General features: G+C 44.4%; 1 protein-coding gene across 2 annotated transcripts; it reads right to left on the bottom strand.

Annotated features, from left to right (window-relative positions):
• Positions 1–61,873: 61,873 nt before the first annotated feature.
• Positions 61,874–129,683, bottom strand: LOC309415239 (5'-AMP-activated protein kinase catalytic subunit alpha-1-like; the record flags this gene model as incomplete). 2 transcript variants are annotated; one of them, XM_082012698.1, is made up of 9 exons in its annotated part: positions 61,874–62,118; positions 65,786–65,912; positions 67,238–67,724; positions 76,325–76,549; positions 77,481–77,568; positions 81,369–81,513; positions 82,444–82,579; positions 107,419–107,560; positions 129,557–129,683. In XM_082012698.1, the coding sequence occupies 9 exons, from the start codon at positions 129,681–129,683 to the stop codon at positions 61,874–61,876; spliced, it is 1,722 nt and encodes a 573-aa protein (XP_081868824.1). The 2 variants fall into 2 exon arrangements, with proteins under 2 accessions (XP_081868824.1, XP_081868825.1); XM_082012699.1 differs by having other exon boundaries at positions 82,486–82,579.
• Between the last annotated feature and the right edge of the window lie 14,496 nt (positions 129,684–144,179).

The following is a 144,179-nucleotide window of genomic DNA, read 5'->3' as shown; positions in this document are numbered from 1 at the left end:
TTTTTCCACTTGATTGTGGTCTCCAGGGGGTATGTAGGTCCTATTTTAAGCCCAAAATTTTACTGATTTGTTGAACTACTTCAGCCACAAAATGTGGTCCTCTATCAGAGGACATTCCCAATGGCACTCGAAATCTTGGTATTATTTCCTTCAATAATATCTTAACTGCTTCCCTAGCTTTATTGGTGCAGCAAGGAAAGGCTTCTGGCCATCCAGAAAATGTATCGATTAATACTAACAAGTACCCATTTTGTCTGGGTAACTCAGAGAAATCAATTTGCCAATAATCTCCGGGAGAATTTCCTTGTTTTGTCACTCCTAAAGGTGGTTTCCTTTTGGTTCATAGGATTATTTTTAAGACAGATTGGACACTTAGCTATTACTGATTTGACTATTCCTGTCATTCCTACACATACTACAGGTGTTTTTAAACTCGAAACCATAGCATCTACTCCCCAATGTGTTTGCTCATGTTTCTCCTTTGTGTTATAAATGATTTAGTCCCAAACAAGATTCCAATTCAAATTTACAATTTATTAAGCGAATAGAGGCAAGCAAACAGCGCTGGGTGCGCCGGGAGTCTCTGCTCCACCAAGACTATATGCGCTGTACAATTAGAAAAGGTCCTCACTTTTTCCATTTTTCTGGGGTAAACCCCAGCTGGACTTGTTCCAATATTGACTACAGTTATTTGCCATAGTCAGAGTCCAAGGAACTCACCCCCAAGTAGAACTAGAAGAGGTCCGGTCAGGGCCATAGTGATCGGCGATCACAGCCCGAAGGGGTTGCAGCCCTTGGCAGACCCTTTTTTTAAGCCGCAACACCAGTTCCCCTCCGGTCTTGCCCTCTTCTTTCCTTTAAGGGGGTGCTTTCTTAGTACCCAAATTAACTGAGCACTGCTTGTGAAGGCCAGAGCTTTGCTAGATCAGTGGTTTGTCCAGACCTGAGCAGTTGCCCGAGCCTGGTGATCCTCTTTATTTGCAAGGCTTTATGGCTACAGAAAACTGCCAGTTAGCCTGCAACACTAATCTTACAAATACACACCACCTTCTACACAAAGGACAAATTCTAGTTCCAGCTCCTTTTTCCTGTTCTTCTTTTGCCAACAACTCCTTCCGATTATACTCGTTTGGAGTACCCATTGTTGTTTCCTATTACCCTTTCCCATTGTTTTCCAAACTTGGGGATTACTTGCATTTCTCTCCATAGCTTCCCATGGCCATCGTTCACCTTGATTTGTTCCACCACAAACGTAACAATTAGTTATATTCAATGACTTAGCAATGTTTTCAGCAAGATTTACAAATACATTTTTAGCAACTGTGGGGATTTCATGTTTCACTCCTGTTTCATTACAGGAGTATCCACAATAAAATTCCCACAGCAGTTTAGTCAGATGTGACCTTCCACTCCTTCACTGGACCTTTCACTCGTGACACATGTGTCCATCCTTTTTCAGCAGTTCTCACAGCTGTTTCTGTAGTTAATAAAACAAGGAAAGGTCCTTCCCAGAGGGGAGATAGGTTTCCTTCTTTCCATGTTTTTATCAGAATTTTATCTCCTGGTTCTAACTGATGAACTGCAAATCCTAAAGGTGGTGTTTGGGCCACCATCCCAATCTCTCTTAATTCTTTTAATCTTTTTCCAATGGTAATTATATATTGTTGGATACTATGATCCTCAATTACATTGTTCCCCAGAGGCATTCCTTGAAAATAAGGCATGCCATATAACATTTCATATGGCGATAATCCAGTCTCACTGTATGGTTTCGTTCTTATGTTTAGAAGTGCCAATGGTAAACATTTCGTCCAGGGCATTTGTGTCTCAATCATTAATTTAGCCAATTGTTTTTTTATTGTTTGATTCATTCTTTCTACCTTCCCCGAGCTTTGTGGGTGCCACGGAGTGTGGTATTCCTACTGAATACCCAATGATTGACAAAATAGTTTTATTATTTTAGAAGTAAAATGTGTGCCCTGGTCAGAATCAATGTACTGGATTATCCCATATCTAGGTATCAAATGTTCCAATAAAATTTTTACCACCATCTGTGCCGTAGCTCGTGCTACAGGGTAAGCTTCTACCCACTGTGTTAAATGATCTACTATTGCCAATAAATATTTTATCCTCCCTACCTTAGGCAATTCAGTGAAATCGACTTGTACTTTCTCAAAAGTTCTGTAAGCTGTTTTTCTCCCTCCCGTGGCTGCTTGTCGAAACACTGTCTTATTTACCTTTTGACAGGTTAAGCAACCTTGTGTAATTTGCTTTGCTATTTAAAAAATTCCAATACCACCAAATTGTTTAAGAAAATGATCACTTAATGCTTTTGTACCCCAATGTGTTTGCGCATGCAAACGTTCTAATATTCGCCTGGTGTAGGCTTTTGGCAACATTTCTCGCCCATCGGGCAGTGTCCATTTTCCTTGTTCTAATTTAGCTCCTATTTTCTCCAATTTTGTTTGTTCTTCTGGCATAGACTTCTTCTCTCTTTCCTCTCGTTCTTCTTTGCTGGTGTCCTCCTTTGTTTGTATTACATTAATTTTGGCAACTTTAGTGCTCAAGGCTGCTTCCTGGGCCTCTTTATCTGCTAAGTTATTTCCTCTAGTTCGGTAATCTAATCCCTTTTGGTGTCCCCTCACATGTACCACTGCTATCTCCTTTGGTTCTCTTAATGCCTTTAAAATTTTTACTATTAATTCTTGATGTATTAAATTCCTCCCTTAAGTATTAATCAAACTTCTTTCTTCCCAAATTTTTCCAAAAGTGTGGACCACCCCATATGCGTATTTAGAATCTGTAAATATAGTCCCACTTCTTCCTTTTAATAATTCCAGGGCCCTACATAGGGCATACAGCTCACAAGCCTGAGCTGACCATGATGGACTCAGAGGTCCTGATTCCACAAGTTCCAAGTCCTTATTAATTATTGCATAACCCAATTTTCTCTTCCCTTCTACCACTCTGGAGGAGCCATCTATAAACAGCGCTTCTCCATTTTCCAACTCAGCATCTCTTAAATCTGGTCTCACCTTTGTCTGGGTCTCAATTACCTCTAAACAGTTATGTTGTAATTCCTCTGATGGTTCTCCAAACAAAAATTGTGCTGGACTCTGAGCAGAAGTCACCCTCAGTTCTAAGTCAGGGGAGTCTATTAGTATTGCTTCATACTTTAGGATTCGGCTGTCCGTTAACCATTTTTCCGCTTTTTGTTGTAAAACAGTTCTGACATTGTGTGGGGTATACACTTTTAAAGGAGAACTAAAGGTAATCTTCCTAACTTCTTCTATTAATAATGCTGTAGCAACCAAAGCTTGGAGACAAGCAGGCCATCCTCTGCTTACTGGATCAAGTAACTTAGAACAATACCCCACGGGTTTTTTGATTCCTGCCCAGTCTTGAGTAAGAACTCCATATGCTGTCTGGCTTGATGTATTCACAAAGAGATAGAAAGGTTTTTCTAGATCTGGGAGACTCAATACAGGTGCTTGTATTAATGCCTTTTTTACTTCCTCAAATCTCTGATCATCTTCAATAAACCATTTAAGTTGGTTATTAGTTAATTTTTCATATAAGAATTTTACTGTATCACTATAATTTTCAAGCCATGGTCTACAATATCCTAATAATCCCAGTATTTGCCTAATTTCCATTTTAGTTTGTGGGGGTCTTAAGGATAGAATCCCAGATACCCTATCAGGATCTAACTTCTTCCTTCCCTCACTCAGCCAATGTCCTAAGTATTTTACTTCTTGTTCTACAAACTGTAGCTTTGATCGGGACACCTTTAATCCCTTTTCCCCTAGAAAATTTAACAATTTAATGGTGGCTTTTCGGATCCCCTCTTCAGTTTCTCCTGCTACTAATAAATCGTCCACATATTGCAATAATTTTACCTCCTTAGGTATTGTGAAATCTTGTAGAATTTTCTCTTAAAGTTTGTCCAAATAGATTTGGTGACTCTGTAAACCCTTGTGGTAACACAGTCCATCTTAATTGTTGTTTTCATCCTGTTTTGGGGTCCTCCCACTCAAAGGCAAAATAATCTCTGGATCCCTCATCCAGAGGACAGGCCCAAAAAGCATCTTTCAAATCTATTACACTATACCAAGTATGCTTGGGAGATATATGACTCAATAAAGTATAAGGATTTGCCACCACAGGGAATTTAGTGATTGTTCGCTGATTTACAGCTCTTAAGTCCTGCACCATCCTGTATGACCCGTCCGGTTTCTTTACAGGAAGAATGGGCGTGTTATGAGGTGACATACATGGTTCTAGGGTTCCTTTTTCCAAAAGTCTGTCAACTACAGGTTTTAATCCTTTTCGACCCTCCATAGGTATAGGGTATTGCTTGATTCTAATTGGGCGGTGCGGATCTATTATTTGAACGCTTATGGGGTCCATTTTTATCTTTCCAGTTTCCCCTTCCTTATACCACACTGAGGGGTTAATAGCTTCTTCATCCTCTTGTGTTAAAGTGTATAATTTAATCTGCAATTTGTCCCCTTGACTCTGAATGCTCAAGTTTAACTTCAAAATCAAATCCCTTCCTAATAAATTGTATTCCGCTTCAGGGAGCAAAAGTAAATCATTAAGACAAATTTTCTTTTCTGTTTCTACTTCTACATCTTTCAATATATTTACTTTCAAAGGCTCTCCTTTTGCTCCTACTACTGACACGTAACTCTTCCCTTTTTCTATTCCTTTTGGAAGTTTTTGAGTGGTTGACTTTTTGGCCCCTGTAACCACTAAAAATAAAACTTCCTCTTTATGGGGACCAATTAATAATTTTATCAAGGGCTCTGTTGATCTTGCAGTCCCCAGAAGATAGAGCCCCTGACACCCCTAGTCTTCTTTGAACATCTTCTCATCTTGTTCCCGCTTACGGCAGTTCTTCTGAACATGTCCCCTCTCGTTACAGTAGTAACAGACGGGAATTGTAAATCTTTCTCGATAAGGCTGTCCCCGGGGTGTCTGCTCTATTCTTTTTTCCCTTTTCTCTCCAGAAGGAGTCTGATTTTTCTGACTTTCCCTTACTGCTGCTACAAAAATTTTTGCTTTTGCTTTTTGTTTTTCTTCGTCCCTCCTAACATAGACTTTCTGGGCTTCTCTAAGTAACTCCTCTAATCCTCTTTCTTGCCAATCTTCCGATTTTTCTAATTTCCTTCGTATATCCCCCCAGGATTTAGCTACAAATTGTGTTCTAAGGAGTGCGGTCCCAGCCACTGTATTCGGATCAAGTCCAGAATACATTTGTAGGTTTTTCCTCAACCTCTCCAACCATTCTGTTGGAGATTCGTCTTTCCCTTGTTGTTCATTAAATGCTTTAGTAATGTTTTGCCCTCGGGGAACCGCTTCCCTTATTCCCTGTATGATTAACGTTCTCAAATCCCTCATATTTTGTCTTCCTTGGGGTTGTTGATGATCCCAGTGGGGATCCACATTTGGCCATTTCTGATCTCCCGGGGGTCCTGCCTGATTCTGTCTTTCCCAAATTCTCATTCCAGCTTGTCTAATCATTCCCCTTTCCTCAACAGTGAATAGGATCCCTAAAATGGACTGTATTTCTTCCCAGGTATAAGTATTGGGGCCTAGGAATTGGTCCAATTTTTCAGCTACACCGAGGGGATCATCTAATAGGGTCTCCATTTCTTTCTTGAAATTTCTTACATCTGTAGTATTTAATGGGACTGCCACAAACCCGATGCCTCCCTGATTGCCTCCGAGGGGTACTTCTCATAAGGGATATAGAGAAGCTCCCTCAGATACAGCAGTCCTACTTCTCGTACATGCAGCCGGAGGTCGATCTAATTCCGGTGCTGTTGGTGGTGGAGATAGGGGCAACAATGGTACAGGTAGAGGTACTACGGCCACCGGAGGGGGAGCCGCTGCCGGAGATGGATTATTAGAATATGGAGGCGGTAGGTTATCCAGTGGCTCCCATTTATCATCTTTTTCCTTTTCACTTTTCCCCTCTTCTTCTTCCTCAAACTTTTTATCTGTTTTTAATGTAAGTATTGAGGCTGGAAAAGGACGTAAATTTCTGTCCCATAATCCTGCATAGTCACTTTCCTCCTGACTAAAAGGTTCCTTGGAATTAACATATATGTTTAAGGCCTGGCAGACCCAGTCTTCAAAAGATCCAAAAACAGGCCAAAAGACATGTGGTCTCAAAGGTTCTTTTGGCCATTCTACCATACAATATTGAACTAATTTTAATTTACTTTTTCCTTTTCTGGGGCCCCTATCATTCCAATTTTTAATTATTACTCCTAATGGACTCTCCGTAGTATTTCTAGTAATTCGCTCCCTTTCTTCTGGTCCTGGGTTCTCGATTTCGTCTGACCCATCTAGGAATTTTTACTGTGGCAATTCCTACAGCCCTTGGCTACCAGTAAGAGTGTCTTGCAGGGGATTTAGGACCTATCACCCACCCACGAATCCTCTAAGAATCGCTTCGGTCCTTCACCGGCCAAGTCCCTCGCGGGAGATTGGAACCGCGGTTAGAAGACCTCCACAATCGCTTCGGAACTAGGTTCCGTCTCAGTCACACTCTTACACACACAGGCAACCGAATCCTACCCAACCGAACGGTATACACCTTAAATACTTACGACTCCGTCGTCTTCGTTCGGATCTTCGCGCGCAGAATTACGCGCAAAATAAACTGCTGCAGCCGGCAAGGGAGCTCATAAAAAAATCAGATTCTTTGCTTGCCCCTATTCAGGTTCAGGATGGCGTTAGTCCCGACCCGACCCGATCAGGAGCCACCAAAAGGTGGGGCGCCCCTCCTAGATCAAGTCAGAATTCAGGAACCAAGACCATCCCGGACGAGCCCCCAATTGTGATAAATGATTTAGTCCCAAACAGGATTCCAATTCAAATTTACAATTTATTAAGCGAATAGAGGCAAGCGAACAGCGCTGGGTGCGCCGGGAGTCTCTGCTCCACCAAGACGCACGCGGTACAGTTCCTGTTCCTGGTTTATATCCTGTCCGTTAATACATATTCATGAATAGGCGTGTCTTCTTCGGCGCATGCCCTCTTCTCCTTCTAGAATCTTCTTGACTCTTCCTCAGCGTGATCCTGTTTGCTAATACATATTCATGAATAGGCGTGTCTTCTAATACATATTAATGAACAGGCGTGTCTTCTTCAGCGCATGCTCTCTTCTCCTGCTAGAGTCTTCTCGAATCTTCCTCGGCGTGCCCCCAGGATGACCCCAAACCTTATGCATGCACTTTCTTTACACAATACTATGCGGTCAGTGGTCAAACTGGTTTGAGCTGATATACCAGCAAAGTAGTTTAACTTTCTCCTGTAAAATACCCTTTTTATGGTGCAGGAGAAATCCATGAAAGTACAGAAGATTACACTTCATCACACGAATCAGATAAACATATTTCACATTTGCAAGTTGTATCATAACTTGTGGGGTTACTATCACCTGTTTCTCTGGCGTTACCCACCATCCTTCTACATTTTGTGATGCTTTTAATTGTTCTGCTAACTGCTCATCCAATTTATTGTATTTTGGTTTTGAATTTGGAAATTTTGTTTGTTTTACTAGTACTAGTGCAAGGATACCCCGTTCTGCGGCCTCTTTTGCAGCTTTGTCTGCCAATCAATTACCTACATTTACAGCCGTCTGACCAAATTGATGAGCTTTACAATGCATTACCGCCACCTCCTCTGGTCTCTGCACATCTTCCAGGAGTTGGAGAATTTCTTCTTTATACTTTATTGATGTTCCTTGGGCTGACAGTAGTCCCCTTTCTTTCCAGATGGCTCCATGAGCATGGATCACACCAAATGCATATTTAGAATCAGTCCAAATATTTACCCTTTTTCCTTCTGCTATTTGCAGAGCCTGCCTCAATGCCACCAATTCTACTTTTTGTGCTGAGGTGTTTGTAGGTAGTGTCCCTGATTCCAGTACCTTGTTGGTGGTGACGACAGCATATCCGGCCTTTCATTTTCCTTCTTGCACAAAACTGCTCCCGTCTGTAAATAATTCCAGATCAGGATTTTCCAAAGGTTTGTCTTTCAGGTCTGGTCTACTGGAATAGACTTGCTCAATAGTTAACAGGCAATCATGTTCTAAATTTCCTGTTGGATTCTCTGTTGACAAGAATATTGCTGGATTAACAATCGGTGTGGTTTTCAATTCCACATCATCTTGTTCTAGTAGGACAACCTGATACTTCAGCATTCTGCTGGGAGAATACCAATAACCCCCCCTTTGCTCTAGAACAGCTACTACCATATGCGGTACGTACACCACAATCTTTTGACCCAAGGTCAATTTTTGAGCTTCTTGGATCAGCAATACTGTTGCTACTACAGCACGTAAACATCCTGGCCATCCTTTACTCACGTTGTCAAGTTGTTTAGAGAAGTACCCCACTGGTGCTTCCAGCATCCCAGCTGTTGTGTCAATACTCCAAGAGCCAGATGTTGCCTTTCATGTGCAAACAATTCAAAAGGTTTGGTCACATCAGGTAATCCCAGAGCAGGAGCCATCATTAATGCCCTTTTCAGTTCTTTGAGTGATTTCTGACATTCAGGTGTCCAAGTCAGATACTGATCCTTAGATTCCTTTAAAGCTTCATATAGTGGTTTTACATACAGTCCATAGTTCAAAATCCAAAGTCGGCACCACCCAATCATTCCCAGAAAAGCTCGCAATTCCTTCGGGCTACTAGGTTCAGGAATTTGACAAATAGCTTCTTTTCTTTCATTTCCTAATCGTCTTTGTCCTTGAGATATTTCAAATCCCAAATAAATCACTGTTTCTTTTCCTCTCTGGGCCTTGTCTCTGGAAACTCTATATCCTCCTTGGCCCAGAAAATTTAGTAGACTGATAGTAATTTCAAAACATTTTTCTTTACTTTCTGCCGCTATCAGAATATCATCCACATACTGCAACAATGTGCCTCCCCCTTGGTTCTGTTTCTTCCATATCTCTAATTCCTTTGCCAATTGGTTCCCAAATATCGTAGGGCTATGTTTGAATCCTTGTGGAAGTACAGTCCATGTTAATTGTGTCTTTTGTCCTGTGGCGGGACTCTCCCATTCAAAAGCAAATATGCTTTGGCTTCCTATATCCAGAGGTATGCAAAAGAAGGCATCCTTTAAATCTAGTACAGTAAACCACTTACACTCTACTGACTTCCTCAAGAGAAGAGCATATGGGTTAGTCCAAGACATACACCCAGTAGTGGCTATCTGATTTATAGCCCTTAAATCCTGAACTAGTTGGTATTCCTTGTCTCCGGATTTCCTTACTGGTAATATGGGAGTATTATATTCTGATTCACACTCTACCAATAGTCCATATTCTAAAAATTTTGTAATCAACCCCTCTAATCCTTTTCGAGCTTCCCACTTAATAGGATATTGTTTTTGTCTTACCGGCTTGGCTCCAGGTTTTAGAATCACTTTTACCAGCTCTGCCAGTTTAGATCATCCCAGGATTCCACTTGCCCAGACCAAAGGAATTACTGCATTTTCCACTTCTTCTGGTATTTGTTCTTTCTCGTAGGAATCCTGTAACATTAACGCTCTTGCCTCTATGGCTTTTGATTCTGGTATTAGCAATTTAATTTCTCCATCTTTGGAAGTTATTTGTGTGTCTAATTTACTCAACAGATCTCGTTCTAACAAAGGCAGCGGACATTCAGGCATATACAGAAATTGGTGAGTTACCCATTGTTTTCCCAATTTAAACTTTAATGGCTCTAAAAATGGCCAATTTTCCTTCTGCCCTGTCGCACCAACAACATCTACTGATTTGTGACTAAATCTCCCTTTACGTGTATTCAATACTGAGTAAGTAGCTCCAGAAATTCTATTCCTTCATTCCCTAGCTTCATTGTAACCAGAGGTTCAGCTAGGGTTGATTCCCCCGGTCCCTTTCATAGTTCTTCATCCAGAGTCATTAATTTAATTGCCCGGAGAGCCGGATCTAATTCTCCTGCCTTAGGACATTCTCTTTTCCAGTGCCCATGCTCCTTGCAAGCAGCACATTGATTTTTCTGCTAATCGGGGTTTTACTTTCCTCCTTTCTCCAATGTTTATTCCCCGTCCTCTCCCTCTGCCTATCCTGTTATTCCCTGCCAAAACTGCAAGTAGCTTTCCATCCCTTTGGGCTTGCCTCGCTTCTTTTTCTTTTTCTCTATTGTTGTATACAGCCCAAGCAATTTCAAGAATTTTACCTTAGCCACCCTGTCGTGGTTTAGTCCCAGCCAGCAACTAAGCACCACGCAGCCGCTCGCTCACTCTCCCTCCCACAGTGGGACGGGGGAGAGAATTAGGAAAAACCTCGTGGGTTGAGATAAACACGGTTTAATAGGACAGAAAGAAAGAAGGGAACAATAATGATAATACCAACAAAGGAATGTACAAGAACAAGTGAGGCCCAATACAGAAATTGCTCACCACCCCGTGATCGACAGCCCGTCCCCGAGCAGCGATTTCCGCCCCCCGGCCAACTCCAGTTTATGTACTGGGCATGACGTCGGATGGTAGGGAATATCTCTTTGGCCAGTCTGGGTCAGCTGTCCCGGCTGTGTCTCCTCCCAGCTCCCCGTGCACCCCCAGCCTGCTTGCTGGCAGGCCAGCACAAGAAGCTGGACTGTCCTTGACGGCTCAGCAACAACCCAAAACATCAGCACATTATCAACAGTTCCTCATCCCAAATCCAAAACACAGTCTCACACTAGCTTCTGTGAAGAAAACCAGCTCTATCCTGGCTGAAACCAGGACAGTATCCACCCCTTATTCCATACCATTTACATCATGCCCAGGTCCTATACTTTTCAATACATTCCAATTATTCATTATTACTCTTCCTGTCTTTTAATATATACACACAGATATCACTTTCTTAGTCCATGGGCCATCACTTAAAATGTCTATGGAGTTCAGTCAGTCCATGACTCTGGGCTTCATCCATCATAGCAGTCTCTCAGGGCAGGGGAGATGGTATGTGGTGTTGGACTGTCATCTGGCACGGTCCATGTCCATGATCTGCAGGTCGAAGATGTCGATCTCGAGGGATTTGTTGGGCGCAAGCTGCTGAAGCCAGTTCTGGTTTCATCACTGCTGCACGTTGCTTGGTTTCAGTGAAGCTCATTCTTCATCAGTCTGGGTGATTCTTACTATAATACCATTGATATAGTAGATAGCAGCCATAGTAGTAATGTCATACTGAACAATTAACATAATACAATTCAAATCATTGACTGTTTTCACCCAAAATCAAGTCTCCTTGAGGTACACATCGGACTTCCCCATCCTTCCGCATTACCCACCAAGTGCACCCAGGTCCCTGGGCAAAGGCAATCCCACGAACGGGTTTGCCTTTTCCTAATGCAGGAGTAACCCAGACTGTCTTCCCCAGCATGTTTCTCACATGCACCACAGGGACTTTATCCCCTTCTACAGTACGTAGAAGTTTTGATTGGGCAGGGCCGGCTCTATTAGTAGATCCCCTAGTGTTGACTAACCAGGTGGCTTTGGCTAAATGTTTATCCCAATGTTTGAATGTCCCGTCACCCATTGCTCTCAGTGTAGTCTTTAACAGTCCGTTGTATCGTTCAATTTTTCCAGAAGCTGGTGCATGATAGGGGATATGATACACCCACTCAATGCCGTGCTCTTTGGCCCAGGTGTCTATGAGGTTGTTTCGGAAATGAGTCCCATTGTCTGACTCAATTCTTTCGGGGGTGCCATGCCGCCATAAGACTTGCTTTTCAAGGCCCAGGATAGTGTTTCGGGCGGTGGCATGGGGCACAGGGTATGTTTCCAGCCATCCAGTGGTTGCTTTCACCATGGTAAGCACATAGCGCTTGCCTTGGGGGGTTTGTGGAAGTGTGATATAGTCAATCTGCCAGGCCTCCCCATATTTATATTTCAACCATCGTCCTTCATACCAGAGGGGCTTTAACCGCTTGGCTTGTTTGATAGCAGCACACGTTTCACATTCATGGATAACCTGTGCAATAGCATCCATGGTCAGGTCCACCCCTCGATCCCGAGCCCATCTATATGTTGCATCTCTTCCCTGATGGCCTGAGGTGTCATGGGCCCACCGAGCTATAAATAATTCACCCTTATGTTGCCAGTCCAGATCCACCTGAGCCACTTCAATCTTAGCAGCCTGATCCACCTGATGGTTGTTTTGATGTTCTTCGGTGGCCCGACTCTTGGGTACGTGAGCATCTACGTGACGTACTTTTATGACGAGATTCTCTAGTCGGGCAGCAATATCTTGCCACAATTCAGCAGCCCAGATGGGCTTGCCTCTGCGTTGCCAGTTGCTCTGCTTCCATTGCTGCAGCCACCCCCGTAGAGCATTTGCCACCATCCATGAGTCAGTATAAAGATAGAGTACTGGCCATTTTTCTCGTTCAGCAATATCTAAAGCCAGCTGGATGGCTTTCACCTCCGCAAACTGACTTGATTCACCTTGTCCTTCAGCCACTTCTGCAACTCGTCATATAGGGCTCCATACAGCAGCTTTCCACCTTCGATGTTTGCCTACAATACGACAGGACCCATCAGTAAACAGGGCATATTGCCTTTCGTTCTCTGGCAGTTCATTATATGGTGGAGCCTCTTCAGCACGCGCCACCTCCTCTTCTGGTGATATTCCAAAATCTTTGCCTTCTGGCCAGTCCATGATCACTTCCAAGATTCCCGGGCGATTAAGATTTCCTATTCGAGCCCGCTGTGTAATAAGCGCGACCCACTTACTCCACGTAGCATCAGTCGCATGATGTGTAGAGGGGACCCTCCCTTTGAACATCCAGCCCAGCACCGGCAGTCGGGGTGCCAGGAGGAGCTGTGCTTCAGTACCAACCACTTCTGAGGCAGCTCGAACTCCTTCATATGCCGCCAATATCTCCTTTTCAGTTGGAGTATAGCGGGACTCAGATCCCCTATATCCTCGACTCCAAAACCCTAGAGGTCGACCTCGAGTCTCTCCTGGTGCCTTCTGCCAGAGACTCCAGGTAGGGCCATTCTCCCCGGCTGCCGTGTAGAGCACATTTTTAACATCTTGTCCTGCCCAGACTGGCCCGAGGGCTACGGCATGAACTATCTCCTGTTTGATTTGTTCGAAGGCTTGTCGTTGCTCAGGGCCCCATTTAAAATCGTTCTTCTTCCGGGTCACTTGATAAAGAGGGCTTACAATCAGACTGTAATTTGGAATATGCATTCTCCAGAAACCCACAACACCCAGAAATGCTTGTGTTTCTTTTTTGCTAGTTGGTGGAGACATAGCTGTTATTTTGTTGATCACATCCGTTGGGATCTGTCGACGTCCATCTTGCCATTTTATTCCTAAAAACTGGATCTCTTGTGCAGGTCCCTTGACTTTACTTTGTTTTATAGCAAAACCAGCTTTCAGGAGGACTTGAATTATTTTCTTCCCTTTCTCGAAAACTTCTGCTGTGTTGCCCCATACGATGATGTCATCAATGTATTGCAGATGCTCTGGAGCTTCACCCTGTTCCAGTGCAGTTTGTATCAGCCCATGGCAAATGGTAGGGCTGTGTTTCCACCCCTGGGGAAGTCGATTCCAGGTGTATTGGACACCCCTCCAAGTGAAAGCAAACTGTGGCCTGCACTCTGCCGCCAAAGGGATCGAGAAAAACGCGTTAGCAATATCAATGGTGGCGTACCACTTGGCTGCCTTTGACTCCAGTTCATATTGAAGTTCTAGCATGTCCGGCACGGCAGCGCTCAGTGGCGGCGTGACTTCATTCAGGCCACGATAGTCTACTGTCAGTCTCCACTCTCCATTAGACTTTCGCACTGGCCATATGGGGCTGTTAAAGTGTGAGTGAGTCTTGCTGATCACTCCTTGGCTCTCCAGCCGACGAATCAGCTCATGGATGGGGATCAGGGAGTCTCTGTTGGTGCGATATTGCCGCCGGTGCACTGTTGTGGTAGCGATCGGCACCTGTTGTTCTTTGACCCCGAGCAACCCCACCACAGAAGGGTCCTCTGAGAGACCAGGCAAGGTGGACAGCTGTTTAATTTCTTCCGTCTCCAAGGCAGCTATACCAAAAGCCCACCGGTACCCTTTTGGGTCCTTGAAATACCCTCTGCTGAGGTAGTCTATGCCCAGGATGCACGGAGCCTCGGGGCCAGTCACAATGGGGTGCTTCTGCCACTCATTCCCAGTTAGGCTCACTTCGGCCTCCAGCACAGTCAGCTGTTGGGATCCCCCTGTCACTCCGGAAATACAGATGGGTTCTGCCCCTATATGGCTTGATGGCATCAGGGTACATTGTGCACCGGTGTCCACTAAAGCCTTATATTCCTGTGGGTCTGATGTGCCAGGCCATCTAATCCACACAGTCCAATAAACTCGGTTGTCCCTCTCCTCCGCCTGGCTGGAGGCAGGGCCCCTCTAATCCTGGTCATAGTACTCGTTACCCACTTCTTGTACATAGGAATCAGAAGTCCCTTCAAGAGGATCAGAGGTGAGATCAGCTCTTCTATTCGTTCTGGGAAGCTGCCCACTGGAAAGTGGAGCGACGATTTTTCTGGAGGAACCTGAACCCCCTTTTGTAATTGTTTTTCCTTGCAGCTCGTGTACTCATGCCTCTAGGGTCGAGGTAGGTTTTCCATCCCACCTCCTCATGTCCTCTCCGTAGTCACGCAATTGAAACCACAGGGTGGCTCGTGGTGTGTATCCTCTGTATCTTCTCTCTTGAACAGAAGAGCGCTTACTCCTAATGGCTGAGACACTGGTCCGTATGGGTGGAGGGTAGGGCATATCCTCTTTGAATTGCCGGAACTCCCGGGACAGTTTCTCTATAGCAGAGACGCAGGCCCATAGGGAGGAAGAGAGACTTTCTTCGTATTGCCGGAGTTGGCCAGCCAATTCATCCACCGTTGGTCTCTCTCCGTCCTTCCAGGCCATTACTGCTAATGAGTTGGCATATGATGATGGTGCACTCCGTACAAACTTCCGCCACATAGGTTGCGTGCAATTGACTTCATCTGGATCTTTGGATGATTGTCCATTGTCCAAGTCACCATAAATCACTTCCAGCACCGCTAGCTCCCTCAGGTACTGGATACCTTTCTCCATGGTGGTCCACTTGCCTGGGTGACATAGAACATCTTCCTTGAAGGGATACCTTTCCTTCACACCCGACAGGAGTCGTCTCCAGAGGCTGAGGACTTGTGCACCTTTTCCAATTGCTTTGTCAATGCCCCCTTCCCTAGAAAGGGATCCCAGCTGCTTGGCTTCCCTACCCTCTAATTCCAGGCTACTGGCCCCATTATCCCAGCATCGGAGCAGCCAGGTGACAATGTGCTCACCTGGACGACGGCTGAAATCCTTTCGCATATCTCGCAATTCACTCAGGGATAGAGATCGGGTAGTTACCGTCTCTTTTATGAGTTCTTCCTCTTCCTCCTCTTCAAGTGATGACTCGCTCTCTTCCCTCTTCCGTGCTTGTGATGGCCCTGCTTCAGAGCACTCTGCCTCCTCACTCTCTTCCTCTGGCTCCTTCTTAGCAGAATCTTCCTCCTCCCTTACTAAACGAGCTGACTTCCGCTTCCAAGATTTCTTCTTTTGTACAGGGGCAACTGATACTGGGATGGGCTGGTTCTCTGGTTCAGCTGCAACAGTCTGAGTAGCTACAGTGCCCGCCGTGGGGGTTGGAGTAGTCACAGTGCCTGCCACATTGCCATCAGACCCAGAGAGCCTCTCTCCCCTTTGCATAGTGTTAAATAGGGTTCGGTAGGCATGGGCCAGGCCCCAGCACATGGCAATGATTTGTGTCTCCTTGGAACTGCCAGGCTGACAGCATACTTCTTCCAAATACTCTGCTAGTTTATCAGGATTCTGCACTTGTTCAGGAGTGAAGCTCCAAAACACCGGAGGTGCCCACCGCCCCAGGCATTTGCCCATGCTGTTCCACACGCCCTGCCATTCATAACTATCCAGCCTTGGGGCAGATCTCCGGGTGATATTCTTAAATTGTTTGCCAACCTTAGACAAAACCGAAACAATATTCCCCAGAAGTAGCAATAGAGGTATTTTAACTACCCAAGGGTGTTCAAAATACTGAAAAATTATTGTGATGAAGGAGGAAATGTTATGATAGAGGGTAGCAAAGGTACCACTCTGCATTTCCTCCATAAAAAACCTTTCAGAGGCAGAAGTATAATTGCTAACCATCTCCACAAGACTGTAGCCAAAATACAGTAACGGCTTTAGTACAGAGCTCAGATGATACCACATTAAGCTCAAGGTCAGTGCTCTAAAAACAAAATTCACAGGCGAGACATTACTAATCATTGCAGAGTACAGCAGCCCGCAGAAACCAACACCGATCCTTAACATGTACAACAAAGACGAGAGCATGATGCAAATCAAATAAACTGATATTGTGACCTGCAACCGTTATTATCTCAAGCCTCGAGCCCCACGTTGGGCGCCAAAAAGGACTGTCGTGGTTTAATCCCAGCCAGCAACTAAGCACCACGCAGCCGCTCGCTCACTCTCCCTCCCACAGTGGGACGGGGGAGAGAATTAGGAAAAACCTCGTGGGTTGAGATAAACACGGTTTAATAGGACAGAAAGAAAGAAGGGAACAATAATGATAATACCAACAAAGGAATGTACAAGAACAAGTGAGGCCCAATACAGAAATTGCTCATCACCCCGTGATCGACAGCCCGTCCCCGAGCAGCGATTTCCGCCCCCCGGCCAACTCCAGTTTATGTACTGGGCATGACGTCGGATGGTAGGGAATATCTCTTTGGCCAGTCTGGGTCAGCTGTCCCGGCTGTGTCTCCTCCCAGCTCCCCGTGCACCCCCAGCCTGCTTGCTGGCAGGCCAGCACAAGAAGCTGGACTGTCCTTGACGGCTCAGCAACAACCCAAAACATCAGCACATTATCAACAGTTCCTCATCCCAAATCCAAAACACAGTCTCACACTAGCTTCTGTGAAGAAAACCAGCTCTATCCTGGCTGAAACCAGGACACACCCTTTCGGGATCCTCCCAATAGGTACCTGCAGTCTCTTTCCATGATCTTAAATCAGTAACTGAAAAAGGAACTTTCACCACCACTGGACCATCATTCCCCACCGCTTCTCGGAGAGGTGCTTGGAGGGAAGTTAGTCCTACTTCCCCCTTCCTTCCCCGTGTTCTTCCTGAAATTGGGCTAAATCCCCCTGCTTCCCCTTCCATGGGAGAAGTAGGAGGACTATCATCCTCCAAATTTTGGACCTCTCTTCCCCTTTCCCACCTTCGGTGAGGAGCAACCATTAATTCAATATCTTCCTCCTCACTTCCCTTCCTCCAACCATTCTTTTTGGTCTTACAAGAAGAGCAACATTTCCCCGAGTTCCCATCACATTTTCCTTTTTGCACAACCATTACCATGGGATCATATGAATGTATTCCACACTGTCTCTGCCATTCTGGATGATTTCGTAGTGTAAAGAACAAATCAACATATGCCATTTCTTCCCATTTACCTTCCTTTTTACAAAACAACATTAACTGCAAGATGGTATTATATTGCAATGTCCCATTTTCTGGCCATTTCTCTTCACGCTCCAACCTATACATTGGCCACCAATGATTGCAATATTCAGTTAATTGTTTCCGAGTCAGAGGATCACCTCCCAGATCTTTCCAGTGTCTTAAAATACATCCCAAAGGTGTTTTCTGTGGGATGGGTTTCTTACTCAGAAGTATACCCATCTTCCCAAGACTACTGGTTGTGACTGTGCACTATCACAGGCACTAGTCAGAGGGACCCCAACCCCTGTTGAAGCTCTCTCTAGGATTCCGGCCCCCTGCCAGAAATCCCATCACAGAATCACTAGGTTGGAAAGGACCTTTAAGATCATCAAGTCCAACCATTAATCCAGAACCACCATGTCCCCTAAACCATGTCCTGAAGCGCCACATCCACACGTTTTTTGAACACTTCCAGAGATGGCGACTCCACCACCTCCCTGGGCAGCCTGTTCCAATGCCTGACCACCCTCTCAGTAAAGAAATTTTTCCTAATATCCAATCTAAACCTCCCCTGGCGCAACTTGAGGCCATTTCCTCTCGTCCTATCACTAATTACTTGGGAGAAGAGACCAACACCCTCATCGCCACAACCCCCTTTCAGGTAGTTGTAGAGAGCGATAAGGTCTCCTCTCAGCCTCCTCTTCTCCAGACTGAACAACCCCAGTTCCCTCAGCCGCTCCTCATAAGACTTGTGCTCCAGACCCCTCACCAGCTTCGTTGCCCTTCTCTGGACACGCTCCAGCACCTCAACATCCTTCTTGTAGTGAGGGGCCCAAAACTGAACACAGTATTCAAGGTGCGGCCTCACCAGTGCCGAGTACAGGGGCACAATCACTTCCCTACTCCTGCTGGCCACACTATTCCTGATACAGGCCAGGACGCTGTTGGCCTTCTTGGCCACCTGGGCACACTGCCAGCTCATGTTCAGCCGGCTGTCAACCAGCACCCCCAGGTCCCTTTCCACCGGGCTGCTCTCCAGCCACTCCTCCCCAAGCCTGTAGCGTTGCATGGGGTTGTTGTGGCCAAAGTGCAGGACCCTGCACTTGGCCTTATTAAACCTCATACAGTTGGCCTCTGCCCATCGATCCAGCCTGTCCAGATCCCTCTGCAGAGCCCTCCTACCCTCCAGCAGATCAACACTCCCACCCAACTTGGTGTCATCTGCAAACTTACTGAGGGAGCACTCAATTCCCTCATCCAGATCGTCAATAAAGATATTGAATAAGACCGGCCCCAGAACCGAGCCCTGGGGAACACCGCTTGTGACCGGCCGCCAGCCGGATTTAACGCCATTCACCACAACTCTCTGGGCTCAGCCATCCAGCCAGTTCCTCACCCAGCGAAGAGTAAACCCGTCTAAGCCACGAGCCGCCAGTTTCTCCAGGCGAGCCAGGTTTTAGCCCCTCCCCCCTCCAAATCTAGTTTAAAGCCGTCTCAATGAGGCCTGCCAGCTCATGAGCAAGAATCCTTTTGCCCCTCGGCGTCAGTTGCACTCCATCAGCTGTGAGGAGGCCCGGTGCCGTGTAAACCGCCCCGTGGTCAAAAAATCCAAAATTCTGACGACGGCACCAGCCCCTGAGCCACGTGTTGATCAGGTGTGCTTTCCTTACCTGGGCCCCTAGCCCAACCTTGCGAGGCTTTCACCGCGACTTATAGGCAGGCGTTACTCGTGAGGGTCTCGTACCCTCACCCTTTCCAGAGGTACCTTTCAGCCCTACTCTGCGTAGCTTTCGCCGTGCCTTACGAGCGAGCTAGTGGGACTCGAACCCACGTTACTTCAATCCCTTAAAGAATGCCTTATTACCTTTCCAGGGGACTTGCTCAGAATTCTTCGGTCCGGGGATCAGAGGTTCTCCCCGAGAATCCCTCAGTGCCGGCTGGAGGTCCTGTGATCCCACGGATCTGTCGAGATTCACAAGTGGAGTCCCACCTGGGTCGCCAAAACTGTCACCGAAATCGGGAATAAACCTCGTAACACCAATGTAGTGTTAAAAGGCAGGCATTCTTTATTCATGGCACCGGGAACACGGGGAATAGTTTTCCCAAATCGTGTGCGTTCAATCAGTCTAAGAAACATTCTTTTATAGATACACAAATACATATTCATTATCCTCTATACAATGATTGGTTGAAAATTCTTCGCCTAACATGTAAACGACTACGCATGCTCACTATAGCTTTCTAAGAATTGACTTCCTTGATCTTTTGGGTCGGAGGGTTTCTTGAGTGGGTGGTCTCTGAGTCGGTGGTCACGATCTTCCCCTGCCGGAATTACCTTTCCCTCTAAGTGCATTTAAACTTGGCAACACTAAATAGACCTTTACAGGCCGTTGGCACAATAAGTAATTGTTCATTCCAAAGTCTTTGTTTTAAGACGAGAAAATTACAAATTACACTTCTACATCATTGTTTAAACCCTTGATACTTAAATCAAGTTGGAAAGGATTGAGTGGACTTCTGAGCAGCATTGTTGGTGCATGGCATTTTTCTATAGTTACAACTTGCTACAAATTCACAAACCTATTTTTTAACCCTATTTTATTTTAATTCCCTACCTCCTTGGTTACAGTAACACTGTCCAAGTTAATTGGGTTCTTCTCCCGGTATCGGGATTCTCCCATTCAAATGCAAAAATTTTCTGGCTCTCTTTGGCAAGCGGTAAACAGAAAAAGGCATCCTTTAGATCCAAAAAGGTAAACCGGTTTTGAGTTTCTTTTAACCTAGTCAGTAGCGTATACGGATTTGCCACCACAGGATGCAAGTCCTCAACTACATTGTTTATGGCTCTTAAATCTTGCACTAAATGGTAACTTTTCTTGTCTGGCTTTTTTCACTGGCAAGATAGGAGTGTTATATTCAGATTCACATTCTATCAATAACCTGAACTGTAAGAAGTCATTTATTATCCCTTTTATTCCTTCCCTATCTTGACCTTTTAGGGAAACGCAATATCCCCTAAAAGGGGGTGCTCCCTCTTTTTAGTTTAACAACAACCAATTCTGCATTTCTAACCTTCCCAGGTATTCCTGAAGCCCATACTCCTGAGTATACCTGGCCTTTTATTTCTTGAATAATTTCTTCTTCCCCAATTTGGGGTTCAGTAAGAGCCAAACTTAAAATTTCAATGTGGTTCTCATCTGGTATTTTAAATTCAATTTCTCCATCTCTAAATCCTATTTCAGCATTCAATTGTTCTAATAAGTCCCTTCCCAAAAGTGGTTTAGGAGCCTCAGGCAGGTAGAGGAATTTATGAATCCCTACACTTTTCCCAATTTTGAATTTTAGTGGTTTCAAAAAGAACACCTTCTCAGCCTGTCCAGTTGCTCCCACAATATTAACAGTTTGCCTACTCACAGGTAATAAGGTCTGATTTAATACTGAAAATGTGGCACCTGTAACTATTAAAAATTCTACAAGTTTCTCTTCTTTCCCTAACTGAACTTTTACCAAGGGTTCCACTAGGGAAGATTGCCCTGGTTCCCGTCAATTATCTTCCAGGTCAGTAATCATCTCCGACTTGCCCAATCCCAGGCAATCCTTTTTCTACTGTCCCCTTTGCTTACAATAAGCACACTGATCTTTTGGGAGGGGTTGATTTCCCCTAGATGGGGCACTTATGCTACTTCTCAGGGCTCCTCTCCTCCCATTAGTGTTGTTTCCTGGTGGGTTCCCAGAGGTTACCTGGCCCCCTGTGGTGCGCAAAGCAGCCACTGTAGCATTGGCAAGTGTTTTGCCCATTACTCTCTCTCTTTCTGACTATCTCTATTCCGACACACTTGCCAAGCAGTCTCCAGCAATTTCTCTAAATCTGTCACTTCTGTTCCTTGCACTTTCTGTAACTTTCTCCTGATATCATCTGCTGACCGTCCCAAAAACAGGAATACTAATTTACTGATTTTGGGACAGCATTTCTTATTCCGTGAGCAATCCACTCCCTGTACCGCAGTAATAAATCCTGGGGCCCCGTTTGGTTAGGGTCCCAACCGGGACTGGTAATCGGAACATGGTTATCCAATGTTCCTGGCAGAGTTCCAGCCAAAACCAGAGCCTGTACCTGGGCTCTGGCCGCTCTCACAAAAAGGTACCGCTTTATTTTTTATCTGCTTTTCTGACTCACTAAACACCACATCCAACACTGCATCCACATCCTCCCAATCAGGGTCAAACAATCCTCTAATCTCTCATTCTGTGAACCAACCTTTAAACATCTTTGTCCAATGCTACAAGCCGAGCAACATCTTTTTTGCTTCCGATTTCGCTTACTTTTGTCTTTTTTATTGCCAGGACCATAGGGTCCTGGGGTGCTAAATTGATTCCACATTCTTTCTGCCATTCAGGGTGATTTCGCAGAGTGAAAAACATATCTGCATAAACCGCTTCACCCCATTTTCCCTCTCTCCAAAGGAACAACATTAACTGTAATAATGTATTATATTTTAATGTCCCGTTAAAGGGCCATTTTTCTCCATCATCTAATTTATAGAGAGGCCACCACTGATTACAATACTTAATTAAGGTTTTTCTATCGACACTTCCTCCCGGCACTTCCCCCAGATCTTTCCAATGCTGTAAAACACATCCCAACGGACTTTTCTTTAGAATTCCGCCACTCTGTGACCCCCCCATATCTGATGCAAATTTTACCGTTAATAACCAAAATCCGATAAATGACAAACCAATAATCAATACCCGAAATGCATTAGCCAAAAGTCAGATAACAGTTAACCAGACCTCCAAACGGGGATGCAGCCCCTCCAAATGGGGAATTTATTCCCCTACCAAATGGGACAGAAGTCCCCCAAGTGTATACCTGTAAGGTTGCTAGCCACCCGGTATACGCTGACCTGCGCGATTCGCTTCACGTCTTATGGATGGTCCCCAATGCGATCGATCATCTTACCAAGTTCAAGATTTAAAGATGTCTTCTTACCAGAGGGTCTTTGTCTGTTCCCATAGTGATCCGACTGAGAACGGGACTCTCTCCAGAAAAGATCTCCGAGTGTCACCGAAATCGGGAATAAACCTTGTAACACCAATGTAGTGTTAAAAGGCAGGCATTCTTTATTCACGGCACCGGGAACACGGGGGATAGCTCCTCCTAAATCGTGTTCCCTTGATCAGTTCAAAAATCAAACATTTATAGGCAAGATTAATACATATTCATCAAGTGTCCATACAATGATTGGTTAAGTATTCCTCGCCTACCATGTAAATGACCACGCATGCTCACTATAATTTCTTGGGATTTTACTTCCTTAATCTTTTGAGTCGGAGAGTTTCTTGAGTGGGTGGTCTCTGAGTCGGTGGTCGCGATCTCCCCCTGCCGGAATTACCTTTCCTTCTAAGTTCATTTAAACTTGGCAACACTAAATAGATCTTCACGGGCTGTCGGTCCAATATGCAATCATTCACCCCACAGTCCTTTGTTTTAAGACAGGACTATAGAATGAATAATTACCCACCCACCGGACCGTAGAACTGACCAAGGTGTTCCTTCTTTCTGACTACTTGTTATTAGAACAAAACATATTACCATGATCACAATGTTACACTTAACTCCTTGATCATTAAATCAAGATGGGAAGGGTTAGGTGGGTTCTCGAGCAGCATTGCTGGTGCATAATGTTCTTATAGTTAAAACTTGCTACAAATTCACAAACCTATTTTCTAACCCTATTTTATTTTAATTCCCTACCACCTTGGTTACATTTCCCCCCTTTGGAAGTTTTGAAATAATTTCTTTTCAATACTTCCATTACAAATTAATTTCCTTATTAACATTCAATCACTTTATTGTATGATGGTAGGAGCATTATTAGTTAGTTCATTTAAATTTTGGTGTTTTGTAGTCAATGCAAGTGTAATTCTGCTATCAATGGTAGCTCTTTTTGTAAATTTCTTTTTCAAACAAAGATAAATGAATAATATTCCCAAAGATATTATTAATAATAATAACACAGTACCAATTAAGGACTTAACCCAAGAACTCAAGTTTCATCCCAATCCACTGAAAATTTTATCAAACCAATTTTCTTGCATGTCTTGTTGTATTTCCTGAGTATCCTTTTCTATTTTTCTTAATAAGTCCAAATCATATCCAACATCCTGGGTAACATTTGGGATATGTATGCAACAATGATCTATCCTATCCCTCAGGTATCCACAAACTCCATGTTCTTTTAGTAAGAGCATATCTAGAGCCATCCTATTTTGTAGGGTCATCTTCGAAGTGGTTTGTAACTGTAAATTTAGTTGTTTAAATCCTTTCCTCGTTATTTTGGCTAATCTTTTCACTTGACCTGTCAACTTATATAACCAATCTCTATTCCTGTAAGTTGCCAAGGGAGTCAATAAGGATTTTAAGGCTCATCCAAGTTTCACTCCTGTCGAGGGTTCATTCCAATCATCATCATCAATTTGTGATCTTTTTGTCCATATTAACTTTAAATTTTCAGAATCTCCCCTAAAGGGAGCTTTCTTTCAGATTGGACATAATGTTGGCATTCCTAAAGTAATTTTTTTACTTTCCCGTCCATTGGTAAATGGGTGGTCCAAGTTCCATCACTCATTGCCCAAACTAAATGTCCTGGGCTCTGAACTGTAGACCTTCTACAACTAAATATTGATCCCCTTCTAATTTTATATACACTAGTCAAATTTAAATCATTCTTGAGTCCTCTGCACCAACACCCATATTTCAATGCAGCTGCTAAGGGAGGAACTTCTTGGACTGCTCTATCAACTGTACTGCAATTATATATCTTTTTACAATTCCACCAGGGTACTATATCCTCCTTTTCCCTGGATGTGGTTCCCCTGTCATTAACTGATGGGAAAACTGTAAAGACTGTTCCATCCCAGGCAAAACACCATGAAGTATTAGCCATATATTGAAATTGAGATATTATAGCCATAGACCACACTGAATCCCATGCAGCCTCTGCCTCTCACTTAGTTTGATTTTCACAATTATGGACTACACGTCCAGCTTCCTCGGGATCATGTACAGGGAGGCCTCTACTTATTTCTTTGCATAATTGTTTATCTCTTGTGCTTACTGCACTCAAATTTGTTGTTAAGATTCCCCATGGAATTGATTCACCTACTGCTCTTGGAATTGGAAGACATATGCTTATTTAGGTTACATTTTGTAAATTTGCAAATTCTTTTATCAATCCTACCATTAAATTTTCTTCTGGAGTTCTCCTTGGAATGTATATTAGCTGCTCTGCTTCACTCTCCCTTCCAATTGATCTATTATCATCTCAAATAATGCTCCCAACATCATCAGTTTCCAAATCAAACCCCATTTTTCCATATTTCCCAATGATAATTTCTTAAACATGTTTTAAAGTCAACTTTGCAGTCTCTGAATCCCTATTGATGACCTTCCATGCCGGGGCTTTCTTCACTCGGGTGTCGTGTATCCCCAGTTCCACTCCTCCAACCTTGATTGCAGTATAAGTTGTTAACAGTACCTAGAATGGTCCCCTCCACTTTTCCTGCAGTGGTTCAGAGTTCCAAGTTTAAAGATCACTTGGCTGATACTGATGTACAGGCATATCCAAGGCAAGTGACCTAGTCAGCACAATATATCTCCAAAGTGCTCCAAGAACTTTTCCTAAAGAAATTAGATACACTTTCAAATCAGTTTCCCCAGCTACCTTCATATCCCCTGGGATTAAAGGAGTCTGGTACAGTTTACCATACAGGACTTCATATGGACTTATACCGTCTCTTGATCTTGGTTGGATCCTGATTCTCAAGAGAGCTAGTGGTAAAGCCTGTGGCCACTTCAAAGATGTTTCCTGACAAATTTTACTTATTTGTCTTTGCAACATTTGATTCAATCTCTCAATTTTTCCACTCGATTGTGGCCTCCAAGGGGTATATAAGTCCCATTTTATATCCAAAATTTTACTGATCTGTTGAACTACATCTGCCACAAAGTGTGGTCCCCTATCAGAAGACATTCCCAATGGCATTCCAAATCTTGGTATTATTTCCTTCACCAACACTTTAACTACCTCTCTAGCTTTGTTGGTGCGGTAAGGGAAGGCCTCCGGCCATCCAGAAAATGTATCAATTAGTACTAATAAATACCTGTATCTATTTTGACTGGGTAACTCAGAGAAATCAATTTGCCAGTAATCTCCTGAAGAATTTCCGTGTTTTATCATTCCTAGAGGTGGCCTCTTTTGGTTCATGGGGTTATTTTTAAGGCAGATCGGACATCTAGCTATTATTGATTTAACTATTCCTGTCATTCCTACACATACTACAGATGTTTTTAAACTTGAAACCATTGCATCTACTGCCCAGTGTGTTTGTTCATGTTTTTCCTTTGCAAGTTATGTCATAATTTGCAGGGTTACTATCACCTGGTTTTTCTGATGTCACCCACCATCCCTCTGCATTTTGTGATGCTTCTAATTGTTTTGCTAATTGCTTATCCAATTTTTTGTACTTCGGTTTCAAATCTAATAATTTTGTTTGTTTTACTGGTACTAGTGCAAGGATACCTCGTTCTGCGGCCTCTTTTGCAGCTTTGTCTGCCAATCAGTTACCTACATTTACAGCCGTCTGACCAAACTGATGAGCTTTACAATGCATTACCGCCACTTCTTTCAGTCTCTGCACAACTTTCAGGAGTTGGAGAATTTCTTCTTTATACTTTATTGATGTTCCTTGGGCCGACAGCAATCCTCTTTCTTGCCAGAGGGCTCCATGAGCATGGATCACACCAAATGCATATTTAGAATCAGTCCAAATATTCACCCTTTTTCCTTCTGCTATTTGCAGAGCCCGCCTCAATGCCACCAATTCTGCTTTCTGTGCTGAGGTACTTACAGGTAGTGTCCTTGATTCCAATACCTCAGAGGTGGTGACGACAGCATATCCAGCCATTCGTTTTCCTTCTCGTACAAAACTACTTCCATCTCTGTATAACTCCAGATCAGGCTTTTCCAGAGGTTCATCTCTCAGGTCTGGTCTACTGGAATAAACTTGTTCAATAGTTAACAAACAGTCATGTTCTAAATTTCCTGTTGAATTCTCTGTTGACAAAAATATTGCTGGATTAACAATCGGTGTGGTTTTCAATGCCACATCATCTTGTTCCAATAGGACAACCTGATATTTCAGCATTCTGCTGGGGAATATAGTGACCCCCCTTTTGCTCTAGAACAGTTATTACCATATGCGGTACATACACCACCATCTTTTGACCCATGGTCAATTTTCGAGCTTCTTGGATCAGCAATACTGTTGCTGCCACAGCGCGTAAACATCCTGGCCATCCTTTACTCACGTTGTCAAGTTGTTTAGAGAAGTACCTCACTGGTCGTCTCCAGGATCCCAGCCATTGCGTCAGCACTCCAAGAGCCAGATGTTGCCTTTCATGTGCAAACAACTCAAAAGGTTTGGTCACATCAGGTAATCCCAGAGCAGGTGCCATCATTAATGCCTTTTTCAGTTCTTTGAATGATTTCTGACATTGAGGTGTCCAAGTCAGATACTGATCCTTGGATTCCTTTAAAGCCTCATACGGTGGCTTTACATACAATCCATAATCCAAAATTCAAAGTCGGCACCACCCAATCATTCCCAGAAAAGTTCTCAATTCTTTCAGGCTACTTGGTTCAGGAATTTGACGGATAACTTCTTTTCTTTCATTTCCCAATTGTCTCTGTCCTTGGGATATTTCAAATCCCAAAGTAATTACTGTTTCTTTTCCTATTTGGGCCTTATTTCTGGAGACTCTATATCCTCCTTGGCCTAGGAAATTTAGTAAACTGATAGCAGAACACTTCCCTTTTGGTCCTGTCTCTTCCATATCTCTAATTCCTTGGCCAATTGATTCCCAAATATCGTAGGGCTACTTTGAATCCTTGTGGAAGTACAGTCCATGTCAATTGGGTCTTTCGTCCTGTGGCCGGACTTTCCTACTCAAAAGCAAATATGTTTTGGCTGCCTATATCTAGAGGTATGCAGAAGAAGGCATCCTTTAAATCTAGTACAGTAAACCATTTATGTTCCTCTTTCAAAGAAGGCAGTAAAATATATGGAGTAGCCACTACTGGGTGTATATCTTGGACTATCTGATTTGTAACTCTTAAATCCTGAACCAATCAGTATTCCTTGCCTCCGGATTTCCTTACTGGTAATATGGGACTGTTATATTCTGATTCACACTCTACCAATAGTCCACATTCTAAAAATTTTGTAATCAACCCCTTTAATCCTTTTCGAGCCTCCCACTTAATAGGATATTGTTTTTGTCTTACCGGTTTGGCTCCAGGTTTTAAAATCACCTTTACCAGCTCTGCCAGTTTAGATCATCCCAGAATTCCACTCACCCAGACCAAAGGAATAACTGCATTTTCCACTTCTTCTGGAATCTGTTCTTCCCTGTAGGAATCCTGTAACATAAACACTCTTGCCTCTATGGCTTTTGATTCTGGTATTAACAATTTGATTTCTCCATCTTTGAAAGTTATTTGTGCATCTAATTTACTCAATAGATCTCGTCCCAACAAAGACAGTGGACATTCAGGCATATACAGAAACTGGTGAGTTACCCATTGTTTTCCCAATTTAAACTTTAATGGCTCTAAAAATGGCCAATTTTCCTTCTGCCCTGTCGCACCAACAACATCTACTGATTTGTGACTAAGTCTCCCTTTACATGTATTCAATACTGAGTAAGTAGCTCCAGAAACTCTATTTCTTCATCCCCTAGCTTCAATGTAACCAGAGGTTCAGCTAGGGTTGATTCCCCCGGTCCCTTTCATAGTTCTTCATCCAGAGTCATTAATTTAATTGCCTGGAGAGCCGGATCTAACTCTCCTGCCTTAGGACATTCTTCTCCAGTGCCCACACTCCTTGCAAACAGCACATTGATCTTCTGCTAATCGGGGCTTATTTTCCTTCTCTCTCCGATATTCATTCCTCGTCCTCTCCCCCTGCCTATCCTGTTATTCCCTGCCAAAACTGCTAGTAGCTTTCCACCCCTTCGGGTTTGCCTCACCTATTTTTCTTTTTCTCTATTGTTATATATAGCCTAAGCAATTTCAAACATTTTACCTTAGCCACCCTTTCGGGATCCTCCCGATAGGTACCTGCAGTCTCTTTCCATGATCTTAAATCAGTAATTGAAAAAGGAACTTTCACCACCACTGTTTCGAGTTCTCATCACATTTTCCCCTTTTTCACAATCTTTACCATGGGATCATACGGATGTATTCCACACTGTCTCTGCCATTCTGGATGATTTTGTAGTGTAAAGAACAAATCAACATAAGCCATTTCTTCCCATTTACCCTCCTTTTTACAAAACAACATTAACTGCAAGATGGTGTTATATTGCAATGTCCCATTTTCTGACCATTTCGCCCCACTGTCCAACCTTGGACATACATTGGCCACCAATGATTGCAATATTCAATTAATTGCTTCCGAGTCAGAGGATCACCTCCCAGATCTTTCCAATGCCTCAAAATACATCCCAAAGGTGTTTTTTGTGGGATAGATCTTTTACTCGGAAATGTTCCCATCTTCCCAAGACTAGTGGGTGTGATTGTGCACTATCACAGGCACTAGTCGGAGGGACCCCTACTCTCCTCGAGGGTCCCTCTGGATCTTCTAGCCCCCCGCTAGAAATCCCCCAACCTCCTTACCTGGGCCCCTAGCCCAACCTTGCGAGGCTTTCGCCGCGTCTTATAGGCAGGCATTCCTTGTGAGGGTCTCGTACCCTCACCCTTTCCAGAGGTACCTTTCAGCCCTACTCTGCGTAGCTTTCGCCGCGCCTTACGAGCGAGCTAGTGGGACTCGAACCCACGTTACTTCAATCCTTTAAAGAATGCCTTATTACCTTTCCAGGGGACTTGCTCAGAATTCTTCGGTCCGGGGATCAGAGGTTCTCCCCGAGAATCCCTCAGTGCCGGCTGGAGGTCCTGTGATCCCACGGATCCGTCGAGATTCACAAGCAGTGTCCCACCTGGGTCGCCAAAACTGTCACCGAAATCGGGAATAAACCTCGTAACACCAATGTAGTGTTAAAAGGCAGGCATTCTTTATTCACGGCGCCGGGAACACGGGGGATAGCTCCTCCTAAATCGTGTTCCCTTGATCAGTTCAAAAATCAAACATTTATAGGCAAGATTAATACATATTCATCAAGTGTCCATACAATGATTGGTTAAGTATTCCTCGCCTACCATGTAAATGACCACGCATGCTCACTATAATTTCTTGGGATTTTACTTCCTTAATCTTTTGAGTCGGAGAGTTTCTTGAGTGGGTGGTCTCTGAGTCGGTGGTCGCGATCTCCCCCTGCCGGAATTACCTTTCCTTCTAAGTTCATTTAAACTTGGCAACACTAAATAGATCTTCACGGGCTGTCGGTCCAATATGCAATCATTCACCCCACAGTCCTTTGTTTTAAGACAGGACTATAGAATGAATAATTACCCACCCACCGGACCGTAGAACTGACCAAGGTGTTCCTTCTTTCTGACTACTTGTTATTAGAACAAAACATAATACCATGATCACAATGTTACACTTAACTCCTTGATCATTAAATCAAGATGGGAAGGGTTAGATGGGTTCTCGAGCAGCATTGCTGGTGCATAATGTTCTTATAGTTAAAACTTGCTACAAATTCACAAACCTATTTTCTAACCCTATTTTATTTTAATTCCCTACCACCTTGGTTACACGAGGGTACCCAAGAGAGTCCCAGATTCATTGGGTCCTGCAGCCAAAGAGAGGATGTCCCACCTGGGTTGCCAAATGATTAAAAGAAATTCAAATTTAAGAAATTCAAAATTAATAACATCAAAGTGTTATTAAGCAGACATCTTTATTACAGCGCCGGACGCATGGGGGATATCTCCTCCTAACACGCGTGCCTCGTGTTACCAGCATCTGAATTATATAGAGTACATACATCCATATTCATTGCAATTGTTAGCATATTCATGACATTTCCGAGAAATGTTTAACATACTCAAGTGTCCCTGACGCATGTGCTGTTAAATGAGTCGGTGGTCCTCTGGTGGTCTCTGGTGGTTTTTTGCAGTACTTGGTCCCCTTAACTTGTCTGTCCTCCAGAGGAACTCTTTTCTTATCTACTTGCTTAGCTATATTTTAACATTGTACTGGTTCTTATCGGTTCCTGCCAGTTGCTTGGTTAAGATAGAAGAAGTTCTCCACAGTAGTTTATCTTACACAGTCCCCACATAAAAAAGGAAATTTACAAAACTCACGTCTGATTGATTAGGCATGTTAAAACCTTCTTCCTTGTCTCAGATCTTTGTTTCAACAGTTTCAAACAAGATGGTTTAGTATTTTATGTTTTCTTTGTTTTAAAATTGGAGACTTTAAAAAGTTATAGTTATAAACAAACATTTGAGCTAATTAGGCTGTGTAAAACAAAACCCAACCAAAAACCAAACTACAATACAGGAACTAGGCACATCTTTGTTAAAGAAAAGGACTTTATATCTTACACTACTGTCCTGGTTTCAGCTGGGATAGAGTTAATTTTTTTCATAGAAGCTAGTGTGAGGCTGTGTTTTGGATTTGGGATGAAAATAATGTTCATAATGTACTGATGTTTTTAGTTGTTGTTAAGCAGTCAAGGATTGTCCAGCTTCTCATGCTGGCCTGCCAGCAAGAAGGCAGGGGGTGCACAGGAAGCTGGGAGGGGACACAGCCAGGACAGCTGACCCCAAGTGACCAAAGGGATATTCCAGCCCATATGACATCATGCTCAGCAATAAAACTGGGGGAAGAAGAAGGAAGGCTGGACGTTGGGAGCTATGGCATTTTTTCTTCCCAAGTAACCATTACATGTGATGGAGCCCTGGTTTTCTGGAGATGGCTGAATGCCTATCTGCCGATGGGAAGTAGTGAATGAATTCATTATATTGCTTTGCTTGTGTGTGCAGCTTTTGCTTTACCTATTAAACTGTTTTTATCTTAACCCACAAGTTTTCTCACTTTGACCCTTCTGATTCTCTCCCCCATCCCGCTGGGGAGGAGAGAGTGAGCGGCTATGTGGTGCTTGGTTGTTGGCTGTGGTTAAACTGTTGTCCTACAAATGGAGTCTGGTACCCAGTGTGCAATAGGCCAATCTTACACACAGAGATGAGAGATTTATTTAATTCATGTTTGCACAAAGATGGGTGCTAGGTGGTAATTCCACAAAGCTAGCACACCACATGAAGGAATTACAACGTATTTATCCTGTTACATGATTAACAAAAACAGTGGAAAACCCACCCAAATTTACATTGATTGGTTAGTGATTACCATATCGCTTGCTATTGGTTTGTTATATTTAAATTAGCTTCGCTTGCCATGTAAATCAGCACACATGCTCTTGGCAGGTGGGGGGGCAATTTGCATAGACCTTCAATTGAGTCAGTGGTTGTGATCTCCCCCTGCCGCCTTTACCTTTACCCCAGTTACTGTGGATTTTGCTGACTTCATGCCAGTGGCATTCTCCTATCCTTGTTATCTATCTTCCTTGTAACAAGATGTCTCCTTGAAGTCCCACTTATCAATCCCTCCTCTGGAGGTGGGCAATTAGTAAGGCATACAAAGTAATCAGACCCAAATTGAACAGTGTCACCATTATCTAGGCAGTAACCCAAACATGGTTGTACTCCATCTACAAAACCACAACAAACAGTAATCAACTGGTAAAATAAAATTTATTTCAAGTTTGTTTTAAACACTAATATAAAAACCACCGTGAAAGTTTTTTTAAAATATTGCACCATGAAGTTGAAATTTTTATCTATTGCCTAGTGAATTATATTGCACATGGAGAATCAGGTTTATCCACGTTTTGGAAAAAATTACAATACAAAGGCAAGATAATTCAACTTATTCCAACTGGAGTCAGCTTGAGAATATAGAGTAGCATATTTTGTAACATACTTGACCAATTTGTACATTTGCATAAGTTGCCTCCTTACAGTCCTGGCAGATTTCTCAGTGAAGTTTTGTTTCAAAGCCTATTGGCAGATACTAGTGCGATGCTAAAAACAGCTCTCCAAGAAGAGTGGGAACATCTGAAGAAAGCAGTTTCAACAGCAAGATCTACAAAGCATAGGAAAGTTACACAACAGACTACTGTTCTGGATTCAAATAGCTTGTCAGTCCCCCTTTCTCCCTCCCCCACACTGTATTAAAAAAAAAAAAAAGAAAAAACCCAACTCTGTTCCATCAGGAAACTGATTTATCATACCAATAAAATTTACTTTATTTAAAACTATGCATACAGTCCACTTGTCCCAAAAAGCGGGATCTTTACCCAGTATGCAAGGCCAACATTCACACAGGGTCGAGGTATTCCTTTTATTGCAGGTTTGCACAAAGCTGGAAGCTAGGTGGTATCCCACAAAGCTAGCTTAGCTTGGTACAAAGACTACAGCGTATTTATATTGTTACATGATTAGCAAAACAATAAAAAAACACGCCCAAGTTTACATTCATTGATTAGTGACTACTATATCACTTGCTATTGGTTGCATGTATTTAAATTAGCATGCATGCTCCTAGAAAGTGTGTGTGGGTAATTTGCATAGCTCCTCAATTGAGTCGGTGGTTGTGATCTCCCCCTGCCACCTTTGCCTTTACCCTAGTTATTGCGAAATTTCGCTGACCATGCTGGCAGCATTCTCCTATTCTTATCTTCCTTGTGGCAAGACGTTTATTTTATCAGTCCCTGAAGTCCCCTTTTTGGTTCCTCTTCTGGAGACTGGCGATTAGTAAGGCATGCAAGTTGACACAATCTTGCTAAATTCACACAATACAGCTGCTCAGCTTAATGGTTAACATTTACATTCAGCTTATCAATTCTCCCCTTTGAAACTTATCTATGTCTTCAGATAAGTTTCACTTTTATCATTAGGAATTACTATTACATATTGTCCTGTAACTCTTTTCACCACCATGTTCTTAATACATCCAATCAAAACACAAATAATCACAACCATTATTACAATATAAATTAAACTGTGTAGTAAGCTCTGCAACCATCCAGTAAGGGAGAATCCAAATCCATGCAGTATTTTATTTAGCCATCCCATCTCCATCATGGCTCTAAGGTAACGACTTGACTTTGCTACTTGTTTTATTTTATCAAGCTGATCATCTAAATGTTCAGTAATGTTGGGATATGGATGCAACAATATTTATCATTTAAATTCAAATATCCACTTATCCCATGTTCATGTAGTAATAGTAGGTCTAAAGCCAATCTGTTCTGTAAGGCCACTTTAGAGGTGATTTGTAATCCAAGCTACCCACCCTTTTGTTTTGTTTACTAGTGTAAGCCTTAAGAGTCCAGTTCCATTACCTAGCATAGCTTCAGATGTTCGGTTTAGATCTGAAGTTAAAATTCCCCATTCCAAGGGGCTAGCTGCTGATTTTGGCAATGGTAGACAGGCAGTTACACTACTTGTATTGTAGATTCTCCCAAAGGATTGAATGAGTTGCAGAACCAGATTCCCTTTATACATGTATATACTTAAACCGACTAATATTAAGCCTATAACTTTCATTTTAACCAGATTCATAGTCCATTCTAATATAAGCATGTTCCAAACTCCACGCACAACCTGCCAACTGTGTTTTTTTTTTCCTTTGAAAGTTTCAGCTTCAGATCTCCTATAGGTTTGGAACTCCACTGTCCTTCTGAAGGGGCCCTCTTTACTCTGATGTAGTGTATCCAGGAGTTGATCCCATCAACCTTTATTGCAGTATAGGTAGTCAAGAGCACAAGGTATGGTCCCTTCCATGTTTCTTTTACTGGTTCATCTTTCCAAGTTTGAATGTAGATGGAATCTCCAGGTTGGAATTCATGTACAGCAGTATCTAGTGGCAGCGGTGCCTGTTTATTCAGATACCTGTGTAGGGATGACAATACCCTAGAAAGAGATATTAAATAGGCTTGTACAATGTTGTTTCCTGTTATATGCATTTGGTCACCTTTTCCCACAACAGAATTAACTGGGTATGGTTATCCATAGTAAGTCCTTTTGAAATCCTCTTTTTCTTTACTTCTGGGAGTGAGTCTATTCTCATTAATGCTATTGGCAACACCTCTACCCATTCCAAATGAGTTTCTTGGCACAACTCAGCAATTTGTCGTTTGAGGGTTTAGTTCATCCTTTCAACTTTCCCACTTGACTGAGGTCTCCAGGGATTATGTGTTGGGATCACTCTGCACGGCTCGACCTTAAGGAGAAGGAGCTGTGGTGTAGATCTGCATGGCTCGACCTTGAGGAGAGGGAGCTGTGGCATTGGGAAGCTGGTGGACACCTGCAGGGCTCGGCCTTGAGGAGAAGGAGCTGTGGTAAACAACTAAGAAGAAGCAAAGGAGTACAGGAACACCTGCAGGCAGCGAATCCTGACTGTGTGAGAGGCACGTGGACAGCGCGTGATATTTTGTATATAGCCAATTGCAATAACGTGTGTAACAAGCTGTAACCAATCATGAGTGTGTGCGCAGTGACTAAGCGAAAATTATGATATATATTGGAGTCAGACAAAACAATAAACGGCATTGACCTGATCATATTGGTCGTACGCGTCGTGTCCGAGACTTCCGCGTCAGGTGGCGTGTTGGGATCACCCTGCATGGCTCGACCTTAAGGAGAAGGAGCTGTGGCACTGAGAAGCTGGTAAACAGCTGGATATCTGCACGGCTCGGCCTTGAGGAGAAGGAGCTGTGGTAAACAACTAAGAAGAAGCGAGGAAAACAGGAACACCTGCAAGCAACAATCCTGACTGTGTGAGGGGCGCGTGGACAGCGCGTGATATTTTGTATATAGCCAATTGCAATAGTGTGTGTAACAAGTTGTAACCAATCATGAGTGTGTGCGCAGTGACTAAGCGAAAATTATGATATATATTGGAGTCAGACAAGACAATAAAGGGCTTCGGAATATAACTCTCATAGAGTTGTGAAGTCCATCCTTCTCCCGCAACTGGTGACCCCGACGTGATACGATCTCTGGGATCTCATCGTTGAACACCGGTCGAGCGCAGAGGACGCCGCGGGAGAAGCCCGGTTGGAAGAATTGCAGTCAGCGGGACTGACGCAAGGAAAAAGAAAAAGGAATACGTTGCAACGGAGAAGCACCCAGCGAGGTGAGGTGAGCAACCGGGGCGGCATGGGGCAGAACACATCGCATGAAGAAGGGGCGATAGTCAGACTCCTGCTGCACATGCTCTCTAAGAGGGGACTGAAATATGATGAATATACACTTAGAAGACTTCTAATTTGGAGCCGAAAGAAAGGGTACCCCCCCGATCCGTCTGTGGCCTTTAAGGCAGAGACGTGGGAGGAGATAGGAAAAATGTTATGGGAGCATATTGAGAAAACCGCCGCAGAGTTAGTGACGGCGTGGAAGTTGATATTAACCACATTAAAAGCCTTAAAGGCAGAGAGAAAAGCTGCAGCTGATGTGGAGGAGGCTGTTAAACTGCTTTCAACCAATCCCTTCTTAACCGAGTCAGCGGGTCCAGGACCTTCAGCGACTCCGACTGCACCGCCTGAGGTGCCAGATGCACCAGGTGAACTGGCCGCATTAGATAAGTCAGAGAAACAGATCTACGATGATATATGTGAGGGCAAGACGGGACAAAGCTGCCCAGAACAATGTACTCAATGTTCCTCTGTGTGCCCATGTGAAAGATTGATGGGGCGGGCTTCACCACCCCCGAAACCACCCAGACTTAACCGATCGAAAGCCGTAGTTTTGAAGCCCTCAGCTGAGCCCCTGCCACCTTTACGGCCCCCGTTGCCTGATAGCAGCGACGAAGAAGAAGAACCTGTTGTAGAGACTATAGGGAGGCAAGAGCCTAGAATGAAAGGCAACCCTAGAGAGCGGTGGAAAGACGTTTTTTTAGGAGCGATGAAAGACGAGGAAACAGAGTTACCGATGGCATTTCCTGTTAGTGTACAGCCTCACGGGCCCAATCGCTGGGACCCATTTCACTGGGACTTGATTAAGAAAGTGCGGAAGGCAGTACAAAATTATGGCTTGCAATCACCTTTCACGCAAGCTCTATTAGATAACATATTCACGGGAATGATTCTTACACCATGGGATTGTCGGCAGATGATAGATATGTTGTTGACACCAACCCAAAGGTTATTGTGGGCAGACAGATGGTATAAACTCTGTATGCAAGAAGCCCTGAGAAACCTGGAGCGTCAAGACGGCGATCCACTCCAGAACATTACTATGGAACAAATGACAGGCCAGGGACTGTTTGTGGATGTTAGATTGCAAGCTCAGCTGCCCTTAGAAGCCTTGCAATTAGTTGGGCGACTAGCATTGAGTGCATTGCGAACAGTCCCTGAGGAGGGAAAGAGGCAACCATCTTACACTCAAATTAGACAAGGGAGAGATGAACCATATATGTCTTTTGTTGATCGTCTGAGAGACACTTTGAATAAGGTGTATACCAATGAAGAGGCAAAACTAGCAGTGTTGTTGAATTTAGCGGTAGAAAATGCCAATGTAGATTGTAAAAGAATTTTGTTAACTTTGCCAAAAGAAGCAACGTTAGTACAAATGGTAGAAGCCTGCAACAGAGTAGGCTCTGCCACACATCAGGCAGAAACACTCGCAAGTGCCTTTGCAGCAGCAATTAAGCCATTTATAAATGGAAAAGGGGAGAAAAAATGTTTTAATTGTGGAAAAACAGGCCATTTTAGAGCTCAGTGCAAGGCCACAAGGAAAGGACTTAGGCAGATTGAGACAGGTCATAAATCCTTCCAACAAGGACCCTTTCAGCAAGGAATAGGCCCAACAGGAGCACCATGTGGTCAATGTCAAAAATGTGGTCATCAAGCCTCAGAATGTTGTTCAAAGTATCATCGGGATGGTATGAAATTGGGAAACGGGCGACCGAGCGCGAAGGCACCCCGCACGACGACACAAATGGGGAAGCACCACCAGGCTGCTTGGCAAGCCTCAGCGCCCAAACCAGAGGGAGCGCCAGAATGGAGGTGGAAACAACAGTAGAAGTTACCTTATGGGACATGTCGGTTTATGATGTCCCGACTAACGCAAATGGACCATTAGGATATGGATTGAGTGCTTTGTTATTAGGACGATCTTCAGCAACAAAGCAGGGACTTTTTGTTCTCCCTGGAGTCATTGACGAAAAAGGCCATATTGTGCCAACCACTAGTCCTTGGAACACACCTGTTTTTGTGATTCCAAAGAAAAGTGGAAAATGGAGACTATTACATGACTTGTGAGAAGTCAATAAGGTATAGTGGACATGGGAGCCTTGCAACCAGGGCTACCATCTTCCTGTATGATACTGAAGTATTGGAAGCTTTTGATCATAGATCTCAAAGATTGCTTTTTTACAATCCCTCTGCATGAAGATGATGCCAAACATTTTGCATTCTCAGTCCCAAGTACAAACAAGGCGCAACCCATGCAAAGATATCATTGGACAGTATTGCCACAAGGCATGAAAAATTCGCCCACGATGTGTCAGATTTATGTAAATTGGGCTTTACAGCCAATCAGAAAAAGGTGGCCTCAATATCTCATCTATCATTATATGGATGACATATTGTTGGCCGGTGATCAATTAAATCCGGAAGAAATGATCGGGGAGCTCGTTGAGCTTTTAAGACAAAGTGGGCTGCAAGTGGCGCCAGAAAAGATACAAGCTGAAGCGCCTTGGAGGTACTTGGGGTGGATGATCACTGAAACGTCGGTAACCCCCCAGAAGGTTGAATTAAGAATTCAGATTAAAACATTAAATGATGTACAAAAATTGGTAGGAGACGTTAATTGGATTCGACCTATTTGTGGGATCACAAACCAAGATATGGAGCCCTTGGTTCAGCTCTTGCAAGGGGATAGCAGGTTAAACTCTCCTCAGCAATTGACCAAGGAAGCCTGGGAAGCAGTAGCAAACATTTCTGAAAAGGTAACTCAAGCATTTAGTTCTAGGATAGACCCCTCGATAGGGATCACTTTGGCAGTAGTCAATCATGAGCGACATCCCTATGCGCTTATAATACAGTAGGTAACAAAGCTGGAATCAAAAGCTGAGAATTTTAGAGTGGGTCTTTTTGCCTCAGTAGCACAGAAAAACCATCACCATGAAAGCAGAGTGTTTTGCAAATTTGATTATGAAAGGGCGCAACAGAATTATTGATATGTCAGCAAAGGACCTGAAAACGATTTTAATACCATTACAGCAAGAATATTTGACTTGGGCTTTGCAGCACTCTGTTCCCTTCCAAACTGCATTAGCAGGATTTGAAGGTGACATTCAGATTAATTATCCATCACACAAAATGTTTACCTTTAAAAAAAAAACAAAACAAAACAACAAAAAAAAACCACCAAACATGAAGTAGAAGAAAAATCAAAGTGTAGTCAATATCCAGTTCAAGGTGCTACAGTGTTTACGGATGGTGGTGGGAAAACAGGCAAGGCAGCAATAGTATGGCGAGAGCACGGAGAATGGAAAGAACGGGTACTTGTCGTGCCAGGATCAGTTCAAAAGGTAGAACTACAGGCAGTAATTGAAGCCTTTAAATTATGGTCTGAAGAACCTGTGAATATAATTACTGATTCTTTATATGTAGTTGGAGTACTCCAAAGATTGGAAGGTTCAATCCTCAGACAGGTACAGCAGGAACAGCTATATCAACAATTTAGAAGGCTTTGGTTTTTATTGCAGAAAAGACGACATCCTTATTACGTTATGCATATACGCAGCCATACCAACCTTCCAGGGGAATTGGTGGAAGGAAATGCAAGAGCTGATCGGCTGACTGCCGCAGTATGGGCTGGACCTGCTCCGGACCGTTTAGGTCAAGCACAAGCCTCTCATGCCTTTTTCCATCAATCTGCCAAAGTTTTAGCAAGACAATTTAATCTAAGTGCAGGTGATGCTAGAGCTATTATACAGACTTGTGCTGATTGTCAACAAATAGGCCCAGGAATCGCGATTACAGTTAGTCCCCGACGACTGCATTCGCTACAACTATGGCAGATGGATGTGACACATGTTGCTGACTTTGGAAGATTGAAATATGTTCATGTTTCAATTGATTGCTATTCTGCAGTAGTTTGGGCCACTGCACAAACAGGAGAAACTAGTAGGCATGTACAAAAGCATTTGTGAGCTGCATTCGCAGCCCATGGTATACCCCTACAAATTAAAACCGATAATGGTCCTTGTTATGTAGCCCAGTCAACCCAACCATTTTTTGCTCAATGGGGAGTGACGCATGTTACTGGAATACCACATCCCCCAACTGGACAAGCTATTGTTGAACGAATGAATCATTCCCTGAAGTGTTTATTGCAAAAACAAAAAGGGGGAGAGGCTACCACACCACCCCAAGAACGTTTGAATAAAGCCTTATATGTGTTAAATTATTTCCGTCTAGCAGAAGGAGAAACATGTAAAAGGAATGACAGGAAGTCTGTTTGAGTTAACACAAAATGTGCAAGTAAAAGTTAAAAATTTGGAAAAGAATATGTGGGAAGGACCTTTTCAACTGCTAACCTGGGGACGAGGTTATGCTTGTGTCATTACAGATTCTGGAACTTGTTTGGTACCCACAAAATGGGTAAAACCATGGGTGAAACAGTCACCGTCGTCGTCGGACACATCTTGACACTATCAGGTGTCATCGCAATCTGGATGCCACCTCAGCCAAAAGAAAATGTATGGGTAAATCACACTGAAATTAGCAGTATCATGAGAGGAACATGGAAAGCTTTTAGGGCAAACCGCTCTATAACTACAAATCCTTTGGTAAGATATAATATTGGTTTTCATAGCTTTATACAAGCACTTTTTCCATCACTAGAAGTAGCTTCTATCGCTAGGAGTAGTACAGCTAGAATTGTTTGCCTTGTAACATTCTGCTATTAATTTAAGCATAGTTGATATGTGACTGCTGGATTATGGTAAGATGCCATGTGAACAAAACCTACGAACCAATAGATGGGGTGGCTGTGGCGCGTGCAGCACGTCTGGCCAGCGGGCACATGCGCCATAGGTTCCCTATGTTGAAAGGTGACAACCGAGGCATGTTCCGACACTCGCTGGCCACGTGTGTCGAAACTCGTTCCTTGGCAAATATATAAATACCGGGATTTCCCGAAGAGCAGGGGGATCGGTGTACGGCAAGGCCACTGTTGCCTCCGTGGGGACGCCCACGTAAAGCTGGCACCTACCGACTGCTGGGCTGAGTTCACGGCACAGGACAATACAAGCATGTACAGATGGTCCATCTTCCTCACAGTCCTTGGGTTGCAAATGATCCATCAGGTTTTGTTTATAGATAAACAAAAAGGGGGAGATGTTGGGATCACCCTGCATGGCTCGACCTTAAGGAGAAGGAGCTGTGGCACTGAGAAGCTGGTAAACAGCTGGATATCTGCACGGCTCGGCCTTGAGGAGAAGGAGCTGTGGTAAACAACTAAGAAGAAGCGAGGAAAACAGGAACACCTGCAAGCAACAATCCTGACTGTGTGAGGGGCGCGTGGACAGCGCGTGATATTTTGTATATAGCCAATTGCAATAGTGTGTGTAACAAGTTGTAACCAATCATGAGTGTGTGCGCAGTGACTAAGCGAAAATTATGATATATATTGGAGTCAGACAAGACAATAAACGGCTTCAGAATATAACTCTCATAGAGTTGTGAAGTCCATCCTTCTCCCGCAGTGGCGCCCGAACAGGGACCCTCTAGTCGATGCTTCCCGGAGCAGAAGAGACAGCAAAGGGGGTGCGGAAGCCAGCCGTAGCAGGCACTGCCCCGGTGCTTGGAAGTCACTAGCGCAACCGAGGAAACTGTTGGCATCTCGCCCTGATCAGGTGAGCGGCTGGGGAGGAGATGGGGTCCACACTAACAAAAGAGGAAGAAGCAGTGGTTAAGCTCCTCCAACTAATCCTCTCTAAGAGAGGTGTACAGTATGAGGAAGCCGGCCTAAAAAGATTATTGGTATGGGCGTGGCAAAAAGGACTAATTCCCTCAGTAAATGAGGCTTTTGAGATCCCGATTTGGGAAGGAATTGGAACAGCGCTGTGGGAGGAAGTCAGCACAGGCAACAAAGACAGTATAGTTTCCGACGCTCTGGAGGTTGATCCTAGAGACATTAAAAGAACTAAAGGCAGAACACATCGCATGAAGAAGGGGCGATGGTCAGGCTCCTGCTGCATATGCTCTCTAAGAGAGGACTGAGATATGACGAATATACACTTAGAAGGCTTCTAATTTGGTGCTGAAAAGGGTACCCCCCCGATTCGTCTGTGGCGTTTAAGGCAGAGACGTGGGAGGAGATAGGAAAAATGTTATAGGAACATATTGGGAATGGAGATAAAACCGCTGCAGAGTTAGTGACGGCATGGAACTTGATATTAACCACATTAAAAGCCTTAAAGACAGAGAGAAAAGCCGCAGCTGATATGGAGGAGGCTGTTAAACCTCCTTCAACCAATCCCTTTTTAACCGAGTCAGAGGGTCCAGGACCTTCAGCGACTCCGACTGCACCTCCTGAGGTGCCACATGCACCGGGTAAACCGGCTGCATTACATAAGTCAGAGAAACAGATCTATGATGATATATGTGAGGGCAAGACGGGACAACGTTGCCCAGAACAATGTACTCAATGTTCCCCTGTGTGCCCGTGTGAAAGATCGATGGGGCGAGTCTCGAAAGGAGATGGGCAAGCAGCGGAGCTAGCAACAACGTGGCGATTGCTATTGGAGACTGTTTTGAAGAGCCAGGGGCTAGCAGCAGACTCTGCAACAGCTTTTGAATTATCTACCCTGGGAGAAAGCAGGGAAACTGGTGTTTGAGGCAGCCTCTAAAGAGGATCATACGGCTGCGAAAGTGTTAACAACCTGGCGATTAGTCAGAGACTCTATAAAGGCGATAAAATCAGAGCGGACAGCGGCAGCAGCAGCTGCTGCTGCCACAGCCCCCAGAGAGAAGGGAGGCCGAGCTGGGAATGATGAGAACGAGTGACCCCTGCCCCCCCACACACACCCCCGCCTCCCCCGCTAACGCAACCAACGGAGGTGGCGAGTCCTCCTTGGCCCCCGCCTCCTGACCCGGAACATGAGCGCTGGTCACCCATGCTGCAACAGGAGGGGGCTGCCTGGGGTGATCCTTCCCCCAAGTCAAGATACGACCCTGCCCAACATTGGCGAGGCATGAGACAAGAGGCCTTGGCAGAGGGGGAGGGAATGGAGCGAAGTGGGTACCGGCCAGGTTGGTACAGCCGGCAGTAAGACCTGAAGATCCTGTCACACGTCCCACGGACGCAGTCAACTCTGACGTACCGCCAGCTGATACTTTCGCTCTTTTGTATGCGGAATGACAGCTCGTTGACTGTTTCAGCAGCACTCCCTGGATGTTCAAGAGCAGGAACTTCAATATGCCATATTTGTAAAACGGTGTTGTGGGTTTCTTCTGTGAAATATGTTCATCTGATTCGTGTGATGAAGTGTAATCTTCTGTACTTTTATGGATTTCTCCTGCACCATAAAAAGGGGTATTTTACAGGAGAAAGTTAAACTACTTTGCTGGTATATCAGCTCAAACCAGTTTGACCACTGACCACATAGTATTGTGTAAGGAAAGTGCATGCATAAGGTTTGGGGTCATCCTGGGGGCACGCCGAGGAAGATTCGAGAAGACTCTAGAAGGAGAAGAGGGCATGCGCTGAAGAAGACACGCCTGTTCATTAGTATGAATTAGAAGACATGCCTATTCATGAATATGTATTAGCGAACAGGATCACGCTGAGGAAGATTCGAGAAGATTCTAGAAGGAGAAGAGGGCATGCGCCGAAGAAGACACGCCTATTCATGCATATGTATTAACGGACAGGATATAAACCAGGAACAGGAACTGTACCGCGTGCGTCTTGGTGGAGCAGAGACTCCCAGCGCACCCAGCACTGTTTGCTTGCCTCTATTCGCTTAATAAATTGTAAATTTGAATTGGAATCCTGTTTGGGACTAAATCATTTATCACAATTGGGGGCTCGTCCGGGAGCGGTCTTGGTTCCTGAATTCTGACTTGATCTAGGAGGGGCGCCCCACCATTTGGTGGCTCCTGATCGGGTCGGGTCGGGACTAACGCCATCCTGAACCTGAATAGGGGCAAGCAAAGAATTTGATTTTTTTATGAGCTCCCTTGCCGGCTGCAGCAGTTTATTTTGCCCGTAATTCTGCGCGCGAAGATCCGAACGAAGACGACGGAGTCGTAAGTATTTAAGGTGTATACCGTTCGGTTGGGTAGGATTCGGTTGCCTGTGTGTGTAAGAGTGTGACTGAGACGGAACCTAGTTCCGAAGCGATTGTGGAGGTCTTCTAACCGCGGTTCCAATCTCCCGCGAGGGACTTGGCCGGTGAAGGACCGAAGTGATTCCTATGGGATTCGTGGGTGGGTGATGGGTCCTAAACCCCCTGCAAGACACTCTTACTGGTAACCAAGGGCTGTAGGAATTGCCACAGTAAAAATTCCTAGATGGGTCAGACGAAATCGAGAACCCAGGACCAGAAGAAAGGGAGCGAATTACTAAAAATACCTCTGGAGAGTCCATTAGGAATAATGATTAAAAATTGGAATGATAGGGGCCCCAGAAAAGGAAAAACTAAATTTAAAATTAGTTCAATATTGTATGGTAGAATGGCCAAAAGAACCTTTGAGACCACATGTCTTTTGGTCTGTTTTTGGATCTTTTGAAGACTGGGTCTGCCAGGCCTTAAATATATTTGTTAATTCCAAGGAACCTTTTAGTCAGGAGGAAAGTGATTATGCAGGATTATGGGACAGAACTTTACGTCCTTTTCCAGCCTCAATACTTACATTAAAAACAGATAAAAAGTTTGAGGAAGAAGAAGAGGAGAAAAGTGAAAAGGAAAAGGAAAAAGATGATAAATGGGAGCCACTGGATAACCTACCGCCTCCGTATTCTAATAATCCATCTTCGGCGGCGGCTCCCCCTCCGGTGGCCATAGTACCTCTACCTGTACCACCGTTGCCCCTACCTCCACCACCAACAGCACCGGAATTAGATCGACCTCCGGCTGCATGTACGAGAAGTAGGACTGCTGTATCTGAGGGAGCTTCTCTATATCCCTTATGAGAAGTACCCCTCGGAGGCAATCAGGGAGGCATCGGGTTTGTGGCAGTCCCATTAAATACCACAGATGTAAGAAATTTCAAGAAAGAAATGGGGACCCTATTAGATGATCCCCTCGGAGTAGCTGAAAAATTGGACCAATTCCTAGGCCCCAATACTTATACCTGGGAAGAAATACAGTCCATTTTAGGGATCCTATTCACTGTTGAGGAAAGGGGAATGATTAGACAAGCTGGAATGAGAATTTGGGAAAGACAGAATCAGGCAGGACCCCCGGGAGATCAGAAATGGCCAAATGTGGACCCCCACTGGGATCATCAACAACCCCAAGGAAGACAAAATATGAGGCATTTGAGACGAATCTCCAACAGAACGGTTGGAGAGGTTGAGGAAAAACCTACAAATGTATTCCGGAATTGATCCGAATACAGTGGCTGGGACCGCACTCCTTAGAACACAATTTGTAGCTAAATCCTGGGGGGATATAAGAAGGAAATTAGAAAAATTGGAAGATTGGCAAGAAAGAGGATTAGAGGAGTTACTTAGAGAAGCCCAGAAAGTCTATGTTAGGAGGGACGAAGAAAAAGCAAAAATTTTTGTAGCAGCAGTAAGGGAAAGTCAGAAAAATAAGACTCCGTCTGGAGAGAAAAGGGAAAAAAGAATAGAGCAGACACCCCGGGGACAGCCTTATCGAGAAAGATTTACAATTCCCGTCTGTTACTACTGTAACGAGAGGGGACATGTTCAGAAGAACTGCCGTAAGCGGGAACAAGATGAGAAGATGTTCAAAGAAGACTAGGGGTGTCAGGGGCTCTATCTTCTGGGGACTTCAACATCAACAGAGCCCTTGATAAAATTATTAATTGGTCCCCATAAAGAGGAAGTTTTATTTTTAGTGGATACAGGGGCCGAAAAGTCAACCATTCAAAAACTTCCAAAAGGAATGGAAAAAGGGAAGAGTTACGTGTCAGTAGTAGGAGCAAAAGGAGAGCCTTTTAAAGTATATTGAAAGATGTAGAGGTAGAAACGGAAAAGAAAATTTGTCTTAATGATTTACTTTTGCTCCCTGAAGCGGAATACAATTTATTAGGAAGGGATTTGATTTTGAAGTTAAACTTGAGCATTCAGAGTCAAGGGGACAAATTGCAGATTAAATTATACACTTTAACACAAGAGGATGAAGAAGCTATTAACCCCTCAGTGTGGTATAAGGAAGGGGAAACTGGAAAGATAAAAATGGACCCCATAAGCGTTCAAATAATAGATCCGCACCGCCCAATTAGAATCAAGCAATACCCTATACCTATGGAGGGTCGAAAAGGATTAAAACCTGTAGTTGACAGACTTTTGGAAAAAGGAACCCTAGAACCATGTATGTCACCTCATAACACGCCCATTCTTCCTGTAAAGAAACCGGACGGGTCATACAGGATGGTGCAGGACTTAAGAGCTGTAAATCAGCGAACAATCACTAAATTCCCTGTGGTGGCAAATCCTTATACTTTATTGAGTCATATATCTCCCAAGCATACTTGGTATAGTGTAATAGATTTGAAAGATGCTTTTTGGGCCTGTCCTCTTGATGAGGGATCCAGAGATTATTTTGCCTTTGAGTGGGAGGACCCCAAAACAGGATGAAAACAACAATTAAGATGGACTGTGTTACCACAAGGGTTTACAGAGTCACCAAATCTATTTGGACAAACTTTAAGAGAAAATTCTACAAGATTTCACAATACCTAAGGAGGTAGAATTATTGCAATATGTGGACGATTTATTAGTAGCAGGAGAAACTGAAGAGGGGATCCGAAAAGCCACCATTAAATTGTTAAATTTTCTAGGGGAAAAGGGATTAAAGGTGTCCCGATCAAAGCTACAGTTTGTAGAACAAGAAGTAAAATACTTAGGACATTGGCTGAGTGAGGGAAGGAAGAAGTTAGATCCTGATAGGGTATCTGGGATTCTATCCTTAAGACCCCCACAAACTAAAACGGAAATTAGGCAAATACTGGGATTATTAGGATATTGTAGACCATGGCTTGAAAATTATAGTGAAAAAGTAAAATTCCTATATGAAAAATTAACTAATAACCAACTTAAATGGTTTATTGAAGATGATCAGAGATTTGAAGAAGTAAAAAAGGCATTAATACAAGCACCTGTATTGAGTCTCCCAGATCTAGAAAAACCTTTCTATCTCTTTGTGAATACATCAAGCCAGACAGCATATGGAGTTCTTACTCAAGACTGGGCAGGAATCAAAAAACCCGTGGGGTATTGTTCTAAGTTACTTGATCCAGTAAGCAGAGGATGGCCTGCTTGTCTCCAAGCTTTGGTTGCTACAGCATTATTAATAGAAGAAGTTAGGAAGATTACCTTTAGTTCTCCTTTAATAGTGTATACCCCACGCAATGTCAGAACTGTTTTACAACAAAAAGCGGAAAAATGGTTAACGGACAGCCGAATCCTAAAGTATGCTGAGGTGGAAAATGGAGAAGCGCTGTTTATAGATGGCTCCTCCAGAGTGGTAGAAGGGAAGAGAAAATCGGGATATGCAATAATTAATAAGGACTTAGAACTTGTGGAATCAGGACCTCTGAGTCCATCATGGTCAGCTCAGGCTTGTGAGCTGTATGCCCTATGTAGGGCCCTGGAATTATTAAAAGGAAGAAGTGGGACTATATTTACAGATTCTAAATACACATATGGGGTGGTCCACACTTTTGGAAAAATTTGGGATGAAAGAGGTTTGATTAATACTCAAGGGAGGAATTTAATACATCAAGAACTAATAGTAAAAATTTTAAAGGCGTTAAGAGAACCAAGGGAGATAGCAGTGGTACATGTGAGGGGACACCAAAAGGGATTAGATTACCGAACTAGAGGAAATAACTTAGCAGATAAAGAGGCCCAGGAAGCAGCCTTGAGGACTAAAGTTGCCAAAATTAATGTAATACAAACAAAGGAGGACACTAGCAAAGAAGGACGAGAGGAAAGAGAGAAGAAGTTTACCCCAGGAGAACAAACAAAATTGGAGAAAATAGGAGCTAAATTAGAACAAGGACCCGATGGGCGAGAAATGTTGCCAAAAGCGTACACCAGGCGAATATTAGAACATTTGCATGCGCAAACACATTGGGGTACAAAAGCGTTAAGTGATCATTTTCTTAAGCAATTTGGTTGTATTGGCATTTTTGAACACAGTGGATAGAAGTTTACCCTGTAGCACGAGCTACGGCACAGATGGTGGTAAAAATTTTATTGGAACATTTGATACCTAGATATGGGATAATCCAGTACATTGATTCTGACCAGGGCACACATTTTAAATTAATGTTTGAGACACAAATGCCCTGGACGAAATGTTTACCATTGGCACTTCTAAACATAAGAACGAAACCATACAGTTTAGACTGGATTATCGCCATATGAAATGTTATATGGCATGCCTTATTTTCAAGGAATGCCTCTGGGGAACAATGTAATTGAGGATCATAGTATCCAACATTATATAATTACCATTGGAAAAAGATTAAAAGAATTAAGAGAGATTGGGATGGTGGCCCAAACACCACCTTTAGGATTTGCAGTTCATCAGTTAGAACCAGGAGATAAAATTCTGATAAAAACATGGAAAGAAGGAAACCTATCTCCCCTCTGGGAAGGGCCTTTCCTTGTTTTATTAACTACAGAAACAGCTGTGAGAACTGCTGAAAAAGGATGGACACATGTGTCACGAGTGAAAGGTCCAGTGAAGGAGTGGAAAGTCACATCTGACTAAACTGCTGTGGGAATTCTATTGTGGCTACTCCTGTAATAGAAACAGGAGTGAAACATGAAATTCCCACAGTTGCTAAAAATGTATTTGTAAATCTTGCTGAAAACATTGCTAAGTCATTGAATATAACTAATTGTTACGTTTGTGGTGGAACAAATCAAGGTGAACGATGGCCATGGGAAGCTATGGAGAGAAATGCAAGTAATCCCCAAGTTTGGAAAACAATGGGAAAGGGTAATAGGAAACAACAATGGGTACTCCAAACGAGTATAATCGGAAGGAGTTGTTGGCAAAAGAAGAACAGGAAAAAGGAGCTGGAACTAGAATTTGTCCTTTGTGTAGAAGGTGGTGTGTATTTGTAAGATTAGTGTTGCAGGCTAACTGGCAGTTTTCTGCAGCCATAAAGCCTTGCAAATAAAGAGGATCGCCAGGCTCGGGCAAGTGCTCAGGTCTGGACAAACCACTGATCTATCAAAGCTCTGGCCTTCACAAGCAGTGCTCAATTAATTTGGGTACTAAGAAAGCACCCTCTTAAAGGAAAGAAGAAGGCAAGACCGGAGGGGAACTGGTGTTGCGGCTTAAAAAAGGGTCTGCCAAGGGCTGCAACCCCTTCGGGCTGTGACCGCCGATCACTATGGCCCTGACCGGACCTCTTCTAGTTCTACTTGGGGTGAGTTCCTTGGACTCCGACTACGGCAAATAACTGTAGTCAATATTGGAACAAGTCCAGCTGGGGTTTACCCCAGAAAAATGGAAAAACTGAGGACCTTTTCTAATTGTACAGCCCGTACCTGTAATCAACAATAAAACCTAGTTTTTTCCTGTTACCCATAAATCAGGGAGAGTGACTAGGAGTCCAGGTGTATAACGAATGGCCTCCTGAGAGACAAACTTGGAATGGAATCAATCTAGGAGGATTTTGGGGAGATTTTATGGGTGGTGATTGGCTTACTAAAATCGGGATAGTTGTATTGGGGATATGTGGGGGATTGTTACTAGATTAATCTACTCGGTTATAGAAAGAATGCAGATATCTGCAGTACTCAATTGGAAATGAAAACACGAATCAATACTATAAAGAAAAAGATGGGGGATTGTGAAATATGTTCATCTGATTCGTGTGATGAAGTGTAATCTTCTGTACTTTCATGGATTTCTCCTGCACCATAAAAAGGGGTATTTTACAGGAGAAAGTTAAACTACTTTGCTGGTATATCAGCTCAAACCAGTTTGACCACTGACCGCATAGTATTGTGTAAAGAAAGTGCATGCATAAGGTTTGGGGTCATCCTGGGGGCACGCCGAGGAAGATTTGAGAAGACTCTAGCAGGAGAAGAGGGCATGCGCTGAAGAAGACACGCCTGTTCATTAATATGTATTAGAAGACATGCCTATTCATGAATATGTATTAGCGAACAGGATCACGCTGAGGAAGATTCGAGAAGATTCTAGAAGGAGAAGAGGGCATGCGCTGAAGAAGACATGCCTATTCATGAATATGTATTAACGGACAGGATATAAACCAGGAACAGGAACTGTACCGCGTGCGTCTTGGTGGAGCAGAGACTCCCGGTGCACCCAGCGCTGTTTGCTTGCCTCTATTCGCTTAATAAATTGTAAATTTGAATTGGAATCCTGTTTGGGACTAAATCATTTATCACAGTTCTATGTCATTGTAATTATTGTCACAAATGTATCATTTCTTTTGCAGGCAATCAAAGAGTATATTTCAATTGCTTTTTTACCATTCCCTTAGCAGCTGCGGATGCAGAGAAGTTTGCCTTTACGGTACCATCGGTAAATAAAGGAGAGCCAGCAAAGAGGTATCATTGGGTAGTGTTACCGCAAGGAATGAAAAATTCACCTGCGATGTGTCAGACATTTGTGCCATGGGCTCTAGAGCCGGTGCGGAGAAAGTATCCAGATTTAATAATGTATCGTTATATGGATGATATATTAATAGCAGGGACACAATTGAATGCAGACCACATTTTACAGCACTTAGGGCATGAGTTAGAAAAACGGGGTTTAAAAATAGTGCCGGAAAAAATTCAAAAGACGGGACTATGGCAATATTTGGGCTGGATTATTACCAGTGGAGCGGTCCGCCCACAAAAAATAAAGATTAATTCGAAAATAGAAAATCTTTCTGATGTCCAAAAATTAATGGGGGATATACAGTGGGTTCAAAATATTTGCGGAATTACTAATGATGATCTGAGGCCATTGATGCCGCTCCTGGGGTCTTCGGTGGAGGCTCCAGAGCGCCGTCAACTGGACGAGGATCAACAGCAAGCATTGCAGAAAATTACTGAGAAGATAGCAACAGCCTATGCTCACAGATGTTCACCTACTGACAGTATCTCGCTTATGATAGTTAATTCAGGAGGGGAACGGCAACATCCACTAGGACTGATCGTGCAGTTAGGAAATATGGCAGACAGTTTGAAGGTATTGGAATGGGTTTTTCTCTCCTATCAACCCAGAAAAACAGTGGCCACCAGATATGAATTATTTGCACAACTCATTATTAAGGGAAGACAAAGAATTGTAGAAATATCTGGGTTAGAACCTGTAATAATTTATGTTCCTGTATCTCAAAAGTACTTAGATTGGTTGTTAGCCAGTTCTCTGGAGTTTCAAATCGCAATCTCTGATTTTTTAGGACGCGTTACAAATAGCTATCCGTCCGATAGATTATTGTCACTGTTGGCTAATCAACAGTTTGAAGAAATGCCTATGCGATCAGAGACCCCAGTGAACGGGGTGACAGTCTTTACTGACGCAGGACGCAAATCCCATAGAGCAGCTGTCACTTGGCAGGAAAATGACGAATGGAAACATCAACTGTTACCTGGGATAGCAGAGTGAGATGGATTCCAAGTCGATGGCTTCGACCATGGCGAGCGCACCTCTCTCCACAAGCGGAAGAAAGTTGTTTGTGAGTCTGATAGTCATGTGTTTGATATGCCAGGGTCAGGCATGGTTTTCTGTTCAAACCAGAAAAAATATCTGGGTTACACTAGCTAATCGAACGGGCCAAGGCCACCTTTGCTTATCTATATCCACTGCTGAGAATCCGTTTACAACATGCTTGGTTGGTCTGCCCTTAGGGGACTATGATTCGGCAATGGTAGTAAATAAGACCGCCCCTGATCTAGCCTTGTTTTTAAACATAACAAACACCTCTGCAGCTATGGATAAGTGGGACGGATGGATGGCACATGGACCACAGGAGTTGTTGGAACCGCAGGAGTTGGATATTTTAGGAAGCATTACGGCCCCTACCTGTTTATATTTTAATTATACAGGACAGGACGATACCAGGTCACAGGATGTAAGCCCCACGTTGGCCATTTTTCAGAATGATACCAATTGGTGTAATTATACGGCGAGCAACACCTCACGCTCTAGTATTGTCCCAATAAGACTCCCTAAAGGAATATTTTTAATTTGTGATGAACATGCATGGCAAGGCGTTCCCTCCCGTTTGAGAGGTGGTCCTTGCACATTGGGGCGTCTGACATTGTTAACTCCCAACACTTCTATGATATTGAACCTTACCCGACGGCATAGAATAAAACGACAGATTCGAAAATATCAGGAAGGGTGCAATGACCAATTGGATTTTTGGACTGCGGACAAAACCATACTAGCCTCTTTCCTTGCCCCTGGGGTCGCTGCTGCCCAAGGCTTAACCACTTTAAATAGATTGGGATCTTGGCTAGCAAAACAAACCAATGCTACTTCTGCAGCACTCAGTGCTTTGTTAATGGAAACTGACTCAATAAGGCATGTGACGTTGCAAAATAGGGCGGCCATCGACTTCCTACTTTTGGCCCAAGGGCACGGGTGTGAGGAGTTTGATGGCATGTGTTGTATGAATTTAACAGATACCTCACAGACGGTAACTCAACAATTGCGAAAAATGAAGGAGTTAACGGACAAGTTACAGACAAGTTCGCTAGGCCTCGAATCATGGCTGTCAAGTTTGGGCCTAAGCGGATGGTTACATGACTTAGTTAAAGGGGCAGTTGTTATGTTACTTGTTATCTTAATAATAATGCTTTTTGTACTGTGTTTATTACACTGTCTACAAGGAATGGTTCAAAAGGTGGTAAGGCATGCTTGGCTAGCTAATAATTCAAACGAGTGTCTTACACACCCAATGAATGAGCTTTGTTAGATAAACACGCTCAAAACAAAAAGGGGGAGAGGCTACCACATTACCCTAAGAACGTTTGAATAATGCCTTATATGTGTTAAATTATTTGCGGAAGGAGAAAGGACCTTTTCAACTGCTAACCTGGGGATGAGGTTATGCTTGTGTCATTACAGATTCTGGAACTCGTTAGGTACATGCAAAATGGGTAAAACCATGGGTGAAACAGTCACCATCATCATCGTCGGACACATCTTGACACTATCAGGTGTCATCGCAATCTGGATGCCACCTCAGCCAAAAGAAAATGTATGGGTAAATCACACTGAAATTAGCAGTATCATGAGATGAACATGGAAAGCTTTTAAGGCAAAGTGCTCTATAACTACAAATCCTTTGGTAAGATATAATATTGGTCTTCATAGCTTTATACAAGCACATTTTCTATCACTAGGAGTAGTTTCTATTGCTAGAAGTAGTACAGCTAGAATTGTTTGCTTTGTAACATTCTGCTATTGACTTAAGCATAAGTTGATATGTGACTGCTGGGTTATGAAAAATGCCATGTGAACAAAGCCTACGAACCAATAGACAGGATGGCTGTGGTGCATGCAGCACGTCTGGCCAGTGGGCGCATGCGCCATAGGCTGCCTGTGTTAAAAGGTGACAACTGAGGTGAGTTCCAACACTCGCTGGCCACGTGTGTCGAAACTCGTTCCTCTGAAAATGTGTAATACCAGGACTTCCCGAAGGGCGGTGGACTGGTGTACGGCAAGGCCACTGTTGCCTCCGTGGGGACACCCACGTAAAGCTGGCACCTACCGACTGCTGGGCTGAGTTCGCGGCACAGGACAATACAAGAATGTACAGATGGTCCATCTTCCTCACAGTCCTTGGGTTGTGAATGATCCATCAGGTTTTTGTTTATACAAAAACAAAAAGGGGGAGATGTTGGGATCACTCTGCACAGCTCGACCTTAAGGAGAAGGAGCTGTGGCATTGATCTGCACGGCTCGACCTTAAGAAGAAGGAGCTGTGGCATTGAGAAGCTGGTAAACAGCTGGACACCTGCAGGGCTCGGCCTTGAGGAGAAGGAGCTGTGGTAAACAACTAAGAAGAAGCAAAGGAGTACAGGAACACCTGCAGGCAGCGAATCCTGACTGTGTGAGAGGCACGTGGACAGCGCGTGATATTTTGTATATAGCCAATTGCAATAATGTGTGTAACAAGCTGTAACCAATCATGAGTGTGTGCGCAGTGACTAAGCGAAAATTATGATATATATTGGAGTCAGACAAGACAATAAACGGCATTGACCTGATCATATTGGTCGTATGCGTCATGTCCGAGACTTCCGTGTCAATTATGTAGTTCCCATTTGATCTGTAGGAACTTCGACACTCCCTTTACTCTCTCAGCTATGAAATGGGGTCTGTTGTCTGATGATAGTCCTTCTGGTATTCCAAACCAGGGAACTATTTCCTTTAACAGTACCCTAACCACCTCTCTTGCCTGACTGGTGCAGCACAGGAAAGCTTTGATACCGAAAAGTCAGCAAGAAAACCCTTTAACACTTAGTTTGAAGTTTGAGAAGGCAGGCATTCTTTATTGCAGCGCTGGGCAGCACTGGGGATCGCTCCACCATGAGTGCTCCAACGGGTTAGTAAAGCACATCAGTTCATATACAGGAAAATCTTACATATTTATTAGATTTCCTGGAAAGGGCAGTCTTATGGTGATGAGTTCCCAGAATTCATCTACATAGTCCAAGCATGTGCAGTAAAATTAGGGTTAGGGTCTTTTCACCCTCAGGTGGTCATCCATAGTCTTCCTCACACTGTCCGCTAGTTGAACTTTGGGCTTCCTTTGTCCATATATAGTCATTGAATTAGCTCATCAGTCTTTCGGCCTCAAAATGTTACAAGGGGGTCAGTTTAAACTAGTTCTTTGGTGCTTATCTCGGCCCAAACGTCCCGAGTTCCTTTTATCAGGAAGCCTAAAGAGCTTGCTCAAGGTCTGTTTAATCTTGTCAGGTAAGAAGTTACATGTTTAAGGTCTTAGCCAGTGATTGTCAGGTATTTAACCCTTTCAGCTTCTGGCCAGCCTGAAAAAGTATCAGCCAAAACAAGAAGATATGTATATCTATTAGAATTAGGCAACTCTGAAAAATCCACCTGCCAGTGTTTTCTGGGAGTTACTCCCCTTTTTAAGTGCCCAGGTGGTGGTCTGCACTGAATTTTTGGATTATTTTTACAACAAAGGAGACATTTCCTAGTAATTATGTCCACTAATGTCTGCATTTTTGGTCCTACAGCATATCACTTAACATGACTAACCATTGCCTCTGCCCCCATATGAATTTCTTTATGTAAGTTAATGAGAACAGAGTTCATCAGTTGAGGAGTGACTAGGACTTGGTGGGTGGGCGTCACCCACCACCCTTCCTTGCTTTTGCTACAATGTAATATTTCAGCTAGTTTATCGTCCTTTTCTGAATACTGGGGCAGTTCCTTATCCATATTCCTTGCAGGTATTAGTGCTCTTTGAATCTCCTTCTGTAAAGCTGCCGCCTTTGCTGCCAAATCCGCTTTGCGGTTGCCTTGAATTACAATCCCTTGGCCTTTCTGGTGGGCCTTACAATGAATTATAGCTGTTTCTTTCGGCTCCAATACCACTTGCAAAAGATCTAAAATTCCATATCCATATTTAACAGGTGTTCCTTGGGAATTCAGCAGTCCTCTTTCCTTCTACATGGCTCCATGAGCATGTACCACTCCAAAGGCATATTTGGAGTCTGTATCCCAACTACTGGAATCGCTCTCGTGCTATCTGTGCTTTTTCTTAGACACCCGATATCCAACTAAACCCAGAAAGTTCAATAGATCAACAGTAGCTTTCAGATAATCGTCTTTCCAGTCCACCCCAATTAGGATATCATCTACATATTGTAACAATGTAATGTTCTGTTGGTTACCTTGCCATTGTTCCAGTTCTCTTGCTAATATGTTTACCAAATAGTGTGGGACTATTCTTGAATCCTTGTGGTAGCACCATTCAGCATAACTGCTATTTCCTTCCTGTCGTTGGGTTTTCCCATTCAAAGGCAGACAGCATTTGACTGTTCAGTTTCTTGTTCTTCCTGGTTTCTTTGTGGCCCAAACCAGAGGGATTACTGCATCCATGACTTCGCTGGGTATATCGTCACTGTCCTCTTGCTTATTCCTATCCTGTAAATTTGTCAGCAGGCATATCTGTGCTTTCCGTGCCATCTCTGGTGGAATATAGATCTTAACCAAATTCTCAGAGAAGGTTAGTTGTGCACAAAGTTTACAAAGTCTCATCCTAGCAGTGGCCATGGGCACTCTGGCATATAAAGAAACTCATGGGTTAATTTAGTACTGCCAATCACACATTCCATTAGTTTTAAGAAAGGCCTGGTCATCTGCTTTCCCTTTGCCCCAACAATGGGGATTGTCGGTTTACTTAAAGGTCCCTTACAGCTAGTCAAGACACAATAAGTTGCTCCACTATCAATTAAGAAATCAGTAGTTTCATTCCCCAGCTTAACTGGAACCAGGAGATTGGCTGGGGATATTTTGATAATGTCCCCTGGTCCCCCTCAGTCTATATCTTCCTCCAAGATCATAAGATTAACATCTTCCGTCAAGTTTGAGTTCTCCTTCACCTGCCCCCAATACCCACATCATTATTTGCTAAAGCACCAGTGAGTGCCACTGCTAGCATAGATGTTTATGCTTTGGCTTGACTGTTTTTCTTTCTCCCCCCACCATCTTCCCTATTATTATAGGCTTTATAAAGTATTTCTATTAATTCCGTAATGGGTTTCCATTTGCTTCTTCAGTCTCATTTGATTTTTTTTTATTATGTCTGGCGATGACTGTGCCATAAACCATCCATTAAACATTTTCCTATTACTTTCATCATCTGGATCAAAACCTGTCCATTTATATGCTGCCTCTCGTATCCACTCGTAGAATGCAGACAGGGTTTCATCAGGCCCTTGTCTAATTTCATATACTTTAGATAGATAGGTTCCTTTGTTTCGGCACCCCGCCTTTTCATCTGTCCCCACAGCCTGTTGAAGGGGTGCCTGGATAACAGGACCTTGACCCCTTGTTCGGCGAGCAATTGGACTAAAAGTTTCACTCCCTTCCCTTATGTCGGCAAGAGCAGCTGCTCCCGCAGCCCCTCCTCCAGCCCCTTCCAATTCTCTTCCCTTTAGAGAACGGACCGGTGGAGCCAGTAAAAACACATTCTCCTCTGGAGGAGGCTCTAATCCCTTCTTCCCGGTCCCACATCCGATGCAACAACTTTTCTCATCCTTCTCGTCCTCCTGTTCAGCATCCAATACATAAATCCCGTTCCCTCCTTCATGCATATTTAACAACATACACTTCCTTCTAGTACCATAATAATTCCTTACAGTCATAAAAGCATCCACATATGGCATTTCATCCCACTTCCCTTCACGTTTACAAAGACAGCATCAATTGCAAGATAGTATTACATTTCAAAGACTCACCTTCAGGCCATTTTTCCCCTTAATTCAAGAAATACTGTGGCCACCACTGACTACAATTTTTTCATTTTTTCTTTAGTCAAAGGATCTCCTCCAAACTTTTTCCAGTTTTTCAATATACACCCCAGGGGAGTACAAGGAGAAGTCGCGGTAGAGGATGCCGCACCCATTTTTGTTCACCAAATTATATTATCCTGAAACAAAGGTCTGAGACAAGGAAGAAGGTTTTAACATGTAAAATCAATCAAATGTGAGTTTTGTAAATTTCCTTTTGTATGTGAGGATTGTGTAAGATGATAAACTACTGTGGAGAACTTCTTCTATCTTAAGCAAGCAACTGGCAGGAACCGATAAGAACCAGTACAATGTTAAAATACAAGCTAAGCAAGTAGATAAGAAAAGAGTTCCTCTGGAGGACAGACAAGTTAAGGGGACCAAGTACTGCAAAAAACCACCAGAGACCACCAGAGGACCACCGACTCATTTAACAGCACATGTGTCAGGGACATTTGAGTATGTTAAACATTTCTGGGAAATGTCATGAATATGCTAACAATTGCAATGAATATGGATGTATGTACTCTATATAATTCAGATGCTGGTAACACGAGGCACGCGTGTTAGGAGGAGATATCCCCCATGTGTCCGGCGCTGTAATAAAGACATCTGCTTAATAACACTTTGATGTTATTAAGTTTGAATTTCTTAAGTTTGGATTTCTTTGAATCAATCCAATTACTATACCCTATCGGTCTGGACCTTTAATAATCTACCACTGCACACTGCTCCGGCCTTGCTGGTCGATTAAGGCCCCCTGCCAAGCATTACTGTATGACTTACGTGGAGATCAATTCCTCCGGCCCCCCTGGTCAGTCGACCCCCCTGGTTGATAATTTTACCTGAAACTTTTAGTGAAAAGAGCAGCACCTCGACCTAAAACTTCAAGCTCTCCCCCACTTTGTCCCAGAAGTACCTCTAGTAGGCATTGCACCTTTGAGTCGCTCACCGTCACGGTGCCAGAGTGGACCTGGAGGAGTTCCTGAACAAGAGGTCGGTGCGCGCTGGAGTCCTGTCTGGTCCGACCCTCCGCCGCCAGGAATGGTAAGACGATCCGGGCAAGGCCTTAAGGCTATCCCACCTGGGTCGCCAAAATGTTGCCCCGAAAAGCAGGATCTTTACCCGGTATGCAAGGCCAACATTCACACAGGGTCGAGGTATTCCTTTTATTGCAGGTTTGCACAAAGCTGGAAGCTAGGTGGTATCCCACAAAGCTAGCTTAGCTCGGTACAAAGACTACAGCGTATTTATATTGTTACATGAATAGCAAAACAATGAAAAAACAGACCAAGCTTACATTCATTGATTAGTGACTACTATATCACTTGCTATTGGTTGCATGTATTTAAATTAGCATGCATGCTCCTAGAAAGTGTGTGTGGGTAATTTGCATAGCTCCTCAATTGAGTCGGTGGTTGTGATCTCCCTCTGCCACCTTTGCCTTTACCCTAGTTATTGTGAAATTTCGTTGACTTCATGCCGGTAGCCTTCTCCTATTCTTGTTATCTTCCTTGTGGCAAGACGTTTATTTTATCAGTCCCTGAAGCCCCCTTTTTGGTTCCTCCTCCAGAGACTGGCGATTAGTAAGGCATGCAAGTTGACACAATCTTGCTAAATTCACACAATACAGCTGCTCAGCTTAATGGTTAACATTTATCTTCAACTTCTCACACTCCTGCCAGAAACTTACAGATATCAAGACAAAGTAAAAACAATGGTTGCTTTAATGCACAAAAGAGCCAAAAAAGTATATAAAATTAAAAGCTATTTGCACCTTGACACACCTTGCATTTGTAGTCAGCATTACAAATTTACAAACCTGGAGCAGATACCATTTGCAGATATTTAGTTTAACATGCAAGAGACCCTTTCAGTGATCCCAAATCAGTTCCAGATGAGGAATTATTGCAATAAAAGAAAAATCTGTGCATTTGTTATATTGTACAAGTGCAATATTTAATAATTTCAAAATAAAATGTAATGAAAATGTGCACATCAATTTATTCAGTACATCAGAACCAATTCTTACAAGGCTAAAAACCCCCCAAAAAACCAAAACAAAACTTAAGTAGGATTTGCAGCTGGTCCCTCATGTTGACATCTCAGTCTCAGGAGTTTAAACCCAAAGCTTTATTTAAGAGAAATCTTCCACTTTGAGATATAGTAATACAACCTTGCATTACAGGGACCATGTGCGACACTTGAGAACAAAGAACAGAAGTTGTAACTTGTACCTACATACTAGGCAGACCACACCATTGCCCAGTTCAGAATGCAGTTACAGCAGCTCCAGGGCTTAAACAGCTTTAAGTTTCTTCAAACTCTGTGCTGCACATATTCATAACATGAATTTCTGAACTAAAGTCAGTTGGCCTGGATTAAACCATTCTTATAGCTGTAGCTAGCAGTTTTCAGCTAGTCATTGGCAAGAACCTCCATTCATTTTAAGAGTCCAGGTTTCACTGTTCATAGTAATGCCTTGATTTCCAGTTTCTAACTGGGAGAACAATCTTCGAAACAGAGTAGGTCATGAAGTTTAGTTTGAAGAGAACGCTCATTCTTGAATGCAAAACTAAATGTTTTATGACATACAGTTTATTGTTTAATGTTTACATCTATTAGTGCTAGATGAAAATGGAACTGTGGATAATTACATACAGTTTACAAGAGATTAAATGTTTCTGTGCAAGTACTAGCTGTGATTTTAACATTTATGGTTCAATTTTCAAATGCTATAACTCTGAACGTCCCCCACTTCCTTCTTGCCTGAGCTTTTTATTGCTGAGCATGATGTCATATGGTCTGGAATATCCCTTTGGTCACTTGGGGTCAGCTGTCCTGGCTGTGTCCCCTCCCAGCTTCCCGTGCACCCCCAGCCTACTCACTGGTGGGGTGGTGTGAGAAGCAGAAAAGGCCTTGACTCTGTGTAAGCACCGCTCAGCATAAACTAAAACATGCCTGTATTATCAACACTGTTTCCAGCACAAATCCAAAACATAGCCCCATACTAGCTACTCTGTAGACAATTAACTCTATCCCAGCCAAAACCAGCACATTCTCCACCCCTTATTCCATACCATTTACATCATGCCTAGGTCCCACACTATACAATAAATCTTCATTACCCACCACCCCCCTTCCTTTGATATAATACACAGATATCATTCCCTTAGTCTATGGAACCACCCCTGTAAAATGTCCACAAAGTGTCCATTGAGTTCATTTAGTCTATGACTTTGAGCTCCATCTATTGTGGTGGTCACTCAGGACAGGAGAGGTGGGGTGTTGCATGGAGTTACTGGGCACCAAACCCAGCTCAGGTCAGGTCACTGCTGCACTTCTGTGCAAGTACTAGCTGTGATTTTAACATTTATGGTTCAATTTTCTTCCTGAAACATTGCAAAAACCATAAATGCAGAAGGATTAATGTCATTGGTAATGGCAATCTACTGTTGAAAACTTTTTGAATATTAGCAGTCAAGTTGTCATGATCAGTTTTAAATGTTCAACTGAAAAGTTGGACTATTAATGCCACAATTTAAATGGCAAAGTTCACTATAAAGGTGGCTTGGGAAAACCTAAACCTATATATGTAGTTTCAACTACAAAGTGAATTCTATATAATATATGCTAAGATAGCATACGATATAAACAGCTGTATCAAAGTATTAACATATATTTAAAAAAATATAAATTTTAGATTCTGGAATAGCATGCAAGAGCCCTTAGGGCTGTGCTCTTAACTACATGCACACATTTATAAGTAACAGGATTCTCAGCCTGCAGTAGCAGTGGGGAGCTGCTGTGCTGCTACCATACTAAGGTATGATCTAGCAAATCTGCACAGATCAGGAACCTGCTGACAGTTATCCTTCACAGAGCAACATTTTGTTTCAGCCCACGGGGTGCCAAGCCTTATCAGCATTAAGTCTCACCACTGTTGTGGCTTCAATTGTTCTACTTAAAGCACACAGAATTTTACATTACAGAGCACCCACATGCATTTACACCTGGTTGGATTTGTGTGCATTTAATCAAATTTATCCATTATTAAAAGTAGTACATTATAATGCATTAAAGTATTCTTTATCAGTTACTGTCAAATAAGGGGGAGGAAACAGCAGTTTTAAGACATTACTGTTAGATGTTGACAATTCCGATCAACTGAGGTACAATTGTAGATGATGACCAACAAGTCATACTTAGGTCATTGAACTAGTAAGTGTACATTTACTTACAGTGCATCAGACATATGTATTACCAGTGAAAAAACCAAGAAGGTCCATGTAACTTAAATGTTATATGAAGTCTAATGTGCAATGAATGTAAAGTGTTATGAACACTGCCCCAAGGGCATGTGACTTCCTGTACCTGTATTATGCTATTGGACAGCAGACAATCAGAATTCACTCCAGATTCAAAATAATATACATAACTGCCCATAATCATTCCAATCCCTCTACAAACTGCATTCTGTGGCTAGATTTTCAGTGCCTTAGTTACTTTAACTCAATTATAACTGGAAGCATCTGACTATGATTTATGCACGCTTATTGCTGTAAAAGAAATAAGCCCACCTTCAAAATTATTGTGCAAGTATTTTAATAAGATTTGCACACATCTCAAAGAATTCTATTGTATGACTCCCTGGTCTTGAAGTTAAGTCAGCTTTAGATGAGTCAAGCAAAGAGGTCATTGATGGGGTAAGGGTTGTATCTGCAGATTTTCCTTGTGCATCAGCATCTGTATCTCTTTGACTGGATCTACAGTTGCTCACAGAACCAGATCTCCGTGGACTTGCAGTCCCAGATTTTGCTTCAGTAGTTTCATCTGGGGGAAAGTGGAGAGAGAAGGAAAATTAGTTATCAGTATCAAATCAGTCATAGGAACAGCAAACATCTTCCCCTTCTCACACTTCTAATCTTGTTTTTTAAATTTTGAGTGATACATAAAAAGCTTTTGCAAACTGTATATAGTTGAAACAAAATAAAAGCTTATACACATAGCAACACAGAAATCAAATGTCCTTATTCAAATTACTTTTGTACTCTGAACTGTGGTCCAGGACTATCTGATCCAGTTTAGACCGGCACTCGCCATATTTTTCATTAAATAGTTACAGCACCTAATAGTTCAACTGATTTAGTTTAAACTTAAAACAGAAACAGGATAACATCATAAAGTTAACTGAAACAACAGTTCGAACATTTTGGAGATGCTTTTTACTAGTATTGACTTTATTTTTATTATATTTGTTGTCTTTCTATTTGGTTATTTATACTTTGTTATTTATATTTTTATAATACTTAATTGATGCGTTAATTGCTAACATCTACATTAATTCATCCTTCACTGTTAGAAGTTTTTCCCCTTAATATGCATTTGGGCTGCAGCAGTTTAAGTTTACTTCTAAGATGGAAGTATTTCCTCCTCATACTGGAAATGATGTTCAGCTGAAATATTTCTATTCGTACTTTAAATACTCAACATGAGTCTTGACTCACACCTGACACCAGAAAACATTATTCCCAGGAGAAATTAGTGAACACAGCACAGATTCCTTTTCACATCTGCTGTGGTTTAAACCCAGACAGCAACGAAGCACCACACAGCCACTCACTCACTCCCCCCCGGTGGGATGGGGGAGAGAATAGGAAGGGTAAAAGTGAGAAAACTCATGGGTTGAGATAAAGAAAGTTTAATAGGTAAAGCAAAAACTGCACAAGCAAGCAAAGCAAAAGAAGGAATTCATTCACTACTTCCCATCGGCAGGCAGGTGTTCAGCCATCTCCAGGAAACCAGGGCTCCATCACGCGTAATGGTTACTTGGGAAGACAAATGCTATAACTCTGAACGTCCCCCACTTCCTTCTTGCCTGAGCTTTTTATTGCTGAGCATGATGTCATATGGTCTGGAATATCCCTTTGGTCACTTGGGGTCAGCTGTCCTGGCTGTGTCCCCTCCCAGCTTCCCGTGCACCCCCAGCCTACTTGCTGGTGGGGTGGTGTGAGAAGCAGAAAAGGCCTTGACTCTGTGTAAGCACCGCTCAGCATAAACTAAAACATGCCTGTATTATCAACACTGTTTCCAGCACAAATCCAAAACATAGCCCCATACTAGCTACTCTGTAGACAATTAACTCTATCCCAGCCAAAACCAGCACATTCTCCACCCCTTATTCCATACCATTTACATCATGCCTAGGTCCCACACTATACAATAAATCTTCATTACCCACCACCCCCCTTCCTTTGATATAATACACAGATATCATTCCCTTAGTCTATGGAACCACCCCTGTAAAATGTCCACAAAGTGTCCATTGAGTTCATTTAGTCTATGACTTTGAGCTCCATCTATTGTGGTGGTCACTCAGGACAGGAGAGGTGGGGTGTTGCATGGAGTTACTGGGCACCAAACCCAGCTCAGGTCAGGTCACTGCTGCACTTGCACTGCTTCTTGTGAGACTTGTCCTCCAATGGTTCAGGTGGTTCCTGCTATAGTAATTCCTATAACATGCTTTACCTATTAAACTGTCTTTATCTCAACCCATGAGTTTTCTCACTTTTACCCTTCCTATTCTCTCCCCCATCCTGTCATGGGGGTAGTGAGTGAGCAGCTGTGTGGTGCTTAGTTGCTGACTGGGCTTAAACCATAACAGAGTTGTATGCTGTGTTACTGTCACTCTATAAAATATTTTTCTACAGGTTACTCCAACTGCTTTCAACACTTCACTTACTGCATGCATACAATTCCCATCTCAAATTTTGCCTACTACTAGCATTGGTGGGTTGGACCTCGCTGGCAGCTAAGTCCCCAGCCAGTGATCCATTTATGTACTTTCTGGAGGGTTACTGATTACATGATTAGTTTAACTTTTGTACAGATTTCTTTAGCCTAATAACTGTGTGATTATGTTTAACAGCCTACTCTCATTGTCCTTAGGCTATACGTGCCTCAAGGCTAACATTTCATCTATGTGTAAATAGTTCATCACAAGAAATGCATGCTTGTAGAACCAAGAGGCCTCATGAAATTAAGACAAAGAAGAGTTAAGAGCAAGGACTGAGAGATTAATGAGTACAGAGAAGATATCTTAACCTTGAGAATAGAAATATCCTAGCAGGAGTGCTCTAACAAGGATGATAAGAAGGAACCGCTTGGCTGTACAACAGAAGGGGCAAACATCCAAGGAGAAGAAATTATCCTCAGGAGACCCGTGACCATAAGAGGGAAAAAGGAGTAGGGGGCTAACTCCCCAAACGACCACTGACGACCATCCGAGACCCCCGTGCATGTGTAGTGTAGTTTTGCAACGCCAGCATTATGTAAATGTAGTAGATAGGCAGGGAGGCGGAGATTTCTTGGAAAATGTGTGAATATTCATGTCTTTAAGGTATATAAAGGATGAACTTTTGTTTCAGGGCATGCATGTTAGGTGGAGCGATCCCCTGTGCATCCAGCGCTGCAATAAAGAATGCCTGGTTTCTAAAACTTCAAACTGAGTGTTAAGAGGGTTTTCTTGCCGACTTTTTTGGTAACACCAGCCCCTCATTCATTCCACTATCTCAGTGCAGTGGAGGAAGAGGATTGGAACAACAAAAGCAAGAGAACTCACAGGCTGAGATAAACAATATTTAATAAGAGGAAGGAGGAAAAAAAAGAAAAAAAAAAAAGGAAAAAGTGATGTAAAGGCAACCACTTACCACCTCCTACAAGCCAACTAATGCCCAGCCAGTCTCTGAGCAATGACTACCTTCCCCTCAGTTTTTTTGATAAGCATGACATCATATGGCATGGAGTATCCCTTTGGTCAGTCTGGGTCAGCTGTTCAGGTTGTTTTCCCTCCAAAGTTCTTGTTTACCCCACGCCTACTCATTGGGTACAGCACAGTGCAGAAAGAGAAAGACTAGATACTATGCAAGTGCTGCTCAGCAACAGCCAGAACACTGGTGTGTTTTCTACACTGTTTTAGTCACAGATTGAAAACACAGCACCATAGAGGCTGCTACAAAGAAAATTAACTCCATCTCAGCCAGACCCAGCACAGCAATGTACTGCCCAAGTCAAATTTGCATGCCTAGATGCCAAGCTTTATCTTCACTAGGAAAATATGATCACATACTTACTTCAGATCTAAATTAATCTTTAAATTTGGGGGTGAGGCCCCAAAGGCAGTTTAGGTTGATCCAAATCTCACCTCCTACAGCCCTCCCCCTTTTGCACCAGTGGTATTAGTGCTGGTGCAGACACAAAATGGAGCAGTTCAGGAGTCGATATAGCTAAAAAGTGATTATTTAAGGGACGAAGCAGCTAACCATCTGGTCACAGGAACACTAGACCAGGAAGGAATAAAGAAATGCTAATTCAGATCTAGCTGGGCTTAAAGTAATAAAGGGCAAAACTTACTTCACTTCTAAACAAGTAAATTAAGACATATGTGCATTTAGTATTATTTCCCTTACAACTCCATTAACTTATGTAAGTTTTGACATACCATCAATGCTACGGAAGTCCAGTAAGTATGTCCTGCTGTCCACCTGATACAACTGTAGACTCATTTTGGAATACGCACTTGTCACTGGATTCTTCCTTCGAACACGCAGATAGTATGGATTTACAACCTAGTACAAAAGAGATTTGAGTTAGTAACTAGAACTGCTTGAGAAGCACTGCATATTGTTTTTCTTATTTCAACTCACTGGTATTATCAAGTGATTTCAGGCTTACCTGTCACAGTGATGTCAAAAGGAGGAAAGTTATACTGGTTAACTCACTTTTGGTTTTGAAGCCATGGAAAGTGAGGTGGAAAGCTCCTACCAAGCCTAGAGTATGGAATTTGAACTATACTGTATAGTGGCTTGGTTATCTGATTTTCCAACTTATAATTTGGATTAGTCAATGTTGGATAAGTATCAAGTGAAAGCTCTGACCTTACCTTACCTTGCCTAATTTTAATACAAAAATCAACTCCCACTTGTGCATAATGAATATGGAAATATAAGACCGCCTTAGTATAATGAGTGAAGTAATAGAGAATGCATAAAAGAACCTTTGTTATATAAGATTGTATAGCCTATAATGATTTTTGTTGTGTATGTTTCCTTGTAAGAGAATTGTATAAAACCTCAGCTTGTCTCCCCCGAGGGTGTGCTGGATTTGCGATTTATTGCCTAGCACCTGAAACAAGGATCTAAAACAATTATAAGGTTTTAGCATGTGTCACTAATCAACTGTAAGTTTTGAAAATTTCTTAATATATGGAAGGTTATTGATTACATGATTAGTTTAACTTTTGTACAGATTTCTTTAGCCTAATAACTGTGTGATTATGTTTAACAGCCTACTCTCATAGTCCTTAGGCTATACTTGCCTCAAGGCTAACATTGTAACTATGTGTAAACAGTTAATCACAAGGAAAGCAGGCCTCATGAAAATTAAAGCAAAGAAGAGTTAAGAGCAAGGACTGAGAAATTAAAGAGAACAGAGAAGATATCTTAACCTTGAGCACAGAGACAGACTGGCAGGAATGCTCTAACAAGGATGATAAGAAGGAACCGCTTGGCTGGACAACAGAAGGGGCAAACATCCAAGGAGAAGAAATTATCCTCGAGAGATCCGTGACCATAAAAGGGAAAAAGGAGTAGGGGACTAACTCCCCAAACAACCACGGACAACCACCTGAGACCCCCGCGCATGCATAGTGTAGTTTTGCACCGCCAGCTTTATGTAAATGTAGTAGATAAGCAAGGAGGCGGAGATATCTCAGAAAATGTGTGAATATTCATGTCTTTAAGGTATATAAAGGATGAACTTTTGTTTCAGCGCACTAATGTTAGGAGGAGATATCCCCCATGCATCCAGTGCTGCAATAAAGATGTTTACTTAATAACAATTCGATGTTATTGAGTTTAAATTTCTTTAACTTTTTTGAACCATATTCTTTTACCTTCCACTCATAATCCAGTTGTTTAATTGCTCGACAAACTTCAGCCATGATATCATTAGGTCGACTCTGACTTCGTATTCCCAAGTGCCACTTGGCTCTTCTTACACCTTGGTGTTTTGACTTCTGTGGATTCAACTCATCAAGAGTATGGCGGGGACGTGGTGCTTCAGCTACTAAGAATGGCACTCTTTCTGGATGAGGGCGAGACAGACTGTTATCATCAAGAAAAGAATCCGGTGGGCTTGTAGCCAAGTAGAAGTCTTTGGCCTCATTCATTATTCTTCTATTATCTATAATGAGGTGATAAGCAACCACTAAAGGGTCCTGATGATTTTGGCTGTATAGACAACTTAGCACTTCCTCTTCAGTACATTCAAACTTCTCACACACTTCTTTTAAGGCTTCATCATCAATCATGGTAGAGCTATATGATGGGTCTTCAGGAAACAAGTATTTGGGAAGGTCCCACTTAAACCATTCATGTTCCCTAGATTTAAAAATAAAAAGTCTGAGTATATATATGTAAAGCAATCCTTTCTAGTATTAAATTATTTTAAAAATAAAATTATTGTTAGTTTGTACAAAAAACCCACAGTTGTCAGTCCAAGTCCCCTTCTGTGCAGCGCAACAGTACATAATGGAAAGTAATCACCTCCACAAGATTTTGCTAGACTTTTTGCAGGAGACTGAAAAAAATCCTCTTTCCTGTAAGGGTTTCAACTACCTGATCTCCAAAAATATCTTTGTATAACTCATCAACCAGCTTTTTATATAAATGGTTGTTTTTGGGGTTTTTTTTTTATTGCCACTGTTGTCCCACATACCTTCAACACCACTATCTTAGTTTTGAGATATTTTCAACTGAAATTTGTATGCTACCCACTTGTACTCCCCAAGTACATACATAACAATACATAATAAATTGAAGAAATCTTGATACTGAAGAGTTTCTTTGGTAGATGTTTGGATAAGGATTTCTGAGTATTCAAGGCACATGCTACCCACCCCCAACAAGCTGCCTATAATTTTTTCATTTAGAAAACCCCCTGCTGTCTCGAAGACTTAAAGAGTTGGGGGAAGGCTATGGAATAGTCAATCCGTATCTCTTTACTACTGTATTCATGGGCTAGTGTTCATAAGAGGGAAAAGGAAATATACAGAAGTGTCCTGGTTTCAGCCAGGATAGAGCTGGTTTTCCTCACAGAAGCTAGTGTGAGACTGTGTTTTGGATTTGGGATGAGGAACTGTTGATAATGTGCTGATGTTTTGGGTTGTTGCTGAGCCGTCAAGGACAGTCCAGCTTCTTGTGCTGGCCTGCCAGCGAGCAGGCTGGGGGTGCACGGGGAGCTGGGAGGGGACACAGCCGGGACAGCTGACCCAGACTGGCCAAAGAGATATTCCCTACCATACGACGTCATGCCCAGTACATAAACTGGAGTTGGCCGGGGGGGCGGAAATCGCTGCTCGGGGACGGGCTGTCGATCACGGGGTGGTGAGCAATTTCTGTATTGGGCATCACTTGTTCTTATACATTCCTTTGTTGGTATTATCATTATTGTTCCCTTCTTTCTTTCTGTCCTATTAAACCGTGTTTATCTCAACCCATGAGGTTTTTCCTAATTCTCTCCCCCGTCCCGCTGTGGGAGGGAGAGTGAGCGAGCGGCTGCGTGGTGCTTAGTTGCCGGCTGGGGCTAAACCACGACAGTCCTTTTTGGCGCCCAACGTGGGGCCCGAGGCTTGAGATAATAACGGTTGCAGGTCACAATATCAGTTTGATTTGCATCATGCTCTCGTCTTTGCTGTACATGTTAAGGATTGGTGTTGGTTTCTGTGGGCTGCTGTACTCTGCAATGATTAGTAATGTCTCGCCTGTGAATTTTGTTTTTAGAGCACTGACCTTGAGCTTAATGTGGTATCATCTGAGCTCTGTACTAAAGCCGTTACTGTATTTTGGCTACAGTCTTGTGGAGACGATTAGCAATTATACTTCTGCCTCTGAAAGGTTTTTTATGGAGGAAATGCAGAATGGTACCTTTGATACCCTCTATCATAACATTTCCTCCTTCATCACAATAATTTTTCAGTATTTTGAACACCCTTGGCTGGTTAAAATACCTCTATTGCTACTTCTGGGGAACATGGTTTCAGTTTTGTCTAAGGTTGGCAAGCAATTTAAGAATATCACCCGGAGATCTGCCCCAAGGCTGGATAGTTATGAATGGCAGGGCGTGTGGAACAGCATGGGCAAATGCCTGGGGCGGTGGGCACCTCCGGTGTTTTGGAGCTTCACTCCTGAACAAGTGCAGAATCCTGATAAACTAGCAGAATATCTGGAAGAAGTATGCTGTCAGCCTGGCAGCTCCAAGGAGACACAAATCATTGCCATGTGCTGGGGCCTGGCCCATGCCTACCGAACCCTATTTAACACTATGCAAAGGGGAGAGGGGCTCTCTGGGTCTGATGGCAATGTGGCAGGCACTGTGACTACTCCAACGTCTGTAGCAGGCACTGTCACTACTCCAACCCCCACGGCGGGCACTGTAGCTACTCAGACTGTTGCAGCTGAACCAGAGGACCAGCCCATCCCGGTATCAGTTGCCCCTGTACAAAAGAAGAAATCTTGGAAGCGGAAGTCAGCTCGTTTAGTAAGGGAGGAGGAAGATCCTGCTAAGAAGGAGCCAGAGGAAGAGAGTGAGGAGGCAGAGTGCTCTGAAGCAGGGCCATCACAAGCACGGAAGAGGGAAGAGAGCGAGTCATCACTTGAAGAGGAGGAAGAGGAAGAACTTATAAAAGAGACGGTAACTACCCGATCTCTATCCCTGAGTGAATTGCGAGATATGCGAAAGGATTTCAGCCGTCGTCCGGGTGAGCACATTGTCACCTGGCTGCTCCGATGCTGGGATAATGGGGCCAGTAGCCTGGAATTAGAGGGTAGGGAAGCCAAGCAGCTGGGATCCCTTTCTAGGGAAGGGGGCATTGACAAAGCAATTGGAAAAGGTGCACAAGTCCTCAGCCTCTGGAGACGACTCCTGTCGGGTGTGAAGGAAAGGTATCCCTTCAAGGAAGATGTTCTATGTCACCCAGGCAAGTGGACCACCATGGAGAAAGGTATCCAGTACCTGAGGGAGCTAGCGGTGCTGGAAGTGATTTATGGTGACTTGGACAATGGACAATCATCCAAAGATCCAGATGAAGTCAATTGCACGCAACCTATGTGGCGGAAGTTTGTACGGAGTGCACCATCATCATATGCCAACTCATTAGCAGTAATGGCCTGGAAGGACGGAGAGAGACCAACGGTGGATGAATTGGCTGGCCAACTCCGGCAATACGAAGAAAGTCTCTCTTCCTCCCTACGGGCCTGCGTCTCTGCTATAGAGAAACTGTCCCGAGAGTTCCGGCAATTCAAAGAGGATATGCCCTACCCTCCACCCATACGGACCAGTGTCTCAGCCATTAGGAGTAAGCGCTCTTCTGTTCAAGAGAGAAGATATAGAGGATACACACCACGAGCCACCCTGTGGTTTCAATTGCGTGACTACGGAGAGGACATGAGGAGGTGGGATGGAAAACCTACCTCGACCCTAGAGGCACGAGTACGCGAGCTGCAAGGAAAAACAATTACAAAAGGGGGTTCAGGTTCCTCGAGGAAAATCGTCGCTCCACTTTCCAGTGGGCAGCTTCCCAGAAAGAATAGAAGAGCTGATCTCACCTCTGATCCTCTTGAAGGGACTTCTGATTCCTATTTACAAGAAGTGGGTAACGAGTACTATGAGCAGGATTAGAGGGGCCCTGCCTCCAGCCAGGCGGAGGAGAGGGACAACCGAGTTTATTGGACTGTGTGGATTAGATGGCCTGGCACGTCAGACCCACAGGAATATAAGGCTTTAGTGGACACCGGTGCACAATGTACCCTGATGCCATCAAGCCATATAGGGGCAGAACCCATCTGTATTTCTGGAGTGACAGGGGGATCCCAACAGCTGACTGTACTGGAGGCTGAAGTGAGCCTAACTGGGAATGAGTGGCAGAAGCACCCCATTGTGACTGGCCCGGAGGCTCCGTGCATCCTGGGCATAGACTACCTCAGCAGAGGGTATTTCAAGGACCCAAAAGGGTACCGGTGGGCTTTTGGTATAGCTGCCTTGGAGACGGAAGAAATTAAACAGCTGTCCACCTTGCCTGGTCTCTCAGAGGACCCTTCTGTGGTGGGGTTGCTCAGGGTCAAAGAACAACAGGTGCCGATCGCTACCACAACAGTGCACCGGCGGCAATATCGCACCAACAGAGACTCCCTGATCCCCATCCATGAGCTGATTCGTCGGCTGGAGAGCCAAGGAGTGATCAGCAAGACTCACTCACCCTTCAACAGCCCCATATGGCCAGTGCGAAAGTCTAATGGAGAGTGGAGACTGACAGTAGACTATCGTGGCCTGAATGAAGTCACGCCACCACTGAGCGCTGCTGTGCCGGACATGCTAGAACTTCAATATGAACTGGAGTCAAAGGCAGCCAAGTGGTACGCCACCATTGATATTGCTAACGCGTTTTTCTCGATCCCTTTGGCAGCAGAGTGCAGGCCACAGTTTGCTTTCACTTGGAGAGGTGTCCAATACACCTGGAATCGACTTCCCCAGGGGTGGAAACACAGCCCTACCATTTGCCATGGGCTGATACAAACTGCACTGGAACAGGGTGAAGCTCCAGAGCATCTGCAATACATTGATGACATCATCGTATGGGGCAACACAGCAGAAGAAGTTTTCGAGAAAGGGAAGAAAATAATTCAAGTCCTTCTGAAAGCTGGTTTTGCTATAAAGCAAAGTAAAGTCAAGGGACCTGCACAAGAGATCCAGTTTTTAGGAATAAAATGGCAAGATGGACGTCGACAGATCCCAACGGATGTGATCAACAAAATAACAGCTATGTCTCCACCAACTAGCAAAAAAGAAACACAAGCATTTCTGGGTGTTGTGGGTTTCTGGAGAATGCATATTCCAAATTACAGTCTGATTGTAAGCCCTCTTTATCAAGTGACCCGGAAGAAGAACGATTTTAAATGGGGCCCTGAGCAACGACAAGCCTTCGAACAAATCAAACAGGAGATAGTTCATGCCGTAGCCCTTGGGCCAGTCCGGGCAGGACAAGATGTTAAAAATGTGCTCTACACGGCAGCCGGGGAGAATGGCCCTACCTGGAGTCTCTGGCAGAAGGCACCAGGAGAGACTCGAGGTCGACCTCTAGGGTTTTGGAGTCGAGGATATAGGGGATCTGAGTCCCGCTATACTCCAACTGAAAAGGAGATATTGGCGGCATATGAAGGAGTTCGAGCTGCCTCAGAAGTGGTTGGTACTGAAGCACAGCTCCTCCTGGCACCCCGACTGCCGGTGCTGGGCTGGATGTTCAAAGGGAGGGTCCCCTCTACGCATCATGTGACTGATGCTACGTGGAGTAAGTGGGTCGCGCTTATTACACAGCGGGCTCGAATAGGAAATCTTAATCGCCCGGGAATCTTGGAAGTGATCATGGACTGGCCAGAAGGCAAAGATTTTGGAATATCACCGGAAGAGGAGGTGGCGCGTGCTGAAGAGGCTCCACCATATAATGAACTGCCAGAGAACGAAAGGCAATATGCCCTGTTTACTGATGGGTCCTGTCGTATTGTAGGCAAACATCGAAGGTGGAAAGCTGCTGTATGGAGCCCTATACGACGAGTTGCAGAAGTGGCTGAAGGACAAGGTGAATCAAGTCAGTTTGCGGAGGTGAAAGCCATCCAGCTGGCTTTAGATATTGCTGAACGAGAAAAATGGCCAGTACTCTATCTTTATACTGACTCATGGATGGTAGCAAATGCTCTATGGGGGTGGCTGCAGCAATGGAAGCAGAGCAACTGGCAACGCAGAGGCAAGCCCATCTGGGCTGCTGAATTGTGGCAAGATATTGCTGCCCGACTAGAGAATCTCGTCATAAAAGTACGTCACGTAGATGCTCACGTACCCAAGAGTCGGGCCACCGAAGAACATCAAAACAACCATCAGGTGGATCAGGCTGCTAAGATTGAAGTGGCTCAGGTGGATCTGGACTGGCAACATAAGGGTGAATTATTTATAGCTCGGTGGGCCCATGACACCTCAGGCCATCAGGGAAGAGATGCAACATATAGATGGGCTCGGGATCGAGGGGTGGACCTGACCATGGATGCTATTGCACAGGTTATCCATGAATGTGAAACGTGTGCTGCGATCAAACAAGCCAAGCGGTTAAAGCCTCTCTGGTATGAAGGACGATGGTTGAAATATAAATATGGGGAGGCCTGGCAGATTGACTATATCACACTTCCACAAACTCGCCAAGGCAAGCGCTATGTGCTTACCATGGTGGAAGCAACCACCGGATGGCTGGAAACATACCCTGTGCCCCATGCCACCGCCCGGAACACTATCCTGGGCCTTGAAAAGCAAGTCTTATGGCGACATGGCACCCCCGAAAGAATTGAGTCAGACAATGGGACTCATTTCCGAAACAACCTCATAGACACCTGGGCCAAAGAGCACGGCATTGAGTGGGTGTATCATATCCCCTATCATGCACCAGCTTCCGGAAAAATTGAACGATACAACGGACTGTTAAAGACTACACTGAGAGCAATGGGTGATGGGACATTCAAAAATTGGGATAAACATTTAGCCAAAGCCACCTGGTTAGTCAACACTAGGGGATCTACTAATAGAGCCGGCCCTGCCCAATCAAAACTTCTACGTACTGTAGAAGGGGATAAAGTCCCTGTGGTGCATGTGAGAAACATGCTGGGGAAGACAGTCTGGGTTACTCCTGCATTAGGAAAAGGCAAACCCATTCGTGGGATTGCCTTTGCCCAGGGACCTGGGTGCACTTGGTGGGTAATGCGGAAGGATGGGGAAGTCCGATGTGTACCTCAAGGAGACTTGATTTTGGGTGAAAACAGTCAATGATTTGAATTGTATTATGTTAATTGTTCAGAATGACATTACTACTATGGCTGCTATCTACCATATCAATGGTATTATAGTAAGAATCACCCAGACTGATGAAGAATGAGCTTCACTGAAACCAAGCAACGTGCAGCAGTGATGAAACCAGAACTGGCTTCAGCAGCTTGCGCCCAACAAATCCCTCGAGATCGACATCTTCGACCTGCAGATCATGGACATGGACCGTGCCAGATGACAATCCAACACCACATACCATCTCCCCTGCCCTGAGAGACTGCTATGATGGATGAAGCCCAGAGTCATGGACTGACTGAACTCCATAGACATTTTAAGTGATGGCCCATGGACTAAGAGAGTGATATCTGTGTGTATATATTAAAGGACAGGAAGAGTAATAATGAATAATTGGAATGTATTGAAAAGTATAGGACCTGAGCATGACGTAAATGGTATGGAATAAGGGGTGGATACTGTCCTGGTTTCAGCCAGGATAGAGCTGGTTTTCCTCACAGAAGCTAGTGTGAGACTGTGTTTTGGATTTGGGATGAGGAACTGTTGATAATGTGCTGATGTTTTGGGTTGTTGCTGAGCCGTCAAGGACAGTCCAGCTTCTTGTGCTGGCCTGCCAGCGAGCAGGCTGGGGGTGCACGGGGAGCTGGGAGGGGACACAGCCGGGACAGCTGACCCAGACTGGCCAAAGAGATATTCCCTACCATACGACGTCATGCCCAGTACATAAACTGGAGTTGGCCGGGGGGGCGGAAATCGCTGCTCGGGGACGGGCTGTCGATCACGGGGTGGTGAGCAATTTCTGTATTGGGCATCACTTGTTCTTATACATTCCTTTGTTGGTATTATCATTATTGTTCCCTTCTTTCTTTCTGTCCTATTAAACCGTGTTTATCTCAACCCACGAGGTTTTTCCTAATTCTCTCCCCCGTCCCGCTGTGGGAGGGAGAGTGAGCGAGCGGCTGCGTGGTGCTTAGTTGCCGGCTGGGGCTAAACCACGACAAGCAAGTATTTAAGTTGCTCAATCATACAAAAAAAAAAAAATTTTCATGTACCTAGAGCAAGCTGTTTGACTATCTTTAAGATATATAAAGGGTGAACTTTTGTTTCAGGGCATGCACGTTAGGTGGACCGATCCCCCGTGCATCCAGTGCTGCAATAAAGAATGCCTGCCTTCTAAAACTTCAAACTGAGTGTTAGAGGGTTTTCTTGCCAACTTTTTGGGTAACACAAGAAAGTACTTCCTATTGTAATAAAGTAGCAAGGGATATGCGTACCACATTTTTTGTTCTACTGAAAGAACATGAGCGTTGCCAACTTCCTAACTTCCAACCCTAAAAGAGGAAGTATTTTCACTAAGGTAATATTTCAGAGTTCTCTCCTTAGAGCTTCTTACAAAGGAAACAGGAAAACCTAACTAAGCTACTGCATGAAGGACAGCTTTATCACCTACCATTTTTATTTATTCTACCCACTGGACACTTGTCAAAGCAGTCACCCTCTCCAGAATCTTATCTTGGAATCTGGAACCCATGAAGGCTATCTGTAGCTACAAGCTTTAACTTATCAGTATTCGATGTATCAGTTGTCACTCATACACAGGTTCATGCCAGGGTTTTGAAGCTAGAATAGAAAGTGCCATCTTACACATACAATATTCAGCCTTAACAGATGTTATTTCAGAGTCTGCAGAAATATGAATAAAAGCAGTAGTTATGAGGTTAGAGAGTCATAACTTCCCCTCACATTTACAGTACAGAATAGCAGTTCTTAACAGCAAAGAATTTTCTTGCCCAGAGAAGTCAATATAGTGCAGTTTTTGCAAACCATTCTGCAGGTAAACAGATTTGCTTTAGCAGTCTTAAATCTAGAGTTTCTCACAATTTCTATATGTAACATATATATTTGTTTTACTATGACCTCCAATAGATACTTCATTGGCCACTGGAGATCAGAGCCAGAGCTGAAGCCAAACAACCAGAAGTTGAATTTTTCATCTCAGACTATAAAACATGAACAAGCTATATGAATGATTTCTTTGTTCTGCATATTTTCACTGAGATTACCATCCCAGCACCCTGTGGTTAGACATCAGTTAATGTTTTACCTAATGTTTCTGATTGTTGCTCTCTTCATTGGATCTACTTGCAGCATGTGTTTCAGAAGACTAATTACAGATGGATTCAGGTACTGAGGGGTATAAAAGATACCATCACATATCTTCTTAAAAAGGGTTGGCACGTGATCATCATCAAATGGAAGTGTTCCACATAACAAAGCATAGAGAATAACCCCACTGCTCCAAATATCTACTTCTGGACCTGCATATAATCTGGGAAAAAGTTAACTATTAGTGATTTGTGCTTAATACATTTAAACAGATCTTTTTTTCTACTTTCTTACATTGTATCACACTAAAGAGTGTGTGAACTTGGGACAACTAATCTGCAATTACTATACCATTTCAGTGCTATGCCTCCCTTGAACTCTAGTGTCCTTCTTCAAATATGTAACAAAAGCTAGGGCACAAGTACTTAGTTTTCCTCTCTATTGTATAAAAATAATCCACAGATACAATTTAAGACAATGGTAAACTGAAAGAAACTTGCACCTACTACCAAGAAAGCCCATGTTATACATTGTTATCACTGTTTGAGTGGAATCTATGCAGTCATCTAGCCTCCAAATCTTGGAGGCTGAGAAGTTTAAGATAAGTCCATATAGCAGAACTTGTCACATCTTCTATGCTACTGCCTGAATAAAACATACTTTGGCCTCCAATCAGCAAGAGATATTTGGGTGGGTAGTCAAATATAGCAGATTTGACAATCACTGAGTCAAAAAAAAAAGGGGGAGGAAGTTACCTTCAGATTGAATATCTGTTCTGCAGCAGATATTTCACTGCTACTCAACTTCACAGTAGACTATGCCTGTATTTCTATCTGTACCTCTACTTACAAGATCTGAGCTGTAAGTGCGATTTTTAAACAAATTTAGGCACATTATACACACTGGATTTGGGACATTAGACATCACTTCCACCTTACAGGAACTATTCAAAGCTAGTTCATTGAAGCCTTAAATACTTATGAAAAATTATCAAGGCAATTAAGAATTATGAAAAATTATCAAGGCAATTAAGAATTCAGCCCACAGTTTCTCAGCATTAAGCTTGTTAATTGCGCTAGTTTTGAAACCTTTAGAATTAAGCAGCAAAATGACTGAAATACATGCACACATGTATCCAATATAAAAGAAACTACCTTCCTGAAATTACTTCTGGTGCAGCGTAGTTAGGGGAACCACAACTTGTTCTTAAAAATTCTCCATCTGACATCATATTTGATAGACCTGAAAGTGTATAAGAGTAACTACCAAAGATTCAGAGAGCAAAATGATTTCACACTGCATATACCACCTAGAAAAAATCACTAGTAATTCCAATTAGAAAGTTAAATAATTTATCTCAGTAAGGAAGCAACACTGTTTGGAATTATTGACATTTTTATATGAGAATGAAACAAGATCCAGCGTTTAGTTTACCAGAAATTTGAGTAACATCAATCCCTTATTGCACACAATCTAGGAATGTTTGAAAACATATTCATTCCAAGACAAAAACCAGTCCATTTTGGATTACACAAGCATGATAGAGAACAAAGTTGCTCTAAGGGAGAGAGCAGCATAGCAAGATAGGATTTTGGTCATTAACAAAAAAGTGTCTTAAAAATCACATTCGCTTCTAAATGCCAAAGTGGAAGATGCTACCACAGAATTGCCTAAAATTCTGTAAGAAGTTATATAGAATAAGGGAACTGAGGAGTGCACACAGCGTCGCAACAATTTAGACACCTGCACTGCTTCAACTGGTTCCTGAATCACTGCAGTTTAGTATAGCTTGATTTTAAGATACTTAGTGATTAAAGCATACTTTAGAACTAGGCAATGTTCATTCACTAGCGCTCAGCATACTCTATGAGGGCTCCTACAGGTATGTCAGCCAGAAAAGGAAGGTCAAAGAAAGTATATCCCCACTGATGAGCAAGACTAGCAGTCTGGTAACAACGGATGAGGAGAAGGCTGAGGTACTCAACAACTTCTTTGCCTTAGTCTTCACTGGCAATCTCTTTTCCCACACCTCTCGAGTGGATGGACCGCAAGATAGGGCCTGCAGGAGCAAAGTCCCTCCCACTGTAGGAGGTCAGGTTTAAGACCACCCAAGGAACCCAAACATGCACAAGTCTCTGGGCCCTGATGGGATGCATTCCAGAGTCCTGAGGGAACTGGATGATGTAGTTGCCAAGCCGCTCTCCATGATATATGAAAAGTCATGGCAGTCAGGTGGAGTCCCTCATGACTGTAAAAAAGGAAACATTGCATCCATTTTTAAAAAAGGTAGAAAGGAAGACCCTGGGAACTACTGACCTGTCAGCCTCACCTCTGTGCCTGCGAAGATCATGGAACAGATCCTCCTAGAAGCTATGCTAAGGCACACAGAGGACAGGGAGGTGATTTGAGACAGCCAGCATGGCTTCACCAAGGGCAAGTCCTGCCTGACCAACCTAGTGGCCTTCTATGATGGAGTGACCACATCAGTGGACAAGGGATGAGCTGCGGATGTCATCTATCTGGACTTCTGCAAGGCCTTTGACACGGTCCCCCACAACATCCTTCTCTCTAAATTGGAGAGATATGGATTTGTTGGGTGGATGAGGAATTGGTTAGATGGTTGCATCCAGAAGGTAGTGGTCAATGGCTCAATGTCCAGATGGAGATCGGTGACGAGTGGTGTCCCTCAAGGGTCCATATTTGGACCTGTACTGTTTAAAATCTTCATCAATGACATAGTGGGATCAAGTGCACCCTCAGCAAGTTTGCAGATGACACCAAGATGAGTGCTGCAGTTGATGCACCTGAGGGACAGGATGCCATCCAGAGGGACCTAGACAAGCTCGAGGAATGGGCCCCTGTGAACCTCATGAGGGTCTACAAGGCCAAGTGCAGGGTCCTGCACCTGGGTCAGGGCAACCCCCGGTATCAATACAGGCTGGGGGATGAAGGGATTGAGAGCAGCCATGTCGAGAAGGACTTGGGGGTACTGGTGGATGAAAAGCTGGACATGTGAGCTGGCAATGTGCGCTCACAGCCCAGAATGCCAACGGTATCCTGGGCTGCATCAAAAGAAGCGTGGCCAGCAGGTCGAGGGAGGTGATTGTGCCCCTCTACTCCACTCTGGGGAGACCCCACCTGCAGTACTGCATCCAGCTCTGGAGCCCTCAGCACAGGAAAGACATGGGCCTGTTGGAGCGGGTCCAGAGGAGGGCCACAGCAATGATCAGAGGGATGGAGCACCTCTCCTATGAGGCAAGGCTGAGAGATTTGGGGTTGTTCAGCCTGGAGAAGAGAAGGCTCCAGGAAGACCTGATTGCAGACTTCCAGTACTTAAAGGGGGCTTATAAGAAAGATGGGGACAGACTTTTTAGCAGGGCCTGTTGCAGTAGGACAAGGGGTAATGGTTTTAAACTAAAAGAGGGTAGATTTCGAATATAAGGAAAAAATTTTTCACAATGAGTGTGGTGAAACAGTGGAACAGGTTGCCCAGAGAGGTGGTAGATGCCTGTCCTGGTTTCAGCTGACATAGAGTTAATTTTCTTCATAGAAGCTAGTGTGAGGCTGTGTTTTGGATTGGGGATGAAAAAATGTTGATAACCTACTGATATTTTCAGTTGTTGCTAAGTAGTCGAGGACTGTCCAGCTTTTCATGCTGGCCTGACAGCAAGAAGGTGGGGGTGCACAGGAAGCTGGGAGGGGACACAGCTGGGACAGCTGTCCCAGACTGGCCACAGGGATATTCCATACCATATGATGACATGCTCAGTATATAAAGCTGGGATGAAGAAGAAGGAAGGGGAGGGCATTCAGAGTTATGGCCTTTTGTCTTCCTAAGTAACCATTAAGTGTGTTGGAGTCCTGCTTTCCTGGAGATGGCTGAACACCTGCCTGCCGATGGAGAGTAGTGAATGAATTCCTTTTTTTGCTCTGCTTGTGTGTGCGGCTTTTGCTTTGCCTGTTAAACTGTCTTTATCTCAACGCATGAGTTCTCTCACTTTTACCCTTTCAGTTCTCTCCGCCATCCCATCGTGGGGGAGTGAGTGAGTGGCTGCGTTGGTGCTTAGTTGCTGGCTGGGGTTAAACCACGACAGTTACAGGAAGATATTTTAGAAGTTACTGTACTTCATTTCTTTACCAGGTAAGCCATTTTACCCGAAGCATTTTCTATTTCTGCACTTGAGAAATCACTATGAATGCCTGCAGCCACATGCTTGGACACCATACTTTTAAGATATACTTGGAATACTCAGCATTACCTAGCATCTTTGAGAGTCCTCCAAGTGCTTTAAAAGGGCAGGTATTATCTACTACACCTACAAGAGATATATCATGATGATGCAGCAGTATGGATACCTTACTATGCTTATATGGTCAGGTTTCCCAATTCATATAGTTCCAAGAACTAGCTACCAGTCTTCTCAGCAGCTGTGTTAAACAGCTAGTATAAACAATTAAAGCAATTAAGCTTTCCGATTAGTTAGGCAGCTATATAGCAAAAAGCACAGGTGTTTGCAAAATTAACTGTTCTTATTTTACCTTTGATGTTTTAATTACATTTTTTCAATCACACCTTTAGAGTTTTTAAAGTGAATTTAGAGTAGTTTTGTAGGAGTAGTGTATTTTACTAGAGCAATGTGGTTCTTAAATATGATGAACTGTCCTTGCACTGTACTTTGAAGAGAGCTAAGCATCTGCATTTTACAGATGGAGAAACAGGCAATAAGAGAGTCAATTTTGAAGTGGCAAGGTGGGGAACTAAGTCTATTTAGCATTTCAGAGAAAATATTAACCAAGACCAAACAAGGCAGTTCGCAATTTCACCCAGTCACAGAAAATACCTGACTTGAAGAGAAAGCTTTAGAGGAAAACAAATTCTACACATGTGCATTTTGTTTTACGTTCATACTCTTAAGTTTTTCTTGTATTATGTCCCACCACCAGGATATTCAAGTATGCACATTTTATTAAATATTTCCCATAGTAATTAACAGGATCTACAGAACACCAGAAATGTGATCAGATAAAATAGCAATGCTTACCGAAGTCAGCTATCTTGGCATTCATGTGTGCATCAAGCAGCACATTTTCAGGCTTCAGATCTCTATGTACTACCATATGCCTGTGACAGTAATCCACACCAGAAAGGATTTGCTGGAACAGACGTCTACTTTCCTTCTCATCAAGCTAAAATAAGCAAAGGTTTTAAAAAATTTTGAGACAGTGGAAGATAACTCGAGTTTCCTTTATGAATTAAAGGAAATTTTCCCATGACCTGAAGTTATTATTAATAGTTTTGATACTTTATGCAGCAGATGATCAAAACTTGTAGCAGAAAGCTTCATAGCTTACATAATTTTGTACCACAGCTCTCAAATGACTAAACCAAAACAATACCCACCAACTCAAGAGTAACTGAAATTTCTCAATCACACTTTTGAAATTGGTTAGGCAGATATTATATACTCAGTAATTAGAAATATTAGCACCCAAACATTAACTTTGTCTAATTAGAATATCAATGAACTTTGATATTTAAGCACAGTGTAAGATTTAAGTTTACAAAAGCTGCTGACACTCAGTACAGAAGTGATAAATTTTAGATGCTACTTATGCTCCTATTAGCAGCTAGTCTCAAACAGCAGACTTAGCTGGGCATTTCCTATAAATACACCCTAATCCATGTCAAAGTTTGCTCAGTCTAACAACTAATTAAAAGAATCCTGACTATCTATGTAGATGGTTTGTCAAAAGTGACTTTAGGACATTCACAGAAACCATTCTATTGGTAGAAGAGGGTAATAAGAGCACAACAGCAGCTTTCCAATAATAGGTTATATTGAAGAAATAGTTTTCAGCTACTCCAACTGGACACATAACCATCCAGTTTGTACAGAGTAATTGTAGATTAACATACCAGTATCATTTATTTTTCAGTAGAGTGGAAAAATGCTACAAAGTCATACATAAAGATCTGAAACGTGTTAACATATAACCATTTTTAGTTTCAAAACAAGATGTAGTCATAAAGTATGTTTTAATTGCTAACCGCAAAATTAATGCTGAATATGTAAAAAACAAACCTTCATTTAACAAGAATGTTGCAAAAACAATAACAGAATGAAAGTCACTGATTTGTAGAGTTGGACTACTTCTTACCCTTCCATTTTTACAGATATAATCAAACAGTTCTCCTCCTGAAACATATTCCATCACCATGAAAATGTCAGTTGGTGTACTGATGACCTGGTACCTGATAAGAGAAGGTATCTGTTAGTCTATGCACTCAGTAAAAAAAGATAGTTACATTTAGTTAAAACCAAAGTTGTGCAAAGAGTCAGATAAAAGTATACTTTAAAAAATTTATCACCCAATTTAGAGCTACTGGAATCATAATATTTTTTCAGAAGCTATTTCCTCTCCTTTTACTATGTGATGCCATCATTGCCAAGACTAGCAGGGAACTTGTATTTCCCACCAGGAATATCAGACTTCACACTTTCAGAGGACTATTCTGAGTCCAAATGATTTCTATGAAGCCATTTACAGTGCTGCCTCATAGATATCTTAGTGCAGTGAGGAAGGAATTCAAAAGGAATTTGCTAGTATCGCAAAAGCATACACCTTTCAATCTTGACATACTGTCCTGGTTTCAGCTGGGATAGAGTTAATTTTCCTCATAGTAGCTGGTATAGTGCTGTGTTTTGGATTTGGGATGAAAATAACATTGATAACACACTGATGTTTTGAGTTGTTGCTAAGCAGTCAAGGACTGTCCAGCTTCTCATGCTGGCCTGCTAGCAAGAAGGTGGGGGGTGCACGGGAAGCTGGGAGGGAACACAACCAGGACAGCTGACCCAGGCTGGCCAAAGGGATATTCCATACCATATGATGTCATGCTCATTATATAAACTGGGGGAGATGGCTGGGGAAGGCAGTTGCTCAGGAAGGGTCTGGGCATCAGTCGGTGGGTGGCGAGCAACTGCATTGTGCATCACTTGTTTTCTACATCTTTTTATCATTATTATTTTTTCCCCTTCCTTTTCTGTCCTATTAAACTGTCTTTATCTCAACCCACGAATTTTACTTTTTTTTCCCCTGATTCTCCCCCCCATCCTGCTGGGGAGGGGGGTGTAAGTGAACGGCTGTGTGGTGTTTAGCTGCCTGCTAGGTTAAACCACAACAGTCCTTTTTGGCGCCCAACGTGGGGCATGACAGGTTGTGATAATGACAGATCTGACCAGAGCACATTAGAAAAAATTTGTTATAAGCAGTCATTATATTAGTTTGATAGTTGCTGGTCACAATGTTTATTCATTTGCTCTCAAAGTTCTTGTACTTGTTCTCAGGGTTGTGTCATGGAACACCTTACTTACTGCATATGTTCCCTGTTGTGCTGTTTATCATCTTTGGGAACTAGGTCAAGCTTATTTTTGTGCTGTATTCTGTAACAGCGGCTTACGATATGATAAAATAGCTGGTCGTGACAGTAATCTGGTATCTGTACTCAGCATTGCCGTCATCTTCATACTTTGGGAGCCCTCTCTTGGAAACTAGTAATAATTACCCTTTTTACCTTTTCTCCTCCGACAGCCAATTTATGGGGGAGACACCTTCCTTCACCTTCCCCTTCTCCAGGCTAATTACAATAGCTCTTGAGAATTTTGAATATCCTTGGGTTGTTTGAACCAATATGCTCCTATTGCTAGGTCTCTTGAACGTGTTTCAGGTTTTGTTTAAACAACTATTGAAGAAGATCACCCAGAGATCTGCCCCAAGGCTGGATAGTTATGAGTGGCAGGGTATGTGGGATAGTATGGGCAAGTACCTACAACAGTGAGCACCTACAGTGTTTTGGAACTTCACCTCTGAACAAGTGCAGAATACTGAAAAACTAGTAAAATATTTGGAAAAGTATGCTGTCACCCTGGCAATTCCAGAGAGACACAAATCACTGCTACATGCTGGGGCCTGCCCATGCCTACCGAGCCCTTTTCAACACTATTCAGTACCCTCAAGGGGAAGAGAAAATCCCTGGATCTGATAACAAAATGACAGGCACCGCGACTACTCTAAACCTGGCAACAGGCACTGCAGCTACTCCAACCCTGGTGAAAGGCACCATGGCTACTCCAACCCCGGTGACAGGTACTGCAGCTGAACCATAGAACCAACCCGTGCCGGTATCAGTTGCCCCTATACACAAGAAGAAATACTGCAAGCGGAAGTCAGCTCGTTTAGTAAGGGATGAAGAAGCTTCTTCTAAGAGAGAGCAGGAGGAGGAAGTGGATGAGGCAGACTAATACAAAGCAGGGCCATCAGGAGAATAGGAGGAAGAACTCATAAAAGAGGTGGTAACCACCTGATCCTTATTCCTGAGTGAGCTGCGAGATATGCGAATGAATTTCAGCCGTCGTCCAGGGGAGCACACTGTCACCTGGCTGCTCTGATGCTGGGATAACGGGGCCAGTAGCCTGGAATTAGAGGGCAGGGAGGCCAAACAGCTGGGATCTCTGTCTAGGGAAGGGGGCATTGACAAGGCGATTGGAAGAAGGACACAAGCCCTCAGCCTCTAGAGGCGACTCCTGTCAGGCGTGAAGGAAAGGTATCCCTTCAAGGAAGATGTTATATGTAATCCAGGCAAGTGGACCACCATGGAGAGATATATCCAGTACTTGAGGGAATTAGCTGTGTTGGAGGTGATTTATGATGACTGGGACAACGAGCAGTTATCCAAAGATCCAGATGAAGTCAAGTGCACATGATCCATGTGGCAGAAATTTGTATGGAGTGCACCATCGTTGTATGCTAACTCATTAGCAGTAATGACCTGGAAAGATGGAGAGGAACAAACAGTGGATGAAATGGCAGGCCAACTCCAGCAATACAAAGAAATTCTCTCTTCCTCCCTTGACTCAGTTGTGGAAAAACTGGTCCAGCAACTCAAGGAGGATAGATCCTACTCCCCATCTGTATGGACCAGTATCTCAGCTGATAAGAGTAAGCATTCCTTTCCTCAAGAGAGAGGATATAGAGGGTGCACACCATGGGCCACCCTGTGATTTTACCTGTGTGACCATGGAGAGGACATGAGGAAGTGGGATAGAAAATCTACCTCGACCCTAGAGGCATGGGTACATGAGTTGCAGGGAAAAACAATCACAGAATGGGGGTCTTCCAGGAAGAGTAGAAGGGCTGTTATTGCTCCTGATCTTAATGAAGGGACTTCTGATTTGTAGTCACAAGAAGTGAGTAGCAAATACGATAACCAGGACTAGAGGGGCCCTGCCTTCAAACAGGTGGAGGAGAGCGATACCTGAGTTTATTGGACTATGTGGATTCAATGGCCTGGCGCATCAGACCCACAGGAGTATAAGGCTCTAGTGGACACCGGTGCACAGTGTACCCTAATGCCATCAAGCTATAAAGGGGCAGAACCTATCTCTATTTCTGGAGTGACAGGGGGATCCCAACAGCTGGCTGTATTGGAGGCCGAAGGGAGCCTAACTGGGAATGAGTGGCAGAAGCACCCCATTGTGACTGGCCCAGAGGCTCTGTGCATCCTGGGCACAGACTACCTCAGGAGAGGATATTTCAAGGACCCAAAAGGGTACCGGTGGGCTTTTGGTATAGCTGCCTTGGAGACAGAAAAAATTAAACAGCTATCTACCTTGCCTGGTCTCTTGGAGAGTACCCTTCTCTTGTGGGGTTGCTCAGGGTCGAAGAACAACAGGTGCCGATCGCTACCACAACAGTGCACCGGCGGCAATATAGCACCAACAGAGACTCCCTGATTCCCATCCATGAGCTGATTCGTTGGCTGGAGAGCCAAGAAGTGATCAGTAAGACTCGCTCACCCTTTAACAGCCCCATATGGCCAGTGCGAAAGTCTAACGGAGAGTGGAGACTAACAGTAGACTATCACGGTCTGAATAAAGTCATGCTGCCACTGAGTGCTGCCATGCTGGACACAATAGAACTCCAATATGAATGGGAGTCAAAGGCAGCCCAGTGGTATGGCACAATTGATATCACTAATGTGTTTTTCTCAATCCCTTTGGCAGCAGAGCATAGGCCACAGTTTGCTTTCACTTGGAGGGGCGTCCAGTACACCAGGAACTGACTGCCCCAGGGGTGGAAACACAGCCCTACCATTTGCCATGGGCTGATCCAGACTGCACTGGAAAAGGGTGAAGCTCCAGAACACCTGCAATACATTGATGACATTATCATTGTATGGGGCAACACAGCAGAAGTTTTTGAGAAAGGGAAGAAAATAGTCCAAACCCTTCTGAAAGCTGGTTTTGCAATAAAAAGAAGTAAGGTCAAAGGACCTGCACAGGAGATCCAGTTTTTAGGAATAAAATGGCAAGATGGATGTCGACAGATCCCAACGGATGTGATCAACAAAATAACAGCTATGTCTCCACCAACTAGGAAAAAGGAAACACAAGCTTTCTTAGGCGTTGTGGGTTTCTGGAGAATGCATATTCCAAATTACAGTCTGATTGTAAGCCCTCTTTATCAAGTGACCCAGAAGAAGAATGATTTCAAATGGTGCCCTGAGCAAGGAAAAGTCATCGAACAAATCAAACAGGAGATAGTTCATGCAGTAGCCCTTGGGCCAGTCTGGGCATGACAAGATGTTAAAAATGTGCTCTACACCGCAGCTGGGGAGAATGGCCCTACCTGGAGTCTCTGGCAGAAAGCACCAGGAGAGACCCGAGGTCGACCTTTAGGGTTTTGGAGTCGAGGATATAGGGGATCTGAGTCCCGCTATACTCCAACTGAAAAGGAGATATTGGCAGCATATGAAGGGGTTCGAGCTGCCTCAGAAGTGGTTGGTACTGAAGCACAGCTCCTCCTGGCACCCTGACTGCCGGTGCTGGGCTGGATGTTCAAAGGGAGGGTCCCCTCTACACATCATGCCACTGATGCTACGTGGAATAAGTGGGTCAAACTGATCACACAGTGGGCTCGAATAGGAAACCCCAATCACCCAGGAATCTTGGAAGTGATCGTGGACTGGCCAGAAGGCAAGATTTAGGAATATTGCCAAAGGAGGAGGTGGTGCGTGCTGAAGAGGCTCCACCGCATAATAAACTGCCAGAAAATGAAAGGCAATATGCCCTGTTTACTGATGGGTCCTGTCTTATTGTAGGAAAACATCAAAGGTGGAAAGCTGCTGTATGGAGTCCTGCACGACGAGTTGCAGTAGCTGCTGAAGGACAAGGTGAATCAAGTCAGTTTGCAGCGGCAAAAGCCATCCAGCTGGCTTTAGATATTGCTGACAGAAAAGTGGCTAGTACTTCATCTCTGTAATGATTCATGGATGGTGGCAAAGACCCTGTGTGGGTGGTTACAACAATGGAAGCAGAGTAACTGGCAGTGCAGGGGCAAACCCATCTGGGCTGCTGAATTGTGGCAAGATATTGCTGCCTGATTAGAGAATCTGGTTGTAAAAGCACACCACGTAAATGCTCACGTACCCAAGAGTCGTGCCACTGAAGAACATCAAAAGAGCCAGCAAGTGGATCAAGCTGCTAAGGTCCAAGCGGCTCAGGTGGATCTGGACTGGCAACATAAGGGTGAATTATTTATAGCTCGGTGGGCCCATGACACCTCAGACCATCAGGGAAGAGATGCAACATAGAGATCGGCTTGTGATCAAGGGGTGGATTTGACCATGGACACTATTGTACAGGTTATCCATGAATGTGAAACGTGCGCTGCAATCAAACAAGCCAAGCAGTTAAAGCCTCTGTGGTATGGAGGATGATGGTTGAAATATAAATATGGGGAGGCCTGGCAGATTGGCTATATCACACTCCCATAAACTCGCCAAGGCAAGCGCCCTGTGCTCACAATGGTGGAAGCAACCACCGGATGGCCTGAAACATATCCTGTGCCTCATGCCACTACCTGAAACGCTATCCTGGGCCTTGAAAAGCAAGTCTTATGGCGATACAGTACCCCAGAAAGAATTGGGTCAGACAGCAGGACTCATTTCCGAAACAGCCTCATAGACACCTGGGCCAAAGAGCACGGCATTGAGTGGGTGTATCACATCCTCTATCATGCACCAGCCTCCGGGAAAATCGAACGATACAACAGACTGTTAAAGACTACACTGAGAGCAATGGATGCTGGGACATTCAAACATTGGGATAAACATTTAGCAAAAGCCACCTGGTTAGTCAACACTAGGGGATCTACCAATAGAGCCAGCCCTACCCAAGCAAAATTTTTACATAGCGTAGAAGAGGATAATGCCCCTGTGGTGCACATAAAAAATATGCTGGGGAAGACAGTCTGGGTTATTCCTGCCTCAGGCAAAGGCAAACACATCCGTAGGATTGCTTTTGCTCAAGGACCTGGGTGCACTTGGTGGGTAATGCGGGAGGATGGGGAAGTCCGATGTATACCTCAAGGGGATTTGATTTTGGGGGAGAATAGCCAATGATTTGAATTATATTAATTGCTATATAATACTGTATGTCATCACTACTATGGTTGCTATATGCCATCTTAATGTTATTATAGTAAGAACCACCCAGAATAACGAAGAATGAATTTTAATGAAACTGAATAAGGAACAGTGGTGATGGAACTGGCTTCAGCATGCAACAATCCAATACCACACACCATCTCTCCTGCCCTGAGAGACCGTTATGACAGATGGAGCCCAAAGTCATGGACTAAATGAACGGACGTTTCAGAGGGATGGCCCATAAACTGAGAGAATGATATCTCTGTGTGTATATATCAAAAGACAGGAAAAGTGGTAGTGATTAATTGGAATGTATTGGAACGTGTAGAACCTGGGCCTGATGTAGATGGTATAGCATAAGGGGTGGATGTGGTCCTGCCTTTGGCTGGGATAGAGTTAATTTTCTTCCTAGTAGCTGGTATAGTGCTGTGTTTTGCATTTGGGATAAAAATAATGTTGGTAACTGTCGTGGTTCAACCCCAGCTAGCAACTAATCACCACACAGCTACTCGCTCACGCCCCCACAGTGGGCTAGTGGAGAGAATCAGAAAAGTGAGAAAACTCATGATCTGAGATAAAGACAGTTTAACAGGCAAAGCAAAAGCCGTGCATGCAAGCAGAGCAAAACAAGAAATTCATTCACTACTCCCCATCAGCAGGCAGGTGTTCAGCCATCTCCAGGGAAACAGGGCTCCATCACACGTAATGGTTTCTTGGGAAGACAGAGGCCATAATTCCGAATGTCCCCTCTCTCCTTCCTTCTTCTTCCTCCAGCTTTATATACTCAGCATGACATCATATGGTATGGAATATCTCTTTGGTCAGCCTGGGTCAGCTGTCCTGGCTGTGTCCCCTCCCAGCTTCCCTTGTACCCCCAGCGTTCTCACCGGCAGGCCAGCATGAAAAGCCGGACAGTCCTTGACTGCTTAGCAACAAGCCAAAACATCAGTATGTTATCAACATTTTCTCATCCAAAATACAAAACATAGTCTCTCTCATACTAGCTTCTATGAAGAAAATTAACTCCATCCCAGCCAAAACCAGAACAATAACATACTGATGTTTTCAGTTGTTGCTAAGCAGTTAAGGACTCCTCAGCTTCTCATGCTGGCCTGCCAGTGAAAAGGCGGGGGGTACACGGGAAGCTGTGAGGGGACACAGCCAGGACAGCTGACCTAAACTGGCCAAAGGGATATTCCATGCTATATGACGTCAGACTCAGTATATAAACTGAGGGCTTGGCTGGGGAGGGTGCTGCTCGGGAAGGGGCTGGGCCTTGGTCGGCAAGTGGTGAGCAATTGCATCGTGCATCACTTGCTTTCTACAGCCTTTTATCTTTATTATGGGTTTTTCCTTCCTTTTCTGTCCCATTAAACTCTCTTTATCTCAATCCACAAATTTTACTTTTTTTTTCCCCCCCCCGATTCTCCCCTCCATCCTGCTGGGGAGGAGGGGTGAGCGAAGGGCTGTGTGGTGTTTAACTGCCTGCTGGGTTAAACCACACCACATGCAGAAAAACCTGCATTGCCATCAATAGAAAAAAAAAAAGCGTACTTCAAGACATAAAAAAATATTCATGATTATTGAGAGCAATTATCTTTTACAGAGAGACCTAAATTTGTCATTAGTATTTAACAGTATTGACATCCTGTTTTTTATATTTTTATAATTATTTTTAATTAAAGTTTGAAAAAAGCTTTGCGGTTTTTAAGTAAATAGTTTATGGCCAAACTCCCCACTTAAGAGACTGATATGTTTTCTATGTATCCTTACCTAAAAGTTCCCCGCTCCTTACAGCAGTCAGAACTGATAGATTTTTAATGTGACAATAAAATGCACACTGATAAACCTTCAGGCAAAATCCAGATACTATAATGAGAAGACAGGAGGTTGCAATTCGATGAAAATGAATATTTCAAGAGACTACACTTAAGCATACAAATATCCCAACTGTAAAAAAAATAATTAAACTCACACATATACTAACAGAACTGAAATGTTCTTCAAAATGCTGCTTCTAAGACAAGGGGGGAAAACAGACACGCTTCAGCATACTGTTATAAATGATTTAGTCCCAAACAGGATTCCAATTCAAATTTACAATTTATTAAGCGAATAGAGGCAATCAAACAGCGCTGGGTGCGCCGGGAGTCTCTGCTCCACCAAGACGCACGCGGTTCAGTTCCTGTTCCTGGTTTATAATACATATTAATGAACAGGCGTGTCTTCTTCAGCGCATGCCCTCTTCTCCTGCTAGAGTCTTCTCAAATCTTCCTCGGCGTGCCCCCAGGATGACCCCAAACCTTATGCATGCACTTTCTTTACACAATACTATGCGGTCAGTGGTCAAACTGGTTTGAGCTGATATACCAGCAAAGTAGTTTAACTTTCTCCTGTAAAATACCCCTTTTTATGGTGCAGGAGAAATCCATGAAAGTACAGAAGATTACACTTCATCACACGAATCAGATGAACATATTTCACAATCCCCCATCTTTTTCTTTATAGTATTGATTCATGTTTTCATTTCCAATTGAGTACTGCAGATATCTGCATTCTTTCTATAACCGAGTAGATTAATCTAGTAACAATCCCCCACATATCCCCAAAACAACTATCCTGATTTTAGTAAGTCAATCACCACCCATAAAATCTCCCCAAAATCCTCCTAGATTGATTCCATTCCAAGTTTGTCTCTCAGGAGGCCATTCGTTATACACCTGGACTCCTAGTCACTCTCCCTGATTTATGGGTAACAGGAAAAAACTAGGTTTTATTGTTGATTACAGGTACGGGCTGTACAATTAGAAAAGGTCCTCAGTTTTTCCATTTTTCTGGGGTAAACCCCAGCTGGACTTGTTCCAATATTGACTACAGTTATTTGCCGTAGTCGGAGTCCAAGGAACTCACCCCAAGTAGAACTAGAAGAGGTCCGGTCAGGGCCATAGTGATCGGCGGTCACAGCCCGAAGGGGTTGCAGCCCTTGGCAGACCCTTTTTTTTAAGCCGCAACAGCAGTTCCCCTCTGGTCTTGCCTTCTTCTTTCCTTTAAGGGAGTGCTTTCTTAGTACCCAAATTAATTGAGCACTGCTTGTGAAGGCCAGAGCTTTGATAGATCAGTGGTTTGTCCAGAACTGAGCACTTGCCCGAGCCTGGCGATCCTCTTTATTTGCAAGGCTTTATGGCTGCAGAAAACTGCCAGTTAGCCTGCAACACTAATCTTACAAATACACACCACCTTCTACACAAAGGACAAATTCTAGTTCCAGCTCCTTTTTCCTGTTCTTCTTTTGCCAACAACTCCTTCCGATTATACTCGTTTGGAGTACCCATTGTTGTTTCCTATTACCCTTTCCCATTGTTTTCCAAACTTGGGGATTACTTATATTGCTCTCCATAGCTTCCCATGGCCATCGTTCACCTTGATTTGTTCCACCACAAACGTAACAATTAGTTATATTCAATGACTTAGCAATGATTTCAGCAAGATTTACAAATACATTTTTAGCAACTGTGGGAATTTCATGTTTCACTCCTGTTTCTATCACAGGAGTAGCCGCAATAAAATTCCCACAGCAGTTTAGTCAGATGTGACTTTCCACTCCTTCACTGGACCTTTCACTCGTGACACATGTGTAATAAAACAAGGAAAGGTCCTTCCCAGAGGGGAGATAGGTTTCCTTCTTTCCATGTTTTTATCAGAATTTTATCTCCTGGTTCTAACTGATGAACTGCAAATCCTAAAGGTGGTGTTTGGGCCACCATCCCAATCTCTCTTAATTCTTTTAATCTTTTTCCAATGGTAATTATATAATGTTGGATACTATGATCCTCAATTACATTGTTCCCCAGAGGCATTCCTTGAAAATAAGGCATGCCATATAACATTTCATATGGCGATAATCCAGTCTAAACTGTATGGTTTCGTTCTTATGTTTAGAAGTGCCAATGGTAAACATTTCGTCCAGGGCATTTGTGTAGAATGTGTGCCCTGGTCAGAATCAATGTACTGGATTATCCCATATCTAGGTATCAAATGTTCCAATAAAATTTTTACCACCATCTGTGCCGTAGCTCGTGCTACAGGGTAAGCTTCTACCCACTGTGTTAATGATCTACTATTACCAATAAATATTTTATCCTATTTACCTTTTGACAAGTTAATTTGCTTTACTATTTCAAAAATTCCAATACAACCAAATTGTTTAAGAAAATGATCACTTAACGCTTTTGTACCCCAATGTGTTTGCGCATGGAAACGTTCTAATATTCGCCTGGTGTAGGCTTTTGGCAACATTTCTCGCCCATCAGGCAATGTCCATTTTCCTTGTTCTAATTTAGCTCCTCTTTCCTCCAATTTTGTTTGTTCTTCTGGGGTAAACTTCTTCTCTCTTTCCTCTCGTTCTTCTTTGCTAGTGTCAACTTTAGTCCTCAAGGCTGCTTCCTGGGCCTCTTTATCTGCTAAGATATTTCCTCTAGTTCGGTAATCTAATCCCTTTTGGTGTCCCCTCACATGTACCACTGCTATGTCCTTTGGTTCTCTTAACGCCTTCAAAATCTTTACTATTAATTCTTGATGTATTAAATTCCTCCCTTGAGTATTAATCAAACCTCTTTCTTCCCAAATTTTTCCAAAAGTGTGGACCACTCCATATGCGTATTTAGAATCTGTAAATATAGTCCCACTTCTTCCTTTTAATAATTCCAGGGCCCTACATAGGGCATACAGCTCACAAGCCTGAGCTGACCATGATGGACTCAGAGGTCCTGATTCCACAAGTTCCAAGTCCTTATTAATTATTGCATAACCCAATTTTCTCTTCCCTTCTACCACTCTGGAGGAGCCATCTATAAACAGCGCTTCTCCATTTTCCAACTCAGCATCTCTTAAATCTGGTCTCACCTTAGTCTGGGTCTCAATTACCTCTAAACAGTTATGTTGTAATTCCTCTGATGGTTCTCCAAACAAAAATTGTGCTGGGCTCTGAGCAGAAGTCACCCTCAGTTCTAAGTCAGGGGAGTCTATTAGTATTGCTTCATACTTTAGGATTCGGCTGTCCGTTAACCATTTTTCCGCTTTTTGTTGTAGAACATTTCTGACATTGTGTGGGGTATACACTTTTAAAGGAGAACTAAAGGTAATCTTCCTAACTTCCTCTATTAATCAACCAAAGCTTGGAGACAAGCAGGCCATCCTCTGCTTACTGGATCAAGTAACTTAGAACAATACCCCACGGGTTTTTTGATTCCTGCCCAGTCTTGAGTAAGAACTCCATATGCTGTCTGGCTTGATGTCTTAAGGATAGAATCCCAGATACCCTATCAGGATCTAACTTCTCCCTTCCCTTACTCAGCCAATGTCCTAAGTATTTTACTTCCTGTTCTACAAACTGTAGCTTTGATCGGGACACCTTTAATCCCTTTTCCCCTAGAAAATTTAACAATTTAATGGTGGCTTTTCGGATCCCCTCTTCAGTTTCTCCTGCTACTAATAAGTCGTCCACATATTGCAATAATTTTACCTCCTTAGGTATTGTGAAATCTTGTAGAATTTTTTCTAAAGTTTGTCCAAATAGATTTGGTGACTCTGTAAACCCTTGTGGTAACACAGTCCATCTTAATTGTTGTTTTCAAAATAATCTCTGGATCCCTCATCCAGAGGACAGGCCCAAAAAGCATCTTTTCAAATCTATTACACTATACCAAGTATGTTTGGGAGATATATGACTCAATAAACTAATTTAGTCATTGTTCACTGATTTACAGCTCTTAAGTCCTGCACCATCCTGTATGACCCATCCAGTTTCTTTACGGGAAGAATGGGCGTGTTATGAGGTGACATACATGGTTCCAGGGTTCCTTTTCGACCCTCCATAGGTATAGGGTATTGCTTGATTCTAATTGGGCGGTGCGGATCTATTATTTCCATTTTTATCTTTCCAGTTTACCCTTCCTTATACTACACTGAAGGGTTAATAGCTTCTTCATCCTCTTGTGTTAAAGTGTGTAATTTAATCTGCAATTTGTCCCCTTGACTCTGAATGCTCAAGTTTAACTTCAAAATCAAATCCCTTCCTAATAAATTGTATTCCGCTTCAGGGAGCAAGTACATATAACTCTTCCCTTTTTCCATTCCTTTTGGAAGTTTTTGAATGGTTGACTTTTCGGCCCCTGTATCCACTAAAACATAAAACTTCCTCTTTATGGGGACCAATTAATAATTTTATCAAGGGCTCTGTTGATGTTGAAGTCCCCAGAAGATAGAGTCCCTGACACCCGTAATCTTCTTTGAACATTTTCTATATCCTGTCCCTGCTTCTTCTGAAGATGTCCCCTCTTGTTACAGTAGTAACAGACGGGAATTGTAAATCTTTCTCGATCTTTTGCTTTTTGTTTTTTCTTCGTCCCTCCTAACATAGACTTTCTGGGCTTCTCTAAGTAACTCCTCTAATCCTCTTTCTTGCCAATCTTCCAATTTTTCTAATTTCCTTCTTGTATCCCCCCAGGGTTTAGCTACAAATTGTGTTCTAAGGAGTGCGGTCCTAGCCACTGTATTCGGATCAAGTCCAGAATACATTTGTAGGTTTTTCCTCAACTTCTCCAACCATTCTGTTGGAGATTCATCTTTAGTAATTTTTTTGCCCTCGGGGAACCGCTTTCCTTATTCCCTGTATGATTAACGTTCTCAAATGCCTCATATTTTGTCTTCCTTGGGGTTGTTGATGATCCCAGTGGGGATCCACATTTGGCCGTTTCTGATCTCCCGGGGGTCTTGCCTGATTGTCTTTCCCAAATTCTCATTCCAGCTTGTCTAATCATTCCCCTTTCCTCAACAGTGAATAGGATCCCTAAAATGGACTGTATTTCTTCCCAGGTATTAAGTATTGGGGCCTAGGAATTGGTCCAATTTTTCAGCTACTCCGAGGGGATCATCTAATAGGGTCTCCATTTCTTTCTTGAAATTTTTTACATCTGTGGTATTTAATGGGACTGCCACAAACCCGATGCCTCCCTGATTGCCTCCGAGGGGTGCTTCTCGTAAGGGGTATAGAGAAGCTCCCTCAGATACAGCAGTCCTACTTCTCGTACATGCAGCCGGAGGTCGATCTAATTCCGGTGCTGTTGGTGGTGGAGATAGGGGCAACGGTGGTACAGATAGAGGTACTACGGCCACCGGAGGGGGAGCCGCCGCCGAAGATGGATTATTAGAATATGGAGGCGGTAGGTTATCCAGTGGCTCCCATTTATCATCTTTTTCCTTTTCCTTTTCACTTTTCTCCTCTTCTTCTTCCTCAAACTTTTTATCTGTTTTTAATGTAAGTATTGAGGCTGGAAAAGGACGTAAAGTTCTGTCCCATAATCCTGCATAATCACTTTCCTCCTGACTAAAAGGTTCCTTTGAATTAACAAATATATTTAAGGCCTGGCAGACCCAGTCTTCAAAAGATCCAAAAATGGGCCAAAAGACATGTGGTCTCAAAGGTTCTTTTGGCCATTCTACCATACAATATTGAACTAATTTTAATTTACTTTTTCCTTTTCTGGGGCCCCTATCATTCCAATTTTTAATCATTATTCCTAATGGACTCTCCAGAGGTATTTTTAGTAATTCGCTCCCTTTCTTCTGGTCCTGGGTTCTCGATTTCGTCTGACCCATCTAGGAATTTTTACTGTGGCAATTCCTACAGCCCTTGGTTACCAGTAAGAGTGTCTTGCAGGGGGTTTAGGACCCATCACCCACCCACGAATCCCATAGGAATCGCTTCGGTCCTTCACCGGCCAAGTCCCTCGCGGGAGATTGGAACCGCGGTTAGAAGACCTCCACAATCGCTTCGGAACTAGGTTCCGTCTCAGTCACACTCTTACACACACAGGCAACCGAATCCTACCCAACCGAACGGTATACACCTTAAATACTTACGACTCCGTCGTCTTCGTTCGGATCTTCGCGCGCAGAATTACGGGCAAAATAAACTGCTGCAGCCGGCAAGGGAGCTCATAAAAAAATCAAATTCTTTGCTTGCCCCTATTCAGGTTCAGGATGGCGTTAGTCCCGACCCGACCCAATCAGGAGCCACCAAATGGTGGGGCGCCCCTCCTAGATCAAGTCAGAATTCAGGAACCAAGACCGCTCCCGGACGAGCCCCCAATTGTTATAAATGATTTAGTCCCAAACAGGATTCCAATTCAAATTTACAATTTATTAAGCGAATAGAGGCAAGCAAACAGTGCTGGGTGCGCCGGGAGTCTCTGCTCCACCAAGACGCACGCGGTACAGTTCCTGTTCCTGGTTTATAATACATATTAATGAACAGGCGTGTCTTCTTCAGCACATGCCCTCTTCTCCTGCTAGAGTCTTCTCAAATCTTCCTCTGCGTGCCCCCAGGATGACCCCAAACCTTATGTATGCACTTTCTTTACACAATACTATGCGGTCAGTGGTCAAACTGGTTTGAGCTGATATACCAGCAAAGTAGTTTAACTTTCTCCTGTAAAATACCCCTTTTTATGGTGCAGGAGAAATCCATGAAAGTACAGAAGATTACACTTCATCACACGAATCAGATGAACATATTTCACAATACTGAGACAAATTGTTCTTAAAATGCATAGACAGCAATGAGTTGAGACTATCCAGGTGAATGTATATGTGCACATTTATATGTTATAGCAGTCACTTCCTAGTTCAAACGGAATCCATTGTATAGCATTAGTAAAAAGGCTTAGGCTGCCAGCTGTGAACTTTCACCTTACTTAGTTATGTGAGGGAAGGCCCCAAAACTGGTGTAAATTAGAAAAATAAGATAGCCACATCCATCAGCAGAAGCTGCCTCTGCAAGAATAGGAGTGGCCCACCTGGAGACAGTGAAAGGATCATAGAACCATAGAATCTTGGGGTTGGAAGGGACCTTTTAAGGTCATCTAGTCCAACCCCCCTGCAATGAGCAGGGACATCTTCAACTAGACCAGGTTGCTCAGAGCCCCATCCAACCTGACCTGGAATGTTTCTGGGGATGGGGCATCTACCACCTCTCTGGGCAACCTGGGCCAGTGTTTCACCACCCTCACTGTGAAAAATGTCTTCCTCATATCTAGTCTAAATCTATCCTCTTGTAGTTTAAAACCATTACCCCTTGTCCTATTGCTACAGGCCCTGCTAAAAAGTCTGTCCCCATCTTTCCTGTAGGTCCCCTTGAAGTACTGGAAGGCTGCAATCAGGTCTTCCTGGAGCCTTCTCTTCTCCAGGCTGAACAACCCCAACTCCCTCAGCCTTTCTTCATAGGAGAGGTGCTCCATCCCTCTGACCATTTTTGTGGCCCTCCTCTGGACCTCCTCCAACAGGTCCATGTCCAATGAGAAACGAGGAGACCCCAGACCCAAATATTACTATTGGACCAAACCATCCTGTGAGTGCGAATGCTCGGGCAGCGGCTACTCCCTTAACAGTTTGGCGCTCCAGATGGGACCCTAGGCTATTGCCCTCAGATCCTCTTGCCTCCAAACATCCAACTGCTGGCAGTGCATGAATTCACCTGCGACCATTGGAGCAGGAGGCTGCGAAATATGAGTATTAAAATTCCCTGAGCAGACTCAAGACTAAGGGCTTAGGAAGTGCATGGCCTGATCAGCATAAACTGCGCAAGAAAAAAGGGTAGTGCGTGGCCTGATCAGCATAAACTGCACATAAATGAGACCAAGAAAAAGAAACAGGAAATATACTTGGCATAGAAAAGGGGACGCCCTTGGCCGAGGTCTTACAGAACTGGGAGAAAATTTATGGTACAGCGGAATTATGTAAAAAGCACGCAGCTAAATTATGCCAAGATGAATGGCCATTAATTACAAGAATGGCAGGAGGGAGCCCTCTACAGTTATGGCCAGCCTGGGGAACCTTCGATCTACATAAATTAATGCATTTGAGACATCAACTGGAACATAGGTACCAAATGGATTACTGGTATGTATAACATGCATGGTCTGGGGAGAGAAAACATCCAGGACAAAAGTTGAAAAAGAAAAAGGGGGTAATTGTAGCAGTAGCAGAAGCTACCACACCAGAAAATCCTGTGAGTAGTGCAGCCTTACCCTGTCTGTCATCTCCACTCTCTTCTGATTCTCTTCCTGTTTACCCTCTGGCTGCCTGGTGTTGGACTCTTTCCTATCACTATGACTCACATTCCTAATCGTGTTGCTATACAACCTGGGGCCCCGTGGATACTCCGCCAGTATTAACCTTTTCTAGGGACCAGCCTTGGAAACCTAGTGACTTAGCGTTGTGGGGAAGTAAGATACCCCGTCTAAGGGAAAATGCAGAAAAGTGTGCCCAACTATTCTCAAATATATGTGTGGGGTATAATCCGAATTAGAGTGACACTCAAATACTATTAAGGGAACTTTTCCGCCCTGATGAAAGAAAGGAAATAATGACTAAGGATGCTGAATTAGCATAACAGGTAGGGGGAGGTCAAACCCCACTACCAGCAAATGACCCAAATTAGAATTACAATGTTGACAAAACACATGCGGCTTGTCAGACAGGACTGCAAAATCTGTTAGAAGCCATAAGAGCCTGCTCAGAGATGGGTGTAAACTGAATGAAGTTGCAAGGATGTAGACAGAGGTCAGACGAGCATCCCAGTGATTTTTGGGGAAGACTAAGGCAAGTGCTGTTGAAATATGGAGGAATGACCCCACAAAACTTGAACGATGCACTTGCGATTAGTGTCTTTGTGGACCAGTCGGCCCCAGATATACAGAAGTATTTTAAGGACCATATGTCTGGGTGGCAAGGAGAGAATCTGCAGAAAATTTTGAGTATTGCTGTATTCATATATGATGGGCGTGAGGAAAGACAGAAAGCTGAGCAGAATAAGGACAAGAAAAAAAATCCCAAAAGAACAGGAGGAAAACCTCTCGGCTGCAGTGTTAGCGAGAAATTTGCAAGTGAGAGACAGAGGCTAAAGGCAGAAGAGACCTGGGATGGGAAATCACAGAATCACAGAATCACTAGGTTGGAAAGGACCTTAAGATCATCAAGTCCAATCATTAATCCAGCGCCACCATGTCCCCTAAACCATGTCCCGAAGTGCCACATCCACACGTTTTTTGAACACTTCCAGAGATGGCGACTCCACCACCTCCCTGGGCAGCCTGTTCCAATGCCTGACCACCCTCTCAGTAAAGAAATTTTTCCTAATATCCAATCTAAACCTCCCCTGGCGCAACTTGAGGCCATTTCCTCTTGTCCTATCACTAGTTACTTGGGAGAAGAGGCCAACACCCTCATCACCACAACCCCCTTTCAGGTAGTTGTAGAGAGCGATAAGGTCTCCCCTCAGCCTCCTCTTCTCCAGACTGAACAACCCCAGTTCCCTCAGCCGCTCCTCATAAGACTTGTGCTCCAGACCCCTCACCAGCTTCGTTGCCCTTCTCTGGAAACGCTCCAGCACCTCAGCATCCTTCTTGTAGTGAGGGGCCCAAAAGTGAACACAGGATTCAAGCTGCGGCCTCACCAGTGCCAAGTACAGGGGCACAATCACTTCCCTACTCCTGCTGGCCACACTGTTTCTGATACAGGCCAGGATGCTGTTGGCCTTCTTGGCCACCTGGGCACACTGCCGGCTCAGGTTCAGCCGGCTGTCAACCAGCACCCCCAGGTCCCTTTCCGCCGGGCTGCTCTCTAGCCACTCCTCCCCAAGCCTGTAGCGTTCCATGGGGTTGTTGTGGCCGAAGTGCAGGACCCGGCACTTGGCCTTATTAAACCTCATACAGTTGGCCTCTGCCCATCGATACAGCCTGTCCAGATCCCTCTGCAGAGCCCTCCTACCCTCCAGCAGATCAACACTCCCACCCAACTTGGTGTCATCTGCAAACTTACTGAGGGAGCACTCGATTCCCTCATCCAGATCATCTATAAAGATATTGAACAAGACCGGCCCCAGAACCGAGCCCTGGGGAACACCGCTTGTGACCGGCCAACAACCGGATTTAACGCCATTCACCACAACTCTCTGGGCTCGGCCATCCAGCCAGTTCCTCACCCAGCGAAGAGTAAACCCATCCAAGCCACAAGCTGCCAGTTTCTCCAGGAGAATGCTGTGGGAGACGCTGTCAAAGGCTTTACTGAAGTCCAGGTAGACAACATCCACAGCCTTTCCCTCATCCACTAGGCGGGCCACCTGGTCATAGAAGGAGATCAGGTTGGTCAAGCAGGACCTGCCTTTCAGGAACCCATGCTCGCTGGGCCTGATCCCTTGGTTGTCCTGCACATGCCCTGTGAGCACTCTCAAGACCAACCGCTCCATAATCTTCCTCGGTACAGAGGTCAGGCTGACAGGCCTGTAGTTCCCAGGATCCTCCTTCCGGCCTTTCTTGTAGACGGGCGTCACATTGCCAAGCCTCCAGTCTCCTGGGACCTCCCCTGTTAACCAGGACTGCTGATAAATGATGGAGAGTGGCTTGGCAAGCTCCTCCGCCAGCTCTCTCAGTACTCTTGGGTGGATCCCATCAGGCCCCATAGACTTGTGGGTGTCCAGGTGGTTTAGCATGTCCTTGACTGCTTCCTCCTGGATTATGAGGAGTATATTGTGCTCTCCATCCCCATCTTCCAGCTCAGGGGGCTGAATACCCTGTGGATACCTGGACTGGCTATTAAAGACAGGCAAAGAAGGCATTAAGTACCTCAGCCTTGTCCTCGTCCTTGGAGACAATGTTACCCGCCATATCCAGTAAGGGATGGAGATTATCCTTGCCTCTCTTTCTGTTGTTAATATATTTGTAAAAACATTTTTTATTATCCTTTACAACTGTAGCCAGACTGAGCTCTAGCTGGGCTTTAGTCTTTCTAATTTTGCCCCTGCTTGACCTAACGAGATCCTTGTACTCTTCATGAGTTGCCTGCCCCTTCTTCCAGAGGTGATAAACTCTCCTCTTTTCCCTGAGTCCCAGCAAAATCTCCCTGTTCAGCCAGGCCAGTCGCCTTCCCTGCCAGCTCTTCTTACGGCACATGGGGACCGCCTGCTCCTGCGCCTTTAAGATTTCCTTCTTGAAGACTGTCCAGCCTTCCTGGACCCCTTTGTCCTTCAGGACTGTCTCCCAAGGGACTCTCTCAACCAGTGACCTGAACAGGCCAAAGTCTGCCCTCCGGAAGTCCATGATAGCAGTTTTGCTGACCCCTCTCCTTACTTCCCTCACAATCGAGAATTCTATCATGTCGTGGTCGCTAAGCCCAAGACGGCCTCCAACCACCACATCTCTCACCAGTCCTTCTCTGTTTGTAAACAGCAGGTCAAGCGAGGCACCTCACTTACCAGCTGTGTCAGGAAGTTATCTTCCACACACTCCTAGACTGTTTCCTCTCTGCTGTGTTGTACTTCCAGCAGATGTCCGGTAGATTGAAGTCCCCTACAAGAACAAGGGCTAGCGAATGCGAGACTTCTGCCAGTCACTTATAGAATGTTTCATCTACCTCTTCATCCTGGTTAGGTGGTCTATAACAGACTCCCAGCAGGATATCTGCCTCGTTGGCCTTCCCCCTCATCCTTACCCATAAGCACTCGACTTGGTCTTCACAATCTTTGATTTCTATGCAATCAAAACACTCCCTAACATACAGAGCCACCCCACCACCTCTCCTTCCTTGCCTATCCCTTCGGAAAAGCTTATAGCCATCCATTGCAGCACTCCAGTCATGAGAAGCATCCCACCATGTTTCTGTGATGGCAACTACGTCATAGCTGTCCCGCTGCACAATGGCTTCCAGCTCCTCCTGTTTGGTGCCCGTACTGTGTGCATTGGTGTAGATGCACCTGAGCTGGGCTATCGATTTCAGCTCTGGCACGCCACCCCTAGGCTCAACTCTAGTGAGCCCGGTTTTATCCCCTCCCCCCTCCAAATCTGGTTTAAAGCCCTCTCGATGAGGCCTGCCAGCTCATGAGCAAGAATCCTTTTGCCCCTTGGAGTCAGTTGCACTCCATCAGCTGCGAGGAGGACCGGTGCCGTGTAAACCGCCCCGTGGTCAAAAAACCCAAAATTCTGACGACGGCACCAGCCCCTGAGCCACGTGTTGATCAGGTGTGCTTTCCTGTTCCTTTCAGCGTTCTTCCCTGCCACTGAAGGGATTGATGAAAACACTACCTGTGCTCCCGCTCCATTGACCAGTCGCCCCAGTGCTCTCAAGTCCTTTTTGACTGCCTTTGGGCTTCTTAGTGCAACCTCGTCGTTGCCAACCTGCATGACCAACAGGGGGTAGTAATCAGTGGGCCGAACCAGACCAGGGAGTTTCCTGGTGACGTCTCTCACCCAGGCCCCGGGGAGGCAGCAGACTTCCCTGTGAGTTGGGTCTGGTCAACATATTGGGCCCTCTGTTCCCCTCAGGAGGGAGTCGCCTATGACAATTACCCTCCTTTTTTTCTTAACAGAGGATGTCTTGATGCATGGGGCTGGTTGACTCACCCTAGGCACCCCCTTGGACGGACCTTCGTCAGGGTCCTCATGTTCCTGTCCCTCACGTTCCAGAGCCCCATACCTGTTGTGTAAGGGCAGCTGGGACGGTGAGGGAGGCCGGGAGGGGATTCGCCGACCTCTCCGAGGAGGGACCTGCTTCCATTTCCCCTCATCTCTTAGGTCCTCTCCTTCTGCCTGGCAGCAAGAGGACAGGGGATCCCCTGCTGCTTGTGGAGCCTCCACCAGCTGCCCCTGCTTCAGGGATGGCCAGGTGCGGCTCCACCAATCTCTCTCTCTCTCACACTCCCTAATGCTCCTCAGCCTCTCCACTTCCTCTTTCAGTTCTGCCACCAGGCTGAGCAGGTCGCTCACCTGGTCGCACCGCACGCAGGTGGTGTCCCCGTTGGTCTCTGGAACAACCGACAGGCTCAGGCACTCTTTCAGCCGGATACTTGGACAGCCGCGTGCCTGAGCGGGAGCTCTGTCTGTGTCGCCGCATTCTTTCTGGCCCTGGTTTTCAGCCGAGTGGTGACCATGGCTGAGCCTCCTCTAGGAGGATGATGGCCACTTGTACTGTACCCCGCCTGCACGCCTTCCCTGCACGCCCTGCCTGCACCAACTGACGCGCAAACTGACGCGCTACGCCCTTCTGACGCGCCACGTCCTGTTTGCCCGCCCTGTTCGACGCGCTCCGGGTCGCTCGCGCTCCCGGGGGCTGCTCTTGTAGGTGAGGGGTTTTGGCCGCCGCCGCCCTGGGCCCCGCCCACGCTGAGTCAGAGCTGCCGCTCGTCAGGAGCCCGCTCCGCCGGCCGGGGGGGGGAAGCTGGGGCACTCTCTCTCTCCCTGTGCTGCCGCCTTTGCGGTTTGGCCGCTTCAGGAAGGGTCCCCCGGCGCGATCCTTCGCTCCGTAGCCCTTCGCCTCGGTGGCTTTGCGGAAATGGCGGGCGCACTGGCTTTTAAACTGCCGCCGCCACCCTTGTCCCCGCCCACGCTGAGTCAGAACTAAGGAAAAGAGAGAGAGGATTGGGAAGGAATGATGGGAGAGAGTGCTATTATTGTGGGAAGTTAGGACACATACAATGGGAATGCCCTCTCTGGCCACGGAAATGAGTAAGAGAAGGGAACTATCACAGGGAAGAACTAAATCGGGAGATGCACAATGTCCCTTTTCAGCTAAGGTTATACATAAGTGAACAGTGTCTATCATACAGGTGTTATAGGAGTCACTTCCTAGTCCAAATGGAATCCTTTGTATAGCATTAGTAAAAAGCCTTAGGCCGCAAGCTGTGATCTTTCACCTAGGTACTGATGAACTTATACTGAACTCTTACTTAGTTACATGAGGGGAGGCTCCGAAACCGGTGTAAATTAAAAAGATAAGATAGGCACATCCATCAGCAGAAGTTGCCTCCTCGAAAAAAGAAAAAGAACGGCCCGCCTGGAGACAGTGAAAGGCTCCAATGAGGAACAAGGAGACCCCAGACCCAAATACTACTATTGGACTGAACCACCTCGTGAGGGGAGGGGAACTTAGACTGTAAGGGTATAATTGCCCAGAGATTCTTTTGTTCGGGGTCCCTCTCCGGAGGCACCCAGCTCGAGCTGTTCTACAACGCTGTACCACCTAATAAATTCGTCTGGCGTACGTTATGTTGGAGATTCTGCTTCGGGAAACCTAGGGTCGAGCCTGAGGGAAGAGGAAGCGCCCGAGAGTGAGTGTGTGTGTGTGTGTGTGTGTGTGTGTGTGTGTGAGGAGTCAAAAGGGGCACCCGTCGGCTCACTGGAGTCGCCCGCTGCGAAGGGACTCTGGTCCTAGCAGTTAAAGTCTCGGGTGGTGTGTGTGCGACTCCTTGATTGGTGTGTGAGTGCTCAGGCAGCGGCTTCTCCTTTAACATATATGCGTGTGTGTATCTATTTTATCAGCTTAGTATTATAGTGTAACATTCCAATAACCTGAATACTATTCTGAGGCAGTTATCAACATGAGATCTTCAAAGTTAACTTTACTTAACATCTTACAGTCCAAGATGCTTTACCATTACTAATTTTCTCTCAAATACCTTGGTTGAAAGTATGTCATGTACTTAAACATGAACATTCTGAAGCCATGGCTAAGACACTCTACAGAAATAGTATTTTAATCCTTTTAATCCAAAAGTTACAGTGCAACCTCATTTCTAACAGCATTACTGTTAACAACCTTTCCCATAGTTTTGAAACCAATGAGCTCCATGCTTCAGGCAAACATGAGCAACAGTTTACAGTGATTTTCCATTCTCTGGATAGCGAGATAGTGAACAATGCTGGGAGATAAACCTCTCAGCATCACTGAAAAGAATGAGCCATTCTGCACCTCACATGTTTTAAGCCTCTTGGAAGACTCAGCCATGCTTCTCTATAGTCAGTTCATTTTTCTAGTTATGGAAAAGGAGGTTGTGGAATAGTTACATACCTATAATATAAATAAGGTTATCAAACCACACAGCATAGATAACCAGAATGCACAAGGAGGCAATTTTATATAGGAAAACAAGATGCATTCTATTGCTAGAGGTCAAAAACCACAAGAGGAGATGCTCCAAAGGTTTATCTAAAGCATGGTATAGAGAGAAAATCTTATTGAGGCAGGCTTGCAACTGTATATACTGTTAAAGCATTGTATGAATTTTTTAATAAAGCACAGCAGTGTTCCAAATTAGACATTCTCTAATTTGTAATATTCAGCTGAAGTAATCTGTTTACCTTTATCCCAAATATCTTGAGCTGCTATCTAACAATTCCCCAATCCAGCTAACAGCACAAGCAGCATGATCCTAAGTTACCAGCAAGTCGACCTACACAACAGTATCAATTATAGCTCAAATGCTATTTATACACAAGCTAATAACCCTTCTGCTTTGGAAATGTAGGCTGACCAGCTGAAAGGTTGGGAATCCATCAATTTTCCCGTCATCTCCTACATCTTGTCCCTTCTCTCCACATGCAGGAGAGAAAATTCTCCCCATAATTCCCCCGAGAAAGAAACTGTCACCTGAAACATGTTAAGCTGACTTAAAAGTTTAGCAGCACCAGAAGTACACATTCCTGTTCCACCCCCATATCTCAGTTGGTACGCTGACACTTCCTATTTTGTTTTGGCTAGAGGTATGTGCTTTGGACTTGTTCATGAATTCTAACTGGCAGCACTAGCAGTTCTGCAGCCAGACAAATCAGCTCAATAGTCTTCTGAAAACTGACCCACTGAAGAAGTTAGTGTGACGATCTGACACAATCTGATTTAGCTCAAGTATAAGTGCTGTTGCCAAATGAAAGGAGTGTATAGAGATGGCATCTGTCAGTGGCAGCATGGTCTTAAGAAAAGACCCTGCCAATAAAAAACCTGAACTCCAAACGCCACGATTAACAGTGAAAGTCACCCACTGCTAGATGTGCAGGTTCACTTTATAGGAAACAAAAGTAAAAAAGTCAACAGCATTTATAATTTATTTCCTCAGACCAGATATAAGGGGTCTACTCTAGTACTTTAATTGTACTCCGAACTCTGCTGATGAACTATTGATCAAACAGATGCAAATAGGCACACTGTAAACATCACATTTATTTAGACAAGTGGTAGCAGCTATATTAAAGAACTCTGAAATATCAGGTCACATTTAACAGACTGCACATCTTTCAGAAAAACCTTGCAGAGCTCTACCTACATAGGGAAAACATAGGTCACTGACCAATACATCCCTAAAAAATATTTTTGGTAAAGAAAACACAATAAACTTACTATAGAAATGCCCTTTACAATCTTGTACTTAACTCAGTTTCTAAGCAGAAGCAAAGTTCAAATATAACCAGAAAAAAGAATACTGAAGCAGCAGCTAAAAGACTGAGATGGATGTTACTATAAGTATCCATCATGCCACTACCTTTTATATACTTGCCCAAAGAATTTGTAAGTAAAAATCTAATGGAAGCTCTCTGCCCTGCAGAGAGGATCAATTTTACAAAAATACATTACAGAATACACTGAAAATGGTTGCATACTTGGAAACTGGTTACTTTCCTAACAATATACTGATAATAGTATTGCTCTTTAAACATGTTTCAGATCGGTGAGAGCAAGAGATTACTGCTTAAATAGATTTGATTATAGCAAGCATAACTTACAGTTTAATTATATGAGGATGTCTGAAGAGTTTGAGGTTCTGAATCTCCCTGCAGATTTTTCCTACAACATCAAGGCTGCGAATCCTCTGTCGATTCAGGATCTTCACTGCAACTTTATGCCCAGTTAACTCATGTTTGCCAACTGCAAGGAACAAGGAAGTATTTTGTCAGAGTTCTCAATTGCTCTGTAAAGACATTAATTGGACCATTTCATCTATAGCCAAGAAATACCACAGTTAAGATGTAAGCATTCCACATATCCCCCATTATCTTTGGGGAGGTTGAAAACCAGATGGCACATCATTTCTTCTGCCCTACCCCAATTCCTCACACAATTCTATCATTAGAAGATGAATTGGATATGTAGGAACAAACCTTAAACCTAACCCTCAGAAGTCTTGCAGCATGACTACGTTTTTGCACTATTGCAAACAAAACATTTTGCATCCCAAAACACTGTAATGGGAGAGCATTTTCTTTCCCTGTACAAGTCACTCCAAGCTTTTGGCTTACTTGGTAACCCACTCAGACATGCTCTCCTATAGCTCTTCTACTTTATCTGCAAGGATGGTCTTACTGAAGACATCACTGCTATCCTTCCCTCAGGAAGCCCATTTCAGCAATTACTCTGAATTACTGCTAAGAGTATCTGATCAGTTTACTTGAAAAATAATTATTTATCTGTCCTTGGAGCAGTCTGACCCTATATAAGCTCCACATTCTGTGCAGTAAACACCAGAGCCTTGTTATAGAAAATAAGTGGCAAAAGTTATGAAATGCACAAAATAAAATCCAACAGTAACTATGTGAAGCAACGCAAACATGCAACCTCGTACATTCCTCAGTTTCTTTCCTACTTCTAGGAGAGCTTCATTTTTCTTTCAACAGGGGAACTTGAAAGCATAAAACATTTCCTAGACAGTTACCCCTCTTAAATTCCTTAATTTTGCAGGTGCTATTGGAAATAGCCACAACAGAGTCGCTAAGAATATTTTTCTTACACCCAACATTGGATCATAGATAAGCCACAGAAGGTAAGTATCTCTTCCACTAGAAGGCTTTGCTATCTGCATTGTTTTCTGCATGCAGTGATTTAACACTACTAATATTATAACTACATCACTTTCATCTGCCATCCTGAATCCTACCTTCTGAAGACAAGCCAGATTCCAGGGACATGGAATTCCATGGTTCATCCTTGTCCACTTGAATGGACATTGGTAACAGACCTCTGCTGAACATAGTACTCATTCATCTGGGTGCCTCTCCCCTCACTTGGAAATTTAACTAAGCCCCAGGCTTCAAGCTTTATTTAAATATATCCATGGGAAGCTGTGATAAACAGCAGTGATCCACAAAAATCTTTCTGCATTCAACAGATTGTTTTGACAGGATTAACAAACAACTATCAATCTGTAAATTTCATTCCCAAAACAAGACTTTCCTGCTGCCTTTTGCCTCTATATTGAGCTAAAAACTAATGCAAGTAAAAAGAAATTCTTAGCAGAGACACAGAAATAACAATGAGCATCTGACTGATTATTCTTACAACAAAGAGATGGCTACTGTAGAAAATAAAGCAGTTTGTCTAAACTCCTGTAGGGAAGTAACTAAGTAGTGGATCATCCAACCATCATGATGCAGCGGTGAGATGTCTTTTGTACCTGAGAATACAGAAAGGCTCTGCTTGCAAGGTGAAAGAACACATCCCCTCATTCAGAGGAGCCAACATTCATCACAAGTTCTAGACAGACCACAAAGCAGTGATAGGCAAGTGCCTAGAACTGTAAAATCACATCACCTATGAGAATTACTTGCTTTCAATCATATCTACAATTAAAGCAATTACATCTCCATTTTTTCTTCAGTTCGAATGTGACTGAGGTTTTAAAGGAACCCAAATTATATCACCTATATCCAAAACTTAAGGAGTAATGAATCACTAACATAAAACACTAGAAGAGCAACTATTCCATTCAAATTACAGTGTCTTTGCCTATCAATAACGTGAACCGAGGTAAACCAGAAGTATTTAGAAAAAAAATCTTTAATCAGCAAGTTAAAATTTAACATTAATTTGTTAGTAAGAAACAGCTTCTTAGAAACTAACCCCAAAAAATCACATACATTAATTTGCATCTTCCTTTGGTTTACAAAGTACTAAATTAAACACCTCCTTAAATGTAAGTAGTGTGAGGAATGAGTGATTCGTGTAAAGAAAATCTAGTGAATATAAGCTTAAAGCAAATGTCATTTATATTGAAATAAAGGAATATATGTAGGGCATGACCATAAACAGGGGAGTGGTAGTCTTTATGTAACTTCCTGATAAGTGTAGCTTAGGTAACTCCCTTGATATGTGTAGCTTATGTAGCCTCCTGATATGTGTATGTTAGTTCCTGATATATTAGTGCAAACCAGTGTTGTAGATAACCGCAGAAATGTCGAGAAAATGTTTAGCCAAATGAGGTAGCATAATAGAAGTAGAATAACGGAGCGCATGCGTAAACAGAGAGGTCATGTAGAGTGCACTGACGAAGAGGAGCATCTTCCTCCCAACGACCACCGGACGACCACCTAGAAAAAGATGAAGCATGCGCAGACCGGGGAAGTGGTGACGTACTTAGAGAAAGAGTCATCTTCCAAGAAAAAGGCGGAGAAAGGCGAGAAACGAAGCCTAGAAAAGTATAAAAGAAAGAATTGTAAGAAGTGAAGGTGTGCGTCTAGGTGGAGCGGAGACTCCCGGCACACCCAGCGCTGTTTGCTTGCCTCTATTCGTTTAATAAATTGTAAACTTAAATTGGAATCCTGTTTGGGACTAAATCATTTATCACAGTAGCCTATACAGTTGAGCAATTCTACAGCTTAGCATATAAATATTCAGATATTCAGTTCTGACATGCATTGTGTTATAAAGTTTCATTTATCAGCAAGCTTGTTTCCTTTCTGATTTGTCAGTCTACCTTAGATGAAAACTGTAATTAGAACTCAGAAAAACATTAGAAGGTCATTTATTAGCTATGACATTCTGTGTTCAATATGAAAGGCACATAAGAAAAGAGTTTATCAAAACAAATTTTTCATTCAAAGTAATTAAACAGTAACATTTGCAGTTGACTAAAACCAATTCTAGCCATCACAGCCTTCAAGATTGTGTGCCTCAAGCCTTGATTTTATTCATTGACTGGGAGAAAAGCTTCTCTGCTGCTTCAGCTGTTTGCCAACTTCAAATAAATTATTGAAATGAAAACATGCTGTGGTTTTGTGCAGGTGCAAAAAGATCCCAAAGTGCCTGTTCACTTGCTTAAGACTTTTCAAATTGAATGGCTATTTTCTTGAGTAATTTTTGCCCCCCCTTTTTTATTCAATTTAAGATTATATCAGATTTAGCTTAAGATATGAGTTTCCATTAACCATATACTTCATGAAATAAAACTGTCGTCTTGTATATGATCCACTGAGTATCCATTAGCACTGTTCAGCTACCACAAGTCATATACTTTAAGTCTTAAACTATGTATTCTTTTCAGAAATCTTTTCGTCTTCGCAGATAAAAGCAATCTTCACTTCACTGCATAATGTAATAAGAAATACAAGTTTTTCCACATGCATTTAATCAAGATAAAAAGAATTGCCTTTTTTTCTACTGTAAAGTGGCTTTGCAGCTTTGTTATTGTTTGTATACTATCACATTAGAACTAAACTTAATTCTAAGGAGAAAACATACTGAACTGCTACTATGGTTTTAAGTTAAGTCTTTATCCAGATGCCATAAAAACTTATTGTATGATGAAGCAGTTCAAGGTATCTGGTATAGCAAAACAGCAGACACGAACTGGTAACAGACCACTGACTACTTTTGAATTCAGCATAAAGACAGAACTGAAAGCAAGACCTCAGATAACATCACGGAGAAAAGAAGCCAGTGTTACCTTTACGAAAGCTACTTTGTATTACTTCTTGACAGAGGTTTTACTTATGAAGGGGAAGGCTCACAAATAAGAAGTACTCAAAATATATTTATATTAGTCACCCTAAGCCTCAATGAGCTATGAGTCCTTCAAAAGAATCACTGAAAAAAAAGTGCCCTTTACAGACCTAACATTTCCCTATATATTTCTTTATTCTTTGAATAAATTGACAATTTTTTGCCAATTAATTTGGCAAATTTTTGGCAAATTTGCCAATTACCTCCACCCATCGATCCAGCCTGTCCAGATCGCTCTGTAGAGCCTTCCTGCCCTCCAGCAGATCAACACTCCCACCCAACTTGGTGTCATCTGCAAACTTACTGATGGAGCACTCGATCCCCTCATCCAGGTCATCAATAATGATATTGAACAAGACCGGCCCCAGAACCGAGCCCTGGGGAACACCGCTTGTGACCGGCCGCCAGCCGGATTTAATCCCATTCACCATGACTCTCTGAGCTTGGCCATCCAGCCAGTTCTTTACCCAGCGGAGAGTACACCTCTCTAAGCCACGAGCCGCCAGTTTCTCCAGGAGAATGCTGTGGGAGACACTGTCAAAGGCTTTACTAAAGCCCAGGTAGACAACGTCCACAGCCTTTCCCTCATCCACTAGGCGGGTCACCTGGTCATCGAAGGAGATCAGGTTGGTCAAGCAGGGCCTGCCTTTCATGAACCCATGCTGGCTGGGCCTGATCCCTTGGTTGGCTTTCACATGCCCTGTGAGCACCCTCAAGATGAACCGCTCCAGGATCTTCCCCGGTATGGGGGTCAGGCTGACAGGCCTGTAGTTCCCAGGATCCTCTTTCTGGCCTTTCTTGTAGATGGGCGTCACATTGGCAAGCCTCCAGTCTTCTGGGACCTCTTCTGTTAACCAGGACTGCTGATAAATGATGGAGAGTGGCTTGGCAAGCTCCTCCCACCAGCTCCCTCAGTACTCTTGGGTGGATCCCATCAGGCCCCATAGACTTGTGGGTATCCAGGTGGCTTAACAGGTCCTTAACTGCTTCCTGCTGAATTATGAGGAGTTTATTGTGCTCTCCATCCCCGCCTTCCAGCTCAGGGGGCTGAATACCCTGTGGATACCTGGACTGGATATTAAAGACTGAGGCAAAGAAGGCATTAAGTACCTCAGCCTTGTCCTCATCCTTGGTGACAACGTTCCCCGCCATATCCAGTAAGTGATGGAGATTCTCCTTGCCTCTCTGTTTGTTGTTAATACATTTGTAAAAGCATTTTTTGTTATCCTTTACGACCGTGGCCAGATTGAGTTCTAGCTGGGCTTTTGCCTGTCTAATTTTGTCTCTGCTTGACCTAACAAGATCTTTGTACTCTTCTTGAGTTGCCTTCCCCTTCTTCCAAAGGTGATAAACTCTCCTCTTTTCCCTGAGTCCCAGCAAAATCTCCCTGTTCAGCCAGGCCGGTCGTCTTCCCTGCCAGCTCGTCTTGCGGCACATGGGGACCACCTGCTCCTGTGCCTTTAAGATTTCCTTCTTGAAGAATGTCCAGCCTTCCTGGAGCCTTTTGCCCTTCAGGACGGTCTCCCAAGGGACTCTCTCAACCAGTGACCTGAACAGCCCGAAGTCTGCCCTCTGGAAGTCCATGGTAGCAGTTTTGCTGACCCCTCTCCTTACTTCACTCAGAATTGAGAATTCTATCATGTCATGGTCGCTAAGCCCACGACGGCTTCCTGTAACCAAGGTGGTAGGGAATTAAAATAAAATAGGGTTAGAAAATAGGTTTGTGAATTTGTAGCAAGTTGTAACTATAAGAACATTATGCACCAGCAATGCTGCTCGAGAACCCACCTAACCCTTCCCATCTTGATTTAATTATCAAGGAGTTAAGTGTAACTTTGTGATCATGGTATTATGTTTTGTTCTAATAACGAGTAGTCAGAAAGAAGGAACACCTTGGTCAGTTCTACGGTCCGGTGGGTGGGTAATTATTCATTCTATAGTCCTGTCTTAAAACAAAGGACTGTGGGGTGAATGATTGCATATTGGACCGATAGCCCGTGAAGATGTATTTAGTGTTGCCAAGTTTAAATGAACTTAGAGGGAAAGGTAATTCCGGCAGGGGGAGATCGCGACCACCGACTCAGAGACCACCCACTCAAGAAACCCTTCGACTCAAAAGATTAAGGAAGTAAAATCCCAAGAAATTATAGTGAGCATGCGTGGTCATTTACATGGTAGGCGAGGAATACTTAACCAATCATTGTATGGACACTTGATGAATATGTATTAATCTTGCCTATAAATGTTTGATTTTTGAACTGATTGGGCGAACACGATTTAGGAGGAGCTATCCCCCGTGTTCCCAGCGCCGTGAATAAAGAATGCCTGCCTTTTAACACTACATTGGTGTTACGAGGTTTATTCCCGATTTCGGTGACATTCCGACCATCACATCTCCCACCAGTCCTTCTCTGTTTGTAAACAGCAGGTCAAGCGAGGCACCTCACTTACCAGCTGTGTCAGGAAGTTATCTTCCACACACTCCTAGACTGTTTCCTCTCTGCTGTGTTGTACTTCCAGCAGATGTCCGGTAGATTGAAGTCCCCTACAAGAACAAGGGCTAGCGAATGCGAGACTTCTGCCAGTCACTTATAGAATGTTTCATCTACCTCTTCATCCTGGTTGGGTGGTCTATAACAGACTCCCAGCAAGATATCTGCCTCGTTGGCCTTCCCCCTCATCCTTACCCATAAGCACTCGACTTGGTCTTCACAATCGTTGATTTCTATACAATCAAAACACTCCCTAACATACAGAGCCACCCCACCACTTCTCCTTCCATGCCTATCCCTTCGGAAAAGCTTATAGCCATCCATTGCAGCACTCCAGTCATGAGAGTCATCCCACCATGTTTCTGTGATGGCGACTAAGTCATAGCTGTCCCGCTGCACAATGGCTTCCAGCTCCTCCTGTTTGGTGCCCGTACTGTGTGCATTGGTGTAGATGCACTTGAGCTGGGCTATCGATTTCACCCCCAACTCCGGCATGCCACCCCTAGGCTCATCTCTAGTGAGCCTGGTTTTATCCCCTTCCCCCTTCAAATCTAGTTTAAAGCCCTCTCGATGAGGCCTGCCAACTCATAAGCTAGAATCCTTTTCTCCCCTTGGAGACAGTTGCACTCCATCTGCTGCCCAGAGGCCCGGTGCCGTGTAAACCGCCCCATGTTCAAAAACCCCAAAATTCTGCTGACGGCACCAGCCCCTGAGCCACGTGTTGACCATGTGTGCTTTCCTATTCCTTTCAGCGTTCCTCCCTGCCACTGAAGGGATTGACGAAAACACTACCTGTGCTCCCGCTCCATCGATCAGTCGCCCCAGTGCTCTGAAGTCCCTTTTAACTGCCTTTGGGCTTCTTAGCGCAACCTCATCGTTGCCAACCTGTATGACCAACAGCGGGTAGTAATCAATGGGCCGAACCAGACCAGGGAGTTTCCTGGTGACATCTCTCACCTGGGCCCCAGGGAGGCAGCAGACTTCCCTGTGGGTTGGGTCTGGTCAGCATATTGGGCCCTCTGTACCCCTCAGAAGGGGGTCACCTATGACAATTACCCTCCTTTTTTTCTTTACAGAGGACGTCTTGATGTGTGGGGCTGCCTGACTCACCCTAGGCAACCCCCTAGGCAACCCATAAGCTTCTCACTATATTTTTCTCTCCCCTGTCCAGCTGAGGAGGGGGAGTGATAGAGTGGCTTTGGTGGACACCTGGAATCTAGCCAAGGTCAAACCCACCACATTTGGGAAACTGAAAAATAAATTATATATTGGTCAGTGCATGTTAGCTAGCTATTTATTCACCATTTTCTCCTTGGAGCATCACCCAGTAGGCAACATGCTTCCTGTTTTAACAGGTCCATTCCCTTTTGTGGCCCCTTTTGTTTCATCAAGATTCTCCTTTTCATACTGTCTAGAAGGTGCTTATGGATTTTCATTCATTGTTCTATTGCAAAGTGTATGAGCTTTCATGCGTTAATGTGTTCTTGCGCTCCTTTTATGGTCTTTCCTCATTATACATGGAAGAGGGAGAGCGTTATAGTCAGGGTAGTAATCAGTGATTTCAGATGGGCTTTCAAATACCTGTCCTGTTCTTGAAGATGTGGCATCCCAAAAAATCTTAGTCTCAATTCCTCTTTTGTAACTCCTATCTGGTAATATTTTGCTCCTTCAATGCAGTATTGCAACAACTGCAACAGCAACTGTTTGAAACAGTTGCAGTGGTATTTACTGATACACTAGGCAACATACTGTACCTTATGCCATGACTACAGTACATCAGTCCCTTTACATACCACAGCTTAACACTAGCAATCAAATAGGCAAAGATCTGTACTAAGTCAGCTAATTATTATTTTGCATATACACCATTAGAGGATCATTAGTTTGTACTGGACTTAACCCAGCCAGTTTACAATAGCCTGGAGGAAAGCAAGAGCAATCACTAACCAGTTGGTGGGGCTGTATCTCGCATTTTACAGGAAGATGAATGGAGAAAAGGAAAAAAAAAAAAAAAGCAAAACTCAAACCCGGATTCCCACCTGACTGCGATAATGTACTTTCCCAACAGATCAATAACTGAAGAAAAAAAAGTCAATGGTCTCAGCTTGTATTTTGTTTTTACTAACAATAAGCGCTAACATGGGGAAAAGCCCATGCAGCCTTGCATGCCTTGTTAAGTTTGTTATGGACTAGGGCCTATAAAGGTCTGACCTCTCTTTAGAATTCAAAATGTAATTAATCATTGGAATCCTGTCATCTGCTCAGGTACACTTACAGGAACTGTTTTCAGCTATTTTATCGAATAGGTGCATTCTTGCTATATATTCCCCATATATCCTGGAAATACCGGTAGACTATTTCAGGCTTTTTGCTGGCTCAAGTAGTTGCAGATGGTCCCAGTTATCACGTGGTTTGAACACATCCTACTGAGCAGCATTAAACTCTTGGAACTGAACTTTTGTTTTTATTTACATGCTTGGTTTTGTATTTCTGTGGCTTCTATCAACTGTTCTTGGTTCTATCTTGTGTGGTTTCTTCAAGGGCACCACTGGAAGTTACTCAGATGTGAACTACTAACTGGCCTTCTACAGAAAACATTTTCAGTAAAGCAATGTCTAGCCCTGATGCTTACTATTTTTCTGCTGTGGGATACGGGAGGCAGAGTGTTGGTGGATAAAATATGCCACAAAGTAAAAAGTTGGTGAGTTTATGTTAGTCAATGTCAAATACCTTTTAATGTTAGCATTTTTAAAGCTAAAGCCTCATCTTATTTTACAATTGAAATTTAAGTAATTTAAGTAATTTAAAAGACATCTGGCAATTTCTCTATTGTTCTTCTCCAATTACAAGAACAAAAAAATTGCATGACAACATGATTCTCAAGCCTACTGATGCTGAGCATCAATTGTGATACAAATTAGAATTTCTGTGGGAATACTTCTCTTTAGATGAGGTCCAGAATGGGTATAATTAACATATCTGAATTCAGAAGTCAGGAAGTGAAAAATCTGGTATCTTTACACGTTAATGCAGGCTTACTGAGGAACACTAGTACCTGCTTTTCCTGCACTAGATACAATCTTTTAATATTAAATTATTATGTTTCTATTGAAGCTTTATACTGGTTAATTAGTACATGCTGAAAGCTTCTCACATTTTCTGCTCAAAGAAGATCAAAGAAGAAAATGCTTGAAATTAAAATTCCAAATTGCTCAAATAAAAATTAAGTATTAGTTTTATTTTCCTTGTTTTTACTATTTTAGTATTTACAGTATTATTTTACTTCATGTCATGCAAATTTTTACAGGTTAGATATTATGCGTAGTCCCTACATTGCTTACCAGCCTATGTTTTGGCACCAGCTGAACAAATTATTTGGTTTTATAATATTAAAAAAAAAAAAAAGATTCTTTATATTTCTGTCCTGGTTTTGGCTGGGATAGAGTTAATTTTCTTCCTGATAGCTGGTATAGTGCTGTGTTTTGGATTTGGGATGAAAAGAATGTTGATAACACACTGATGTTTTCAGTTGTTGCTAAGCAGTCAAGGACTGTTCAGGTTCTCATGCTGGCCTGCCAGCGAGAAGGCAGGGGTACACAGGATGCTAGGAGGGGACACAGCCAGGACAGCTGACCCAAACTGGCCAAAGGGATATTCCATACCATACGATGTCATGCCCAGTATATAAACTGGGGGAGATGGCTGGGGAGGGGCCGAGGCTTGGGAACTAACTGGGCATTGGTCAGCGGGTCGTGAGCAATTGGGCTGTGCATCACTTGTTTTGTATATTCTTTTATCATTATTGTTATTATCATCATTATTACTATTCTTTTTATTTCCCCTGTCCTATTAAACTGTCTTTATCTGAACCCACGAGTTCTACCCTTTTTCTGTTCCGACTCTCTCCCCCATCCTGCTGGAGGGGTGTGGGGGGACGGTGAGTGAAGGGCTGTGTGGCTGTTTCGGCTACCTGCTGGGTTAAACCACGACAGTCCTTTTTGGCACCCAACGTGGGGCATGATGGGTTGAGATAATGACAGATATGACCAGAGCACATTAGAACAAATTTGTTTATTAGCAGTCATTATATTAGCTTGATAGTTGCTCGTCACAATGTTTATTTATTTGCTCTCTAAGTTCTTGTGCTTGTTCTCAGGGTTGCGTTATGTAACACCTTACTTGCTGTATATATTCCCTATTGTGCTGTTTATCACCTCTGGGAACTGGGTCAAGGTTATCATTGTGTTGTACTTTGTAACAGTGGCTTATGATATAATAAAATGGCTGGTCGTGACACTAATCTAGTATTTGTACTCAGCATTGCCATCACCTCTGTACTTCACGAGCCATCTCTTGGAAACTATTAATAATTACACTGTTTGCCTTTTCTCCTTGGAGAACCAATTTACGGGGGAGAGAGCTTCCTTCACCTTCCCCTTCTCCTCCACGCTATTTACAACAGCTCTTGAGAATTTTGAATATACTTGGGATGTTCAAACTGGCATGTTCCTATTGCTCGTACTCTGGAATGTGTTTCAGGTCTTGTTTAAAGTTAAACAATTATTTAAAAATACCACCCTGGCGACAGGCACTGCAGCTACTCAAACCCCTTCGAGAGGCACTGCAGCTACTCAAACCCCTGCGACAGGCACTGTGGCTACTCAAATCCCAGCGACAGACACTGCAGAAGAATCAGAGAACCAACCCGTGCCGGTATCAATTGCCCCTATACACAAGAAGAAATGGACACGAAACTCAGCTCGCTTAGTGAAGGATGATTGAAGGGTCATCACGAGAACCAGAGGAGAAAGAGGCAGAACCAGAGATGACTACCCAATCCCTATCCCTGAGTGAGATGTGAGATATGTGAAAAGACTGCAGCCGTCATCCAGGTGAGCACATTGTCACCTGGCTGCTCCAATGCTGGGATAACAGGGCCAGTAGCCTGGAATTAGAGGGTAGGGAAGCCAAGCAGCTGGGATCCCTTTCTAGGGAAGGGGGCATTGACAAAGCGATTGGGAAAGGGAAACAAGCCCTCAGTCTCTGGAGGCAACTCCTGTCAGGCGTGAAGGAAAGGTATCCCTTCAAGGAAGATGTTACATGTCACCCAGGCAAGTGGACCACCATGGAGAGAGGTATCCAGTACTTGAGGGAATTAGCCGTGGTGGAGGTGATTTATAATAACCCGGACAACAGATATACATATGAAGTCCAGTGCACACGACCCATGTGACAAAAGTTTGTATGGAGCGCACCATCATTGTATGCCAACTCATTAGCAGTAATGACCTGGAAAGACAGAGATGGACCAACGGTGGATGAATTGGCTGGCCAACTCCGGCAATACGAAGAAAATCTCTCCTCCTCCCTACGGGCCTGCATCCTGGCTGTGGAGAAATGGCCAGACATGATAGCTGAGAAACTGTCCCGGGAGTTCTAGGGATTCAAAGACGATATGGTCTGCTCCCTACCTGTACGGACCAGTATCTCAGCTGTTAGGAGTAAGCATTCTTCTGCTCAAGAGAGAGGATATAGGGGGTACACACCTCGGGCCACCCTGTGGTTTTACCTGCATGACCACAGAAAGGACATGAGAAAGGGGGATGGAAAATCTACCTCAACCTTAGAAGCCCCGGATAAGTGAGTTGCAAGGAGAAACGATCACAAAAGGGAGTTCTTCCAGGAAAATTGCTGCTCCAGTTTCCAGTGAGCAGTTCCCCAGACAGAGTAGAAGGGCTGGGCTGACTTCTGATCTTAATAAAGGGACTTCCGATTTGTATTCACAAGAACTGAGTAACGGCCACTATGACCAGAATTAGAGGGGCCCTGCCTCAACCAGGTGGAGGAGAGGGATAACAGAGTTTACTGGACTGTGTGGATTCAATGGCCTGGCACATCAGACCCACAGGAGTATAAGGCTCTAGTGGACACCGGTGCACAGGGTACCCTAATGCCATCAAGCTATAAAGGGGCAGAACCTATCTCTATTTCTGGAGTGACAGGGGGATCCCAACAGCTGGCTGTACTGGAGGCCGAAGTGAGCCTAAACTGGGAATGAGTGGCAGAAGCGCCCCATTGTGGCTGGCCCAGAAGCTCCGTGCATCCTGGGCACAGACTACCTCAGGAGAGGGTATTTCAAGGACCCAAAAGGGTACCGGTGGGCTTTTGGTATAGCTGCCTTGGAGGAAATTAAACAGCTGTCCACCTTGCCTGGTCTCTCAGAGGACCCTTCTGTTGTGGGGTTGCTGAGGGTTGAAGAACAACAGGTGCCGATCGCTACCACAGCAGTGCACCGGCAGCAATATCACACCAACAGAGACTCCCCGATTCCCATCCATAAGCTGATTCGTCGACTGGAGAGCAAAGGAGTGATCAGCTCACCCTTTAACAGTCACATATGGCCAGTGCAAAAGTCTAATGGAGAGTGGAGACTAACAGTAGACTATCATGGTCTGAATGAAGTCATGCCGCCACTGAGTGCTGCCATGCTGGACACGATAGAACTCCAATACAAACTCAAAGGCAGCCAAGTGGTATGCCACAAGTGATATCGCTAACAAACACGTTTTTCCCAATCCCTTTGGCAGCAGAGTGCAGGCCACAGTTTGCTTTCACTTGGAGGGGCATCCAGTACACCTGGAACCGGCTGCCCCAGGGGTGGAAACACAGCCCTACCATTTGCCATGGGCTGATCCAGACTGCACTGGAACAGGGTGAAGCTCCGGAGCATCTTTAATAGCCAGTCCAGGCATCAACAGGGTATTCAGCCCCCTGAGCTGGAAGATGGGGATGGAGAGCACAATAACCCTCCCATAATCCAGGAGGAAGCAGTCAAGGACATGCTAAACCACCTGGACACCCACAAGTCTATGGGGCCTGATGGGATCCACCCGAGAGTACTGAGAGAGCTGGTGGAGGTGCTTGCCAAGCCACTCTCCATCATTTATCAGCAGTCCTGGTTAACAGGGGAGGTCCCAGAAGACTGGAGGCTTGCCAATGTGACGCCCGTCTACAAGAAAGGCCGGAAGGAGGATCCTGGGAACTACAGGCCTGTCAGCCTGACCTCTGTATCGGGGAAGATTATGGAGCGGTTGGTCTTGAGAGTGCTCACAGGGCATCTGCAGGACAACCAAGCGATCAGGCCCAGCCAGCACGGGTTCATGAAAGGCAGGTCCTGCTTGACCAACCTGATCTCCTTCGATGACCAGGTGACCCGCCTAGTGGATGAAGGAAAGACTCTGGACGTTGTCTACCTGGACTTTAGTAAAGCCTTTGACAGAGTCTCCCACAGCATTCTCCTGGAGAAACTGGCGGCTCGTGACTTAGACAGGTTTACTCTTCGCTGGGTAAAGAACTGGCTGGATGGCTGAGCCCAGAGAGTTGTGGTGAACGATGTTAAATCCGGCTGGCGGCCAGTCACAAGCGGTGTTCCCCAGGGCTCGGTTCTGGGGCCGGTCTTGTTCAATATCTTTATAGATGATCTGGATGAGGGAATTGAGTGCTCCCTCAGTAAGTTTGCAGATGACACCAAGTTGGGTGGGAGTGTTGATCTGCTGGAGGGTAGGAGGGCTCTGCAGAGGGATCTGGACAGGCTGGATCGATGGGCAGAGGCCAACTGTATGAGGTTTAATAAGGCCAAGTGCAGGGTCCTGCACTTCGGCCACAACAACCCCATGCAACGCTACAGGCCAACATGGGCCAACAACCCCATGCAACGATCCAGACTGCACTGGAACAGGGTGAAGCTCCGGAGCATCTGCAATACATTGATGACATTATCATTGTATGGGGCAACACAGCAGAAGAAGTTTTTGAGAAAGGGAAGAAAATAATTCAAACCCTTCTGAAAGCCGGTTTTGCCATGAAACAAAGTAAGGTCAAAGGACCTGCACAGGAGATCCAGTTTTTAGGAATAAAATGGCAAGGTGGACGTCGTCAGATCCCAATGGATGTGATCAACAAAATAACAGCTATGTCTCCACCAACTAGGAAAAAGGAAACACAAGCTTTCTTAGGCGTTGTAGGTTTCTGGAGAATGCATATTCCAAATTACAGTCTGATTGTAAGCCTTCTCTATCAAGTGACCTGGAAGAAGAACGATTTCAAATGGGGCCCTGAGCAACGACAAGCCTTCGAACAAATTAAACAGGAGATAGTTCATGCAGTAGCCCTTGGGCCAGTCTGGGCAGGACAAGGTGTTAAAAATGTGCTCTACACTACAGCTGGGGAGAATGGCCCTACCTGGAGTCTCTGGCAGAAAGCACCAGGAGAGACTCGAGGTCGACCCTTAGGGTTTTGGAGTCAGGGATACAAAGGCTCCGAGGCGTGCTATACTCCAACTGAAAAAGAGATATTGGCAGCATATGAAAGGAGTTCGACCTGCTTCGGAAGTGGCCGGTATTGAAGCAGAGCTCCTCCCGGCACCCCAACTGCCAGTATTGAACTGGATGTTCAAAGGGAGGGTCCCCTCTACACATCATGCAACTGATGCTACGTGGAGTAAGTGGGTCACACTGATCACACAGCAGGCTCGAATAGGAAACCTTAATCGCCCAGGAATCTTGGAAGTGATCGTGGACTGGCCAGAAGGCAAAGGTTTTGGAATATCGCCAGAAGAGGAGGTGGTGCGTGCTGAAGAGGCCCCACTGTATGCTAAACTACCAAAAAACGAAAGGCAATATGCCCTGTTTACTGATGGGTCCTGTCTTATTGTAGGCAAATATCGAAGGTGGAAAGCTGCTGTATGGAGTCCTGCATGACGAGTCGCAGAAGCTGCTGAAGGACAAGGGGAATCGAGTCACTTTGCAGAGGTGAAAGCCATCCAGCTGGCTTTAGATATTGCTGGCTGAGAAAAGTAGCTAGTACTTCATCTCTGTAATGATTCATGGATGGTGGCAAAGACCCTGTGTGGGTAGTTACAACAATGGAAGCAGAGTAACTGGCAGCGCAGAGGCAAGCTGTGACACTGAGAAAGAGACTCCACTGTAAGGTTCAAATTAGATATTTGAACTTCACTTACAGGTCCAATAACAATATATTTGAACTTCACTCACAGGTCCAATATCCCACTGTTGCAGGTTTTTATGGATACAATGGAGGAATGCACTATTGCAATTCTAAACCACAGGCGTGCTAGACATTAATACCTTAAAAGAGTGCACCAATCACAGTCCCAAAGTATGCCAAACATGCATGTTTCTTAATCACTTATCCTCTCTCAGGCAAGGCCTCCTAACCCCTGGGAAGTTACCTTGTACAGCGTCCATTGCTCCCCCACTCCTACCCTGTGCAACTTCTCACTGCAGCCGAGCCACAGACAGCTTCTCCCTGCTCGGCGGTGGGGCATGCTGTGGCGGGCGGGGGCAGCCCGTCCCGGCCGGTTCTTCCTGCCGGTTTTTCCCGCCCAAAGCTTTACGGTCTTCATTTATGGGCAGGGGCAGGACTCGCCTGAGTGGATTATACGTTTATCTCTGGTGGTGTGATGGCCCATCAGCACACCAAGTAACTGAAAAGTGGTGGAATGGTGCTCAGGGCATTTGTTAAGGGATTATTCAAGGCTCCATTCAGGTTTCGGTTTCGGTTCTTACCATGATGCAGTGTTCAGGCAACCCCGGGCTGAGCCGTTTCTGCAGCTCCCCCCAAGTCATCTCTGCATAGATGAGGGTCTGTCAAGGTGAGAGGAAGCTGAGTCGATTCACAACTCCCTGCATCTCGCCCCCATGCTCCGAAACCGGTCTAGCCGGGCGATCCCATACACAAGCCCATCTGGGCTGCTGAATTATGGCAAGATATCGCTGCCCAGGTAGAGAATCTGGTTATAAAGGTATGCCACGTAGATGCCCACGTACCCAAGAGTCGTGCCACTGAAGAACATCAAAAGAGCCAGCAGGTGGATCAGGCTACTAAGATTGAAGTGGCTCAGGTGGATCTGGACTGGCAACATAAGGGTGAATTATTTATAGCTCGGTGGGCCCATGACACCTCAAGCCATCAGGGAAGAGATGCAACATACAGATGGGCTCGTGATCAAGGGGTGGATTTGACCATGGACACTATTGCACAGGTTATCCATGAATGTGAAATGTGTTCTGCAATCAAACAAGCCAAGCAGTTAAAGCCTCTGTGGTATGGAGGACGATGGCTGAAATATAAATATGGGGAGGCCTGGCAGATTGGCTATATCACACTCCCATAAACTCGCCAAGGCAAGCACCATGTGCTTACAATGGTGGAGGCAACCACCAATCATGTGCCCCATGCCACCACCCAAAACACTATCCTGTGCATTGAAAAGCAAGTCTTATGGCGACATGGCACCCCTGAATGGAGTCAGACAGCAGGACTCATTTCCAAAACAACCGCATAGACACCTGGGCCAAAGAGCGTGGCATTGAGTGGCTATATCCCATCCTCTATCATGCACCAGCCTCCGGGAAAATCGAATGATACAATGGACTGTTAAAGACTACACTGAGAGCAATGGGTGCTGGGACATTCAAACATTGGGATAAACATTTAGCAAAAGCCACCTGGTTAGTCATGAAACAAGGATCTAAAACAATTATAAGGTCAATTTCTCAATATATATACTTTTTGGAAGGTTATTGATTAGATGATTAGTTTAACTTTTATATAGATTTCTTTAGCCTAATAACCGTGTGATTATGTTTAACGGCCTATTCTCATAGTCCTTAGGCTGTATTTGCCTCAATGCTAACATTTTAGCTATGTGTAAACAGTTAATCATGAGGAAAGCAGGCCTCATGAAAATTAAAACAAAGAAGAGTTAAGAGCAAGGACTGAGAGATTAATGAGAACAGAGAAGATATCTTAACCTTGAGCATAGAGACAGACTGGCAGGAATGCTCAAACAAGGATGATAAGAAGGAACCGCTTGGCCGAACAACAGAAGGGGCAAACATCCCAAGGAGAAGAAATTATCCTCGAGAGACCCGTGACCATAAAAGGGAAAAAGGAGTAGGGGGCTAACTCCCCAAATGACCACCGATGACCACCCGAGACCCCCACGCATGCGTAGTGTAGTTTTGCAACGTCAGCCTTACGTAAATGTAGTAGATAAGCAGGGAGGCGGAGATTTCTCAGAAAATATGTGAATATTCATGTCTTTAAGGTATATCAAGAATGAACTTTTGTTTCAGCGCACGCATGTTAGGAGGAGATATCCCCCATGCATCCAGCACTGCAATAAAGATGTCTGCTTAATAACACGTCAATGTTATTGAGTTTAAATTTCTTTAACTTTTTTGAATCAGTCAACACCAAGAGACCTACCAATAGAGCCGGCCCTGCCCAATCAAAATTTTTACGTAGCATAGAGGGGGATAATGTCCCTGTGGTGCACGTGAAAAATATGCTGGGGAAGGCAGTCTGGGTTATTCCTGCCTCAGGCAAAGGCAAACACATCCGTGGGATTGCTTTTGCTCAAGGACCTGGGTGCACTTGGTGGGTAATGCGGGAGGATGGGGAAGTCCGATGTATACCTCAAGGGGATTTGATTTTTGGGGGAGAATAGCCAATGATTTGAATTATATTAATTGCTATATAATACTGTATGTCATCACTACTATGGTTGCTATATGCCATCTTAATGTTATTATAATAAGAACCACCCAGATTAATGAAGAATGAATTTTAATGAAACTGAATAAGGAGCAGCGGTGATGGAACTGGCTTCAGCATGCAACAACCCAACACCACATGCCATCTCTCCTGCCCTGAGAGACCGTTATGACAGATGGAGCCGAAAGTCATGGACTAAATGAACTCAAAGGACGTTTTAGAGAGATGGCCCATAAACTGAGGGAATGATATCTGTGTGTATATATCAAAAGACAGGAAAAGTGGTAGTGATTAATTGGAATGTATTGGAAAGTGTAGAACCTGGGCATGACGTAGATGGTATAGCATAAGGGGTAGATAGTGTCCTGGTTTTGGCTGGGATAGAATTAATTTTCTTTCTGATTGCAGGTATAGTGCTGTGTTTTGGATTTGGGATGAAAATAATGTTGATAACATACTGGTTTTAGTTGTTGCTAAGCAGTCAAGGACAGTCCAGCTTCTGGTCACAAGTGGTGTTCCCCAGGGCTCGGTTCTGGGGCCGGTCTTGTTCAATATCTTTATTGATGACCTGGATGAGGGGATCAAGTGCTCCCTCAGTAAGTTTGCAGATGACACCAAGTTGGGTGGGAGTGTTGATCTGCTGGAGGGTAGGAGGGCTCTGCAGAGGGATCTGGACAGGCTGGATCGATGGGCAGAGGTCAACTGTATGAAGTTTAATAAGGCCAAGTGCCGGGTCCTGCACTTCGGTCACAACAACCCCATGCAACGCTACAGGCTTGGGGAGGAGTGGCTAGAGAGCTGCCCGGTGGAAAAGGACCTGGGGGTGCTGGTTGACAGCCAGCTGAATATGAGCTGGCAGTGTGCCCAGGTGGCCAAGAAGGCCAACAGCATCCTGGCCTGTATCAGAAATAGTGTGGCCAGCAGGAGTAGGGGAGTGATTGTACCCCTGTACTCGGCACTGGTGAGGCCGCACCTTGAATACTGTGTTCACTTTTGGGCCCCTCACTACAAGAAGGATGCTGAGGTGCTGGAGCATGTCCAGAGAAGGGCAATGAAGCTGGTGAGGGGTCTTATGAGGAGCGGCTGAGGGAACTGGGGTTGTTCAGTCTGGAGAAGAGGAGCCTCAGGGGAGACCTTATTGCTCTCTACAACTACCTGAAAGGGGGTTGTGGCAACATGGGTGTTGGTCTCTTCTCCCAAGTAACTAGTGATACGATGAGAGGAAATGGCCTCAAGTTGCGCCAGGGGAGGTTTAGATTGGATATTAGGAAAAAATTCTTCACTGAGAGAGTGATCAAACATTGGAACAGGCTGCCCAGGGAGGTGGTGGAGTCACCATCTCTGGAAGTGTTCAAAAAACATGTGGATGTGGTGCTTTGGGACATGGTTTAGGGGGTACGGTGGCGTTGGGTTAACGGTTGGACTTGATGATCTCGAAGGTCCATTCCAACCTTAATGATCCTGTGATTCTCATGTTGGCCTGCCAGTAAGCAGGTGGGGGGGGTGCATGGGAAGCTGGGAGGGGACACAGCCAGGACAGCTGACCCAAACTAGCCAAAGAGATATTCCATACCATACGACATCGTGCTCAGTATATAAACTGGGGGAGTTGGCTGGGAAGGCATCAGTCAGCGGGTGGTGAGGAATTGTGCTGTGCATCACTTGTTTCGTATATTCTTTTATCATTCTTCTTCTTCTTTTTTTTCTGTCCTATTAAACTGTCTTTATCTCAACTCACGAGTTCTACCCTTTTTTTTGTGTTTTTTTTTTAATTCTCTCGCCCATCCCGCTGGGGGTGGGCAAACTGCTGTGTGGTTCTTTTGGCCACCTGCCGGGTTAAACCACAACAATTTCCTATGAAATCTTTCAGATCTTTTCTTCCGTAGTAATGAAGAGATGGTGTCGTGGTTTAGTCCCGGCCGGCAACTAAGCACCACGCAGCTGCTCGCTCACTCCCCCACGGTGGGACAGGGGAGAGAATCAGAAGAGTAAAAGTGAGGAAATTCATGGTTTGAGATAAAGATAGTTTAATAAGTAAAGCAAAAGACGTGCACGCAAGCAAAGCAAAACAAGGAATCCATTCACCACCCCCCATGGGCGGGCAGGCAGGTGTTCAGCCATCTCTAGGAAAGCAGGGCTGCATCACGCATAATGGTTTCTTGGGAAGACAGACGCCATAACTCCGAACATCCCTCCACCCCTTCCTTCTTCTTCATCCCAGCTTTATATACTGAGCATGACGTTGTATGGTATGGAATATTTCTTTGGCCAGCCTGGGTCAGCTGTCCTGGCTGTGTCCCCTCCCAGCTTCCCATGCACCCCCAGCCTTCTTGTTAGCAGGCCAGCACGAGAAGCTGGACTGTCCTTGACTACTTAGCAACAACTCAAAACATCAGCACGTTATCAACAGTTTCTCATCCCACATCCAAAACATAGCCTCACACTAGCTTCTGTGAAGAAAATGAACTCTACCCTGGCTGAAACCAGGACAGATGGGTTTTAAGTTTTTATCCCATGAGGTTAGAGGGATGTTTTAAAACATAAAGATTTTCCAGGGACGAGAATTTCTGTTTTCTAACTTTCTCTTAAATTCATGACTGTAACATAAGTAGTACCGAATGTTCTGTGAATCAGATTTACAACCATTACTAGAAAAAAAAATGTTTTTAACTTCCTGATGTCTGCACATTTAAAAATCTTTGTATTGTTTCTGTAACATATTTATCTGTTTGCAAACACATTCAGGGGCCATGCTTAGGGCAGGCAAGAGAAACATTTTAGTTTATATAATTCACTTAGTCTGGAGAGCTGGGGAAATGAGGTGAAGTGATGGGAGTTGCCAGTAACCTTCCTCTTGAGTCGATGATGTCTCCATGCAAAAATATCCATCCAAGTGTCACTCTTTCTCCAGTTTCATCCGTTTCTTTGAAGGCAGGGTTGGAAAGTGATTAAAAAATAGTCCGGTTATAGTAAATGGTAAAAGAATATGGTCTTTCATATATAGAAAGCACACAGTGCATGAATGGAAGGAAAGATACTGCCCTAAATGCAATGTGAATGAATGAGTTGGCAAGACAAACTGGAGGACAGGTTATTTGGTCAAGGTAGTAGGAGTTAAGAGGGTCCTACTTCTCTTCGTGTTCCCACAATAGGGTCTGGGTTTGGACCTAGGTAGAGGAAGGGAGAAGGGGGAGGAGAACTAACAGATTTAATTTACAAGGTTGATTGGAAATACAGAGACTTGACATGTCTGGTTTTTGTGAGTGGCTATGTTTCTGTCATAGGATCCCAATACTCATTTTTTAGTAGGACTCGTCTTCTGGCAGCTTATGCTCCTGAATGACCTTACTGAAGGATCAGACTGGTGTTTGCTTATGTCAGAGCAAGGCAGGGAGGCGGGAACACGGCTTCACCAGCTTGCTTCATCTTAAACTGTCACAGAGCTTTCTTCACTGCTGAGCACAGGTGGTTTGGAAACAGTATGCTCCCTGTACCTGGATGCCACTCCTCACGTGGCATGGCAAAATGGGTTTGCTGGCCATTCAGAACGTAGCCCCAGGTCCCCACCCTGCTGCCACCGCGGCTGTGGCCGAGGCTCCAGTTAACGGCTAGTGAAACGCCTTACCGCGGCTGTCCCGACGACACGTCAGCCCTGCAGTCACTCCCCCCAGCCCCTCTCCCAGCACCCCCACAGACCGATGACTCAACCGGTCCGGCGGGCACGGCCGGGCAGCGCCCAGTAGCTCAGTTTTCCCGGCGCCGCCCCCGGTGAAGCTCAGACTCCTGCCCTTCCCCCCCCCCCCCGCTCTGAGCGGAAGACGAAGCGGAGCCAATCCCGGGTTAGGGCGGGTGCCTAGCCCCCACACGCCCCCCAGCCCCGGTCAGGCCTCGACGGCCGCCTGGCTCAAGCCCCAGGGGACCTGCCGCCGTGAGGCGACCGCAGGCAGCCGCATCCCGCAGCCGCATCCCGCAGCCGCTGCTGAGCCCGACACACTCGCCCGGCACGCTACCCCCCGCAGCCCGTACTCGGCCGTGCCGCTCCGCGGGGCAGGCGGCAGCCCTATTCCCCGCCGCTCACCCTTGACTTTGCCGAAGGTGCCAACGCCGAGCGTATCACCCAAGATATAATACCCGATCTTCACCCGTCCGTGGTCGTGCTTCTGTTTATCCGCCGCCATCTTGAGCCAAGGTCCGAGTCTGCGCATAGCATACATCCGCGCACTGCCAGAGCGCGGGCCAAGAACAAGCAACCACGCACTGCCCGTCCGCACCCAAATCCGGAAGTAGATCCCGCATTTATCGTCTTCCCACCCTCCCCGAGGCCAAACCATTGCTGTTTGAGAGGGAAGGGCTGGGTCGGCTCAGCGGCGCCTCGAGGGGTGTGGCTCCTGTAGGCGGGCCCTGCCGGCGGGGTGAGGCGGCGGAATGGGAGAAACAGCCCCGAAGGCTGCAGGGCGGAGTGAGGGGGCCGGGGCGTCTTTATACCACCACCTCACCCGAGGAGCACTGGGGATTCACCCGGATTTCGGGACCGGGGGGAAAGGCGGGCGCAGGGCGCTTCTCAGCGGCGGTGACGGTTCCCCTCAGCGCCGGCGCGGTGCGAGGGACTGGCCTGGGCCCACCAGTGTCGGAAGCAGCACCGCCTCGAAGCTGAAGCTCCCCCCGTGTTGCCAGGTGGCACCGCCATCGCTCGCGGGGCCTGTGCCCGCTGATAGCGGGAAGCTAGGACTAAGCGCTCCTAAGCACGGGTGGTCCCTTCTGATGCCAAAGCAAGATGTGTCGAACATACACGTACTTTTAATTAAGAAATCGAGCTATCACAGTGAGATCGCTAGGCTGTCTACATTGCCACAGCCCAGCTGCAGGGTGCTGTGCAATGTGCTGCTGCATGCTGCAAGGCCTGCCTTTGGAGAGCATGCAGTAGCTCTCGCTGGGACAGCAGCTGAACACCCACATGCAGGCAGGGTTTCAGGTGCTAATAAATGCAGTGTGTTGCGTATCACAATTTAAAGGTCTATTCAAGATGCAGTTGTTGCTGATACGCTTGGCTCTGCCAGCAATGCTGAGAGGGCTGATGGCCAGCAAACCCATTTTGCCATGCCACGTGAGGAGTGGCATCCAGGTACAGGGAGCATACTGTTTCCAAACCACCTGTGCTCAGCAGTGAAGAAAGCTCTGTGACAGTTTAAGATGAAGCAAGCTGGTGAAGCCGTGTTCCCGCCTCCCTGCCTTGCTCTGACATAAGCAAACACCAGTCTGATCCTTCAGTAAGGTCATTCAGGAGCATAAGCTGCCAGAAGACGAGTCCTACTAAAAAATGAGTATTGGGATCCTATGACAGAAACATAGCCACTCACAAAAACCAGACATGTCAAGTCTCTGTATTTCCAATCAACCTTGTAAATTAAATCTGTTAGTTCTCCTCCCCCTTCTCCCTTCCTCTACCTAGGTCCAAACCCAGACCCTATTGTGGGAACACGAAGAGAAGTAGGACCCTCTTAACTCCTACTACCTTGACCAAATAACCTGTCCTCCAGTTTGTCTTGCCAACTCATTCATTCACATTGCATTTAGGGCAGTATCTTTCCTTCCATTCATGCACTGTGTGCTTTCTATATATGAAAGACCATATTCTTTTACCATTTACTATAACCGGACTATTTTTTAATCACTTTCCAACCCTGCCTTCAAAGAAACGGATGAAACTGGAGAAAGAGTGACACTTGGATGGATATTTTTGCATGGAGACATCATCGACTCAAGAGGAAGGTTACTGGCAACTCCCATCACTTCACCTCATTTCCCCAGCTCTCCAGACTAAGTGAATTATATAAACTAAAATGTTTCTCTTGCCTGCCCTAAGCATGGCCCCTGAATGTGTTTGCAAACAGATAAATATGTTACAGAAACAATACAAAGATTTTTAAATGTGCAGACATCAGGAAGTTAAAAACATTTTTTTTTCTAGTAATGGTTGTAAATCTGATTCACAGAACATTCGGTACTACTTATGTTACAGTCATGAATTTAAGAGAAAGTTAGAAAACAGAAATTCTCGTCCCTGGAAAATCTTTATGTTTTAAAACATCCCTCTAACCTCATGGGATAAAAACTTAAAACCCATCTGTCCTGGTTTCAGCCAGGGTAGAGTTCATTTTCTTCACAGAAGCTAGTGTGAGGCTATGTTTTGGATGTGGGATGAGAAACTGTTGATAACGTGCTGATGTTTTGAGTTGTTGCTAAGTAGTCAAGGACAGTCCAGCTTCTCGTGCTGGCCTGCTAACAAGAAGGCTGGGGGTGCATGGGAAGCTGGGAGGGGACACAGCCAGGACAGCTGACCCAGGCTGGCCAAAGAAATATTCCATACCATACAACGTCATGCTCAGTATATAAAGCTGGGATGAAGAAGAAGGAAGGGGTGGAGGGATGTTCGGAGTTATGGCGTCTGTCTTCCCAAGAAACCATTATGCGTGATGCAGCCCTGCTTTCCTAGAGATGGCTGAACACCTGCCTGCCCGCCCATGGGGGGTGGTGAATGGATTCCTTGTTTTGCTTTGCTTGCGTGCACGTCTTTTGCTTTACTTATTAAACTATCTTTATCTCAAACCATGAATTTCCTCACTTTTACTCTTCTGATTCTCTCCCCTGTCCCACCGTGGGGGAGTGAGCGAGCAGCTGCGTGGTGCTTAGTTGCCGGCCGGGACTAAACCACGACACCATCTCTTCATTACTACGGAAGAAAAGATCTGAAAGATTTCATAGGAAATTGTTGTGGTTTAACCCGGCAGGTGGCCAAAAGAACCACACAGCAGTTTGCCCACCCCCAGCGGGATGGGCGAGAGAATTAAAAAAAAAACACAAAAAAAAGGGTAGAACTCGTGAGTTGAGATAAAGACAGTTTAATAGGACAGAAAAAAAAGAAGAAGAAGAATGATAAAAGAATATACGAAACAAGTGATGCACAGCACAATTCCTCACCACCCGCTGACTGATGCCTTCCCAGCCAACTCCCCCAGTTTATATACTGAGCACGATGTCGTATGGTATGGAATATCTCTTTGGCTAGTTTGGGTCAGCTGTCCTGGCTGTGTCCCCTCCCAGCTTCCCATGCACCCCCCCCACCTGCTTACTGGCAGGCCAACATGAGAATCACAGGATCATTAAGGTTGGAATGGACCTTCGAGATCATCAAGTCCAACCGTTAACCCAACGCCACCGTACCCCCTAAACCATGTCCCAAAGCACCACATCCACATGTTTTTTGAACACTTCCAGAGATGGTGACTCCACCACCTCCCTGGGCAGCCTGTTCCAATGTTTGATCACTCTCTCAGTGAAGAATTTTTTCCTAATATCCAATCTAAACCTCCCCTGGCGCAACTTGAGGCCATTTCCTCTCATCGTATCACTAGTTACTTGGGAGAAGAGACCAACACCCATGTTGCCACAACCCCCTTTCAGGTAGTTGTAGAGAGCAATAAGGTCTCCCCTGAGGCTCCTCTTCTCCAGACTGAACAACCCCAGTTCCCTCAGCCGCTCCTCATAAGACCCCTCACCAGCTTCATTGCCCTTCTCTGGACATGCTCCAGCACCTCAGCATCCTTCTTGTAGTGAGGGGCCCAAAAGTGAACACAGTATTCAAGGTGCGGCCTCACCAGTGCCGAGTACAGGGGTACAATCACTCCCCTACTCCTGCTGGCCACACTATTTCTGATACAGGCCAGGATGCTGTTGGCCTTCTTGGCCACCTGGGCACACTGCCAGCTCATATTCAGCTGGCTGTCAACCAGCACCCCCAGGTCCTTTTCCACCGGGCAGCTCTCTAGCCACTCCTCCCCAAGCCTGTAGCGTTGCATGGGGTTGTTGTGACCGAAGTGCAGGACCCGGCACTTGGCCTTATTAAACTTCATACAGTTGACCTCTGCCCATCGATCCAGCCTGTCCAGATCCCTCTGCAGAGCCCTCCTACCCTCCAGCAGATCAACACTCCCACCCAACTTGGTGTCATCTGCAAACTTACTGAGGGAGCACTTGATCCCCTCATCCAGGTCATCAATAAAGATATTGAACAAGACCGGCCCCAGAACCGAGCCCTGGGGAACACCACTTGTGACCAGAAGCTGGACTGTCCTTGACTGCTTAGCAACAACTAAAACCAGTATGTTATCAACATTATTTTCATCCCAAATCCAAAACACAGCACTATACCTGCAATCAGAAAGAAAATTAATTCTATCCCAGCCAAAACCAGGACACTATCTACCCCTTATGCTATACCATCTACGTCATGCCCAGGTTCTACACTTTCCAATACATTCCAATTAATCACTACCACTTTTCCTGTCTTTTGATATATACACACAGATATCATTCCCTCAGTTTATGGGCCATCTCTCTAAAACGTCCTTTGAGTTCATTTAGTCCATGACTTTCGGCTCCATCTGTCATAACGGTCTCTCAGGGCAGGAGAGATGGCATGTGGTGTTGGGTTGTTGCATGCTGAAGCCAGTTCCATCACCGCTGCTCCTTATTCAGTTTCATTAAAATTCATTCTTCATTAATCTGGGTGGTTCTTATTATAATAACATTAAGATGGCATATAGCAACCATAGTAGTGATGACATACAGTATTATATAGCAATTAATATAATTCAAATCATTGGCTATTCTCCCCCAAAAATCAAATCCCCTTGAGGTATACATCGGACTTCCCCATCCTCCCGCATTACCCACCAAGTGCACCCAGGTCCTTGAGCAAAAGCAATCCCACGGATGTGTTTGCCTTTGCCTGAGGCAGGAATAACCCAGACTGCCTTCCCCAGCATATTTTTCACGTGCACCACAGGGACATTATCCCCCTCTATGCTACGTAAAAATTTTGATTGGGCAGGGCCGGCTCTATTGGTAGGTCTCTTGGTGTTGACTGATTCAAAAAAGTTAAAGAAATTTAAACTCAATAACATTGACGTGTTATTAAGCAGACATCTTTATTGCAGTGCTGGATGCATGGGGGATATCTCCTCCTAACATGCGTGCGCTGAAACAAAAGTTCATTCTTGATATACCTTAAAGACATGAATATTCACATATTTTCTGAGAAATCTCCGCCTCCCTGCTTATCTACTACATTTACGTAAGGCTGACGTTGCAAAACTACACTACGCATGCGTGGGGGTCTCGGGTGGTCATCGGTGGTCATTTGGGGAGTTAGCCCCCTACTCCTTTTTCCCTTTTATGGTCACGGGTCTCTCGAGGATAATTTCTTCTCCTTGGGATGTTTGCCCCTTCTGTTGTTCGGCCAAGCGGTTCCTTCTTATCATCCTTGTTTGAGCATTCCTGCCAGTCTGTCTCTATGCTCAAGGTTAAGATATCTTCTCTGTTCTCATTAATCTCTCAGTCCTTGCTCTTAACTCTTCTTTGTTTTAATTTTCATGAGGCCTGCTTTCCTCATGATTAACTGTTTACACATAGCTAAAATGTTAGCATTGAGGCAAATACAGCCTAAGGACTATGAGAATAGGCCGTTAAACATAATCACACGGTTATTAGGCTAAAGAAATCTATATAAAAGTTAAACTAATCATCTAATCAATAACCTTCCAAAAAGTATATATATTGAGAAATTGACCTTATAATTGTTTTAGATCCTTGTTTCATGACTAACCAGGTGGCTTTTGCTAAATGTTTATCCCAATGTTTGAATGTCCCAGCACCCATTGCTCTCAGTGTAGTCTTTAACAGTCCATTGTATCATTCGATTTTCCCGGAGGCTGGTGCATGATAGAGGATGGGATATAGCCACTCAATGCCACGCTCTTTGGCCCAGGTGTCTATGCGGTTGTTTTGGAAATGAGTCCTGCTGTCTGACTCCATTCAGGGGTGCCATGTCGCCATAAGACTTGCTTTTCAATGCACAGGATAGTGTTTTGGGTGGTGGCATGGGGCACATGATTGGTGGTTGCCTCCACCATTGTAAGCACATGGTGCTTGCCTTGGCGAGTTTATGGGAGTGTGATATAGCCAATCTGCCAGGCCTCCCCATATTTATATTTCAGCCATCGTCCTCCATACCACAGAGGCTTTAACTGCTTGGCTTGTTTGATTGCAGAACACATTTCACATTCATGGATAACCTGTGCAATAGTGTCCATGGTCAAATCCACCCCTTGATCACGAGCCCATCTGTATGTTGCATCTCTTCCCTGATGGCTTGAGGTGTCATGGGCCCACCGAGCTATAAATAATTCACCCTTATGTTGCCAGTCCAGATCCACCTGAGCCACTTCAATCTTAGTAGCCTGATCCACCTGCTGGCTCTTTTGATGTTCTTCAGTGGCACGACTCTTGGGTACGTGGGCATCTACGTGGCATACCTTTATAACCAGATTCTCTACCTGGGCAGCGATATCTTGCCATAATTCAGCAGCCCAGATGGGCTTGTGTATGGGATCGCCCGGCTAGACCGGTTTCGGAGCATGGGGGCGAGATGCAGGGAGTTGTGAATCGACTCAGCTTCCTCTCACCTTGACAGACCCTCATCTATGCAGAGATGACTTGGGGGGAGCTGCAGAAACGGCTCAGCCCGGGGTTGCCTGAACACTGCATCATGGTAAGAACCGAAACCGAAACCTGAATGGAGCCTTGAATAATCCCTTAACAAATGCCCTGAGCACCATTCCACCACTTTTCAGTTACTTGGTGTGCTGATGGGCCATCACACCACCAGAGATAAACGTATAATCCACTCAGGCGAGTCCTGCCCCTGCCCATAAATGAAGACCGTAAAGCTTTGGGCGGGAAAAACCGGCAGGAAGAACCGGCCGGGACGGGCTGCCCCCGCCCGCCACAGCATGCCCCACCGCCGAGCAGGGAGAAGCTGTCTGTGGCTCGGCTGCAGTGAGAAGTTGCACAGGGTAGGAGTGGGGGAGCAATGGACGCTGTACAAGGTAACTTCCCAGGGGTTAGGAGGCCTTGCCTGAGAGAGGATAAGTGATTAAGAAACATGCATGTTTGGCATACTTTGGGACTGTGATTGGTGCACTCTTTTAAGGTATTAATGTCTAGCACGCCTGTGGTTTAGAATTGCAATAGTGCATTCCTCCATTGTATCCATAAAAACCTGCAACAGTGGGATATTGGACCTGTGAGTGAAGTTCAAATATATTGTTATTGGACCTGTAAGTGAAGTTCAAATATCTAATTTGAACCTTACAGTGGAGTCTCTTTCTCAGTGTCACAGCTTGCCTCTGCGCTGCCAGTTACTCTGCTTCCATTGTTGTAACTACCCACACAGGGTCTTTGCCACCATCCATGAATCATTACAGAGATGAAGTACTAGCTACTTTTCTCAGCCAGCAATATCTAAAGCCAGCTGGATGGCTTTCACCTCTGCAAAGTGACTCGATTCCCCTTGTCCTTCAGCAGCTTCTGCGACTCGTCATGCAGGACTCCATACAGCAGCTTTCCACCTTCGATATTTGCCTACAATAAGACAGGACCCATCAGTAAACAGGGCATATTGCCTTTCGTTTTTTGGTAGTTTAGCATACAGTGGGGCCTCTTCAGCACGCACCACCTCCTCTTCTGGCGATATTCCAAAACCTTTGCCTTCTGGCCAGTCCACGATCACTTCCAAGATTCCTGGGCGATTAAGGTTTCCTATTCGAGCCTGCTGTGTGATCAGTGTGACCCACTTACTCCACGTAGCATCAGTTGCATGATGTGTAGAGGGGACCCTCCCTTTGAACATCCAGTTCAATACTGGCAGTTGGGGTGCCGGGAGGAGCTCTGCTTCAATACCGGCCACTTCCGAAGCAGGTCGAACTCCTTTCATATGCTGCCAATATCTCTTTTTCAGTTGGAGTATAGCACGCCTCGGAGCCTTTGTATCCCTGACTCCAAAACCCTAAGGGTCGACCTCGAGTCTCTCCTGGTGCTTTCTGCCAGAGACTCCAGGTAGGGCCATTCTCCCCAGCTGTAGTGTAGAGCACATTTTTAACACCTTGTCCTGCCCAGACTGGCCCAAGGGCTACTGCATGAACTATCTCCTGTTTAATTTGTTCGAAGGCTTGTCGTTGCTCAGGGCCCCATTTGAAATCGTTCTTCTTCCAGGTCACTTGATAGAGAAGGCTTACAATCAGACTGTAATTTGGAATATGCATTCTCCAGAAACCTACAACGCCTAAGAAAGCTTGTGTTTCCTTTTTCCTAGTTGGTGGAGACATAGCTGTTATTTTGTTGATCACATCCATTGGGATCTGACGACGTCCACCTTGCCATTTTATTCCTAAAAACTGGATCTCCTGTGCAGGTCCTTTGACCTTACTTTGTTTCATGGCAAAACCGGCTTTCAGAAGGGTTTGAATTATTTTCTTCCCTTTCTCAAAAACTTCTTCTGCTGTGTTGCCCCATACAATGATAATGTCATCAATGTATTGCAGATGCTCCGGAGCTTCACCCTGTTCCAGTGCAGTCTGGATCGTTGCATGGGGTTGTTGGCCCATGTTGGCCTGTAGCGTTGCATGGGGTTGTTGTGGCCGAAGTGCAGGACCCTGCACTTGGCCTTATTAAACCTCATACAGTTGGCCTCTGCCCATCGATCCAGCCTGTCCAGATCCCTCTGCAGAGCCCTCCTACCCTCCAGCAGATCAACACTCCCACCCAACTTGGTGTCATCTGCAAACTTACTGAGGGAGCACTCAATTCCCTCATCCAGATCATCTATAAAGATATTGAACAAGACCGGCCCCAGAACCGAGCCCTGGGGAACACCGCTTGTGACTGGCCGCCAGCCGGATTTAACATCGTTCACCACAACTCTCTGGGCTCAGCCATCCAGCCAGTTCTTTACCCAGCGAAGAGTAAACCTGTCTAAGTCACGAGCCGCCAGTTTCTCCAGGAGAATGCTGTGGGAGACTCTGTCAAAGGCTTTACTAAAGTCCAGGTAGACAACGTCCAGAGTCTTTCCTTCATCCACTAGGCGGGTCACCTGGTCATCGAAGGAGATCAGGTTGGTCAAGCAGGACCTGCCTTTCATGAACCCGTGCTGGCTGGGCCTGATCGCTTGGTTGTCCTGCAGATGCCCTGTGAGCACTCTCAAGACCAACCGCTCCATAATCTTCCCCGATACAGAGGTCAGGCTGACAGGCCTGTAGTTCCCAGGATCCTCCTTCCGGCCTTTCTTGTAGACGGGCGTCACATTGGCAAGCCTCCAGTCTTCTGGGACCTCCCCTGTTAACCAGGACTGCTGATAAATGATGGAGAGTGGCTTGGCAAGCACCTCCACCAGCTCTCTCAGTACTCTCGGGTGGATCCCATCAGGCCCCATAGACTTGTGGGTGTCCAGGTGGTTTAGCATGTCCTTGACTGCTTCCTCCTGGATTATGGGAGGGTTATTGTGCTCTCCATCCCCATCTTCCAGCTCAGGGGGCTGAATACCCTGTTGATGCCTGGACTGGCTATTAAAGATGCTCCGGAGCTTCACCCTGTTCCAGTGCAGTCTGGATCAGCCCATGGCAAATGGTAGGGCTGTGTTTCCACCCCTGGGGCAGCCGGTTCCAGGTGTACTGGATGCCCCTCCAAGTGAAAGCAAACTGTGGCCTGCACTCTGCTGCCAAAGGGATTGGGAAAAACGTGTTTGTTAGCGATATCACTTGTGGCATACCACTTGGCTGCCTTTGAGTTTGTATTGGAGTTCTATCGTGTCCAGCATGGCAGCACTCAGTGGCGGCATGACTTCATTCAGACCATGATAGTCTACTGTTAGTCTCCACTCTCCATTAGACTTTTGCACTGGCCATATGTGACTGTTAAAGGGTGAGCTGATCACTCCTTTGCTCTCCAGTCGACGAATCAGCTTATGGATGGGAATCGGGGAGTCTCTGTTGGTGTGATATTGCTGCCGGTGCACTGCTGTGGTAGCGATCGGCACCTGTTGTTCTTCAACCCTCAGCAACCCCACAACAGAAGGGTCCTCTGAGAGACCAGGCAAGGTGGACAGCTGTTTAATTTCCTCCAAGGCAGCTATACCAAAAGCCCACTGGTACCCTTTTGGGTCCTTGAAATACCCTCTCCTGAGGTAGTCTGTGCCCAGGATGCACGGAGCTTCTGGGCCAGCCACAATGGGGCGCTTCTGCCACTCATTCCCAGTTTAGGCTCACTTCGGCCTCCAGTACAGCCAGCTGTTGGGATCCCCCTGTCACTCCAGAAATAGAGATAGGTTCTGCCCCTTTATAGCTTGATGGCATTAGGGTACCCTGTGCACCGGTGTCCACTAGAGCCTTATACTCCTGTGGGTCTGATGTGCCAGGCCATTGAATCCACACAGTCCAGTAAACTCTGTTATCCCTCTCCTCCACCTGGTTGAGGCAGGGCCCCTCTAATTCTGGTCATAGTGGCCGTTACTCAGTTCTTGTGAATACAAATCGGAAGTCCCTTTATTAAGATCAGAAGTCAGCCCAGCCCTTCTACTCTGTCTGGGGAACTGCTCACTGGAAACTGGAGCAGCAATTTTCCTGGAAGAACTCCCTTTTGTGATCGTTTCTCCTTGCAACTCACTTATCCGGGGCTTCTAAGGTTGAGGTAGATTTTCCATCCCCCTTTCTCATGTCCTTTCTGTGGTCATGCAGGTAAAACCACAGGGTGGCCCGAGGTGTGTACCCCCTATATCCTCTCTCTTGAGCAGAAGAATGCTTACTCCTAACAGCTGAGATACTGGTCCGTACAGGTAGGGAGCAGACCATATCGTCTTTGAATCCCTAGAACTCCCGGGACAGTTTCTCAGCTATCATGTCTGGCCATTTCTCCACAGCCAGGATGCAGGCCCGTAGGGAGGAGGAGAGATTTTCTTCGTATTGCCGGAGTTGGCCAGCCAATTCATCCACCGTTGGTCCATCTCTGTCTTTCCAGGTCATTACTGCTAATGAGTTGGCATACAATGATGGTGCGCTCCATACAAACTTTTGTCACATGGGTCGTGTGCACTGGACTTCATATGTATATCTGTTGTCCGGGTTATTATAAATCACCTCCACCACGGCTAATTCCCTCAAGTACTGGATACCTCTCTCCATGGTGGTCCACTTGCCTGGGTGACATGTAACATCTTCCTTGAAGGGATACCTTTCCTTCACGCCTGACAGGAGTTGCCTCCAGAGACTGAGGGCTTGTTTCCCTTTCCCAATCGCTTTGTCAATGCCCCCTTCCCTAGAAAGGGATCCCAGCTGCTTGGCTTCCCTACCCTCTAATTCCAGGCTACTGGCCCTGTTATCCCAGCATTGGAGCAGCCAGGTGACAATGTGCTCACCTGGATGACGGCTGCAGTCTTTTCACATATCTCACATCTCACTCAGGGATAGGGATTGGGTAGTCATCTCTGGTTCTGCCTCTTTCTCCTCTGGTTCTCGTGATGACCCTTCAATCATCCTTCACTAAGCGAGCTGAGTTTCGTGTCCATTTCTTCTTGTGTATAGGGGCAATTGATACCGGCACGGGTTGGTTCTCTGATTCTTCTGCAGTGTCTGTCGCTGGGATTTGAGTAGCCACAGTGCCTGTCGCAGGGGTTTGAGTAGCTGCAGTGCCTCTCGAAGGGGTTTGAGTAGCTGCAGTGCCTGTCGCCAGGGTGGTATTTTTAAATAATTGTTTAACTTTAAACAAGACCTGAAACACATTCCAGAGTACGAGCAATAGGAACATGCCAGTTTGAACATCCCAAGTATATTCAAAATTCTCAAGAGCTGTTGTAAATAGCGTGGAGGAGAAGGGGAAGGTGAAGGAAGCTCTCTCCCCCGTAAATTGGTTCTCCAAGGAGAAAAGGCAAACAGTGTAATTATTAATAGTTTCCAAGAGATGGCTCGTGAAGTACAGAGGTGATGGCAATGCTGAGTACAAATACTAGATTAGTGTCACGACCAGCCATTTTATTATATCATAAGCCACTGTTACAAAGTACAACACAATGATAACCTTGACCCAGTTCCCAGAGGTGATAAACAGCACAATAGGGAATATATACAGCAAGTAAGGTGTTACATAACGCAACCCTGAGAACAAGCACAAGAACTTAGAGAGCAAATAAATAAACATTGTGACGAGCAACTATCAAGCTAATATAATGACTGCTAATAAACAAATTTGTTCTAATGTGCTCTGGTCATATCTGTCATTATCTCAACCCATCATGCCCCACGTTGGGTGCCAAAAAGGACTGTCGTGGTTTAACCCAGCAGGTAGCCGAAACAGCCACACAGCCCTTCACTCACCGTCCCCCCACACCCCTCCAGCAGGATGGGGGAGAGAGTCGGAACAGAAAAAGGGTAGAACTCGTGGGTTCAGATAAAGACAGTTTAATAGGACAGGGGAAATAAAAAGAATAGTAATAATGATGATAATAACAATAATGATAAAAGAATATACAAAACAAGTGATGCACAGCCCAATTGCTCACGACCCGCTGACCAATGCCCAGTTAGTTCCCAAGCCTCGGCCCCTCCCCAGCCATCTCCCCCAGTTTATATACTGGGCATGACATCGTATGGTATGGAATATCCCTTTGGCCAGTTTGGGTCAGCTGTCCTGGCTGTGTCCCCTCCTAGCATCCTGTGTACCCCTGCCTTCTCGCTGGCAGGCCAGCATGAGAACCTGAACAGTCCTTGACTGCTTAGCAACAACTGAAAACATCAGTGTGTTATCAACATTCTTTTCATCCCAAATCCAAAACACAGCACTATACCAGCTATCAGGAAGAAAATTAACTCTATCCCAGCCAAAACCAGGACAGAAATATAAAGAATCTTTTTTTTTTTTTTAATATTATAAAACCAAATAATTTGTTCAGCTGGTGCCAAAACATAGGCTGGTAAGCAATGTAGGGACTACGCATAATATCTAACCTGTAAAAATTTGCATGACATGAAGTAAAATAATACTGTAAATACTAAAATAGTAAAAACAAGGAAAATAAAACTAATACTTAATTTTTATTTGAGCAATTTGGAATTTTAATTTCAAGCATTTTCTTCTTTGATCTTCTTTGAGCAGAAAATGTGAGAAGCTTTCAGCATGTACTAATTAACCAGTATAAAGCTTCAATAGAAACATAATAATTTAATATTAAAAGATTGTATCTAGTGCAGGAAAAGCAGGTACTAGTGTTCCTCAGTAAGCCTGCATTAACGTGTAAAGATACCAGATTTTTCACTTCCTGACTTCTGAATTCAGATATGTTAATTATACCCATTCTGGACCTCATCTAAAGAGAAGTATTCCCACAGAAATTCTAATTTGTATCACAATTGATGCTCAGCATCAGTAGGCTTGAGAATCATGTTGTCATGCAATTTTTTTGTTCTTGTAATTGGAGAAGAACAATAGAGAAATTGCCAGATGTCTTTTAAATTACTTAAATTACTTAAATTTCAATTGTAAAATAAGATGAGGCTTTAGCTTTAAAAATGCTAACATTAAAAGGTATTTGACATTGACTAACATAAACTCACCAACTTTTTACTTTGTGGCATATTTTATCCACCAACACTCTGCCTCCCGTATCCCACAGCAGAAAAATAGTAAGCATCAGGGCTAGACATTGCTTTACTGAAAATGTTTTCTGTAGAAGGCCAGTTAGTAGTTCACATCTGAGTAACTTCCAGTGGTGCCCTTGAAGAAACCACACAAGATAGAACCAAGAACAGTTGATAGAAGCCACAGAAATACAAAACCAAGCATGTAAATAAAAACAAAAGTTCAGTTCCAAGAGTTTAATGCTGCTCAGTAGGATGTGTTCAAACCACGTGATAACTGGGACCATCTGCAACTACTTGAGCCAGCAAAAAGCCTGAAATAGTCTACCGGTATTTCCAGGATATATGGGGAATATATAGCAAGAATGCACCTATTCGATAAAATAGCTGAAAACAGTTCCTGTAAGTGTACCTGAGCAGATGACAGGATTCCAATGATTAATTACATTTTGAATTCTAAAGAGAGGTCAGACCTTTATAGGCCCTAGTCCATAACAAACTTAACAAGGCATGCAAGGCTGCATGGGCTTTTCCCCATGTTAGCGCTTATTGTTAGTAAAAACAAAATACAAGCTGAGACCATTGACTTTTTTTTCTTCAGTTATTGATCTGTTGGGAAAGTACATTATCGCAGTCAGGTGGGAATCCGGGTTTGAGTTTTGCTTTTTTTTTTTTTTTCCTTTTCTCCATTCATCTTCCTGTAAAATGCGAGATACAGCCCCACCAACTGGTTAGTGATTGCTCTTGCTTTCCTCCAGGCTATTGTAAACTGGCTGGGTTAAGTCCAGTACAAACTAATGATCCTCTAATGGTGTATATGCAAAATAATAATTAGCTGACTTAGTACAGATCTTTGCCTATTTGATTGCTAGTGTTAAGCTGTGGTATGTAAAGGGACTGATGTACTGTAGTCATGGCATAAGGTACAGTATGTTGCCTAGTGTATCAGTAAATACCACTGCAACTGTTTCAAACAGTTGCTGTTGCAGTTGTTGCAATACTGCATTGAAGGAGCAAAATATTACCAGATAGGAGTTACAAAAGAGGAATTGAGACTAAGATTTTTTGGGATGCCACATCTTCAAGAACAGGACAGGTATTTGAAAGCCCATCTGAAATCACTGATTACTACCCTGACTATAACGCTCTCCCTCTTCCATGTATAATGAGGAAAGACCATAA

Source organism: Phaethon aethereus, assembly GCF_964289735.1.
Source record: "Phaethon aethereus genome assembly, chromosome: W".
In the NCBI taxonomy this organism is placed as follows: domain Eukaryota; kingdom Metazoa; phylum Chordata; class Aves; order Phaethontiformes; family Phaethontidae; genus Phaethon; species Phaethon aethereus.
The sequence above is the reverse complement of the archived record's forward strand: the minus strand, read 5'-3'. Positions and strand labels throughout refer to the sequence as shown.